Raw genomic sequence first — 144179 nt, forward strand, 5'->3', positions numbered from 1 at the left:
ACTTACAATATCTCTCGGCCTTCTGGTCCAAACGCGCTGTGCAGCTACTACCAGCTAGGTCATCATCAATCATCATAACTCCTGTTTTCCACCACGGATTTCCTGAAAAGCAAATGCAATCAAGATTAGACTGTCGCAGCAGTGCTCCCAGACCCCAAAACTCACCCACAAACACCCGGAACCCCGCCAAAGAGCACCTCAAAGGCAAGCAAGTCAGCAAAAACGGCAAGAAATTTCCACCTCATATTAGGTCCAAAACACTTTTATCCATTATTAGAGCTTCACAGCAATGGGCCCAAATCCGTCAACTCACCCGCAAAGAAGTAGAACACCCCCACAAGTGCTGAGTCTTTCTTCATTGGGCGTAATCCAGCACTCTGCTTTGAGGGAAATCGCAGTCTGGAGGAGGAGGATAGAGGAGCATGTTCTTCAGAACTTGTGAACCTGAGGAATGTAGACTGCGGCACCTTCAAATCAATAAGCAAACAAGTGAAGACAGTTCTGCTGATGGTCTTGTTTTTAGGATTAGGTGATTAAAGTTTGAATTAAATTAACTGTGCAAAACAAAGAAAGAGAGACACACAGGAATAAAAGTGAATAAGGACGAAAAAGAAAGTTATTGATTCATTGTCTCATTTTCAGGGCTCGATGTCAGGGAATAAGAAGAAGATTTCGTCATCATACTCTGCGAATTCAGGCAGGATGAGGTCAGTGCCACCGAATAGAGAACAAATCCCCTCATCTACATTGCCGTCCTCCTCGTCTTCATGCGGCGTGCTTTCTCGTACTTTGTAATCGGGTGGTATGAGGTGCTGATTCATCTTGATCATTGTCAGCCGCTCCACATTTTGGGGCGAGAGGCGGCTCCGTTTGGGAGTTACAATGCCACCAGCAGTACTGAAAACACGTTGAGAAGACACACTTGCGAGTGGGCAAGACAAATAGTTTATAGCCAGGTTGGAGAGCTCTGGCCACAATTGTTTTTTCCCATGCCAATACTGCAATGGCTCATCATTAAGAAAGACCTCTGTTGAGTCATTCAGATAGTCCTGCACCATCGACTCAAGGTCATCAACTGTTCCTCCACTTTGCTTACTTTTTGCTGTGCCTGTGACATTTTTTCGAGAACCATACCCCATCAAACTTAGCCAATCCTCCTCCGCAGCCACTGTTAGTGTTGTCATTGTGTGTGGTGCAGATGATCCACTTGCCGGTGTCTTTAACGGCTGAGAGGTCACTTGTGCCCCAGCCACAGGTGCAGAAGTGGATTCTTGTGACTGGGGATGGCCTGCTGATGCTGATGCTGATGTACTGTCTTCTCCTTCAATAACCTGCCGTTCTTTTTCAAACCTCTTGGCTGACCAGGCTAACCAATGTTTGTACTTTTGAACATCTGCATCAGCAAAAGGAAAGAATGCTTCGCCTGCCAGCGCCTTTTTGTAGCGTGGATCCAGAATAGTAGCACAAATGTAATGCTGTTCTGACTTGATCTTTTGAAGACGTTCATCACCACGTAGGCGCTCTAATAATTTCTCAGACAAAATAAAATGGTCTTTTTTTTTTTCATCTTTTTGAAACTCAGAAGACACCGCCATCAGTTGGTGCTCCAGCATGTAAAGTCCACATTTGTAAAGCGCACAATCACCCGTAAGGGTCTCTAGGCGCTGGGGGCCGTCGGGAAGATTAAGCGAGCTATTGCCCAGAGTCACATGGTGCTGGGCTAACCTGCCGCCGGAGCCGGGGATCGAACCGTGGTCCCCAGATTCCAGCGTCAGTCGCCCTGGCCGCGGCGTGCACAACAATGGGATAGCTTTTCCCAAATTACAGTCCTCCTGGCTGACTGCACACGTGAAGAACTCAAAAGGACGAAGCATGTCTGTCAGGCTTTTAACTATGTCCCATTGCGCCGCACCCATCCGCATGTCCTCCTTCTGAGATGTACCCTCTGTGAAGAAATAGTGATCGAGTACCGTATACTGCTCATACAGACGCTCAAGCATGTAGAAGGTTGAGTTCCAACGTGTTGCCACCTCCTGGATGAGTGCTTTCACTGGTATTCGACTTTGAAGTAGCAGCCTCCTCAGATGCTTCCGGGCCTTAAAAGAATGGCTGAAATGGTTGCACATTTTGCGGCAGGTGGCCATTACCGCGAACGCTGCACTGTCTCTATCACTCAAGAATTTTTGAACTACCAGGTTGATACAGTGCGCCAAACACGGCACTCTAAAATAGCGACCCAGCGCCATGGCCTTAACTACATTGGCGCCATTATCCGTGGAAACATAACCAATCTGGCGTTTTTTTGGGGATAGCATTTTCAAGACCTTTTTGTCAAACTCGTCCAAAATGTTTTGGGATGTGTGAATTTTCTCCAAGCCAAACATGGCTAGTGTTGCATGTTTCCGAGCATCTTTGAAAACTTTGTCCGGGTCAACACCTGCGTTTAGCTTTGCTTTAACACCTGAAAAAGAGACCCAGTGTGCAGTGATGCACATGTAATCAGCGCCTGCGCCACTGGTCCACATGTCTGTTGTCAGATGTATTGTGTGAACAGCACTCTTCTGCAAAGCTGCCCCAATCGCCTCCAGCACATCTTCATGTACTGCTGGAACCGCAACTCTGGCAAAATAGAACCGGCTAGGAACCTTCCATTTAGGGCAGAGCGTTGCCACTAATTCTAGAAAACCTACCGCTTCTACAAAAGAAAAAGGGAGAAGGTCCACAGCTAGCATTTTAGCCAGCTTAGTGTTATACAGACGCGTCAGTGGGTGGTTGCGTTCATATGGCACGTCTGAAGTAAGCATTGTTCTAATGTTGCCCTGGACCAAGCATTTACGGGCTGATAATGACTTCGTTGACCCAATTTTGCTCGCTGGTGAACTTTTGTGCGTTGGTGTCTCACTCGCTCCAACACTCTTAGTCTGCCTCACATTGGGTGTGCTGCTGACAGGGGTACTGGGTGTAAGGGAAGTGTTTGACACGTCTTCTTCCTCCTCGTCATCATCAGATGCAACATCAACGTTTCCTTGAATTCTGCCTTTCTTGATCGCATCTAGGTGCGCAAACCATTGGACAGTGTGCTGTCTCCTAAGATGACCTCTCTGGCCTCCGGTACCATAGTTGGTACCTGGCTTACCACGACTAACTGCAACCTTACAAAGGGTACAAATGGCAAACTTTGGATTTTTTTGACAAACAGTAAAGAAGTCCCAAACTGGGGACTTGAAGTGTCTGTGGGACCTGGAGGAGGCGGCGATACTGGTGGTGGTGGTCATGAAGCTAATGCCAGATGAAGTGGAGGATCTGGATTGCCCAACTTTTGTACGTTGTGCACTTTCACCGCCACTAATTAAGGTCGAGGTGGATGGAGGTCTCTTCTTGCCAGAAAGAAATATGGAAGCGGGACGAGTTGGTGTACTACTTAACTCCAATGATTGTGGTGTTTCCACTGCCTCCTCATCGACAACATCATCATCATCACGCTCAGCAGCTCTTCGGGCTAGGGTCAAAATGTCTGTTTGCTGCATGCCCGCTGGGGCTGCAGTGACCTTTATGATGACTGGGTCGTCGTTGGCAGAGTCTTCATCAGCAGCAGTATCCGCCACTTCTTGTTGAGCCTCATCACACTCCATAACTCTGAGACTTTGGACGAGCTTCCTTTTACGCTTAACTACCTTTGTCGGATCATGGTGTGCCTCACTCTCAGACGGCAGTGGTGCTGGTTCCCAAGGTTGATCCGTATCATCAGAAGGAAGTGTGCTTGAAGAAGATGTAGACACCACCCTTGATCTCTTCCTTGCTAGGGGTGTGGAAGACAATGAAGGATCATCAGGAGGAGGGCTTCCTCAAATGATACCTCGCCTTGATTGTCGATTTCCTGATGTGCCCCTACTTCGGGAGGAACAACTATTGTGGGCACTTGTGACCCTCCATGCACCTCTGCTTGCGCATCTCCTTGCGCTGCCTCTCCTTCCACATGTACTTGGGCTTGTACTTGCACATGTGATTGTTGTTGCGGCTGTGGTTGTTCAACACTCGTCAGATGAGCTACAACAACCTGTGTTGATTGAGGGACATTGCTGCTGCTTTCTTGCGATGAGCCAACATCACTGGTCGATGGTGATTGAAGAACTATACTGGCTGCCTCTGCAGCACTCAAGGGCTTGGACTTAAGTTGGTGTGGTGGTGGTGGTGGCACTGAGCCCAATGGAGCGGGGGTGCTGCTGCCAGCTTGGTCCCCAGCAGATCCCGCTGCTGCTGCAGGCATACTTTTTTTTTACTCCCAAAAAAAGGGGCGGGTGGCACACCATTCTCCTTGGTAACTTGCTTCTTCTGCTCCTTACTGGCACCTTTCTTGCTAGAGGAGCTACGGGTTACTATTTTTGGGGCCATCTTCTTCGGAGCAGGTCAGAACAGCAGGCAGCAGTTGCACGAGTTGCAGAGTTGTCTGTGTCCAGACGTGACGTCGCGTGACGTTATGCTGCACACACACACCGCTGCAGGACTTCTTCCTGGCACTGGTGGTTCTCTTGAGTCTTGTGCACCTAAAAGCAATGGAAGACAGAGGAACATCAGTTCAGTTATACACCCCAAAAAATCGACAAAACACAGAAAAATTAGCACAATCCCATGCCATCCATGATGTTTATATTGAAGACACCCCACAGAAAGACTAGGGCCATGCAAGTATGCAACACTCACTACCCCTGGGCATAATGGATGAAAAGTAGGCAAAATAAGTGCAGGCCTCAGACACTGCCTCTCTTCAAAATGGCCCCTTACACCCCAAGCACATGTTGCCTGTACCAGCCAGGACTCAAGATGGCCACCACCACCACCCACATGGCCACAGTCCACATCAACAGTACACCCCCAAAAAACAGAAAACCAGCCAGAAATCACCACAATCCAATGCCATCCATGATGTTTACATTAAAGAGAGTGAGACCACACTACAGGCACACTCAGTCCATGCACCACTACCCCTTGGCAAAAGGCCCCACCAGCAGCTCCAAAAAAAACGACAAAAAACAATAAAATCAGCACAATCCCAGCCCATCCATGGCCTCAATGGTGTTTAAATTCAAGAAGACACCCCTCAGAAACACTAGGCCCATGCAACACTCACTACCCCTGGGCATAATGGATGAAAAGTAGGCAAAATAAGTGCAGACCTCAGACACTGCCTCTCTTCAATATGGCCCCTTACACCCCAAGCACATGTTGCCTGTACCAGCCAGAACTCAAGATGGCCACCACCACCACCCACATGGCCACAGTCCACATCAACAGTACACCCCCAAAAAACAGAAAACCAGCCAGAAATCACCACAATCCAATGCCATCCATGATGTTTACATTAAAGAGAGTGAGACCACACTACAGGCACACTCAGTCCATGCACCACTACCCCTTGGCAAAAGGCCCCACCAGCAGCCCCAAAAAAACGACAAAAAACAATAAAATCAGCACAATCCCAGCCCATCCATGGCCTCAATGGTGTTTAAATTCAAGAAGACACCCCTCAGAAACACTAGGCCCATGCAACACTCACTACCCCTGGGCATAATGGATGAAAAGTAGGCAAAATAAGTGCAGGCCTCAGACACTGCCTCTCTTCAAAATGGCCCCTTACACCCCAAGCACATGTTGCATGTACCAGCCAGGACTCAAGATGGCCACCACCACCACCCACATGGCCACAGTCCACATCAACAGTACACCCCCAAAAAACAGAAAACCAGCCAGAAATCACCACAATCCAATGCCATCCATGATGTTTACATTAAAGAGAGTGAGACCACACTACAGGCACACTCAGTCCATGCACCACTACCCCTTGGCAAAAGGCCCCACCAGCAGCCCCAAAAAAACGACAAAAAACAATAAAATCAGCACAATCCCAGCCCATCCATGGCCTCAATGGTGTTTAAATTCAAGAAGACACCCCTCAGAAACACTAGGCCCATGCAACACTCACTACCCCTGGGCATAATGGATGAAAAGTAGGCAAAATAAGTGCAGGCCTCAGACACTGCCTCTCTTCAAAATGGCCCCTTACACCCCAAGCACATGTTTCCTGTACCAGCCAGGACTCAAGATGGCCACCACCACCACCCACATGGCCACAGTCCACATCAACAGTACACCCCCAAAAAACAGAAAACCAGCCAGAAATCACCACAATCCAATGCCATCCATGATGTTTACATTAAAGAGAGTGAGACCACACTACAGGCACACTCAGTCCATGCACCACTACCCCTTGGCAAAAGGCCCCACCAGCAGCCCCAAAAAAACGACAAAAAACAATAAAATCAGCACAATCCCAGCCCATCCATGGCCTCAATGGTGTTTAAATTCAAGAAGACACCCCTCAGAAACACTAGGCCCATGCAACACTCACTACCCCTGGGCATAATGGATGAAAAGTAGGCAAAATAAGTGCAGGCCTCAGACACTGCCTCTCTTCAAAATGGCCCCTTACACCCCAAGCACATGTTGCCTGTACCAGCCAGGACTCAAGATGGCCACCACCACCACCCACATGGCCACAGTCCACATCAACAGTACACCCCCAAAAACCAGAAAACCAGCCAGAAATCACCACAATCCAATGCCATCCATGATATTTACATTAAAGAGAGTGAGACCACACTACAGGCACACTCAGTCCATGCACCACTACCCCTTGGCAAAAGGCCCCACCAGCAGCCCCCAAAAAACGACAACAAACTATAAAATCAGCACAATCCCAGCCCATCCATGGCCTCAATGGTGTTTAAATTCATCAAAACAGTTGTATCATGCACCCCTAACCAACCCTGGTCCTACTGGATACTGTGGCTACCAACAATATAATTTATTTAATGTTCTGAAAAAGTTCCAAAATTTTACTTGCAGCAACTGTAATGCCCCAAACAAACTTACTTGTGAAAGTTGATTTCTAATCCAAAAGTGATCCAAAGACAGTCAAAATGGCCTCAAATCCAAATATCCAACAGCACCCACAAAAAGTAATCCTTCCAGCTCCAGATCCAAATGAAAGTGACCAGGAGATGGACAAAGCACTGGGAGGAGCCTGCTGGACAGGAACAGGAAGTTGGAGACTGTGGGGCACTTCCTTCCTCCCCCCCCAAAAATGGACTCCTTGCAAAAAAAAAGGCCATGCAAATGTCAACCTGAGGAGTGATTCTGATAAAAATCATAATTTTCTGAAGGTTTATCCTGTTTGCTGGTGATTTTCTTGTGCAGAATTGCAAAATCTCTATTTCGCGAGTGCGAGATTGTTCCTTTCCGCCGCAACTACGTGTTCGCAATTGCGAACTCTCGCGAGGTATGCTGTGCAAGGTGGCAAGCCGCGATTACGTATTCGCGGGCGCCAAACTCCCGCGGGATCACGCAGCAAGATCCAAAATGGCGCGGCACTCGCTAAATATGATCGAGAAAAACAACTCGGCAAACGCTTAATGACGGAACGTGAACGCCGTGCACCACACCGCGCGCCGCAACCAAGCAAAAAATCCGCCGCGAGCGGATTCACGGATTTTCGACAAATTCGCGAGAGATTGCGAATTTGCCGAAAATCCGCGATCGGAGCGGATTTTACGCCCATGCTTAGTCCTGACCCCAGCAGAATTTCCACTGAAGATTTCTGGCCTCCAGTCCAAGAGTGCTCCATGGTCCTGTACTTCGTGATTCAGCTCGAGGTCCCTTTGCGATCCCTGGTCCACTGGCCTGTGGGTCCCTGTGAGGATAACTTTGATTCCCCGTGGGCTTCCCTGGTTGCTCCAGATGTGCCCTGACTCCCCCATAGCTTGGTGAGTCTCTTGGACCTTGCTGGTCCTCACGTTAACTTGTTTCCTCTGCCCCATTGGTTGCATTTGCCAAGGCTTGTTGGTGTTCAATCCGGACACTGGCTCCTCAGCACTCGACATCCTTCGTGGGACAGCTCACCTCCAGACTTTGGTCATCGTCAACATCTCCAGGTCCCCTGGCTGCAGAGTCAAGCATCGGTGGGCATTTGTCTACCAAGCTCTTGGTCACCCTGAAGTGACGCAGACTCTGTCTCCTCTGCTTTCAGGTGCTTCTCACATCGGATCCAGGCTTGGATTCCACCAGACACTTTTCATCTTACCGACAGCAACACTTCTTGGCATCACGCCATTGAAAACAACGAGGGTTTCCGACACCACTTGACCCCTATGCACCCGGATCCCCTGGGATAAGTAACACGGGTACCTCGGTACTCACAAGGGTGCTGGCCTTAGAACCTTCTATGTTCCAAAGGGTTTGCTTGAAGTCCTTTCCGAAGTGTCCTTAGACTGTAAATTTCCAACCACGACTTTCCCATAGATTTGTGCGGAGCACGCTTCTGTGTTCTGACACTTCACCCGTCTTCCGTGGGTTCACTGTGTCACTCCTTTGGGTAGTTTCTTGGGGTCCCAGCGATTCTACGTGCACTAGGAACTTTGCCTAGAAAAGTCGTTGTTGTTATACCATTTTTTTAGTATATGGTTCGGTCTCTCCCTGGAGCCCGCTGTGTATTGTGCTTTTTACTGTTGTTCTATTGATTAAGTAGTATGTGCCTTGTGCTCTAATCTCTATATTCAGGAGATTCTGATCTGGTAAAACAAGCTGCTTTACATTCCTTCGAGACTTAGCCTGAAGGCTGCTCTCCATAGCTACCATTAGGATAGCTTTCATGAAGTTTATCTTTAACCTAATCACCGTAAGGGTTGTTTGGACTGGTACAGGGTGCCCACTTTAACAAGTGGACAGCATATACCAGGCCAACTTCTCACACGCTTGCATTTCTATCTTGTATCCCTTAGCTTTTTATGTTATTCTGCTATGTATGTATGCAGCTTTTCGGGCACCGCAGAAGGATGATAGGTCCAAGGAGGAACCAGACCGGCAATTCCGGTCTTTTTCTCTGCCAGGTGACCCAAGGAAGCTTTGTACAGAAAAAAGCCTGTCAAAGCGAGAGGGAATCCCCCTCTCACCCATATAGCACCTTAGAGAGTGCTACACATAGTCAAAACAACACAATCACTATAATTTAGTTTATTTATTTAATTTACACCTTTTACACATATTCACTTGGTCCTGAGGAAAGCCTGTTTCAAATTAAAAAAGGCCAGGCTGAAACATGTAGACCACACAGGACGCTGGAGGTCATAATCCATACTCCAACACGTCCGTCTGCCTTTTTAATAACCAACAGGGGCCCAGTAAATTAAAGTATTTTTTACCCTCGGGTACTGGGACCGTCTGTATGGTTTTTTAACTTTCACCTTCTCACTCACCACACTGCACACTCAGCAAGTATACCAGCTCCGCATTAATCTGGCGTTGAAGCACACCCGGGACACATTAGGTGTCACTGTGGTGGGCCCGATGATGAAGCATGCCACCAACTAGGTTGGTGGGTGAGGGCTTTTTGAAAAAACCAACTGGTTTGCCGACACACGTACTCCATTGAGTCTCTTTCTCCTGTAACTTAGCTAGTCCTCTTTTGATTTTTTGATGTATGCAGCTTTTGACAGTATGTTATGTTATTATAGCGTATATGTGGGTTGGCATTATCACATTTACTTATTGCATCATTCTGACACAAGGGCACATAATGTACTAGAGGGCCAGCTATTCTGGCAGAGTATTGCTATGTGTTAATTGATTGATGCTTACCTACAAGAAGCCAATTGCCATATTGTCCATTTTGGAAACGCTCATTTATTGTGCTGTTTCTGTAGATATATGAATCATGCACACTCCCAGAATATTTGGCCAGTACATTGATGAATAGTCCCCTATGGCCCACAATGGCCTGGACATTTATGGAGTGTGTGTGATTCCTGTTGCAGTATAGGTGTAAGTTGACATGCGTGCAGTCTATTGCACCAAGTACATGTGGGAAGCCAGTGTTGGCATAGAAGCCTTGTTTAATGTCCATTTGCTGCTGTTGTGTGTTTGGGAAAAGGGTGTGCTGTGGTGTGAGCTGAATGATGGCATCCAAGACAGAAGGGAGGAAGGCGGACAAAGATGACTGCGAGACCTCTGCCACTCGTGCTGCTGTTGCTTGAAAAGATACAGAGGGCAATATATGTAACACCGCCAGTAGCATTGTCTGTGGTGGAATCTTGCAGACACTGTCATTTGGTGTCTGTAGCTGTGGTGAGATCTGATGCAGCAGGGTCACAATGGACGCCATCTTGAGGTGATACATTTTTATGACTTTTTCATCCCGAAGTCAAATGAGGGCGGTCTTTCGATGGTAGATGTGCTCTCTTCTCCTGCGCTTCCATTGTGGTGATAGTGGTGGATAGTGGTGGATGATGTTGTGGTATTTGGTCTGGAGGGTGGTTGTCGTCTTCTTGGTCCAACTCCCAGCAGCAGGGTTAGGAGGTCCATGTTATCTGATCTGTTGCAAAGGTGCTCTGCTGGACTTTTATTCAATTTATATGGTACTTGCGCCATTTCCTGCAAGGGTGTTTATGAGGCATAGGCTTGCAAGCGCAATTTCAAAGTTGTGTGACACAGCCAAAAGATGTGTCACTGCGGGGAATTGTAAATATGCCTGCGCCGGAAATGCATTGGATTTAACGTCAGAACGCCTACCTTGCATATATACTTCTGTGACGCAGCAGATTCTCACGCAGTTCCATTCCGTCACATCTCACATCTCCATAGATGAGTCAGCTTGAACATTTTGTGTAAAAAAACAACACACCGACACGTCACAAAAAGTGACACACCGGTGGCGCAAGGGGTTTTGTAAATCTGCCCCATAGTCTGTATTCTGTGTTTGTCTTGGGGAGCGGGGGGGGGGGGTGTAGCGTACTGATACACTGCTTCTAACTGGTTGGTCCTGCTAGCAGTCGATAAAAGCATTTCATCATGCTTCACAGGGGCTTTTCCTATGACAGCATTAATAGTCTGTGAACTAATGGTTTGTATTTGTGCAGAAGAGTCAGGTCCTGCTGCAACAGCATATTTTGAGCTGAAAGAATGTTGCACAAATTGCACAACTCTCCTGCATAAGGCAACTATATAATTTGATATCCCTACTATGTCTGCATGCGATAGAGTTTCAGGGTGAGGAACAAGAGTGTAACCAGCCGAGACTGGCCACGTAGCTCGATCATTGTTCTGAGGGCCAAAATGAACATGTCTGTGCGGTTGCGGCAAAGGGCCACCAAACTAATTTTGGTGTTCCTGACAAGTTGATTTCCAAATCTTGGTGAACCTCATAGTGCACAGTCAGATATACCATTGTATATTCATGAACCTACTCTGAGGCAGCACCAAAAGGCTTGAACTCCACCCATGAGTAAAAAGTCTCAAAGGCATACGCTGGATTTGCAGATATTAAAAAGTTACGTTTTGAGGTGTTGAGTAACTGCTTCCCTGTAGTTGTCCCCTATAACAATAGGTTCTGCCATGATGAATGGATTCAATTTGAAATTGGAATCCAAGAATTAGGAAACCCACGTAATGGGGAATAACATTTTATGAGTCAAGCATGATGAATCTACGGAAATAGGTTCTCCCTTATTCCCAATAGGAGGTAACAATGTTTACTATGGATGTAATAATGGTTCAAATGTGGATGATAATTGTAAACTACTCAAGGCATAACAGTAAGAATCAAGTTGCACGTTGGGTGCTAACTGATGTGCAACTTATGACTTTGGTGTAACTCTATATGGCCTGTTGTCCCACCCACAGTTGTCATGAGTTATCTTCATTCAATGCACCAGCAATTAATGTAAACGACAAGTTATTGTAGCCCTGCATGACACTATGGATTTTGTAATTGGTATATAAGTATTGCTTTTGGGTTACTAACAATCCTATAAAGAGATAAGGGGCACTGTGGAAACACGAACTGTACCAAGAAGAATGAACATTTAAGTAATACGTATTTATTACTACAAGAACAATCTGTTTCTAAGTGCAACTAAAACTACAAAGAGTATTATAGAAACAGCAATAAGACACGTTATAAATAACAAGAATTTTTAGCATTTGTTTAAAATGTCATTAAAAAGGTATTCTAATCTACTTCAATGTGCTATACTGTGAGAACATGAAGGATGAGCAATATGCAGTCTAGAATTTCTTAGGGAGAAGAAATGCACTGCATACCTGTTGACACCAAATGCTGTCTTTATCAGCAGAGGCGCGACAATAATGTTCCTAGCGAAGGGCAATCCCCCCCTGTGGTAGCAGTCAGTCAGTTTTCCTCCAGGACTTGGCTTTATCAGCTTCAGTCTTCAGGCAAGATGTATCATCTGCAAAGCGTGAAGTGTGCTGGCAGCAGGTGAGACTGTCTCTGGCAGAATCTCAGGCAATAATCTGGGTGAAAAACCTATCCTGACAAGTGATCAAGTGACAGTCCTTCTTTCCTAAATCTGAACCGAAATTGAAATTTCTGACATAAGTTTAGAAATATCTGCCATTGATTATGAGCATCAAGTCCCAGATGCTTCCTTCTGAACATGTATGGCAAAAGGACGTCAATTCAGTCCACATTTTTTTAAATATATGTCTGTTTGTATTCTCGCCCGAACTGCTGAACGAAATTACACCAAATTTGGCAAAAGGGTAGCCCTTGATTCAAAAAGAGCCCATGTTTTAAAATAGCATAAATCTGTTCAGTAGTTCTTGAGATATTAGAAAAAGAAAATTTCGATATCTGAGCACTGAGGAGGGTTTGCACACCCTTCCGGGCACGAGCTTCACTCTGATTGGCTGCCAACACTCCAAACCAGGAAGTGTTGGCAGCCATCTTGTGACTCGGTAGAACTGAGTCACAAGAAAACAGTGAGACAAAGTGAGACAAAGTGAAAAATGAAAAAATGGGGCAGGATAGAAACCCCCTGACCCCCTAGGCCTTCTCAGGGGGTCCCACAAGATGCCCCAGGGCCCAAAAAAGTATTTTTTTTTTAAACGGCAGGATTTGCGTTATGGTCACGAATTAAGCTGAAAAAAAAAAACATTAAGCACGACACCAGCGCTTCATTTTAATGAGGCCCCCAGGTGGGCCAGGTCCCGAGGCATTGCCAAAAAAGAATAACAGGGGCCCGCGGGGCCCACGCAGTCAAAGGGACTGCCACCTCCCAGGGACTATGCTGATTATGTGCGTGGGCACATGGCCACCACTGCACCAGGGACCACCACCTCTCCGGGGATTTTTAAAAAAAAGAATGTGTGGAGTAGTCCCAACACCCATGCTGCCCCGGGGACCGCCATCTCCCCGGGGCTTTATGATTTTTTTACGGGGGCATGAGGCCTCCTGCAGTCCCGGGGACTGCCACCTCCCCGGGGCTTTAGCTGTTGGGAGGGGGGCCGTGCAGCCCCTCTCCTGGAGCCCTTAATGCCCCTGAGGACCACCACCCCCCAGGGCCGGCTCCTGCAGTGTCCCGGGGGGGTCATACATGAATGCACAGGCGAGCCGCTGACTCGCCTGTGCATTCATGTATGATTTGTTATTCCTTGTGTGCGTTTTATTTTGAACTTCGAAATAATCAACCACTCCACCCTCAAGGCAAAACTTGGGAGCCCATCTCTGTAAAATCATATTTCAAGTAGAGTCATGTGCTTGTTTGCCAAGGGCGAGTGTGAGTGAGGAGCGTGTTTCTGCATCGCTGCGCAGTGCAGTGGGTATGAGTAGGTGAACTTGTTGCTCTGTAGACATGAATCACTGCAATGGAAGCCCTGTGGGCACCATTTGTTGCAGTGGAAGTGTAGTTGGCACCCGTCAGCCCACTGCAAGTGCTGTAGGTAGGAGGTGCAGCATTTTGTGAGCTAGAAGTGCTGTAGGTATGAGGCGGTAAACTTGAAGTGCTGTAGTTATATGTTGGTGAACTGGAAGTGCTTTGTGCATGAGTTGGTGCGCTGGTTGTAGTGTAGTCATGCGTCTGTGATCTGGAAGTGCTGTTACCATGTGTCATTCACTGGAAACTCTACAAGCAGGAGACATTGAGCTGAAAGAGCTGTAGGCACGAAACATGCACTTGAAGAGCTGCACACACCAGTCGGTGCACTAGAAATATTGTAGGTATCTGCCAGTGCACTGGAAGTGTTGAAGTATGAATCACAGCCCTGGAAGAACACTTTGCATTTATGCAGGTATACATTTAGGTAATGAAGCACTGGTTGTTCTCACCGCTGGAGGCTGACAGGGCTGCCTCATGGAATGGATTCCCTGCAAGACGGATTGTCCAAGGCTGATGCAGTTTGAGAATTTTGTGAACGCAACAGAGACCAGCTTATGGGAAAAGCCGGCCTTAACTTAAGCATCCACTTAAGTTTCTGGTTAAGGGAACTTTACCCCTCACATGCCCTTGCCTTCACCTTGGGCCTATAGCGGTAGAGGAGGCAACAGTTACAGGTGTTAACGCCCTAATTATAGGCTCTGAAAACAATTTCCCCCAAAAATTGGCATCAGAATATTAAAAACAAAAGAAGTCTAACAAGAAAATAATAAAAATAAAAGTGTGGAAGTCGGGTCCTGTAAGTTCCCACTCACTTCTACATTTTTGCGAATGGTTAGGTGTAGGCACTACTACACTGGAGTGACAGCGACCCTTGACCCTGCTTCCAGGTCAGGCCGCCCCCCCTCCGCACGGCTTAGCCTGTGTTGTGCCTGCCTTGAGCCAGCTGCTGCTGCCTCGTGAGTTCGCCGCCCCCCCATTCGCTGGCATATTGTACTGTGTCTCTTTCCTTGATTTTCGTTTTCTCCTATTTTGTACTGTGCCTTTATTATTTACCGTTCTCTGTTGCTCTGCTTTGTTGACTATTTTTGTGGCCCTGCCCAGCCCCCTTTTGCCTTCTGTCTTCCGCTGTCCCGTTCCTTTCCCGCAACTGCCTCCCTGCGGCCCTACCCCCCGCTCTCCCAATCGTCACCCCGCTCCCACCTCCCAGCTGCTCCTTCCCACATCCCCTTATAAGGTGGCCGCTGCGAGACCACGCAGCGGACGCGCGCAGCGGGCGCCCTGCTGGCTCGCCGAAAGCACGCCTAAGGCAAGGCCGTCTGCGCCCTCCCGCGCCTGGACTGCACCCAGCGCCAGAACCCCTGGACCCCGCAAACGCCACAACACCAGACTCCACTACGAAGCCAGCACCCTCCACACACTCAACGCCGGCCGAAACCACACCTGCTTCCAAGCCACCCTGAAATGGACTCACGGACCTTTCTCCTGCCACACCTGCAGCTTCACCTGTGACAGAGCCACCAAATCGCCAAGGACTGGACCCAACCAGCTGCGCTGCATACTCCTCAACACCCGCTCCGCACGCAAACACGCCGTCGAGCTCTGGGACCCGTTCGACACCTCCGCCCCAGACGTGCCCTTCCTGACCGAGACCTGGTGAAACAACTCCTCGGCGCCTGACATTAATAGCCCCGCGAAGTATTTAGCCTCAATATCTAAAAGTGCTGTCAGGCGGTAGTTTTTTGGTAATGTCCTGTCCCCCGCCTTATATATAGGTGAAATGGTTGAGCCCCTCCATGAGGCAGGAAGGCACCCCGAATGGCTGACAGACATGTAGAGGGGGGTCAGCGTTTCTGCCCAGTATTCCGGCTCAAGCTTAAAGAGGGCCGGAGGAATTCCGTTTGGCCCTGCTGCGCCGTCTTTGCTTCCTCTGGAGATTAGTTTCCTGAGTAAAGTCGCAGTTGTTACAAGTTTGAATTCTTCACATGGTGTTGTTATTTGTGGAGGTTGGCCCTCTAATTCAACATGGGGCTTACTTGTTATAGCAACCTGTTGGTTAAAGTGTGTGTCTAGGAAGGATTCCAATGAGGATTTAGTTATGTGGGATGTTATTCCACTGTTTTTTGGATTTAAAATTTTGTTTATTGTGGACCAGAACTGGGCGCTGTTGTTTCCCTTTGAGTCATAGTAAAGTTTGGCCCAGAAGTCGTCTTCGTTGGATCTTTTGACTGCCCATTTCAGTTTTTTTAGATCTACCCGGTACTTGTGAAGCTGTGCAAGAAGAACACCGTCCCCCGGGCTTTTTCTCAACAATCTTAGGGATTTATTGATTGCTTTTTTGTGGATTTTCAAGGCTAATTTCAACGGCACGCAGCTAGTGGTCTCACTGGCGCAGGAGGCTAACCGAACTGCGCCAGGCGGGCTTAGAGAGTGCCTGGAGGAGGTGAGGAACTGGATGTCGTCATCATCCCTGAAGTTGAATGGGGACAAAACAGAGCTGATGCTCTTAGGCCCATCAGATCTGGCCCTTCCTCCCTCTCTGTGGCCCCCCTGTCTAGGCCCTCCTCCAACCCTTAAAAAAACTATCAAAAGCCTCGGAGTGTGGCTGGACAGTTCACTATCTTTTAATGCCCAGGCCACTAAACTTTCAGCCACCTGTTTTGGCATCATGAGGGTGCTGCATAAAATATTTCCCCTCCTTCCCATGGAAGCAAAACAGGCAGCCATTCAAGGTCTTATTCAATCACGCCTTGATTTCAATAATGTACTCTACCTTGGCGCCCCAGAATACACCCTACGCAGGCTGCAGATTGTACAGAATTGCGCAGCGCGCCTACTGCTCAAAATTCCCCGCAGACACTCAGTGAGGGCCGGACTGATTAGCTTTCACTGGCTTCCGATCCGGCAGAGAGTTTTGTTCAAAACATTATGCATAGCTCATCAAGCCTTCTGGGATATAGGACCCAGCATCACACGCGATCTGGTTACCCATTACACCCCAAACCGAAGTCTTCATTCCAGCCAGACCTTCCTGGCAGTGGTACCAAGAATAAAAAGATCCAGATCTGGTGGAAGGACGTTCACATACAACGCATCCAAGACCTGGAACACCCTGCCACTCCACCTTAGAGCGAACCCTAACCTCACGGAGTTCTGCAAGCAATTAAAGACCTTTTTGTTTGCATCCTCTTACTAACTGGCTGCCCCCCCCTTCTTGTCCCTAGTAGACTCTGGCTATCCTAGCGCTTGGACACCTCCGGGCAACAATTCGCGCTTTATAAATTCACATGTTTACAAGTTTAATTTCTGGGTGCTTGAGGCATTCCTTGTGACACCAGAGCCAGAAGATGGAAAATCCCGTACAGTTGTTGAGTATTTGTTTGCGAAGACGGGCGTGAATTTTTCCCATCCTGCTACTGGGTTGCCCGAAGGATAGTTTAAGCTGTTTAGTTGAGATTTAGCTGCTTGAAGTTCCTCCACCGTGTTTGCGACCGAGGTTTTGATTCATTTAAGAATTATGGTGGTCCTGTTGGGTTTGAAAGAATTAGGTCCGAGAGGGCACAAAAAGAGACTTCTTGGGGGCGATGGTCACTATCTACCTTGTTCCCTAGTTTGAAGCCAAGTACATGGTGAAAAAGTGGAAGAGAGACTAGCGTGTAGTCTATTGTAGAGGTTGCGTTGCCTGAGTTGAATGAGGCCACAGATGGAGAATCTTCAGGAAATCTTCCATTTAGAACCCTCAGGCCGGTATGTTCCAAGTCTTCCAGCAGCTCCTTTGCAAGCTTGGGGATTTTACCTTGGCTACTGAATGATTGGATTGGAATATTCCAGCGGTACGACTGGACCTGTATGTCACTGTTTAGGGATGACCCTAAAATACATTGATTGAAGTCTCCAGAAAGAATTAAATTGGGAGAGGTTTGCATAGTCATGACGTAATATAGGTGGTCCATTAGACGTTTCACCTCTTGTTTCTTCTTCCTTAGATTAATGTAGGTGTTAATCAGCTGAACATCTTTCTTCTTACCCCCAAAATGTAATGTAATCCCAACTGTGTTGATAGCCGGAGAGTTGGTGGTGAATGCCTGCACATTGCCAACAGTTGAGATTTTGATGTAGGTTGCTAGGCTGCCTGCCAGCCACCCGAATTTGCTTTTCCTTGTGGCTGAGGAGTGGTAGCAGGTGTAGCCCTCTATGTGAACCGGCTCCTCCAGCCATGTTTCCTGGAGGAAGATGATGTCGAAAGCTTTCACGTATTGTAGGAAATCAGAGTCTGCTGCTTTGTTGTTGAGCCCATTTAGATTCCATAAGCATAGTTCCAGGTGTGGCGCGGCCGAGCGCAGGCCTGACTCCGTTAAATTCCCTCGTCAATGAGGATTACTTGGTGTATTGCTTATTCTGAAGAGCCAGTTTTCGACCGTGCTGTACGAGTTGGCGATCATTGAGCTGTTTTTGGTCAGCGTCGCATGAGCGGTTGTGGGAGATCGACCCAGTGCACCCCTCAGCACCGACCTTGTCTTCGAAGTTGTTGTAGGTAATAACTGCTTAGGTCTCTCGAGCAAGGGCAGCGGATATCCTATGTTGTGGTATACCGCAGATTGGATCCCCCATGTTTTAAGGAGATTTTCCTCTTTTAAGATTTTGTTTGCAATTTCGGAAGAAATCCATGTTGCTTTTGTCGCTTCGTTGCCGTATGTTCTATCAGATTTTATGAATTCTATAGAGAGAAGGTCAGCTGAGGATAGGTCGTTTAACGCTGGTATGGTGCTAAGTAACCGTACTAAGTTCCCTCTATTAAGTATGTCGAATGGGCCCTTAGATTCGTACTCTGGAGTGAAGAGGATAATAGTAGAGTTCCTGTTTAAATCATTCGACTGTGCTGTTGGCAGTTGGGTAAGGACTTGGGTCCTTAAGTTGCTGTTGTCGGACTGAGGTACGATTCCTATGAGAGTGTCCCCAGAGGAGGGATTTATGGAAGCGGGAGCAGATGGAGCTGTAGGGACACTCACTATGATGGAATATAGCTGATTTTGGGGGCACGGGAGCCCTATTCCCCTCTGTTCATGAGCTTGGGATCTTTCACAGTGGGTGATAATAGAAACTTCCCGTGCCGAGTCCATTCTGTGCTTAGGCTGTAGCTCCCTTGGTTCGAATGTTGATAGTGGTTTGGTGGGGCTAGCGTCGTTCTCTTTATCAGGGCCACGGTTTTCCTTCGTGTTTTGGTTTCCAATGTCCCTGCCGGACCGAGCCCTCCCATCCTCCTGCGTAGATGCCCCTGTGAGTGCTACTGGGTGTACCCCGTTTGAGGAGGATCTGTGCCCCATGGAGGTTAGTTCTCCACTGGCATTGTTTACTGGGATTGGGCTCAGGTCTTGCTGCTCCTGTCTTTTTCCTGACTTAAAAAGTGGGTAAACTTCTGGCAAGCTTGTGGTTGTTAATTTTTTGCGGCCTTTCCTCTTTTGCTGCCGCCGCCCTTTCACGTTCAGGGGCGGCGTGTTAACCTTCGGAGGTGAAGAGGAGCATGTTGTCAGATGGCCCGATGGCGACATCTGACAGCCCGACGGCAGCACCAGTGCAGCCTTGTCTGCTGTGCTGCCTATGATAGGCCCTCCTGTTGGTGGTACGAGGAAGGCTGTTTTGCCTGGGTTGATGAGCTGGGGCCTTGCGTTGGGCCATTTTGGCAGCCCTTCTGTCAGAGAGGATACTATTTCTGGAAGTGCTGCCAGTTTGTCGATGATAGGACCGCAGCTGCATACCAGCTTTGCGTCTTGCTGGGCTCTGCTGATTAGAGAGTTTAATTGGCCGAGTTTCTCATCTATCCGCCCAACAAAGACAGCCAAGATGTCAAGTAAAGTCTGCTGTAGATCCATTTTGTCAGATTGGAAGTGGAGAGTGCCTACAGTCCGCTGCATGGTGTTTAAAAGAATGTCCCACGTGTTTGACACGTCTGATGCTTGAGTCCTGGGTAGGGACATTTTTTGGGTTGTCCGTTTGTTGGGTGTTGAAGACAAAGAAGAATTCGGTAAAGTGGTTGAATTTGACAAAATATACCCTCCCGGTCAGAGCCCTTTTAGTAGGCTGGATTTTGTTGATTGATTCCGCTGTAGGCGAGGATGGGTTAGCCAGCGTGGTCAGAATATATGAAGCAACTAGTTCTGCCCACTCCTGTGAACCCAAATAGGTTAAGTTGGCGGGGCTGTCGCTCCCAAGGTTTGATATCTTTTCCACGTCCTCCTTACGATGGTCATCGGAGCTCTGGTCTTTTGCCGTTTCTGCAGTTGGCTTTGGGTGAGATTTTGAGCTGTCCAGTTGGTCCTGAAGGCTTTTATCAGTAATCAGCGAGTTGTTTAGAATGTCTGGGTTATCGCTGCTTAGGGTTTCTTGCCATTGAGAGAAGTCCTTGCCGCTGCAGGTAGTGAGGTTGTGCAAAGAATGCTTTGGTTTCTGACTACTTACAAATGAAGGTAAGGTTGTTGGTATGGGTGGGTAGTTTGTGTACGTAAGAGAGGAAGATAGATGTGGGACAGCGGTAGGCCCCTTGTCGCCTGACCGTGGGGCTGGTGGGCTGCAAAAGGCCTTGATTGTTGGCTCACCTTCACCCATGGGCCCTATTGTCCCCTCTGGAGGTGGACCCGATACAGGTATGCCGTCTGCTGTGGAACAGCGGTTTGTGGTTCCGTTTACTTGGCTCAAGGATTGGTCTTTTCGCAGTTCACAGGGGGATAGTGGAAGAAGTGAGTGCTCGAGGCCCAGGATTTTTCCACTAGACGAAAAGATAGTGGAGAGTGGATCCTTCAAGAAATTTAATTTTGATGTTATTTTTGGTTGTCGAAGGTTGGGGCGAGAAATCGCAGCTGATGGGGCTTGGTCGCTAGACACTCCGATTTCTCCTAGAGATGAATCCCAACACCGGCTGGTTTGATTTGCCTTTTCCTTTTTGTTGGCGGTTGCTGCCGCGTCCTGGTTTGCCTTTGGCATGGTTTTAGGCTTGTTTTCGAGGTGGACCCTTTTCTTGCCTGACCTCATACTGAAATTGTGCCAAATGCGCCAATAAGTTAGACAAATAAATTAAGAAAAGTGCTTGGCTATGCAGTCTTTGCCCCAAAAAACTTGTTCAGTGGCTGGTGTCCCGGAAGGAAGGTGCAGGTGAAAGGGACGCAGTCTCGTAATGCACCAGTCTCTGAGTGTCATCACCCCCCCCTGTCCTCAAGCCTCAAGCCTCAGGGCCTCTGGCCCTCTCTCTTTAGGTCTTCCGATCCACTCTTCTCCACTTCGCTCATTCAGCTCAGTTGGACCAGCACCTTTTTTTCCACTCCCTTCCTACTTTTCTTCTCCCCACTCCTTTCTCGTGGTGCTGCCGCTCCCTTACCGCAGGCTCTCTGCTCACCGCGGGGCTGCAGACAAGCTGACTGAGCTGAACTCGCTTGCTGGTACGGCCAGCTGGCCGGCTGGCTCGACTATTGAGTTATTGTCTGATGTAGCTATTGAAGCTGTTATGGCCATAGCTGTTAGCTATTTGAGGTCACGGCGGGGGTCACGGCGGCTCACCTTTCCACGCCTCGCTGATGCCGCTGGCACCTCCGCCGCCGCTCCTCCACCTCCGCTCTGCTCCTTTGGCTCAGCCGCTCAGGCACTCCTCTTCAGAGCTCCATAGCTTCCCGCGGCAGATTCTCCGGATCAGCTGATTCAGGCTCCGGTTTGGCTCCTACTGCACCCGCCGAGGGTCACACAAGCGGCACGGCACGGCGGTTTCACCCCGTAGCTCAGGTTTGCCCCTGCTATTTCACAGGGTCTTCGGGTCACCCTGCCGTAACTGGAGAGCTCTGAGCCACCGGTATTCGCTTTCACCTGCAACGCCTTGGAGCCGGCAACTTCCCAACACCGACACCGGTTACAGCTACGGCTATGGCTACAGCTTCGGTTACGGCTCCAAGGCTCCAAGGCTCCCAGTGCAGACGCCGCCAGAGCCAAATTCCTTCTCTCCTCTCTCGGCCACTCGAGGCCAGTGGTACGCGGCTTGTGGCGTTCGCTTGTGGTGTTCGCAGCTCTCCGCAGCTCTCTGCTCACTGCTGCTCTCTACTGGACTGTATGCTTTATTGTTATTCACATTCACATAGTAATCAGACCAAATGTTAAAAAAAACATGTATATGAATCTTGCAAAAAGCATAAAAGGTCGCTGACTTCGGGTGAGGGCGTCATGTTTGTAAGTGCATTACGGTTTGAAAAGTACCTGCTGCTGCATTCCTGGTCTCCAGCAATTTTCAGGCAACAATAAAAATGTGAAGATAACTTTGTTGATTAATGTTCTTTATTGAGAGAGATCGGAGGTTTGTCTACTGGACTCATGGTAAGGTAGCTACAATGTGTTAATATGCCTGCTGCAAAGAACGTGTACCAGGCAGATCACAAAATGCATATCATGTAAATAGGTCAGTGAGTTACTGCTTTTGTCTGAGAGAATATTTTGCTATTTGCAGTTTATAAGTTAAGATCCTAACATTGAACGGTGAGCTATTAACCGTCATCAAAGAGCTGCATGAAAACTGCAAGGTAAAAATTAGAATGTTATGATTTTTACCCAGGCTTTCATTATCCTAAGGTTGGAAAGGGGTTCATTAGGATGGAAATCAATTCTGATCATTAAAGAGAACCCCCAACCATGGCGATATGTTTTAACTTCTGGGTTTGTGCTTCTCTAGTGTTGCAAGCCATCTGTGCCCTGGTGGTACCTCACTCTGACTGACCCTGGCCTCTGACTAACCAGGCCCAGGGCCAGTGCTATGTTGAAAGATACACTTAAAAATACTGTAAAAACACCTACATACAATAGGGTGCACTATGGGTTAGGGTACCTCCCTGATTGACTTAACCTCTCCTATACGGCCCTAGTACATAATAGGGCATAGGGATTGAAACTACCTTTAAGTCCCTAGTATATATATTAGGGCATAGTGGTTTAGAGGCCAGCAGCCCTTCCTGCACTTGCATGTGTGCAGTGCTGTAGCCTGAGGTCAGTTCAAAAGCAGGCCCATGTTGGAGGACTACTTTTAAAATGCAAATTGTGCTCAATCTTGACTTTTGGGTTTGGGGCCCTTACAAATTGATAAACTACAATGTTGGGCATATTAGTTATCCCCAGGGGTTCCCCTAGGTGTCCCAGGGGTGAGAGGTCAGGAATCTACAAGGAGGACCCTTATAAAATGAGTGTTATATGCCCTGGGTTTAGTGAAATTGCACATTTCACTGCCTACATTGTAGTATAGTGCTTCCGAAAATCGGCTTTTGTGCTAGGAGCACTGTGAAGTGAGGATCTGCAACATTTTGATATAATCAGAACCCCTAAAGTCTTTCCTATGTATTTTAGGGGTGGGGGGTCCTGTAGGTACAAGGAGGTTCCTTATATAGGCCCTGGTATCAGAGAAATTGGCCAGTTAATTTTTCCATTGCAGATCCCCAGCCCACAGGTTAACATTGCAAGAGGTTAGTAATTAATAACTGGAGAAAGGAAAGCCATACAACTAGGATTAAAGGACTCGGAAGAATGTTAATGATAAATGCAACAATGTGGTATTGTTGAATTTATTCTAAAATGTAGAGACAAGATGTTATAAGACTTTCTTGTCTGCAAGCCACAATTCAGCCCTCTAGTGCCCTGCCTTGATTCGTCAGAGGTAAGTTGATTGGAATGGCTGTTTGAAGAGGTGAGAAATGACCCCTAGAATTAGGAGGCCTGTCTGGGAGTAGAGGTTGCTGGGCATAGGAATGCCAGAGCCAGGGGGAGGGGTAGTAAACAATGCTCTTCAAGAGAAGGAGACAAGCTGGAAAAATCACTTTCATGTACACCTCTCCCTCAGCCGGATGGGGGATTAAGGAGGAATTCCTAGATGTAAGGGAAGTGGACCTAGGTAGATGAAGCCATCCTGTAGGCTGGTTTAGTTCGTTCTGCTCCCCCTGCTGGAAAATCAGCCATGAATGAATTTTGGAGAAATTCTGCTCTCTTTGGGAAAATAATGCCACACTTTAGAGGATGTGGTCATACCCTGGAGCATTGCCCTGCCCCTCATTGGATGGGAGTGTCCTCCTTTTTGACCCAGAGAACTTGGAATAAGTATCTGAAAGGGACAAAGCTTCTCAGATGATGCTGCTTAAAACTTGGGAGAAGAAGTGTTCCTGCTGAGGAGTTTGATTTGAACCAACCAGGCCCTGGACTGAAGATTGTGCCTGTTGCACAATCTGGAATTACAGTCCTATGGACTACCTTGCTTCAAAAGGACTAAAGAGTGGACTTCCTGCAAGCTGAAGGTTAACAGAGCACAACTGGACCACCAAGAATCCCCAGCCTGGAGAACTACCAGTGAATTTGAAAGGGTTTTGTCTAAGTGGATTGTGGTACCTGAAGTCTATTTCAAGGACCATCTTGGATATTCCAGACCCTTGGAGTACGTTTTGGACACTTTGAGACCCTTTGGAAAACTTCACGAAGAAGTTCCAGAGGTTTGGAGAAGTTTGGAGCAACTTTGGTAAAAAGCTCCATAAGTGGACCGACTCACTCTGGCCAGCCAAGTCGACTATCATCAACCATGATTTGGCATGCCGTCCAGGTTCCTCCCACTGAAAAGCTCCAGGGGTCTGACTTCCAGAGTTTGAGCGGGCGTAGGCGGAAACCTAAGCTGGTGAACCCTCACCGAATCTGGCCTAGTGAAAAGCATTGAGGGACCCTGCAAGAAAAAGCTCTGCAAACATTTCTAATTCCGAACTTAGAAAAGGTGACCGGGGCCAACCATGAGAGCCAAGCCACCCACCATCAAATGTGTGCCAGGCTGCATCCCTAGCTCGTACCGCTGGAAAGCTCCGGAGGTTGGACTTCCATAAGTTTGACCAGGAGTTTGTTGCAAGGCAAGCCGGCGAACCCTCACCGAATCAGGGCTGGGTTTGAGCTTCGACGGACCCCATGAAGAAAAGCTCCAGAAAAGTTTCCATGTCAGAAGGTAAAAACTTTGACTGAGACCTACCGCAAGGAGTAGCCCCGCAGGGCTTCATCGTGGTCGGCCTGAAACTTTGACTTTGAGCAGGTCCAGCGTGACCAGATGAACCAAAAGGGGATATACGTTCTATGTGCTATATCGTGCTAAATTTTAAAAAAGTCATATTCCCAGTTACCTACATTGGATTTTTTTCATTTTAAAGAGAAACATATTTGGTGTTTTTATAAATTGGTGCTGGATTTTTATTGTGTGTTGTGTCTTAATTATTTACTGAATTGGTGTTTTTAAATGCTTTACATACCTGCTCACAGCCAAGCTACCAAGGGTTGAGCATGAGAATAATTTTCGAAGACCGGTACGGAGCTATATATTGAGGTAGTTTCCTGAATGCCGGGGACAGATATACATTTGCCCATACTATTAACCCACTTTCCAACATCCAGACCAAGCACTTTAAACAATAGTGTCTACAAGTATGGATGACATGTGACTCCTACACCCTGTAGTTTTATTTAACATTTCCTATACACAGATTTACACACCTATGATTGACTGCCTCTGTGTAGTGTAAATGATGTAAAGTGCTGACACCCGGCACTGGTATGAGTGGCGCTATATAACTGATTAAATGCATCTGAGAGAGTGGTTATGGAGACTTGAGCAGCGCTATTAAAGGGTGGTAATGAGGGGATCCGTGGCGGAGCTGGGTTGTTGAATACCAAGGCTGTATATCTGATTTCATGTCCTGCCTCCTTTATCCACCAACATACTCTCCCTCCACATTATCTCACTCTTCCAGGTTCTTTCTCATCTTTGCTTCCTCCTTTTTCTCCGTTTTCCTTATTTCCCTTCCTCCTTCTGCCAACAACTCTTGATGCCTTTATCTCGTTCGGTTTTACATTCTGATGGTTTAAATAATGTACCGGTCTCTAACAAAGAATACAGTTACGCCTCACCTGCAGACACCAACTTAAATTAAGCATCATTAGCTTGCAGCCCACAAAGGAAATGCCAGAGTGGCTATTCTGGCCCTTTCTGCATTGTGTATTCTTCCTGAAGAGCAGATACACCTTTTTCTCTCCTTTCTGCAAGAAACAAGGATCCCAGCCATATCCCTTCCCTATGGAAGGGAGAAGTGTGCATGGCGATCGGTCTCTCCGACTGCCAGGGAACCGCCCGCCATTGTAATATGGCGGGCAGTAATGCAGTCATCAATGGCAGTGGGACTGTCACGACGCAGTGATGTGGCAGTCCCACCACCATTATAATCACCCCCTAAGTTTAATGTGCATGTAAATCCAACATTACCAACCCCTGGTAAGTTGCACTACTAGTGCTGAAAAAGTCCAATGGAAGTACCAATGGATGAGGTGGACTGGCCTCAAGGGTCTTGTTACCTCAGTGACAGAGTCACTGTCACTCTAGTGTGTGCTTCTTCATATACCTGCTCGCAAGACTGGAGGTGAACTGCATGGATTGTGGTGGACAGGCCTTCAAGGTTAACTCACACTTACCATTGTTAGGTTCCACCTGCTGGTGCTAAGACACCAGGGCTTCTAAGGTCTATCGGGCCTTCTAAGGTGCAGCATCGGAATGAGCTATGTCAGGAGTGTGGTCTGGTGGAATGGTCATGAAGGCTGAAAATGGTGCTCCAGCTCCAAATTTGGCAGCTCTGGCAGGTGCGCAACACCCATTGGGCTCACGGGGCTTCAGCACCCCCCGTCGTGTGTGTCAGCCCGGCAGAGACAGCTTCGTGGGCTGGCTAGCATCTCATTGCAGCCACACCGGAGTACTTAACAGGTCTTTAAAAGACCATTTACTTGCAAATTAGGCTGTTGTTGTGTGTTGACCCCTTCTTACAGCCATTCTGTCCGTGGTTGGAAGAATTAGCCCCCCAAAATATTTTTCAGCTCCCCCCCCCCCGAAATTTGGCTCTAGTTGCCCGCCTGAGCTCTGGCCAGAGTGCCACATCCTTTCCCCTACTGAACACCATACTCCCCCACTGGGAGAAACTGGCACTGCCTTCAGCTACAACCCAATTGTGCTGAGACTCAATTCAAATTATGCATTGGACAAGAGTAAAATGCTGCCTGAAAAAAAGTAACAACACCCTGTAAAAAGCAAACACTGAATGCAACGATGAGCAAAGCATGTGAAATGTAAGCAGGAACAACATGATTACCTTCACGGTTTTAAACTCATTATTCAGAAATCAGTAAGTGATTTTGCCTGAAAATTTCAGGACATGACTACAAGACTAAGCATGGGCGGGTTTTGCGAATCTGGCGTACGCGAATTTGCGTATTTACGGATTTGCAATCCGCAAAATCCGTGATCTCCTGCGAATTTGCGGATTTTTGTGTTTTTTGTGTTTGCAAGGGTTCGCGAGGATTTGTGTACCAGTTCGCAATTGCGAACTTACTTGTCGGCTCGCAACGGCCACGACTATGTTGTTTCTACGTCTGGTTCATCATCACAGGTTCACAGCACCCTCTGTTTCACCACTGCCACCCTCTGGTACACCCATGCCACCCTCTGGTACATCCTCACTGCCACCCTCTGGTTGGTTTATCACTGTAGATTATGGGGGTGAAAAAAAGCAAGCACACCTGCCCTGCTTCAACTGCCATGAATTAATTTGGGGTTGATTAATGTGTCAGTGATTTTGAAACTTCCAGTCTGGCTGGCACCTGCTTCCTTCCTTATCTGTAATTTGCTTTCTGTTACAGTGCAATTTTTTTTCACAGGACCTTTATGGCCTACTTGTAGCTATTCTATGAGCCTGCTGTTTGGGTCAGAGCAGGGTCATAGAATAGTTGCAAATAGGCAACTGAACTCTGGAGGGGCCCCTCAGGAAGCACTAGAGTGAAGGGTTACTAATGTTAAGATTGAACTTTTGCACCTGCTGATTGCTTTCAGTTTTGCAAAAATCGTTTTTCTGCAATTTCGCGCGATTTGCGGGGCGCGAATCCGTGCAAGATTGATTTCGGAAGCCGCAAATTCGTGCGAATCCACGATTTGTTTTTTTGCGGCGTGTTTGTTCGAGTGATTTTTTACGTGTTCGCAAGCCGCTTGTAGCACTACGTTTGCGAAGTTACCCTGGCGGTCGCACATGGGCACGGCCATCTTGTTTGCATGACGTAATTCTGTTTCCGGCCGCTATGTGTAATCTCGCAAAGTGTGCGGCTCGCTAGTACAATTTCATGTGTGATCGCGAGGAAAATCTCGCGCGAACTTACCCACGCAGTCGTGAACGGGCGCGACCATCTTGTTTCTCATTCATTGCTATGGTTCTGGGCATGCTCTCTGTATACTTTCTTAATCTCTGCCATCCTTTGCTTGTTTGAAGTTTTTTTTAATCTATTTTACTTATTATCTATCCCTCTATTTTTCTAGCTCTATATTTTTGTGTTTTCTGCTACTTTTTGTTAATTTTAAACTACTTTTTTAAACGCTTTTCTTTTCTTCTTCCCTGTTCTATTTCTTCTTTCTTATTTTGCTTCCTTTCTGCCCAGACCATGGCAAACGGAGCCGGGAAGAAGCCCGCAAAGGGGAAGGGTCCCGCAACCCGTGCCCGCTCCCGTGCGGGCGTTTGAGGGGGGAGACAGTGATAGCTCGGGAGATTTTTAGTGCGGAGGAGGTGGCCGCACTAGTATTTCACGTCCAGCGCCGCCTCCCCAAGACCATCATGGGAGGCGGCAAGATCGCTACCGGCTACGGCATCCGGGAGCGCCGGAAGCGGTGGGAGAAGGTGTGCCGGGCCATGTTTAAACACTCTGGGGTCCGGCGCACCTATAACCAGGCCACCCACCACTGGACGGATGTCATGGACCGGGAACGCGACTTGCTGGACGTGCTCGGCGTAGAGGTCCCCGGGCTTGGTGAGTAGTAGTAGCTATTTCTAGCTATTTCATCACTACTCTGTTTTATCCCGCTCTGTTATTTGCAAATTTTTGTTTTTTACCAAGAGCAATAATGCTGCCGATTACATTGTAGGTAAATTATATTTCAAAATCTTCTATGCATTTCAGGTGCACTGCTCTCCTTCTCAGTAGCCTTGCTACTATGCTTATTTGTTTTGTATTTTGTGTTCATTTAATTGGCCTTTGAAATTATGTATGAGTGTAGTGTAAAGAACTGCGTAATGCTAGACACTAAGGGTCATATTTTCAATTACCGGCGCATCCCTGCAAAGTAGCAGGGATGCGCCGCAGCGCCAGTAATTGGGCGCCATGCCACCACCACCCATGGGCCCAAAACGTCACAGAAGCCTTACGCATCTGTGCCGTAAAGGCGGCGCATTGCTGGAGTTGCGTGCCAACGATGGCGCAGCTCCAGCAATGCTCTGGGGTGCCCTATCTCCCCAGTGCTGCATCAAGCTGTACGTCGGCTTCAAGCAGGCGCAGGGTTTGAGTCACGCATCATTGTCCTAAAAGTGACTGATTGACATCTTGTAGATTTCCCTCAGCCACTTTTAGGATTCATTCCTGCGCAGGAACGCCTTCCCTTGCGCCGGAACGCCCCCTGATGGCGCATGGCTTTACAACGTGATGCATCTCCCATATGCGTCACTTTGTTAATATACGCCGAACCATGGCGCCTCTTTTGTTCTGCCGCTGCGTCACGAAAGTCACGCAACAATGGAGCAAAAGAGCCGCAAGGGGCTTCTAAATCAGCCCCTACAGACTCAAGTCCAGTCCCTCCTTTAGACACATGGCTATAAGAAGAAATAGTGGTGGTTGTCTGTGGATTGATAGTTTGAGTATTCACTGATCTGCAAGCACGATGGACTTTCTCTGTCACTTCGCGTGCTGCGGACTGCTGCCTGCCAGGCCTAGGCAAACCTTTTTAGTATTCTGTTTAGTGATTTACATAGGAACTTTCAAAGTCAACGGTCCGCAAATCAAGCAATACTAATAACGTAGTATACCACATGAGATCGGTCAATATATCCCGTGGAATAGTTGTCTATCTATTTGCTATTTCGCCAAAATATGTTGTTATTGTTCTTTTGAAATGTTTGATTTGGTTGACAAATATCATCCATGTTTTCTGGTCTTTCTTTCTTTCATGTTGTACATCAGCTCCCCCCAAGGGCAAGAGGACACAGGAGGAGGAGGAGGGTGCTGTTCAGGATGCAGGCCAGGATCGGGCAGGCGAGGGCTCCTTTGCTGGCCCCAGTAAGTTTTAATTTTAATATAGTGTACCTATTTTTTCCTAGCGTTCCTCAGTCGATTTTTTCTAAATCGTCTTTGATCTTCTTGAAGACTGATCTAAATTCTTATCCTGCCTCGACTATGACTCCCTGTGGTATTACTAGATTATTCTTATTAGTCTGTCTGTGTAGCTAACTAAGATTGCACATTTGGCAATTCCATTGGACTCCCATTCTAGTCAGCAATAGCTCTATGCACTGAGTGCAGTCCTCTGGGATTGTCCATAATGTCTTTTCAAGTCTTCTAAATGTTTATGCTTTGACAATTGCCAACAATAAAAAGGTGAATGACCACCAAGAAAGAATAAGATACTACTTTACTTTTGGTTTGGATAGTAGGACAATCCATTCTACTACTGTTGCAGGGACAAATCTGCACAAACAGAACTATGGACACTAAATAATGCATTGCTTAGCTTATCAATTATAATAGGTGCTATTAGACTTTCCACATACCTCAGTGATTACAGACTTTGTAGTTGAACCCACAATCTCCTTACTGACTAGATAGTGTGGCAGAGTCATTTAGCTCCCAAAGTCACCGATGATTGATCCCCAATGATGATTAGATTATCCAACGCAGGACAAGAGTACGGAGTCAGAGTCAAGAAGTGTCAGAGGCACTCATGCTTGCAAAAATTCCAAAACCTTTAGCTCATCCACTCTAGTCTGGAGGACCAAAAACCACAGAGTCTATTTAAGTTTAAAAGCTTTATTAAAAGTAAACACATTTATTAAAATCAACTTAGCCATAAAACTAAACGTTTAACTGAAAATGGAAACGTGCTTAGTGCTAACAATTAATTGGACACATTTCTTGTGGTAGAGCTGAGCTCTCACCTGGTTTGAACTTGAGCTTGACCCTGCTCGTGTTCTTAGAAGTCAAGCTTCTGTTAGGAGAAAAAGTGGTGCATGTTAAAAATAAAAAGCAAGCATTCATCAGTTGTGCCAAAAAGTGCAGCAAGACAACAGCCTTCCCTGGAAAAAGGGACATTTTTACTTTAGAGTAGACAGTTACAAATTATTACATTGTATTCAGTTTTTTTCACATTTCTTTATTCCTCCTAGACCTAATATTTTATAGTAGTGAGTGGTGTATTCTAACATTCTTAAATGTACTTTGTAGGTGGTACATCTGGTGGCGGGGCCAGTGCGGAGGTGGTGGTATTGGACGAGGGGGACAACTTTGGGGAGGAGGCGGTGCAAGTGCCGGACGTTCCTGTGAGGGTTCACACGGTGGTGGCGGGAAGAGGTAAGCTATATATTCCTTACTTATTGAGATTGAAGACTGCATAGTGTGCTTTCTGCATGGGTGTATTATAAATCAACCAGGTAGTAGCCTCCTCTAAATGTACTTCGACTTAGCTCTGAAGTTTTTGGCGAGAAGAATCCCAATAAAATCTGAGATGAACTTGATGGATGGGATGAACGAAAAGCGAAAGAAGGGTGTAAGTAAGTGTGGAAGGACGAGAAATTTAATGATGGCTGGCAAAGAAGAATGATATGTGTTTGCTTGGTCCCCGAGGTGGCTGGGAACTTGGGAAGGAAAGAATATGGTATGGTGCATGGCTGGGTGAATGATGAAGCAAGCATAGGTGGAAGGAGAACAGCCTGGGTGGGTGAAACAGAAACTGTATGTGTGCATATACTTTGAATGGATGGATGCCTGGATCATGGTATTATCTGACTCTTAGATAGCATATGTGTATCTAGAGAGAGTAGACGGTCACTGGATGAACTAAGTGTTACCTTGAAGAGCATGTAACACCGCACCCGCACGTCTGTTCCAGTGTAGGAAAGGCAAGGAAAAGAAGTTGTAATTTTGTCCAAATACTACCATGAATAGTAGCAGTAGTTTGTATTGCAACTGCAAGCACAGCATATATCCGGTTATTACGGTGGACACTCCCTACCTCTCTTAATAACTTTAGTTTAGTAGTAGTACGTCATTCATGTGTGGGTGTATCACTGTTCACTCAATAATAAGCAAAGCATCTAAAGTCATCCCATATGTCATCAAATACATCCCATGTGAAGTGATAGCTAATCAATTTATTTAGCTTCTTCATTTTCCTTTTCTAGTACTCATTTGCACTGTAGGGTGAAAGCTAAATTAATTAAGCAGTAGCCCTTGTAAGTAACAGAGTTTTCTTAGTGCCACCCGTAATAGAAAAGTAAGAGCTTCACCACCTGCATGTACTGGACCGGTACAGTAACGCAAGTCTGTCGCACTCATCATGGTGTGCGTCTGTTTTTCTCAGGTGCAAGTTCACTGCGCTGGCATTATGTCGGCTTGCATAAGATAACGTACCAATTTTCCTAAACAAGAGAGAAGAAGAAGAATAAGACTGGTGTACTGTCATAGTCGACTGTAATGGAAGCCCATAGTACTCGTAGAATTTGTTCCTTAAACTCCCACTAATGTTAGAGCAAGGATGAAGAAGTGGGAGGTTAGATAGATACTGTCCTCAATAGTTATGTACTGTGCTTTCAATTTGCTACTTGTACTGTGACACAACTTTCTGCTCAATCACTTTGTGTTATTAATCTTAAGGAGCATTGGTTACAGACTATGTCTTTCTTTCTTCATATAGTTGCTCCTTCCAAATCAAATAGACCATCACAGAGGGAGCAGGCTCGAATGGCCCGGCAACGGAGGCTGGATGCCACTGTCGCCGAATATCGGCGGCTGGTGGCCCTGGAGGAGGAGGACACGCAGTCAACCAGTACAACAACAACAACATCCACTGGGACAGCTGCATCCTCCTCCGTGCCCCCACGGGCTGCCAGCCAGCGCAGTGGTCCAGCCGTACGGAGCCGGGCTACCAAAGACAACCCCACCGCCGAGCAGCAAAGACACCAGCTGCCCCCCACAGGAGTTGCAAGGCACGCCAGCGCCGCTTAGGACTCAGAGTGTCCTACCTGGAGCAGGAGGTCCTTAGCTATAAGAACTTGGTGGAGGGCCTCCGCTTCGACCATGCCACCCTCCGCAAGGAGTATGATGCCCTGGCCGCTAAAGTCAACAGCACCCTCCCGTAGTGTAGTGTCCCTTGCCCCTTTTTTAGAGACTTTTGGGGGGTGGGAATTGGGAGTTGGGTTGTTTTTGGGACTTTTGAAGGACAATCGTTGGGGTTAGGGAGGGTCTTGCGGGAGATTATTTTGTTAGGGCTACAAAAATATACTTTTTGAAACTTTATCTGACCATACCTGTTTTTTACTGCTTTTGAGTCTGGTGGGTGGGGGTTTAACAGTAAGTTTGTTTTCCTGAAGAGTCCTAGGACTTTAGTAGTACTACCGTCAATCTCTCGTCTATTCCTAATACTCCATTATACTACCTCCCACCAAACGCTTATCTTACCTGTAATTTGTGTTTGAAAGTAGGGCTAGGCCCAAGGCTGGCTCCACGGGAAATGGCGATTAAGGTTGGCAATCCTGGGCGGATGAAATGTCCTCATTGCGGTGGTACTAGTGGTGTGACACAGTGGCAGTTGCATGCATATGGAAAAAAAGAAAATGAAACCTGGTTTGTCCTTACTATAGCATTACAACGGTACGATAGAGAATATAGCAGGTGACAGTACACTAGAACAGTGCCACACAGAGCCTAACAAATGGTAAAGTAGAAAGTATAACTAGTACTTGTGTTGAATTTCTTTCACATTGGCTACCTACTACTACAAGAAATAGTACTGAAGCTAGCTGAGTAAGTCTAGAATATATCCTCGGATTCCTTCACCAGCCTGTTGCTATGACCTTATCCTCCCCAGCAAGTGTGTGGAATTATTGATGTCATTTAGTCACACATCAAGTAAAACTACACAGCCCTGGGGGAGAGGGTTAGGGTTTGCAAAATGGATGGGAATGGGGGTTTCTTTTTGGGTAGGTTTTATTGAGAGAAAAAAAAAAGCACAGCATTGACAAACAAGAATTGAAGATAAAGAAATCTTTGGGTACAAAGCTAACCATAAATCTTTTAAGTGACATAAAGGAAGTGCATGCCCTACTGCATGCATTGTTACTGAAAAGTAAGTAGTACTAGAATGCGACAGTACAGGGCTGCACTGTTTTCACTTGCCTATCTCTGCACTCAGAGAAACACTTCTTACATTAAATGAGGTTTAAAAATTAGCCGAAGTAAAACCTATAGAATGGCTGTAGGGATCAATTTAGAAGCAGAGAGAGATCCAAGAAAATAATGCAGTCACACTCATAGAAGAAAACAATGGATACTGTATCTGTATGTTGTTGTAGTTGTCCTGTTGAATTTGGTAAGTAAGTTGCATGCAGCAAACAATTCCTCTTATTAGCGCCACTCCCCCATTCCAGCTGACGCTTCGTCCAGCAATGTTGGTGACCAGAAGACACCCTGTCCACTGCCTGCCTGGCGGATGCTGAATTGCGGCTCGCTAATGTGAAGCCTGACTCCATCCTTTTTTCCCCATTGCACAGACTGAAACCCGGCCTAACGAGCCCTAAGTTAAGAATAGTGGCAAAGGCTTTCTTTAACTATGCCAAATCCCCCCTTTCCCACCATACTTCTGCGTTTGAATCTGGTGGGTGGTGGTTTAACAGTAAGTTTGTTTCCCTGAAACTTAAGTCTGTGTCATTTTCTTCCTTTAAGTGTAAATGGCTAAATCTTTTCAACACTAAGTGCCTCTCACAGAGTAAGTGATCCCCCCTTTCCCACCATGGATTTTCTTCAAGTCGCTTGCAACAAAAATTACACATTCCCACGAGTGCTCTAAAACCCCAGAACTCAGTTGCAAAAACCAAGAACACCCCGAAACACATGCAATCCTGCTGCTAGGGCTAACCCTAACGAACCCTAAGTTACAAAAAGTACCAAAACCTTTTTCATCATGGATGTTGTTAAAAGCAGTTTTATCCGGTATTAGACCTTCCCAGCAATGGCCCCAGAGCCGTCAACCTAGGCGAAAACAAGTAGAAGACCCCCAAACTGCCAAAAAGCAAAAGTACAAAAATGTGGACTTAGTCACTTTTCTGAAAATTTGCCAAATCACTCAGCGCGCGCTCTGCAGCTAGGCCCTAACTCCCCTCTGCCTCCATGGATTTCCTTCAAACCTCTTGCTATCTAAACTATCCATACCCAGTATTGCTCCCAGACCCCGAAACCCACCCACAAACACCAGGAAGGCCCCCAAACAGGCCCCCAAAAACGCTACATTGAGCGAAATGTCAGAAAATGCAAAACCTTTTTCATCATGGATGTTGATAAAAGCAGTTTTATCCGGTATTAGACCTATCCAGCAATGGCCCCAGAGCCGTCAACCCAGGCGAAAACAAGTAGAAGACCCCCAAACTGCCAAAAAGCAAAAGTACAAAAATGTGGATTTAGTCACTTTTCTGAAAATTTGCCAAATCACTCAGCGCGCGCTCAGCAGCTAGGCCCTAACTCCCCTCTGCCTCCATGAATTTCCTTCAAACCTCTTGCTATCTAAACTATCCATACCCAGTATTGCTCCAAGAACCCGAAACCCACCCACAAACACAAGGAAGGCCCCCAAACAGGCCCCTGAAAACGCTACATTGAGCGAAATGTCAGAAAATGCAAAACCTTTTTCATCATGGATGTTGTTAAAAGCAGTTTTATCCGGTATTAGACCTTCCCAGCAATGGCCCCAGAGCCGTCAACCCAGGCGAAAACAAGTAGAAGACCCCCAAACTGCCAAAAAGCAAAAGTACAAAAATATGGATAGTCACTTTTCTGAAAATTTGCCAAATCACTCAGCGCGCGCTCTGCATCTAGGCCCTAACTCCCCTCTGCCTCCATGGATTTCCTTCAAACCTCTTGCTATCTAAACTATCCATACCCAGTAGTGCTCCCAGACCCCGAAACCCACCCACAAACACCAGGAAGGCCCCCAAACAGGCCCCCGAAAACGCTACATTGAGCGAAATGTCAGAAAATGCTAAACCTTTTTCATCATGGATGTTGTTAAAAGCAGTTTTATCCGGTATTAGACCTTCCCAGCAATTGCCCCAGAGCCGTCAACCCAGGCGAAAACAAGTAGAAGACCCCCAAACTGCCAAAAAGCAAAAGTACAAAAATGTGGACTTAGTCACTTTTCTGAAAATTTGCCAAATCACTCAGCGCGCGCTCTGCAGCTAGGCCCTAACTCCCCTCTGCCTCCATGGATTTCCTTCAAACCTCTTGCTATCTAAACTATCCATACCCAGTAGTGCTCCCAGACCCCGAAACCCACCCACAAACACCAGGAAGGCCCCCAAACAGGCCCCCGAAAACGCTACATTGAGCGAAATGTCAGAAAATGCAAAACCTTTTTCATCATGGATGTTGTTAAAAGCAGTTTTATCCGGTATTAGACCTTCCCAGCAATGGCCCCAGAGCCGTCAACCCAGGCGAAAACAAGTAGAAGACCCCCAAACTGCCAAAAAGCAAAAGTAAAAAAATGCGGACTCTCACTTTTCTGAAAATTTGCCAAATCACTCAGCGCGCGCTCTGCAGCTAGGCCCTAACTCCCCTCTGCCTCCATGGATTTCCTTCAAACCTCTTGCTATCTAAACTATCCATACCCAGTATTGCTCCCAGACCCCGAAACCCACCCACAAACACCAGGAAGGCCCCCAAACAGGCCCCCGAAAACGCTACATTGAGCGAAATGTCAGAAAATGCAAAACCTTTTTCATCATGGATGTTGATAAAAGCAGTTTTATCCAGTATTAGACCTATCCAGCAATGGCCCCAGAGCCGTCAACCCAGGCGAAAACAAGTAGAAAACCCCCAAACTGCCAAAAAGCAAAAGTACAAAAATGTGGACTTAGTCACTTTTCTGAAAATTTGCCAAATCACTCAGCGCGCGCTCTGCAGCTAGGCCCTAACTCCCCTCTGCCTCCATGGATTTCCTTCAAACCTCTTGCTATCTAAACTATCCATACCCAGTAGTGCTCCCAGACCCCGAAACCCACCCACAAACACCAGGAAGGCCCCCAAACAGGCCCCCGAAAACGCTACATTGAGCGAAATGTCAGAAAATGCAAAACCAGTTTCATCATGGATGTTGTTAAAAGCAGTTTTATCCGGTATTAGACCTTCCCAGCAATGGCCCCAGAGCCGTCAACCCAGGCAAAAACAAGTAGAAGACCCCCAAACTGCCAAAAAGCAAAAGTACAAAAATGTGGTTAAAGTTTTAATTATATTAACTTGTGCAAAACAAAGGAAAACAGAAACACAGGAATAAAAGTGAATAAGTACGAAAAAGAACATTTCTGAATTCATTGTCTCATTTTCAGGCCTTGGTGTTAGGGAAGAAGAGTTCGTCCTCATACTCTGCGAATTCAGGCAGGAGTAGGTCAGTGTCACCTAACACAAAAGAAATTCCCTCATCTAAGTTGCTGTCCTCCTCGTCTTCTTCAGTCGTGCGATCTGGTACTTTGAAATCTGGTGGTATGAGGTGCTCATTCATCTTGATCATTGTCAATATCTCCACATTTTTGGGCGATAGGCGGGTCCGTTTGCAAGTTACAATGCCACCAGCAGCACTGAAAACACGTTCTGAAGACACGCTTGCGAGTGGGCAAGACAAGTAATGTATAGCCAGGCGGGTGATCTCTGGCCAGAATTCTTTTTTCCCATGCCAATACGCCAATGGGTCAGCATTAACATAGACCTCTGTTGAGTCATTCAGATAGGCCTGCACCATCGACTCAAAGTTCTCCACGGTTCCTCCACTTTGCTGAATTTTTGTGCCGACCTTTTGAGAACCATAACCAATCTCAGCTAGCCAATCCTCTTCGTCACCCGATATTTCTGTATTGTCTGGTGCAGATGATGCGGTTGCCGGTGTGTTTAACGGCCGAGAGGTCACTTCTGCCACAGCCACAGGTGCAGAAGTGGAGTCTTTTGACTGGGGATGGCCTGCTGATGCTGATGTACTGCCTGTTGATTCAATTTCCTTCCGTTCTCTTTCAAACCTGATGGCTGACCAGGCTATCCAACGTTTGTACTTTTTAACATCTTCATCACCAAAAGGAAATAATGCACGGCCTGCCAGCGCCTTTTTGTAGCGTGGATGCAGAATAGTAGCACAAATGTAATGCTGTTCTGAGTGAATCTTTTGAAGACGTTCATCGCCAAGTAGACGCTCTAATAATTTCTCCGCCAAAACAAAAGCTTCTTTCTTTTCTTCATTGTTTTGAAACTTTGAAGACACCGCCTTCAGTTTGTGCTCCAGCATGCGCAACAATGGGATAGCTTTTCCCAAATTACAGTCCTCCCTGCTGACTGCACGCGTGAAGACCTCAAAAGGACGAAGCATGTCTGTCAGGCTTTTAACTAGCTCCCATTGCGCCGCATTTAACCTCAGGTCCTCCTTCACAGCTGTACCCATTGTTAAGAAATACTGATCGAGTACAACAAACTGCTCATACAGACGCTCAAGCATGTAGAAGGTAGAGTTCCAACGTGTTTGCACCTCCTGGATGAGTGCTTTCACTGGCATTCGACGTTCATGTAGCAGGCCCCTCAGATGCTTCCGGGCCTTAAAAGAATGGCTGAAATGGTTGCACATTTTTCGGCAGGTGACCACAAACTGGCATACTGGACTGTCTTTTTCCAAGAATTTTTTCACAACCAGGTTTATACAGTGCGCCAAACACGGCACTCTGAAATAGTCACCCAGTTCCATGGCCTTAACTACATTGGCGCCATTATCCGTGGAAACATAACCAATCCCGCGTTTTTTTGGAGACAGCCAGTGAAAGACCTTTGTGTTGAACTCATTCAAAATGTTTTCTGCTGTATGACATAGCTCCAAGCCAAACATGGCTAGTGTTGCATGTTTCCGAGCAGCTTTAAAAACTTGGTCCAGGTCAGCACCTGCGTTTAGCTTTGCTTTAACCCCTGAAAAAGAGACCCAGTGTGCAGTGATGCACATGTAATCAGTGCCTGCGCCACTGGTCCACATGTCTGTTGTCAGATGTATAGTGTGAACAGCACTCTTCTGCAAAGCTGCCCCAATCACCTCCAGCACATCTTCATGTAGTGCTGGAACCGCAACTAGGGAAAAATAGTACCGGCTAGGAACCTTCCATTTAGGGCAGAGCGCTGCCACTAATTCGAGAAAACCAACCCCTTCTACAAAAGAAAAAGGGAGAAGATCCAGCTCTAGCATTTTAGCCAGCTTAGTGTTATACAGACGCATCATTGGGTGGTTGCGGTCATATGGCGCGTCTGAAAATAGCATTGTTTTAATGTTGCCCTGGACCATTTTACGGGATGATGATGAGGACTTCTTCGACCCAGTTACGCTCGCTGATGAACTTTTTCGCATTGGTGTCTCACTCTGTCCCACACTCTTAGTGTGGCTCCCAGGGTTACTGGGTGTAAGTGAAGTGTGTGACACTTCTTCCTCCTCGTCATCATCAGATGGAACATCAACGTTTTCTCGACTTGCAATTCAGGCTTTCTTGATCTCCTCTAGGTGCGCCAACCATTGGACAGTGTGCTTTCTGTCAAGATGACCTCTCTGGCCTCCAGTCCCATAGTTGCTACCAAGCTTACCACGACTAACTGCAAGCTTACAAATGCTACAAATGGCTATGTTTTCCCTTCTTGATGAAACAGTAAAGAAGTCCCAAACTGCGGACTTGTAATGTCTGTGGGGCCCGGAGGAGGCGATACTGGTGGTGGTCGTGCTGCTAATGCCAGATGAAGTGGAGGATGTGCATTGCTGAACTTTACTACGTTGTGCACTTTCACCACCACTAATTGAGGTCGAGGTGGATGGAGGTCCCTTCTGGCGAGTAAGAAATATGGAAGCAGTATGTTGTGGTGTACTAGTTAACATCAATGATTGTGGTGTTCCCATTGCCTCACCGTCGACTTCATCATCATGCTTAGCAGCTTGTCGGGCTAGGGTGAAAATGTCTGTTTGCTGCATGCCCGCTGGGGCTTCAGTGACGTTAGTGATGATGACTGTGTCGTCGTCGTGAGAGTCTTCAGCAGCAGGAGTACACGCCACTTCTTGTTGAGCGTCATCACACTCCATAACTTTGAGAGTTTCTACGACCTTCCTTTTACGCTTAGCTACGTTTGTCAGATCATGGTGTGCCTCCTCAACCTCACTCTCAGACAGCAGTGGTGCTGGTTCCCAAGTAAGATCCATATCATCAGAAGGAGGTGGGCTTGAAGAAGATGTAGACACCAACACCCTTGATCTTTTCCTTGCTCGGGATGTCGAAGACAATGAATGATCATCAGGAGGAGTGGCTTCCCCGAATGATACCTCGGCTTGATTGTCAATTTCCAGATGTGCCCCTACTTCTGGAGGAACAACTATTGTGGCCACTTGTTGTGCCCCTCCATGCACCTCTGCTTGCTCCTCTCCTTGCGCCGCCTCTCCTTCCACATGTACTTGGGCTTGTACTTGCACATGTGATTGTTGTTGCGGCTGTGGTTGTTCAACACTCATCATATGATCTACAACAACCTGTGTTGATGGAGGGACATTGCTGCTGCTTTCTTGCGATGAGCCAACATCACTGGTCGATGGTGATTGAACAACTATACTGGCTGCCTCTGAAGCACTCAAGGGCTTGGACCTAAGTTGGCGTGGTGGTGGTGGCACTGAGCCCAATGGAGCGGAGGTGCTGCTCCCAGCTTGGTCCCCAGCAGATCCCGCTGCTGCTGCAGGCGTACTTTTTTTTATCCCAAAAAATGTGCCGGTCGTCATCACACCAGTCTCCTTGGTAAGTGGCGCCACTTCCTTCTTCTGCTCCTTACTGGCAACTTTCTTGCTAGAGGAGCTACGGGCAACTTTTTTTGGGGCCATCTTCTTCAGATGTCACTCTGAACAGCAGGCCGCAGTTGCACAAGTTGCAGAGTTGTCTGTGGCCACACGTGACGTTGTGCTGCACACACCGCAGCAGGACTTCTTCCTGGCACTGGTGGTTCTCTTGTGCACCTACAAGCAAAGGAAGACAAAGGAACATCAGTTATACGCCCAAAAAGTTGAAAAAACACACAAAAATCAGCACAATCCCAGCCCATCCATAGCCTCAATGGTGTTTAAATTCAAGAAGACACCCCACAGAAAGACTAGGCCCATGCAACACTCACCACCCCTGGGCAAAGGGCCCCACCAGCAGCCCCCAAAAACGACAAAAACCACAAAATTAAGCACAATCCCAGCCCATCCATGGCCTGAATGGTGTTTAAATTCAAGAAGACACCCCACAGAAAGACTAGGCCCATGCATAACTCACCAGCCCTGGGCAAAGGGCCCCACCAGCAGCCTCAAAAAAACGAAAAAAAAACACAAAATTCAGCACAATCCCAGCTCATCCATGGCCTCAATGGTGTTTAAATTCAAGAAGACACCCCACAGAAAGACTAGGCCCATACAACACTCACCACCCCTGGGCATAATGGATGAAAAGTAGGCAAAACACGTGCAGGCCTCAGACACTGCCTCTCTTCAAAATGGCCCCTTGCATCCCAAGCACATGTTGCCTGTACCAGCACTCAAGATGGCCACCACCACCAACCACATGGCCAGTCCACATCAACAGTACACCCCAAAATAAAACGAAAAACACACAAAAATCCCCACAATCCAATGCCATCCAGGATGTTTACATTAAAGAGAGTGAGACCCCACAAGCAGACTCAGTCCATCCACCACCACCCCTGGGCAAAGGGCCCCACCAGCAGCCCCAAACAAATGACAAAAACCAAAAAATTCAGCACAATCCCAGCCCATCCATGGCCTCAATGGTGTTTAAATTCAAGAAGACACCCCACAGAAAGACTAGGCCCATGCAACACTCACCACCCCTGGGCAAAGGGCCCCACCAGCAGCCCCAAAAAAACAACAAAAACCACAAAATTCAGCACAATCCCAGCCCATCCATGGCCTCAATGGTGTTTAAATTCAAGAAGACACCCCACAGAAAGACTAGGCCCATGCAACACTCACCACCCCTGGGCAAAGGGCCCCACCAGCAGCCCCAAAAAAACAACAAAAACCACAAAATTCAGCACAATCCCAGCCCATCCATGGCCTCAATGGTGTTTAAATTCAAGAAGACACCCCACAGAAAGACTAGGCCCATGCAACACTCACCACCCCTGGGCAAAGGGCCCCACCAGCAGCCCCAAAAAAACGACAAAAACCACAAAATTCAGCACAATCCCAGCCCATCCATTGCCTCAATGGTGTTTAAATTCAAGAAGACACCCCAAAGAAAGACTAGGCCCATGCAACACTCACCACCCCTGGGCAAAGGGCCCCACCAGCAGCCCCAAAAAAACAACAAAAAACACAAAATTCAGCACAATCCCAGCCCATCCATGGCCTGAATGGTGTTTAAATTCAAGAAGACACCCTACAGAAAGACTAGGCCCATGCAACACTCACCACCCCTGGGCATAATGGATGAAAAGTAGGCAAAAAATAAGTGCAGGCCTCAGACACTGCCTCTCTTCAAAATGGCCCCTTGCACCCCAAGCACATGTTGCCTGTACCAGCAGCACTCAAGATGGCCACCACCACCAACCACATGGCCAGTCCACATCAACAGTACACCCCAAAATAAAACGAAAAACACACAAAAATCACCACAATCCAATGCCATCCAGGATGTTTACATTAAAGAGAGTGAGACCCCACAAGCAGACTCAGTCCATGCACCACCACCCCTGGGCAAAGGGCCCCACCAGCAGCCCCAAAAAAACGACAAAAACCACAAAATTCAGCACAATCCCAGACCATCCATGGCCTCAATGGTGTTTAAATTCAAGAAGACACCCCACAGAAAGACTAGGCCCATGCAACACTCACCACCCCTGGGCAAAGGGCCCCACCAGCAGCCCCAAAAAACGACAAAAATCATAAACTTCAGCACAATCCCAGCCCTTCCATTTCCCCAATGGTGTTTAAATTCAAGAAGACACCCCACAGAAAGACTAGGCCCATGCAACACTCACCACCCCTGGGCAAAGGGCCCCACCAGCAGCCCCAAAAATACGACAAAAAACACAAAATTCAGCACAATCCCAGCCCATCCATGGCCTGAATGGTGTTTAAATTCAAGAAGACACCCCACAGAAAGACTAGGCCCATGCAACACTCACCACCCCTGGGCATAATGGATGAAAAGTAGGCAAAAAATAAGTGCAGGCCTCAGACACTGCCTCTCTTCAAAATGGCCCCTTGCACCCCAAGCACATGTTGCCTGTACAAGCAGCACTCAAGATGGCCACCACCACCAACCACATGGCCAGTCCACATCAACAGTACACCCCAAAATAAAACGAAAAACACACAAAAATCACCACAATCCAATGCCATCCAGGATGTTTACATTAAAGAGAGTGAGACCCCACAAGCAGACTCAGTCCATGCACCACCACCCCTGGGCAAAGGGCCCCACCTGCAGCCCCAAAAAAACATCAAAAACCACAAAATTCAGCACAATCCCAGCCCATCCATGGCCTCAATGCTGTTTAAATTCAACAAAACAGTTGTATCATGCACCCATAACCAACCCTGGTCCTACTGGATACTGTGGCTGGCTACCCACAATATATTTTATTTAATGTTCTGAAAAAGTTCCAAAATTGTAGTTGCAGCAACTGTAATGCCCCAAACAAACTTACTTGTGAAAGTTGATTTCTAATCCAAAAGTGATCCAAAGAAAGTCAAAAAGGCCTCAAATCCAAATATCCAGCAGCACCCACAAAAAGTAATCCTTCCAGGTCAAGGTCCAAATGAAAGTGACCAGCACATGAAGAAAGCACTGGGAGGAGCCTGCTGGACAGGAACAGGAAGTTGGAGACTGTGGGGCACTCCCCCCCCCCCAAAATGGACTCCTTGCAAAAAAAGGGCATGCAAATGTCAACCTGAGGAGTGATTCTGATAAAAATCATCATTTTCTGAAGGTTTATGCTGTTTGCTGGTGGATTTCTTGTGCAGAATTGCAAAATCTCTATTTCGCGAGTGCGAGATTGTTCCTGTCCACCGCAACTATGTGTTCGCAATTGCGAACTCTCGCGAGGCGTGCTCTGCAAGGTGGCAAGCCGCGATTACGTATTCGCGGGCGCCAAACTCCCGCGGGATCCCGCAGCAAGATCCAAAATGGCGCAGCACTCGCAAAATATGATCGAGAAAAACAACTCGGCAAATGCTGAATGACGGAAAGTGAACGCCGTGCACCACGCCGCGCGCCGCAATATTGTATCACCAAGCAAAAAATCAGCCGCGTGCGAATTCACGGATTTTCGACAAATTCGCGAGAGTTCGCGGATTGCGAATTTGCCGAAAATCCGCAAAATCCGCGAGCGGAACGGTTTTTACGCCCATGCTTATACAAGACCAGGAAGGGACCCGTTTCAATGTCCATTGCTTATATCCTTACAACATGTAAGCAATTTGATTTAAAAAGATCAAGGGCCAGATGTTGGTAATTCATTTCTACCGATTCTAAAATACCGAATTTTACCGAATCGGTATTTTAGAAAAGGTAAATGAGATGTAGGTAAAAAATCGGTAAAAAATACCTAATCGGTAAAAATGGGAATCCCCGAGTCGGTATTTACAGATTCGGTATTTTCTGAATCTGTGAATACCGATTTGGTAACTCCCATTCCTTCCTATGGGCCTGGGTGCCATTAAGAATGAATGGGAGTTACCGAATCAGTATTTACCGATTCGGTAAATACCGAATCGGTAAATACCGACTCGGGGATACAAAAAAGCAAGCAGTTGAGCCACCAACCAATCAGGTGCTTCCACCCCGCCCCTCAGCCAACCAACAGAGCAAGCAACCAATCCTGTGCATCAACCCCACCCCACAACCAGGAAGTGGCCACACCCAAGCAGGTGCAGAGTAACTGATCACCCAGGAGAGCAGTTACACAAAGACAGGCTGTTGTTTAGCTGAGCTGTGCATGACTAAGAGATGGAATCCCAGGACACCCAGAGGTAAGGTGCAGAGAGGAAAAAGGAAAATGAAGTTCAGCACAGGTTAACTCCAGGTGCTGGTGGAGGAGGTTGTCAAGCACTACCCCAAAAAATCTTTGGAAAGCAGTCTCTGCAGGTAGCAGAGGCTGTGAAGAGGAACACTTGTCTGGGGATCCAGACCAAAGTAAATGCAATAGGAGTGACAACCAGGGAAGTGGACTATCTGAAGAAGAGATGGTACGATCTGAGGATCACAACCAAAAAGAAATTGGCAGCAAGAAGCAAAGAGGCCATTGCAACTGGTGGTGGAAAGAACAGGGCACCTGCTCTCACGGATCTTGAAGAGCTCGTGGAGACCACACTGGAGCCAGAGTGTGTTGTAGGAATTGGTGATGCAGACAGCTCAGCCCGAGCTGCATCAAAGAAAGGTAAGGGACATGTCCATCATTCCCCACCCCCTGCCTGTCTCCCTCCCCTAATGTGACTGTGTGTTGAGGTACTCCAGTACAGGCTTTAGTATCCACCTGCAATGCATGATAGTAGTTGTAGTTTAAAGTATTAACATCAGACCAGGCAACAAGCAAGAATGTCAGGCATGCCACACAATACAAATAGAGAAAGGGGTGGACCAGGAAATAGTGCAAAATAAATGTGATTTATTATAGGAATACACGGTGAAAGCACCACTAAGCCACTGTCCATATCTGTCCACAGGAGAGACTTCGCGCATGAGAATGCAGGAGAGGGAGAAAAGGCCACCCCAAAGGGAGAGGAGTGAGGAAGCAGCCAGGGATGCAGTGCCCAGCACAGCAACACTTCCAGCACCCTGCACACATGCATCTCCCACAGCAGAGGCAGCCACCATGCAACTGCCATCATCTCCTCTGCTCTTTGACTCACCCCAACATGTGCCTCAACAACTTGCAACACCAGCAGACTCGGAGGTGTCAGAAATCTACAGGCCCAGGAGGCATGACGTTCCCCCGCAGAGAATTTTGCAAACATCCTCTGATGAGGAAAGGGAGGGTGAAATACCAACAGAGTCAATGGCAGAAAATTCAGCTGGGCTTCCATCCACACCTGTCACTGTTACTGGAGGCACAAGATGGGAGTGAAGAACCGGGTTTTCTTAGAACCAAGCGTGCCAGGGACACACCCGAAGTCTTTGGATTCACCTGTCTTGGTATACAGAGACACGGAATACTTCTGGGTGGCGTCAGAGATCAAATTTATTAGCTGCAGCTAGTAACAGTAATCCCAGCAATACAACACGGTGTACAACTCAGGAGACTGCTCAATTTTCGTAGAGCAAGACATCACCTTTTATCCGTAATTTGCTCATTACAAATGCACACCCACTGCGAAAAACACTGACGAATGAAATACATTTTTCCACACATTATTACATCGTAAAAAGCTCACTTTACATTGTACCAACCCACAAGGTAATTATTAGGAATGTCCCAAATTCAATTTCCACAAGCCGGACAAACCCATAATTGAAAGCACTACCCATATAATGAAGAGACATAAGAAAAGGAACCATTCAGATGCTGAATAGGATATGATATGTGCAAGCGAACTAAAAGTTAGCGATATCCTGAACATTGATTGGCAATCTCAGACAACGATCAACTAGGGAAATTGGCTTTGCGAAGGGTCAGTTTCAGGTGACGGGGTCAGCGTCCTTCAGTTCACTCACAAGTCAGAAAAGGCCTAGTTAATGCGTACATGAACAACGAAGCCCATGCAACTTTGTTCGTTCGGTTACCTCCACGGCCTACGTGAGGGCAACACAAAAATGGCATCTCGAACAACGCAAACAAAATGGAGTCCGGTTCGGAAATCACAGAACCTCAGGAGGCAGGCTCCACTGGCCATGATGATGGTGTCTTCCGTGGCCTAGAAACGACAATGGTCAAGGTTTAGCGCCTGCAGGCGAAAGATATTAGTGCAGTGCACAGAAAAATGCGCCATATGAATAAAAACTTTGACAACATTAACCCGGGGGATAACATCAATGGCGGACAGCATGAGGGACATGGCCGATGGGGTCAGGGACATGTCACAGTATGTGATGTCACTTTGTGATGAACTACACGAGTACCGCACCCAGAGGCGCAGGGAGAAGCAGTATATGCAACAGCAGACAAGGGGCATGCACCGTCTTGCAACAGCGACTTCACTGCTGTGTCGCCGGTCTGTTGCTATGCAGGAAGGGCTGGTGCACAGCTGCACAGACCTAACAAAGGGGATGGGGCGAGTCACTACAGCAATAGAAGTTCTGCTGACTAACCAGTCAGCCACCACAGGAGTGTAAGGTTTAGGGAAAACAGACAACACCAACAGTAGGAGCAGCACGCGTATCCCAGAAATACAAAGGAGCAGTAGACACCAGACTACAGGCGCTGGCACAGCAGAAAATGATCATGCCCAACCACACATCACGCAGTGCAGTGCATGGGCGCAGGCAGTAAGGCAGGCAATTTGAGTGGACATGTGAGGGTGAGGTAACCCTTGTCCGCACAGTTGTGCTAAGGAACACTTAGGATGTAAAAAATATGTCTTTATGAATGAACCGTAGTGCCAAATAAACTACGTTTACTGCATTTAAACCCTTGCTGTGTATCTCTACTTACTCAAAAGTAGTTGTGTGTGATTTCTGCCGGTCTCTGTCTGCCGTCTGTCGGTGTTGGTACTCCTACTGTGTTGGCTGCAGGTAGTGCCTGGTCATCGTCATGGTCTTCATAGTCACTCAATTCCACCTCGGTGCCCTTCTTAGTAGCGATGTTGTGCAGCATGGCACAAGTTGCAATGATCTTACAGCATATGAGTGGTGAGTGCTGCCGTGCCCCTCCACTTTTGTGGAGGCAGCGGAACCTGCTCTTCAGAAGGCCAAAGGTGCGCTCAACGATGTTCCGGGTTGATTTATGGGCAACATTGTATCGTCTCTGGCTGGGGTTCGTGGGGTTGAGGTAGGGTGTCAGGACGAAGGAACGGAGGGCATAAGCACTATCCCCTAATGTGAAATGAGAAAACAATTACTCACAGGCACACATTTACATATTTCTGCATTATCTATCAAGGGAGTGTCACACAGTAATTTACCTAGCTGCTATCCTTCGCCAAATTCCCCTGCTGTCAGGCGGGTGTATATCCCACTGTTTTGGAAGATGTAGGAGTCGTGGGTGCTTCCCGGGTACCTGGCCACTATGTCTGTGATCATGTACTTGGCATCACAGATCACTTGTACATTTATTGTGTGAGATGACTTCAAGTTCCTGTAAATGTGCTCAGTGGCAGCAGGTGGGCATATTGGGATGTGGGTCCCATCAATGCAGCCAATCACGTGTGGAAAATTTGCCATTAGGTAGAAGTCAGTCTTGGTCCTGAGCAGGTCCGCATCAGTGTCCGGGAAGTGGATGTAATGCTCCATTCTTTCCATCATGGCATCCAGGAACTTCCTGAAGAAGCGGCTCTGGGACACCCCACCTACCGCAGCAAAAACACTCTGGTAACTGCCAGATGCCAGCAGGTGTATGCTACAGAGCACCTGTACATGGGGTGGGATGGCGTGTGCCCTTGGTGTAGGGTGCTCCAGGAGTGGGTGCAGGTCCCTAATCAGCTCCAGGATGGTATCTGGGTGCAGCCTGTATCTTTGCAGGATCTCTGGCTCAGTGAGTTGGAAGAGTGTGATCCTCTGTTTGTAGACCTGCTCCTCCCTTCTCCATTCCCTCTCTCCTGCAGCCTGTAGCCATAGCCGCCTTGCTATGATGTAGAATGCTGCCATTCTGGTAACACTGTTGCATTTTGGGACCCTATTTTATAGCCTGCACCTGGTTACCACCTGCTTTCAATCCATGCTAATTACCGACTCTTAACCCCCTTCGCTGCTAGGCCTTTTCCCCTCCTGTGCTAAGCCTTTTTTTGGCGATTTGGGGTAGTGCGAGCTTAGGCCCCTGTAACTTTTTTACCACATAAGGTATCCATGCCAAATTTGCGTCCTTTTCTTCCAACATCATGTGGATTCCAAAGGCACCCAGGGTTTGTGGATTCCCTTGGAGGGGTCCCAGAAATGAACCAACATATAGTGACATTTTAGTTTTTTTCAGAAAAATGGGAAAAACGGGCTGCAAATGAAAGCCTCTGGGTTTTTCCCTGAAAATGTTATCAAAAAAGGGTTTGTGGGGCTGAAATCTCCATTTTCTCAGCTTTTAGGGAATGACAGTCTTTGGTCAAAGAACCGACATTTTTTCACACAATTTTGGCATTTTTCTGGGACATAGCCTATTTTTGCTATTTTTAGAGCTTTCCACCTCCTTCCAGTTAATGGTAGAAATGAGTTTGAAAGCAATAATGGATCCTGGAAAGCTGTACATTTACGAAAAGTAGACAAAATTCTGAATTCAGAAAGGGATAATTTGTCTAAACCCATGAAGGTTTCTTTATAGAAACTAACAGTTAGATATTGGAATAATTGAAAAATTGTTGAAAAAAAACAACCTTTTGTCTCAACGTTTTCACCTATAACCTTTTCTAATTTTGACAGCTCTTGGTTAGCAATATACCATTAAATCCGTTAGACCTTCCTGGTTGTGGGGATATATAGGACTTGTAGGTTCACCAAGAACCCGACGAACCCAGATCCAAAAACTGAGCAGCAACTTGCAATGGTATTTTTTCATTTACTGGGTATAGAGCACTTTGTCTTGGAAAATGTATACATGGAAAAATCTGTATGAAAGACATCTATGTATTTCTGAATTGGGTATAAATTATAGAGTTCAGAAACAGTATATAATTGCACATTTTCAAAATTGGGAATACTCATACTAGCATGAGAATTATTGGTCATTTTTCAAAAAGATTTTTTTTTACACAATGTCTTTCATTGAAAGGGAGAAATGCACTAAAGCTCAATTGGTAATAACAGTTGATTTACAAATCTAAATTACCCTAAGTCTCCCGATAAAAACGGTACCTCACTTGTGTGGGTCGGCCCAAAATGCAACGTTGTCACACCTCAATTTTGCAGTTACAAATTGACCCTTTTATGCCAAAGCGCCTACCTGTAGTTTTTGCACCCTACCTCTGCCGGCACCAAGGGAAACCTAGCAAACCTATATATTTTTGAAAAGTAGACACCCAGGGGAATTCAGGATGGGGTGACTCGACTGCCTATCACCAGTTTTTGTTACCCAGAATCCCTTGCAAAGCTAAGAATTTGAAAAAAAAAACACATTTTCCTCACATTTCTGTGGTGGAAAGTTCTGGAATCTGCGTGGATCAACAAATTTCCACGCACCCAGCGTTCCCCCAGGTCTCCCCAAAAAATGGTACCTCACTTGCGTGGGTAGGCATAGTGGCTGTGACACGAAACAGCGCAAAACGCAACGTGGTCGCACCTCAATTTCCCAGTGAAATCTTGCGCTTTTTGGACAAAGAGACTACCTTTTGTTTTTGAGCCCTAGCTCTCCCAGCACCTAGGGAAACCTAGTAAACCTATACATTTTTGAAAACTAGACACCCAGGGAAATTTAGGATGGGGTGACTCGACTGCCTACCACCAGGTTTTGTTACCCAGAATCACTTGCAAAACTAAGAATTTGACAAAAAAAAACAGTTTCCTCACATTTCTGTGGTGGAAGTTCTGGAATCTGCGTGGATCAACAAATTTCTACCAACCTAGCGTTCCCCCAGGTCTCCCGAAAAAAAGGTACCTCACTTGCGTTGTTAGGCATAGTGGCTGCGACATGAAACAGCGCAAAACGCAACGTGGTCGCACCTCAATTTTCCAGTGAAATCTTGCGCTTTTTGGACAAAGAGACTACCTTTTGTTTTTGAGCCCTAGCTCTGCCAGCACCTAGGGAAACCTAGCAAACCTATACATTTTTGAAAACTAGACACCCAGGGGAATTTAGGATGGGGTGACTCGACTGCCTACCACCAGATTTTGTTACCCAGAATCCCTTGCAAATCTAAGAATTTGACCAAAAAAAACCACATTTTCCTCACATTTCTGTGGTGGAAAGTTCTGGAATGTGCGTGGATCAACAAATTTCCACCCATCCAGCGTTCCCCCAGGTCTCCTGAAAAAAATGGTACCTCACTTGCGTGGGTAGGCATAGTGGATGCGACATGAAACAGCGCAAAACGCAACATGGTCGCACCTCAATTTCCCAGTGAAATCATGCCCTTTTTGGACAAAGAGACTACCTTTTGTTTTTGAGCCCTAGCTCTGCCAGCACCTAGGGAAACCTAGCAAACTTATAAATTTTTGAAAACTAGACACCCAGGGGGATTCAGGATGGGGTGACTCGACTGCCTACCACCAGGTTTTGTTACCCAGAATCCCTTGCAAAGCTAAGAATTTGACAAAAAAACACATTTTCCTCACATTTCTGTGGTGGAAAGTTCTGGAATCTGCGTGGATTAACAAATTTCCACACACCCAGCGTTCCCCCAGGTCTCCCGAAAAAAATTGTACCTCACTTGCGTGGGTAGGCATAGTGGCTGCGACACGAAACAGCGCAAAACCCAACGCGATGGCACTTCAATTTCACAGTGAAATCTTGCGCTTTTTGGACAAAGAGACTACCTTTTGTTTTTGAGCCCTAGCTCTGCCAGCACCTAGGGAAACCTAGCAAACCTATGCATTTTTGAAAACTAGACACACAGGGGAATTCAGGATGGGGTGACTCGACTGCCTACCACCAGGTTTTGTTACCCAGACTCCCTTGCAAAAGCTAAGAATTTGACAAACAAAACACATTTTCCTCACATTTCAGTGGTGGAAAGTTCTAGAATCTGCGTGGATCAACACATTTCTACCCACTCAGCGTTTCCCAGGTCTCCCGAAAAAAATGGTACCTCACTTGCGTGGGTAGGCATAGTGGCTGCGACACGAAACAGCGCAAAACACAACGTGGTCGCACCTCAATTTCCCAGTGAAATCTTGCGCTTTTTGGACAAAGAGACTACCTTTTGTTTTTGAGCCCTAGCTCTGTCAGAACCTAGGGAAACCTAGAAAACCTATACATTTTTCAAAAGTAGACACCCAGGGAAATTCAGAATGGGGTGACTCAACTGCCTTCCACCAGGATTTGTTACCCAGAATCCCTTGCAAAGCTAAGAATTTGACAAAAAAAACAAATTTTCCTCACATTTCAGTGGTGGAAAGTTCTCGATTCTGCGTGGATCAACAAATTTCTACCCACCCAGCGTTCCCCAAGGTCTCCCGGAAAAAATGGTACCTCACTTGCGTGGGTAGGCATAGTGGCTGCGACACGAAACAGCGCAAAACGCAATATAGTTGCACCTCAATTTCCCAGTGAAATCTTGCCCTTTTTGGACAAAGAGACTACCTTTTGTTTTTGAGCCCTAGCTCTGCCAGCACCTAGGGAAACCTAGCAAACCTATATATTTTTAAAACGTAGACACCCAGGGGAATTCAGGATGGGGTGACTCGACTGCCTTTCACCAGGTTTTGTTACCCAGAATCCCTTGCAAAGCTAAGAATTTGACAAAAAAACACATTTTCCTCACATTTCTGTGGTGGAAAGTTCTGGAATCTGCTTGGATCAACAAATTTCTACCCACCCAGCGTTCTCCAAGGTCTCCCAGAAAGAATGGTACCTCACTTGCGTGGGTAGGCATAGTGGCTGCGACACGAAACAGCGCAAAACGCAACATGGTCGCACCTCAATTTCCCAGTGAAATCTTGCCCTTTTTGGACAAAGAGACTACCTTTTGTTTTTGCACCCTACCTCTGCCGGCACCTAGGGAAACCTAGCAAACCTATATATTTTTGAAAAGTAGACACCCAGGGGAATTCAGGATGGGGTGACTCGACTGCCTATCACCAGTTTTTGTTACCCAGAATCCCTTGCAAAGCTAAGAATTTGACAAAAAAAACACATTTTCCTCACATTTCTGTGGTGGAAAGTTCTGGAATCTGCGTGGATCAACAAATTTCCACGCGCCCAGCGTTCCCCCAGGTCTCCCCAAAAAATGGTACCTCACTTGCGTGGGTAGGCATAGTGGCTGTGACACGAAACAGCGCAAAACGCAACGTGGTCGCACCTCAATTTCCCAGTGAAATCTTGCGCTTTTTGGACAAAGAGACTACCTTTTGTTTTTGAGCCCTAGCTCTGCCAGCACCTAGGGAAACCTAGCAAACCTATACATTTTTAAACCGTAGACACCCAGGGGAATTCAGGATGGGGTGACTCGACTGCCTTTCACCAGGTTTTGTTACCCAGAATCCCTTGCAAAGCTAAGAATTTGACAAAAAAAACACATTTTCCTCACATTTCTGTGGTGGAAAGTTCTGGAATCTGCTTGGATCAACAAATTTCTACCCACCCAGCGTTCTCCAAGGTCTCCCGGAAAGAATGGTACCTCACTTGCATGGGTAGGCATAGTGGCTGCGACACGAAACAGCGCAAAACGCAACATGGTCGCACCTCAATTTCCCAGTGAAATCTTGCCCTTTTTGGACAAAGAGACTACCTTTTGTTTTTGAGCCCTAGCTCTGCCAGCACCTAGGGAAACCTAGCAAACTTATACATTTTTGAAAACTAGACACCCAGGGGGATTCAGGATGGGGTGACTCGACTGCCTACCACCAGGTTTTGTTACCCAGAATCCCTTGCAAAGCTAAGAATTTGACAAAAAAACACATTTTCCTCACATTTCTGTGGTGGAAAGTTCTGGAATCTGCGTGGATTAACAAATTCCCACACACCCAGCGTTCCCCCAGGTCTCCCGAAAAAAATGGTACCTCACTTGCGTGGGTAGGCATAGTGTCTGCGTCACGAAACAGCTCAAAACCCAACGTGGTGGCACTTCAATTTCACAGTGAAATCTTGCGCTTTTTGGACAAAGAGACTACCTTTTGTTTTTGAGCCCTAGCTCTGCCAGAACCTAGGGAAACCTAGCAAACCTATGCATTTTTGAAAACTAGACACACAGGGGAATTCAGGATGGGGTGACTCGACTGCCTACCACCAGGTTTTGTTACCCAGACTCCCTTGCAAAAGCTAAGAATTTGACAAACAAAACACATTTTCCTCACATTTCAGTGGTGGAAAGTTCTAGAATCTGCGTGGATCAACACATTTCTACCCACTCAGCGTTTCCCAGGTCTCCCGAAAAAAATGGTACCTCACTTGCGTGGGTAGGCATAGTGGCTGCGACACAAAACAGCGCAAAACACAACGTGGTCGCACCTCAATTTCCCAGTGAAATCTTGCGCTTTTTGGACAAAGAGACTACCTTTTGTTTTTGAGCCCTAGCTCTGTCAGAACCTAGGGAAACCTAGCAAACCTATACATTTTTGAAAAGTAGACACCCAGGGAAATTCAGAATGGGGTGACTCAACTGCCTTCCACCAGGATTTGTTACCCAGAATCCCTTGCAAAGCTAAGAATTTGACAAAAAAAACACATTTTCCTCACATTTAAGTGGTGGAACGTTCTGGATTCTGCGTGGATCAACAAATTTCTACCCACCCAGCGTTCCCCAAGGTCTCCCGGAAAAAATGGTACCTCACTTGCGTGGGTAGGCATAGTGGCTGTGACACGAAACAGCGCAAAACGCAACATAGTTGCACCTCAATTTCCCAGTGAAATCTTGCCCTTTTGAACAAAGAGACTACATTTTGTTTTTGAGCCCTAGCTCTGCCAGCACCTAGGGAAACCTAGCAAACCTATACATTTTTAAAAAGTAGACACCCAGGGGAATTCAGGATGGGGTGACTCGACTGCCTTCCACCAGGTTTTGTTACCCAGAATCCCTTGCAAAGCTAAGAATTTGACAAAAAGAACACATTTTCCTCACATTTCTGTGGTGGAAAGTTCTGGAATCTGCTTGGATCAACACATTTCTTCCCACCCAGCGTTCTCCAAGGTCTCCCGGAAAGAATGGTACCTCACTTGCGTGGGTAGGCATAGTGGCTGCGACACGAAACAGCGCAAAACGCAACATGGTCGCACCTCAATTTCCCAGTGAAATCTTGCCCTTTTTGGACAAAGAGACTACCTTTTGTTGTTGAGCCCTAGCTATGCCAGCACCTATGGAAACCTAGCAAACCTATACATTTTTGAAAAGTAGACATCCAGGGGAATTCAGGATGGGGTGACTCGACTGCATACCACCAGGTTTTGTTACCCAGAATCCCTTGCAAAGCTAAGAATTTGACACAAAAAACACATTTTTCTCACATTTCTGTGGTGGAAAGTTCTGGAATCTGCGTGGATCAACAAATTTCCACCCACCCAGCGTTCCCCCAGGTCTCCCGAAAAAAATGGTACCTCACTTGCGTGGGTAGGCATAGTGGCTGCGACATGAAACAGCGCAAAACACAACGTGGTTGCACCTCAATTTCCCAGTGAAATCTTGCGCTTTTTGGACAAAGAGACTACCTTTTGTTTTTGAGCCCTAGCTCTGTCAGAACCTAGGGAAACCTAGCAAACCTATATATTTTTGAAAAGTAGACACCCAGGAGAATTCAGGATGGGGTGACTCAACTGCCTTCCACCAGGATTTGTTACCCAGAATCCCTTGCAAAGCTAAGAATTTGACAAAAAAAACACATTTTCCTCACATTTAAGTGGTGGAACGTTCTGGAATCTGCGTGGATCAACAAATGTCCACCCACCCAGCGTTCCCCAAGGTCTCCCGGAAAAAATGGTACCTCACTTGCGTGGGTAGGCATAGTGGCTGCGACACGAAACAGCGCAAAACGCAACATGGTCGCACCTCAATTTCCCAGTGAAATCTTGCCCTTTTTGGACAAAGAGACTACCTTTTGTTTTTGAGCCCTAGCTCTGCCAGCACCTAAGGAAACCTAGCAAACCTATACATTTTTGAAAAGTAGACATCCAGGGGAATTTAGGATGGGGTGACTCGACTGCATACCACCAGGTTTTGTTACCCAGAATCCCTTGCAAATCTAAGAATTTGACAAAGAAAAACACATTTTCCTCACATTTCTGTGGTGGAAAGTTCTGGAATATGCGTGGATCAACACATTTCCACCCACCCAGCGTTCCCCCTGGTCTCCCGGAAAAAATGGTACCTCACTTGCGTGGGTAGGCATAGTGGCTGCAACAGGAAACGGTTCAAATCGCGCGGTGGTGAATTTACAATACCTTATTGCAAAACTACCTTGATTATTGGGGGGGGGTACCTGAGTTTTTGGCCCCGGGCTCAGTGGCCATCTTTTGACACTACCAAACCCAAACAGTTCTGAAAACTAGACACCCAGCGGAGTCCAGGGAGGTATGGCATGCGTGGGTCCCCCAATGTTTCCCTACCCAGAAATCCCTGCAAACCTTAAATTTAGGTTAAAAAACACACTTTTCCATTTATTTTTGGGTGGGATCTCCCTGTCGGCACAAATGTCCTACCACCCAGCATTCCCTTGGTTCTCCCGACTAAAATGATACCTCACTTGTGTTGGTGGGCCAAAGCCCTGTGACTATTCTGGGGTGCTTAATTTGTCAAACTTAAATACTACATTTTAAGAAAATTAATTTTTAGCCTGTTCTGCTTTGGGGCACTTGGGCCTGCTGGCAGGTTCACCCCTGAACTTTTTGCTTTTATTGGTGACCTGGTGGTGGTGATTGCTGGTCTTTGCGCACTTTGACACTGTGGTGCAGTGTAAAGTGCGTGCGCTCCCTGAGTGCGTGTGTGAGATATGCCTGCCCTCCCATAGGAATGCATGGGGAATGTATGTGTCCCTGGTAGTTCCTGATGCGTGGGGTGTACAGGCTCGAGTCTGGTATGTGCAAACTCGTGAGAGTGAATGCTGCGCAATGGTATGTGCGGCTTGTATGTGTCTAGTGGGGAAGTGCCACTTCTAGACATGGCTATGTGTGTGCTGTGAAGGTGCTGGCGTATGATTGGCTGGAGCTGGCTTGCATGTCAGACTCCAGGAAGTCTGGATGGGTCTGCCCGGTGGTGAGTGGGAGATTAGCATGCTGATGGCTGGGGAGGAATGTACCTGTGTCCTGAATGAGGCTGGGGTTTCCCCAGACAATGCTGGCTCCGCCCCCTGTGGTGTGACTGATGACCCTAGTCCTGCCAGTGAATGAAAAGGGTGATTGAGCACATCAAGAGTGCTCACCAACCAGCTGCGACTGGTTTCTCCCCTCACCCTGTGCCAGAACAAAGGAATGTGGTGTATAAAAATGGGGCTGTGTCCCCACCAAAGTTGTTCTCTTCCAGGATCCTGATAGGAGGGGGCTGCTGCTGGTGGGGCCCAGGGGGGACCGCCATGGGGGCTGTCTCCTGCCCTGTGCGCTGGCCCCTGGGCGCTGCATGCCCCTCCTGATGCTCAGGACCTTCTGCTATGCCTTTGTCCTTGCCCCAGGGCTGTGGCTGCCCCTAGCGCCCCGTGAACGCTTTAATTTGCCTGCCTGGGCAGAGCGCTGTCGTTTTCCCTCTGAGGGAAGCGCTCCTTCCCTTTTTGTGCCCCAGAGTGCTTCGTTGCACTTTATTCGTAAATACGGGTGCCACCCCAGTTATTTAATTATTTGGCGAGTGCCCACCTCGCTTCTCTATTTTATTTTGATCTCGAGGGTGCCCACCTCTCGTTTTGCCCCTGAAATCACCGCCGCGGCCTGAGCCGCGTTAAAAGACGATGGCCATGAAAACAGGTAGCCAGGCACTACGCTGCCACCGGGGGAAAAGGGAAGAAAAAGCCGGCCAAATCCCTGCGGCCCGGGGCTCCCAGGAGTGAGGGAGAGCCCCGGGGCCGCCTCGGAAAGTAAGGAGAGAAGCGGCAGGCGGGGCTCCGTGGCCGAGGAGAGCCCCACCAACCTGGGAGAGAGAACCGCCGCCCAGACACCGAGAGCCCGCCGCAGAGAGAAGACGTCCCTGTGAGGACAGACCGGTGAGTGGGGGCCGGGTGTGCTAAAGAGAGGGGGGCGTCGGGGCACATTGCCGGTGCCCGCCCCCTCCCTTCCATGGAGTTAGTTGTTTAGGAGCCCGAGAAGGCTCCAGGTGCCCCACTTGTTTCCCGGGCCCCGAGAGGTTCTTGGTTTGCTCACGTCGAGTCCCCATAGAGGGGGACTCCAACAGCGGGGCATATTTGGAGCCAGAGAGGCTCTTAGCGGCAAGCCTATTTCGAGCCTGTGAGGCTCCGACAACCTCAGGGGCATTTCCTTGTTTTACGAGCCCGAGAGGCTCTTGGCCCCATAATTTACTTGGAGTCCCCCCTGAGGGACTCCAGCAGCTGCGGGGGCATTTGTGTATTCCCGAGTCCCCAGAGGGGGGACTCCAACGTCCTGGGACCACAGTGTTGCAGGGCCCAGAGGTTATTGAGGGCCTCAATCATTTCTAGGGTCCAGAGATAGCTAAGAGGGGACATTTTATTGCTTCAGAGCCTGCGAGGCTCCAAAGTTGGCCTCATCAATTGCTAGACAGCTGCCCAGCACTTTGTGGGCAGCTGCCACGTTTAGGCCCCCTGACTTTGGGACACAGGGCGTCCTAGCCCTAGAGAGGCCAGTTGGTCTAGGGACAGTCACAGGTGGTGACTTATGTGAGTTTGGCGCAATTGTTCTTTTGCTGCACCTCTGAATGTGTTTTTATGCGTCATGTGCCTTGTTGATACACCGCTGAATGTTTTTAGGCATCATGTGTTTTCATTTTCTGCACCTCTGAAATTATTTTTATGCGTCATGTGCCTTGTTTTTACATCTCTGAATGTATGTTATGCATCATGTGTTATGTGCTTACACCCCTACAGGTATTGTGATACTTAGGTGGTTGTTTTTCTCCTAGTGCAGGTGGTGCTAGTGAGGTCCTGGTTACCAGTAGTTACTGGTTGTGTACTACAGTGATTTTACATTCTATGTGCTATGTTCTACAAGTATTGTATTCTAAGTTCTAAAAGTGCTGATTCCTGACAGTGGTCCAGGTGGCCCTGTCTTGTACATATCCCCTGTAAATTCTGCCTGTGCCTGTTGGCACATTGTAAAGTGTGTGTTTTCATCTAATGTGTTTTGGTGTAATACAAAGGCTATTTTTATATAACCTTGCGTGGAGTTTCCTTTGTGGTGGGCCTTTGGTGTTGTTGATGGGGTGCGTGCGCAAATACTTAACTCACATCGCCTCCAAGTTTAGCCTTGCTGCTCGCGCCACGTTACCTAGAGGGTGAGCAGGGGTTATCTTGGCGTGTGACTCCCTTGCCCTGACTTAGGAGTGGTGGTATCTGACTGACTTTGGCGAAAGCCCTGGCCAGCCAGGGATCCCATTTCTAACAGGCACCCACACAAAGGAGGTATCATTTTATTCGGGAGAACAAGGGGAACGCTGGGTGGTAGGACATTTTTGCCGGCACGGAGATCCCACGCAAAAAAGTTTGGAAAAGTGATATTTTTACCTAATTTTAAGGTTTGCAAGGAATTCTGGGTAGGAAAACATTGGGGGATCCACGCATGCCATACCTCCCTGAACTCCCCCGGGTGTCTAGTTTTCAGAACTGTTCGGGTTTGGTAGTTTCCAAAGATGGCCACCGAGCCCCGGGGCCAAAAACTCAGGTGCCCCCCCAAAAAAATCAAGGTTATTTTGCTATAGGGTATTTTAAATTCACCACCGTACGATTTGGACCTTTTCGTGTTGCAGCCACTATGCCTACGTGGCATCACTGGGCTCACACAAATTTCCTCCCACCCAGCGTTCCCCCAGGTCTCCGGATAAAAATGGTACCTCACTTGCGTGGGTAGGCATAGTGGCCGCAACAGGAAAAGGTCCAAATCGTACGGTGGAGATTTTACAATACCCTATTGCAAAAGTACCTTGATTTTTGAGGGGGGGGCACCTGATGTTTTGGCCCTGGGCTCGGCAGCCATCTTTGGAAACTACCAAACCCAAACAGTTCTGAAAACTAGACACCCGGGGGAGTCCAGGGAGGTATGGCATGTGTGGGTCAATCCAATGTTTTCCTACCCAGAATTCATTGCAAACCTTAAAATTAGGTAAAAAAACACTTTTCCAAACTTTTTTGAGTGGGATCTCCGTGCCGGCAAAAATGTCCTACCACCCAGCGTTCCCCTTGTTCTCCAGAGTAAAATGATACCTCACTTGTGTGGGTGCCCCAAAGCAGAACAGGCTAAAAATGAATTTTAAAAAATCTAGTATTTAGGTTTCACAAATTAAGCACCCCAGCATAGTCACAGGGCTTTGGCCCACCCACACAAGCGAGGTATCATTTTACTCGGAAGATCAAGGGGAACGCTGGGTGGTAGGACATTTGTGCCAGCAGGGAGATCCCACCCAAAAATGTATGGAAAAGTGTTTTTTTTAACCTAAATGTAAGGTTTGCAGGGAATTCTGGGTAGGGAAACATTTGGGGAGCAACGCATGCTATACCTCCATGGACTCCCCCGGGTGTTTAGTTTTCAGAACTGTTTGGGTTTGGTAGTTTCTAAAGATTCCCGCCGAGCCCTGGGCCAAAAACTCATGGGAACCCCCTTGCAAAACCAAAATTGTTATGAAAGAATTAAGTTTTCAATTAGAGAGCGTGCAATTCTTGGGACAATATTGCATGGCAATTGTGACAGACATTTTCAAGTTTGCAGGAGATTGTGGATAAAAAAAAAACAATAGAATACACCAGAAAGACATGACCATATACTCCCATGGTTTATCACAAATATCTAAATTTAGTTAGTTATTTATAGCTATAATGTACACCTTAACAGAGTTACTCAAAAGTCAAACATTCAAGCACGGCTATCTATTCCTCAAAGACACACACATACAGGTTGGATTTGGCACGAGGGCGAGTGATGGTTCAGTAAATAAAATTTTATTAACAAGATATTTCAGAAAAATGAAATGCTCTGTCAATAAATAAATGCATAAAAACCGAATCAGTGACTCGCAACTCGTGAGCTGTAAAGCCATGACAAGGCACCAACCGTTTTACAGGCCATTCACGCACCTTTCATACCTGATACACACCAGACCATTGACACCATCCGGAAGGAAAAGCAACACATTACAACATTCACAAAAAGGGACAAGGTACACCCTACTTCTGAAAGAGAAAAAATAACAAATATTACTGGACAGCCATCTAAACCGCAAGCACACACACAAACTGGTTGGATTTGGCACGAGGGTGAGTGATGATTCAGTACATACAATTTTATTCGCAAGTAATTTCACAAAAATGAAATACACTGCGTATAATTGAAAGTATGATAAACTGAACCACTGACTCACAGCTCGTGAGCTGTAAAGCCACGTCAAGGCACCAACCTCTTTACAGGCCATTGATACACCTTTCGTACGTGTGACACATACAAAACATTCAAACCACCAGCCGCGGACCCATCACATTACAACACTCACACCAGCAGACAGCGCCATTCAAGGGCCCATCACTTTCACACCCCCACATATCTGCCACAGCAACTACACAAAATGATGGACTGCGTAGAGTGTCAGTCAACTAGCAGTGTGTGTAGTGCCCAACAGAAAGTAACTACTCACACACCGCCAGCCGAGCGCCAGTCCACCCACACCACCATCCAAGCACCAGACCATGCACACCGCCAGCCAAACACCCCTTAGCGCACACCAACAGACAAGTACCACTCCACACACACCGCCAGCCAAGCACCACTCCGTGCAGAGACAGCCAAGTACCACTCCACGCACACCATCCAGTCAAGCGCCACTCCACACACACCGCCAGCCAAGCACCACTCCGTGCATAGACAGCCAAGTACTACTCCACGCACACCATCCAGCCAAGCACCATTCCACGCACACCATCCAGCCAAGCGCCACTCCATGCACACCATCCAGCCAAGCACCACTCCGTGCACATACAGCCAAGTACCACTCCACGGACACCACCAGCCAAGCGCCACTCCACACACACCGCCAGCCAAGCACCACTCCACGCACACCGCAAGCCAAGCGCCACTCCACACACAACGCCAGCCAAGCACCACTCCATGCACAGACAGCCAAGTACCACTCCACGCACACCATCCAGCCAAGCACCACTCCACGCACACCGCCAGCCAAGCAGCACTCCGTGCACAGACAGCCAAGTACCACTCCACGCACACCATCCAGCCAAGCGCCACTCCACACACACCGCCAGCCAAACACCACTCCACACACACCACCAGCCAAGCACCAGTCCACGCAGCCCGCCAGCCAACCACCAGTGCACACACACCACCAGCCAAGCACCAAACCTTGCACTCCACCAGCCAAGCACCATCCACTCACACCGCCAGCCAAGCACCTAACCATGCACTCCGCCTGCCAAACAAAAATCCACACACACCACCCACAAAACACCAAACCATGCACTCTGCCAGGGAGGCACCAGTCCACGCACACCTCCAGCCAAGCACCAGTCCACGAACACCGCCATCCAAGCACCAGCCTGCACACACCACAATCACATTTAGAATTCTTCTTTTCAAAATAACACTAAACAAATGGAAATACCTACAAATCAGCTAACACAAATTCTAAAACTATACACATTGCACTAATGCCAAACCTTGAAACAAACCAAATTTTTTTACAGAATACAGACCAGGCAATTCACTTTACAGCTCATTAAAACTCCCAAAACTTCTTTTGCGTGTGGTATGATTTAAAACAAGCTGACAAACACAATCCAGGCTTAGAAGGACAGTCAGGGCAGTACATACGAGTCTCATTCCGCACGCCTCTGCGCCAACAGACTCTGCATCTTCTAGTCGGAAAGTCTCTTGCGGTAGTGGGAGGAATGAATTCAGCAAAGTGGCGATCTTTCAATCTAGCCACATCCTCCACCAATCCAAATCTAGGAACACGTGCCTGCTCCACTAGTACAAGGCTGCCTATTATAGACTCCTGAAACTTAACAAAAGGCATCTTCGACTCAGGACAAGACTTCTGGAACACAACAAAAGCATTAAAGTATGCCAAATGGAAAAGATGGATAGCCAACTTCTTGTACCAAATGTAAGCCTTTCGAAGAGCATCATAAGGTTCCAACCTCTGATCTACTCTGTCAACACCACCCATGTACTTATTGTAAGCTAAAATGCACACAGGTTTGCGCACTTCAGCACCCTGACCCCAAACAGGTGCAGGTTCAGTACTTTCATCGAGGATAGTAGTCAGCATGTACACATCTCTCTTGTCTGAAAACTTCACAGCTAGAAGCTCCCCACATCGCAATGCACTAGACTGTCCCCGCACAAGCCTTTTGCAAACAAGTTCCTTTGGGAAACCTTTACGGTTACTGCGCATTGTGCCACAAGCAACAGTGCCCACTTTGGCCAACTCCTTGAACAACCGCACACCAGTGTAGAAGTTATCTACATACAAATGGTGGCCTTTGTTAAATAATCCTCTACCTAGTTCCCACACAATTTTCTCAGTCACTCCAAAAGTGGAAGGACAACCAGGAGGGTTAATGCTGGACTCCTTACCAGTGTACACCCTGAAATTGTAGACATATCCAGTCTCACTGTCACACAACATATACAGTTTGATTCCATAGCGTGCCCTCTTACTAGGAATGTATTGCCTAAAAACCAAGCGGCCCTTGAACAATAGCAAAGACTCATCCACTGCAATTTCTTTTCCAAGAGCAGAGATCTCAGAAAAACGGTCAACAAAGTGATAAAGGACAGGCCGAATTTTAAACAGACGGTCACAATCAGGATGATCGCGTGCCAAGGCTAAACCATTATCAACAAAATGCATCATCCGAAGAAAAAGCAAAAACCGATCACGAGTTATGACTGCTGGAAATATAGCTCTTGTCATCAAGGGACTAGTGGACCAATATGAAGACATTGATGACTGTTAGGGGTGTTTCTCTTGCTACTGGTCGTCCTGCGTAATCCTGTGGTTCCTAGACTTAGTTTTTGCCTTGTGGATCTCAATGAAATGCTAATTAATAATTGTTAGCTAAAGAACTATTTCTGGATTGAACATAAATCCAGAGGTAATTGTATTTGCTGAGATTCATATTTACTTTTGAAATGCTAGTTGTTTTACTGTCAAGGCAATCAGTTAATGGCGCTGTCTCCGTTAAAGATTGTGAGCTCATATGAGAGAGGCTCGTGCAAGTCCGCGCGACTAAGTCTATTTAAAGGTTGCCTTGCCAACGGCTCGATGCTTCGTCTCGTTGGAGTCAAGACGAGCGCATCTGACTTCTGAGCCAATCGAGTGAAACCGCCATTTCCCAAACCTGTTACCCGCTCTCTTCGAGAGAAAGATAACCAGTTAATTCCCTAATTAGTCTTCCGTCCCTTGGTGCGCCCAGAAATCCAGTTGTTTGTTGATAACAAACGTTTTTCCGTTTTCCGTTCGACGGGAAGAGACCCGAGGAATCCAGCACGGAAAACTGCGTAGTCAGACGTGATCTCCCTTCCCTCCTAGGAAGAAGCAGTTCGAGACTCCTCTCTGCCGCGGAGCAACTTTTGATATAAGGACAGTAAGATTTAATTTATTTTGGCACAGAGAAAGACTTTTCTCCGTAGCGTTTTTGGTGGAACATTAATTTCAATGAACATTGGACTCTCTGAGCCAAGTAACTTGTCAATAGGCTTGACAGCTAGGTAAAAGAAACAAGCCTTGGCAAAGCTAAAGAAACAAGGAGTGTTTTTGAGATAAAACTGTTTAATGAACTACTGTATCTGCTTATAAGCTCTGTAGAATTTGGTCAAATGTTCTTGGGGGCTTAATTAGAACCTTAAAATGCTGTAGACAATAGAGATGTTGTTGCTGTTCTTGTTTATCTCTCAACTACAGAACCCCCTTAGAGCAGAAGATTAGTTGGAGATCTCAGGTATGAATATTGCATGTTTAAAGCAGGTTAATTCAGTTTAATTAATTAACCAACTAACTCACAAGTTAAAGTTAAGTTAAGTTAATTGAAACCATAATTTAATTTAAGGTGTCAACAAGAACTGAGCAATCTCCAGCTTCAGAAAAAGTGTGAGCAAAGGCCGTTAGCTTCTATGGTTAGTAAATCAGCTGATTTTAACTAAAGGTGTTTTTAAGCCTTAAGCTGGTGATTAATAATTATCTGGTGTACCACAGGATTGCGTGCGTCCAGTGTCGCGCAAAAGAGAAGACACCGGCCAGGAGCACTTCATTGAGAGACAATAACAGGAGCCAGTGTTGTTTATGTGTTGTTAGTCTCTCTCTCTATGTCAACCTCTCTAGGGAGAAGTTGACATAGTCAGTGTAATATTTCCTGATTGTGTTGGTTGATCCTTGAGGGAGTTGGGAGTTGCAGCTTCAAGAGGAAACGTCAGAAGTGACTCTCGAGACTATCTAACAGAAGACGAAGCCATAAATTAAAATCGTTTCCTTTTGAGACTGTTAACTCACCCTCATGGATATTCCTCAGTTGACTCAGTTAGTGCAGAAACTGAATGTAGAAATGGAGAATTTGCGAACTGAGAATCAATCTCTTCGTCAGGAATTAGAAGAAACTAGGGCAGGGTTTTCAGTTTGGAGGGATCCTTCTAAAGACAGAAAACCAATTCTAACTCCAACCAAGTTTGGCACCAGTGTCCTCCAGTCACACTCTCTCGGAGAACAGTTGAGTAATCAACCTGTCCAAGTCACAGTAGTTACTCCAGCACCTGTCCCGTTAGCAAATCCAGAAAGATTTACAGGAGATAGTAGTAGGTTTGCTACCTTCTTTAGTCAATGTCAATTGCATTTAATGTGTAAACCTCAGATTTTTACTACAGATTCTGCAAAGGTAGCTTTTATAATTTTGTATCTTGGGGGGGTGGCTGCAAATTGGGCAATGCCTTTGGTAGATAATAACGACCCCTTACTTCATAATTTGCAAAATTTTAAGAGAGCCATGTCCAAATTATTCGCTAAACATACTTTAATTCAAGCGTCTGATAATGAATTACTGAATCTTCGTCAGGGAACAAAGGATCTTATTTCATATTTAACTACCTTTAATAGACTTCTGACCGAGACCCATTGGCCTGAGGAGAAAAGGATATCTTTGTTTTACAGAGGTCTAAAGGATGATTTGAAGGATTCTCTAGCACATATAGTAAATCTACCTGAGGATTTTAAAGAGTTTCAGGATCTGGTGGTAAGGTTAGATCATAGATTAGGAGAACGAAGAAATGAGAAACCAAGGAGTGATTTTAGAAGTCCACAATCCAAATTAGAGAAAAAAGAGACTGAGGATAAATGTTCATTGGTTGAACCAATCCAAATGGGGGGCATTAAGGGGCCTTTAACTCCTGAAGAAAAAGAACGAAGATGTAAGGGTAACTTGTGTTTATACTGTGGGAAGTCTGGGCACTTTGCTAAGGATTGTACAGTAAAACCTGCTAAAAAGAAAGCTTTAGTTATAGAGACTCATTCACAAGTTCAGTCGGAAAACTAGGATTCTCGAAGAAAGAGGAGATCGTTTCTTTGAGTAAAACCATCCCAAGGATCTCTCAGTTTGTCACAAACGTTTCAACACTTATTCCTAAACATTTTACTATACGGTTGGTTTTTATTTTAACTACATTACAAAGACATAGTATCCCAATGCTTTTAGATTCTGGAGCCACTGGGAATTTTTTCGATTTAGGGTTAGCTCACAAATTAAAATTTGTTTCCAAGAAGGAACCTGAGCCCGTGAGAGCAGTTGATGGTTCAGTTTTGTCATCTGGATTAATTCGATTTAATACTGAGCCATTGACCATTGTAGCTGATAATGGACATACAGAAAAGGTAGTCTTTGATTTAATTGATGCACCGACCTTTGGTGTGATTTGGGTATTCCTTGGTTGGAATTGCATAATCCGAAAATAGATTGGATTAAAAGAACAGTAACTTTGGAGTCCTCATTTTGTAAGTTACATTGCTATCAAGAGACCAGGGATCCAGTAATGCCTCTTTTTTTGTGCTACTATGAATTCTGAAGCTAATAGTCTTCCTGTAGAGTATCAGAATTTTTCTAAGGTTTTTGATCCTGTTGAGGCAACCAGACTCCCACCTCATAGAGTCTATGATTATCGAATTGATTTAGTGCCAGGAGCTGTTTTACCTTGTAGTAGGGTTTATGCTCTGACAGAACCTGAAAATGAATATCTGAAGAAGTATTTGGATGAACTCCTAGATCTTGGATTAATCCGTCATTCAACTTCACCGGTCTCGTCTCCACTCTTCTTCGTTGCGAAGAAGACAGGTGACTTGAGAGCTTGTATCGATTACAGAGCAGTGAATAAAGCTACCATTAAAAATAGGTATCCACTACCTTTAATTCCAGTACTTCTTAATCAAATTAAAGGATCCAGTATTTACACCAAACTGGACCTTAGAGGAGCTTATCATTTGATTTGAGTTAAGGAAGGTGATGAGTGGAAGACCGCCTTTCGCAAGAAATTTCGTCTTTTTGAATATACTGTTATGCCATTTGGTCTTTGTAACGCTTCGGCAGCTTTTCAGTATTTTAGCAATGAGGTTTTGCATGATTTGTTGGATGTCTGTTGTATTGTATATATAGATGACATCCTAATTGATTCAAAGAATGCTGAAGAACATGTACAGCATGTTCAATCTGTTTTACAAAGATTGAGGGATCACTCATTATTTGCGAAGTTGAAAAAATTTGTATTCAATGCCACTAGGGTGGAATTCTTGGGTTATTGCCTGTCACCTGAGGGAATCCATATGGATCCAAAGAAAGTAGAAGCAGTTTTAACTTGGCCAGTTCCATCTTCAATAAAGGATATTCAAAGGATTCTTGGTTTTGCCAATTTTTATAGACGTTTTATATCTAAATTTTCTGAAATCGTTACACCTATTACTCAGTTACTGAAGAAGGGGAAGGCTTTCTCCTGGTCTGTGGAAGCTGATCAAGCTTTTACTTTGCTGAAAAAGGCTTTTACCACAGCTCCAATTTTGGTTCATCCTGATCCTGATAGGCCATTTTTTGTGGAAGCCGATGCTTCACAGACGGCGATTGGTGGAGTGTTGCTTCAGAAGGATTTAAATACAGGTCATTTACATCCGATCGCTTTTTTTTCAAGAAAATTACTGTTAGCAGAACAGAATTATACTATTGCAGAATGGGAACTTTTAGCTATTAAGGATGTGTTTCAGGAATGGAGGCCTCATCTTTTAGGGGCTAAACATACTATCACAGTATACTCAGATCATAAAAATTTGCAATTTTATTCCACAGTTAAAGCTTTCACTCCCAGACAGATGAGATGGTTACAATTTTTTAGTGAATTTGATTTCTTGATAACTTATTGTCCTGGAAATAAGCAGTTGTTGTCCGACACACTTTCACGATTGGTTTGTGAAAAAAAATTACATTTGGTTAAAGAACCGCCTAGTATTCTGCCTAAGGAGAGAATTGCAGCTGAAATTCATTCAGAAGGTTTTCTAAATTCTATTAAAAGAGAATTAAAGTCTTGTAATGTTCAAGAGTGGTTATCTAAGAAGGATAATTCTTTCAAAGAGGGTCTTTTCTATCACAAAAATAAGTTGTTCTTACCAACAAAAGCTTTACAAGACAAGGTAATACAATGGAATCATGATCTGGCAATCGCTGCACATCCTGGAATTAATAAGACTTTGGAATTGTGTCAACGTTATTTTTGGTGAAATAATATGATTCCTGCTATTCAACAGTTTGTAAAAGCTTGTCCAGTTTGTTCACGACAAAAGGCCTTACATTCAGCTCCAATGGGTTTGCTTCATCCAATGACAATTCCTCCTCAACCTTGGCACACAATCAGTTTAGATTTTATCACTGATCTTCCTAAATCCAATGGTTATACTACTGTCCAGGTTGTTGTGGATTTGTTATCTAAGATGGGACATTTCATTCCTTTGCATAAGATTCCAACAGAAGTAGAATTTAGAAAGGTATTTTTATCAACTATAGTTAAACTACATGGTCTTCCAACTAAGATAATTTCTGACAGAGGTCCCCAATTTATATCTAAGTTTTGGTCGCAGCTTAGTAAACAATTAGGAATTGAGTTGGCTTTGTCCTCTTCTTTCCATCCACAAACTGATGGGCAGACTGAAAAATTTAATCAGCATGTTGAACAGGGCTTACGATGTTTATTGACAACCTCTTCTAGTCATTGGGATGAAGTTTTGCCCGGGCAGAGTTTTCTTATAATAATACTACACATTCAGCCTTGGGTTGTTCTCCTTTTTATTTTCTTACAGGACAACATCCTAGATCACTCCCTATTCTTTTACCTGAAGTACAACAGTCCATGCCAGCAGTTTCTGATAGGTTAACATCATTGATTGATATTCAGGAAAAGGCTAGAAAACAGTGGATTAAAAGTAAGTCAACTATGAAAAGAAATGCAGACCTTCATCGTAATCCTTCTCCTTGTATAAGGTTGGTCAATTAGTTTGGCTGTCCACTAGAATTATTCAGTTAGAAGGTCCCAGGAAGCTGAAACCAAGATATATAGGGCCTTTTAAAATTGAGAAAATTTTGAATCCTGTGTCACTTAAATTAGTTCTGCCTGAAGATTATGCTATTCATCCCGTATTTCATGTGTCCCTTTTGAAACCTTTTGAACCTACCACCCGACCTGATAACCCACTACCACCAGTGATAATTGGGGATCATCTTGAATATGAGGTTAAGACAATTCTTGATTCAAAGAGAGTTCGGGGTACTTTGTTTTATTTGGTGGATTGGAAAGGTAATGACTCATCGGAGCGATCTTGGGAACCTGAAAAGAATGTTCATGCCCCTAGACTCGTTAGGACTTTTCATGCCTTATAACCAGACAAACCTCGACCTGTGAGACGACCTTTGGGGGGAGGAACTGTTAGGGGTGTTTCTCTTGCTACTGGTCATCATGCGTAATCCTGTGGTTCCTAGGCTTAGTTTTTGCCTTGTGGATCTCAATGAAATGCTAATTAATAATTGTTAGCTAAAGAACTATTTCTGGATTGAACATAAATCCAGAGGTAATTGTATTTGCTGAGATTCATATTTACTTTTGACAATGCTTGTTGTTTTACTGTCAAGGCAATCAGTTAATGGCGCTGTCTCCTTTAAAGATTGTGAGCTCATATGAGAGAGGCTCGTGCAGGTCCGCGCGACTAAGTCTATTTAAAGGTTGCCTTGCCAACGGCTCGATGCTTCGTCTCGTTGGAGTCAAGACGAGCGCATCTGACTTCTGAGCCGATCGAGTGAAACCGCCGTTTCCCAAACCTGTTACCCGCTCTCTTCGAGAGAAACATAACCAGTTAATTCCCTAATTAGTCTTCCGTCCCTTGGTGCGCCCAGAAATCCAGTTGTTTGTTGATAACAAACGTTTTTCCGTTTTCCGTTAGACGGGAAGAGACCCGAGGAATCCAGCACGAAAACTGCGTAGTCAGACGTGATCTCCCTTCCCTCCTAGGAAGAAGCAGTTCGAGACTCCTCTCTGCCGCGGAGCAACTTTTGATATAAGGACAGTAAGATTTAATTTATTTTGGCACAGAGAAAGACTTTTCTCCGTAGCGTTTTTGGTGGAACATTAATTTCAATGAACATTGGACTCTCCGAGCCAAGTAAATTGTCAATAGGCTTGACAGCTAGGTAAAAGGAACAAGCCTTGGCAAAGCTAAAGAAACAAGGAGTGTTTTTGAGATAAAACTGTTTAATGAACTACTGTATCTGCTTATAAGCTCTGTAGAATTTGGTCAAATGCTCTTGGGGGCTTAATTAGAACCTTAAAATGCTGTAGACAATAGAGATGTTGTTGCTGTTCTTGTTTATCTCTCAACTACAGAACCCCCTTAGAGCAGAAGATTAGTTGGAGATCTCAGGTATGAATATTGCATGTTTAAAGCAGGTTAATTCAGTTTAATTAATTAACCAACTAACTCACAAATTAAAGTTAAGTTAAGGTAATTGAAACCATAATTTAATTTAAGGTGTCAACAAGAACTGAGAAATCTCCAGCTTCAGAAAAAGTGTGAGCAAAGGCCGTTGGCTTCTATGGTTAGTAAATCAGCTGATTTTAACTAAATGTGTTTTTAAGCCTTAAGCTGGTGATTAATAATTATCTGGTGTACCACAGGGTTGCGTGGGTCCAGTGTCGCGCAAAAGAGAAGACACCGGCCAGGAGCACTTCATTGAGAGACAATAACAGGAGCCAGTGTTGTTTATGTGTTGTTAGTCTCTCTCTCCACTTCCCCTTTCCCTTAGGGAGAAGTTGACATAGTCAGTGTAATATTTCCTGATTGTGTTGGTTGATCCTTGAGGGAGTTGGGAGTTGCAGATTCAAGAGGAAACGTCAGAAGTGACTCTCGAGACTATCTAACAATGGCTTCCTTAGCAAGCCCATCAAAAGAGTTAATCCCAAAAACTTCTTCATCTCTTCAACATTTGTGGGAGTCCACCTGGTAGCTCTAGAATGGGGCTTAAGACTGGCACTGTTGTCCCTCAAAAACTGTTCTGCATACAAATTGGTTTGCTCAACAATCTCTTGCAAAAACACATCGTCCAAAAACAAGTAAAAAAATGTATTGGCAGAAAATTATCAGTATTCACTCTACACCCAGGAACACCAGTGAACTCTGGCAATGCCGGCTGCACCATGCCAGGGGGAACCCAGAGGCCATCCCTATCAACGGGGGGAGCAGCCACCCCAGCCTGCAGCTCAGAAGCCACTTGCTGCTGTACACCAACGGGAAGCCTAACAGCCACAGATACTTCTGGCTGCACAACACCAACAGAAAACATAGCATCCCCAGAGGGCTCTTGCTGCACTACACCAACGGGAAGCCCAGCAGCCTGAGAAGCTTTTTGCTGCACTACACCACCGGGAAACAAAGCAGGCCCAGATGCCTCTTGCCGCTCTTCAACAATGGGAAGCCTAACAGCCCGAGATGCCTCTCGCTGCACTACGCCAACAGGAAGACTAACAGCACCAGATGCCTCTTGGCGCACCACAGCAATGTGAAGCCTTTTGGGCGCAGGCTGCAGCCCACCTGCCTCTTGCCGACGTAAAAAGAAAGGAAACCTTGCAGCCCTAGGCAGCAGCACAGATGCCTCTCGGCCCACTACCGGCACACCAATGTCCTCCGCTACCATAGGCACTTCATCAGCACTAGAAGAAGATTCATCATCCGATGATGATGATTCCATGCGAAGAGAAAACTCACTGCCTGAATCTTCTGCCCCTACCTCTGGGTCCAAATCGGACTCAGTCTCTGAACCATGGTCAGAGGAAGACTCAAAAAGCAAACCAAGAACCTGCTGAGCAGTAATCCTGCGACTAGCCATTATCCTTACAAAGCAAGAAGAAAGCACACACAAGTGAACAACAACTTACACTGTGCAAAATAAGAAGTAAACAAGGTAAGGCTTTCACACAAAGATCAATACAATCCAAAACAATTTCACTCTTACCAAATATAGCTACACTCACCAGCACCTACTCTGCTGAGACACAGCAAAAAGAAATGATATCCCACTAGAAAGAAAAAAAAATTACAGATTAGAAAACAAAGTGCACATCAAACACTAATGCTAAAAAAAATAAACAAACAAAAAACACAGAGCCACACAAACTGCTATAAGTACAACCTTTTTCAAAAAGACAAACATCACGGGAAAGTACTACAAAATACATTCACTTACCAAGCACAAGCAACTACACAAGCTGCAAAACCAGCAGTAACAGACCCGCAACCTACAACAATCCAAACAGCAAAAGCCTGGAACAAGACAAAAATAGAGAAGAAAAAAAAAATTACTACCACATTTCACAAACAATATAACAATTAAAAAAAAAACACACACATTTGCCCCCCAAATTTATATTCGCCCAGTTGGGCCATCAACTAGGTCTTAGACCAATTGGGATTAGATGAGCTTTAACATCAAGACACTGGTTAATTTTGTGAATTTTTTTTACTGCCTGACCCCTTTGGTGCCAGTCGGTCTTTTGCTCCTACCAGTACCCCATCACATGGGGACAGTAAGGACATTCATACACCTTTCATACGTGTGACACATACAAAACATTCACACCGCCAGCCGCCAGCGCCATTCAAGGACCCATCACTTTCACATGCCCACATATCTGACACAGCAACTACACAAATTGATGGACTGCGTAGACTGTCACTCAACTAGCAGTGTGTGTAGTGACCAACAGAAAGTAACTACTCACACACTGCAAGCCGAACGCCAGTCCACCCACACCACCATCTAAGCACCAGACCATGCACACCGCCAGCCAAACACCACTCAGCGCACACCGACAGCCAAGTACCACTCCAAACACACCGCCAGCCAAACACCACTCCACGCACAGCATCCAGCCAAGCACCACTCCACACACACCGCCAGCCAAACACCACTCCACACACACCACCAGCCAAGCACCACTCAGTGCACAGACAGCCAAGTACCACTCTACGCACACATCCAGCCAAGCGCCACTCCACACACACCGCCAGCCAAGCAGCACTCCGTGCACAGACAGCCAAGTAGCACTGCACGCACACTATCCAGCCAAGCGCCACTACACACACACCGCCAGCCAAGCACCACTCTGTGCACAGACAGCCAAGTACCACTTCACGCACACCATCCAGCCAAGCGCCACTCCACACACACCGCCAGCCAAGCACCACTCCACGCACACCGCAAGCCAAGCGCCACTCCACACACACCGCCAGCCAAGCACCACTCCGTGCACAGACAGCCATGTACCACTCCGTGCACAGACAGCCAAGTACCACTCCGTGCACAGACAGCCAAGTACGACTCCACGCACTCCACCAGCCAAGCGCCACTCCACACACACCGCCAGCCAAGCGCCACTCCACACACACCGCCAGCCAAGCACCACTCCACACACACCACCAGCCAAGCGCCACTCCACACACACCGCCAGCCAAGGCAGTAAGGACAAAAAAAGACCAACTGGCACCAAGGAAGGCAGACAGTAAAAAACAACCAACATATAACCACCATTGGAACAAAACTCAAATCCTAGGGCCTTGTGGGCCAAAAAACAGGAGGCAAAACGTCAAAAAAGGGCCGATTTGCCCCAAGGGGGGGGCAGAAATTCAAAAACATAATTACTTGCCACCAGGAAGAGACCCTTGCCCAAGGGGTCGCTTCCTAAAAACTAAATTTAAATTCCCTGGCGCTAGTGGGCATTTTCTGCCCCCCTGGGGGCAAAACGCCAAAAAAACGGGCCGATTTGCCCCCAGGGGGGGCAGAAAAACGAAAACATAATATATGGACGCCAGGAAGCGACCCTTACCCAAGGGGTCGCTTCCAAAATAAACACAATGCCTTCTAAAAAAATCCCTGGTGCTAGTGGGGAATTTCTGCCGCTCCTGGGGGCAAAACGGCCGAAAAAACGGGCCGATTTGCCCCGGGGGGGGGGGGGGCAGAAGAACAAAAAGTTAATTTGAGGCCACCTGGAAGCGACCCTTGCCCAAGGGGTCGCTTCCTGTAAACTAAATTTAAATCCCTGGTGCTAGTGGGGGCATTTCCGTCGCACGATCGCGACGCTGTGTTTTATAGGCTAAAATTATTAAAACAGTTGAAAATACTCATATTAAACGTTTTCCACTCCACCCCTCAACCAGGTATTGCAGTCCCTTTATGAATGGTGCACTTCCCCACCCTGGGAAAACAATGTTGTTCAAACAAAGAAGATAAAAAGAAAGTAGCGCTTCACTGGAAAACTCTGTGAAGCAGCGCTAAGGTGCATGGGTGTAAATAACAATCTGGCCTGTCTGTTGACCACTCTGTATTGCTTTATTTGGTTATTTAATTATTTTTCTTATTTTGATACTTTTTTCTCTCGTCCGGAGGTTGTCCTTTGGAATAGAACCCTGTCAGAAAATGAGGACATTTCCAGCCAAAGTGTTCTGCTCGTTTTTGGATCCATTTCACGGGGAACAAATGAAGAAAAGGAGAGGCAAGAGAGAGTATGTAACAGCGGTCTTTTGAAATCAGCACTTAAGGATAAGTGAGACAGACAGAAAGAGATGGAGGAATAAAGAGAGAGAGAGTGGGGAGGAGGGAAGCTACCAGAGCAGAGCAGGAGAAGCAGACACTGTCCTTGCCTTCTCTGGGCATGAAGGAAAAGAGACAGAGTATTTTTCCATCTCTGCTCCTTCCCACACTGGCCAAGCCTTACTGAGAATAACAAAGGGCAGAGGGCAGGTGGCATCTTTGACTGTAGGCAGGTGAGGTCATAGGTCAAGTACAGGGCCATTAGGTAGCGCTTTCACGCGCTAATGGCCCTGTGAATAACAGAAGGGAGAGGGGAAATTCTTTTGTCCCCTCACCCCCCACCCTTGTCCTCCCCCCCCCCCCCCCCCCGTATCCACCCCACTCAAAATCTGGGGGGATATGTCCCCGTGTCCCCCACACTTCCTACGCCCATGGTGATATGCAGCTTGGAGAAAGTGTCAGCCAGTTAAAGTGAGGCAGCCTTGCTGTGGACGGAGACGGAAGAGCGCATATTTTAGACTATGTTTACAGGGGGAGAAAATGAAGGCAAAGTCTGAATCAGCTGCCACTGTGAGGCGCAGATCAAAGTGAAAGTAGAGGCATGAAGAGAGGCAAGTGCATGCCGCCACATAGAGCGTGAACTAAAGCAGGATACGGTTTTCTGCGTGTGAGTGCTCTTGTTTTACGAGTGGACGCTCTTTGGCTAACTGTCTCTGAGGGCATATGGAATTGAATGGTAATTGCAGCCTCGCCGCGCTGCGTGCGTAGCAGAGAGTGTAAAGGCAAAGAAAGAAGCAATTGTCACAGCGAGACGCAGATTAAAGCGCAGCGTCATTGAAACCGAGGCGTGAGAGAGGAAGTGAGGAGAAAAGGCGCAGTTCAAAATTATGTTTAACTAGCGTAGAGGGCGTAGTTGACTACATACAGAAAGGCTGCTTTTATATTTTTAGCAAATTAAAAAAAACACGCATTCAAAAGGCATAACACTACCTTCCGGAGGAACCGAGGGATTCATTCAAGCTATCCTGCTTCCGCGATCACACAGGTGCCATGTCCAGCTGTGCGCAAATGAGCGCAAATTGGTGTACATGAAGAACAGACACCTGGAGACGGCTGGGTGTTATTGCAGCTCGATTTGTCACTTAAAAGGACAGTACTTTAGGCGTTAAGTTCAAAGTCAGTGAAGGTGTGTACAAAGACGAAAAAACGGGCAGAAAAGGGAAAAAAAAGCAGGGACGGCAAGGGTGAGATAATGGGACATCAGTCTATGGCAGTGGATTAAAGAGGCCTATGGAAAATTCAACGGAACCCAACCTTGGTGTTTGGCACTCCGACATTTAATCGCACTGATCATGTGCTTCTGAGCAGCGCTTCGGGCACCGTCACTCTCTCTTTCACAAATTAAGCATTGCATCCATCAATCAATACATGTATTCATCGATCGTTCCTTTCACCTATCCATCCATTCACTCTTTTGAATGTCTATTCTGTCCTTCCACCTGTTAATCCTTTCACTCTTCCATCCAACCCTTCTATCTGTCCATCTTTTTACATTTGTTCCCTTTCACGTTTCTTTCCTTCCTCCTCCTAGCTTTCTTTCACCTTTCTATTTACTGATCTCTTTTTCTCTCAACCTTGTCTTTTTTTTCTTATCTTTCGCTGATGATTATTTTTCTACTTGTTCATCTCTGGACATTTGCCCCATTTAAATAATTATCTTTGCTGTACATACCAGCCCAAAACACGGATAGGAAGCCCCCGCAACAACAAATCAACGATTAGAAAGGCCCGGTTCACCAGCCATTGGTCCTAGTGGCAGCAGCTGCTAGAGTAGGGGGGGGGGGGGGGGGTTGGAGTAAGGTCCCTGAGCCACTGGTTCCTAAAACTGCAAACAGGTTGGCTTCATCTGTGAGTTAAGTTACAACAGCAATATATAACATTGTATATACATTGAACACACTGCTATCCACCTGAATAGGTTTCTTTGTTGCTTTAAACATTTGCCCACATTAAAAACAGTGCTGTTAAAATGTGAGTAGACTGGTTTCAGTGCACGTGAACTATTAATTCATTGACTACATTGTCAATTTAAAAGGCTATGAGGCCGTGTCGTAATGAAACTTGTGGGGGCCCCCCTGCAAAGCACATGGAATCCCCCCCCCCCCAGCGGCCCGGCCCACCACCTACCACTTTGCACCACCGACAAAAATAAGCAGTCACCTAAAGCTGTATTTTCAGCCCTTATCTGTGCATACTTGGGACATACAAATAGAAAGCACTTTTAATTGTGTTCTAGGGCTGCCTGAATGATCCATGACTGATAATTAATGGGAACAAAGACAGAAAAGTCACATTACAAATGAATACATACTTTTTAATTTATAACCCTATTTAGTGCCAAGACGAGGCCTTGCCAGGCTCTTTAACCCCTTCCACGCTCATGACGAGCTCAGCTCGTCATGAGGTACGCCTGTCGTACGCTCATGACGAGCTGAGCTCGACATGTAACGCGGGAATTGCAAATCTTTAGCGCACAGCGGTAAAACGCTTAGCGCGGATGGGGTTAAACACATGACTGGCATTTTTCTCTAGGCAACCCTACTTTATATTCCCTTTCATGAAATGAATTCTCAAACTACAGCAGTAAATGTAAATTTCAAATGCAAGGAATAGGCAGAGTGGGGGCTCAGGGGATACTGGGACCAGAAAAAACGAAGCCTCGGTAAGCAGTTTACAAAGGTATGTTGACTGTGCACCTCAGATAGAGCGTACAGCTGACTGTTGTGGTGCACTGTAGCACCCAACAACACTTTTCGATAATGTACATCACACGCAGACATGTAGCGCACACTGGGTAGAGCTTATATAGCACATAGCTCAGAAATACCATATAGCTGGATGGCACGCATCTCCCAAGTGCATTGTAAGTAGTTTAAAATACATGCAAGCATCAAACAGAACGCACTGCACGGACCTTGCATACACCCCACATAGCGCAGATATACTATACATCTGGCTGCAATGTGGCCCCGAAGAGCACTTTTTAATACCATGGAACGCACACAACTGTCCAACACAACACATTAAATAGAACATTATTCTTACATCTAACTAAGCACAGACATGGCAATTGGGCCTTGGGCCATATTTTCCATAGAATGCAGTATATAAATATAAATAACGTAACATAACAAATAATTGCGGCGCCTATGGTAGTGTAGCTCCATCTATAACTTGGTCATCAGAATATGCTACAGCAAAGACGATGATGCTGGGCTGGTAAACAGGCGAGAGGGCCAACCCATCTTCAATATTGAGAGGTTCAGAAGCGCACCATCTATACTAATATAATAGAGAGAGAGCCCAAACCTTTGAGGCGGGTAATCTCAGGAACCACAGCACCAATCACAACACCCAATACAACGTTGGAAAGGGCAGTTGCAGCAGAAGGACATAGGGTATGCAGACGCCCACCATATACATTTAAAAGGTAAAAGAACCGTGCCAGCAAAGTAGTCCCTTGTGGGCGTGTCTGTGTTGTGCTGTGGGTGTGTGCTGGGGGCGTGACAAATGCTGGAGGCGTGTGGTACGTTCCGCCCTTCATGTCATGTCTCATATCGTATGCTAATCCCACCCTGTTCCCTTTTAATAACCCTGCACCCCATAATCATAACCCACCCTTACTCTGTAAAATACCCCAACACCCTTAAACACTAACTCATCTTAACCCTATAAATATACCCTGTACCCCAAACCCCAAACCTAGCCCTGAACCCTATAAATACCCCTGTACCTCAAAATCCAAACCTACCCCTGAACCCTAAAAATACCCCTGTACCTCAAAATCCAAACCTACCCCTGAACCCTAAAAATACCCCTGAACCCCACAACCCAAACCTAGCCCTGAACCCTAAAAATACCACTGTACCCCAAAACACCCCTGAACCCTAAAATACCCCTGTACCCCAAAACCCAAACCTAGCCCTGAACCCTTAAAATACCCCTGTACCCCAACACCCAAACCTACCCCTGAACCCTAAAAATACCCCTGTACCCCAAAACCCAAACCTAGCCCTGAACCCTAAAAATAACCCTGTACCCCAAAACCCAAACCTACCCCTGAACCCAAAAATACCCCTGTACCCCAAAACCCAAACCTAGCCCTGAACCCTAAAAATACCCCTGTACCCCAAAACCCAAACCTACCCCTGAACCCTAAAATACCCCTGTACCCCAAAACCCATAACTATCCCTAAACCCTAAAACTACCCCTGTACCCAATAACCCAAAACAATATCTGAACCCTTAAAATACCCAAACACCCCAAAACATATACCTCAGTACCCCAAAACATATACCCCATACCCATACTTACCTTATCCAAACATTTAAAAAAAACATGCTTTTACCATTCATGCATTTACAACGAATTTCGTTGTAAATGTATGCGTGGTAAAAGCATATAAAATATAATGCCATGCGTTATAATGGCATTGCGGAGCCATGGTACTTTCGTAATGAAAGTATCCGGAGTGATGGTATGCGGAAAGAAAGTTGCGGAATAATGGTTGTTTACCGTCCCCGGTAAGTACATTGGTGGCACGGCGGCCCACATCTCCAGCAACATACTCATATTTTTTCACCACCCATTTGAAAAATGCATAGGTCTCTCTCATTGATGACCAGCACCGACATTAGACACACCTCCCGCAACAAGTTCTAGAATTGCAAACTTTAGAGTTGGGGAGCTAGGTTCGAATCTAGGCATCAGCTCAACATCCTGTGATAACAGGCAAATCGTTTTGTCTCCCCGTGCCTACCACAAATAAATGTGTTCTTCTGTAATGTAAATTGTGCTCATGCCATGTTGTCGAGTTCGCGCTATATAATATTGCAAGGAAAAATAAAGTAGGGAAACTCGAGTTCACACACTACTGAACGCGCACTCTTAAGTGCATCAGCAGTGCACTGTGAATCGGAGCGTTTCACAGGCCTGTCACAGATAAGAAATGCTATCAAAACGAAATCCTACAAAACAATATACTACTGGCCGGCAGCAATTGCTGCAGCTGCACACTACAACTATTGCGCTGATGGCCCGAACTCTACGCCACTCTACTCTATGCCACTGCACTCTACTACACTGCAGTATACTCTTCACCATTCCGCACCACTCTAATCTGCGTCACTCTACTCTACACCACTGCACCAATGCACTCTGCGTCAATGTAGTCTATACCACTTTACTCAAAACCTATCCACTCTATGTCAATCTACTCAGCACCACTGTATTTAATGCCACTTCAGTCTAGGCCACTTTACTCCACTCTGCAACACTCCACTCTTTGACGCTCTTCTCCACTCTGTCACTCTATGACACTCAATGACACTATCTGCGCCATTCCACTCTACGCCATTACGCTTTACGCACTGCAGTCTACTCTGCACCACTCCACTCTGTTCTGCACCACTCTACACTGCACCACTCTACACCACTCTACTCTACACCACTTCACTGTGTGCAAATTACTCAAAACCAATGTACTCTAAGCCACTGCACTCTATGTCAGTCTACTCTTCACCACTGTACTTTATGCCCTTCATTCTAGGCCACTTTAATCCACTCTACAACACTCCACTCTATGACACTCTAATCCACTCTATGCCACTCTGCGACACTACTCACTCTATGACACTCCATGCTACTCACTCTACGCCACTTCATGCCATTTTACTCCACTATATTCTACACGACACTCCACTCTACTCCACTATTCAACTCTATGCCAATACACTCCATGCCATTCTACTCTACGACACTACTACACTCTATGCCATTTCATTCCACAATACTACTCCTCTCTATGCCACTCTACTTTACAACAATCTACTCTGCTCTACACCACTCCATAACACTGTACTCCACTCTATGCAACACACTCTATGCCACTCCACTCTGCTCTACACCACTCCACAACACTCAATGCCACTCCACTCTATGGCACTCTGCTTCGCTCTACAATACTCAACTATTAGACACTCTAATACACTCTACACCCTTCCAATCTACGACACTCTGCTACCCCCATGACAATCCACAACACTATGCCAGTTCACCCTATGCAGCTCCATGACACTCCATGCAACTCTACTCAAACCACTCCATGACTCTACCCCACTCCATAACAGTCCACTCTACTCCACGACACTGTGGTTTACGACACTCCGTCAGAAAAGCAACTCGCGCCTTGTCTGTCTAAATGCCCCTCCCATGCTGTGTAGCAAATGAGCAAGGGTCAAATGTGAACATTAATCATACCCAGATAATCTAATTGATCAAATCACTGGCTTAGTGTTTTCTCATCAGCCAGAGCTGTCTCCCAATTACCATTGGTGTACTCAAAGGGTATGCTATGTGTTTCTAAATTATCCCTACTGAATAAATATAAGCAACTGATAACGAGCCCTTAAATGTCCATTCTCCTGTGAAAAACAAAATATCGAATCCAACGCTTAATTTGAGCCTGTGGTTTTGGGTGCTCAGCACCAGAACTAAATTGTCAGCACCTGCACGTATGACCAAGCAGAGCAGGTGGCTGAAATAGGGATGACCACAACAGCAGCCAGCCGTTAATCTATCCTAATATAATAAAGAGAGAGCCCAAACCATTGAGGCGGGTAATCTCAGGAACCACAGCACCAATCACAACACCCAATACAGCATTGGAAAGGGCACTTGCAGCAGAAGGACATAGGCTATGCAGACGCCCATCATATACATTTAAAAGGTAAAAGAACCATGTCAGCAAAGTAGTCCCTTGTGGGCGTGTCTTTGTTGTGCTGTGGGGTTGTGCTGGGGGCATGACAAACGCTGGGGGCGTGTGGTACGTTCCGCCCTTCATGCCATGTCTCACATCGTATGCTAATCCCAACCTGCTCCCTTTAAATACCCCTGCACCCCATAATCATAACCCACCCTTACTCCGTAAAATACCCCAACACCCTTAAACACTAACCCATCATAACCCTATAAATATACCCTGTACCCCAACACCCAAACCTATCCCTAAACCCTAAAAATACCACTGTACCCCAAAACACAAACCTAGCCCTGAACCCTATAAATACCCCTGTACCTCAAAACCCAAACCGACCCCTGAACCCTAAAAATACCACTGTACCCCAACACCCAAACCTACCCCTGAACTCTAAAAATACCCCTGTACCCCAAAACCCAAACCTACCCCTGAACCCTAAAATACCCCTGTACCCCAAAACCCAAACCTAGCCCTGAACCCTTAAAATACCCCTGTACAACAACACCCAAACCTACCCCTGACTTCTCTAAAAATACCCCTGTACCCCAAAACCCAAACCTAGCCCTGAACCCTATAAATAACCCTGTACCCAAAAACCCAAACCTACCCCTGAACCCTAAAATACCCCTGTACCCCAAAACCCAAACCTAGCCCCGAATCCTAAAAATACCCCTGTACCCCAAAACCCAAACCTACCCTGAACCCTTAAAATACCACTGTACCCCAAAACCCAAACCTACCCCTGAACCCTAAAAATACCCCTATACCCCAAACCCCAAACCTAGCCCTGAACCCTAAAAATACCCCTGTGCCCCAAAAACCATACCTATCCCTAAACCCTAAAACTACCCCTGTACCCCATAACCCAAAACTATATCTGAACCCTTAAAATACCCAAACACCCCAAAACATATACCTCAGTACCCCAAAACATATACCCCTATACCCATACTTACCTTATCCAAACATAAAAAAACATGCTTTTACCATTCATGCATTTACAACGAATTTCGTTGTAAATGTATGCGTGGTAAAAGCATATAAAATGTAATGCCATGCGTTATAATGGCATTGCGGAGTCATGGTACTTTTGTAATGAAAGTATGCGGAGTTATGGTATGCGGAAAGAAAGTTGCGGAATAATGGGTGTTTACCCTCCCCGGTAAGTCATTGTTGGCACGGCGGCCCACATCTCCAGCAACATACTCATATTTTTTCACCACCCATTCGGAAAACGCACAGGTCTCTCTCATTGATGACCAGCACCGACATTAGACACACCTTCCGCCACAAGTTCTAGAATTGCGAACTTTAGAGTTGGGGAGCTACATTTGAATCTCGGCATCAGCTCAACATCCTGTGATTCCAGGCAAATCGTTTTGTCTCCCTGTGCCTACCACAAATGAATGTGTTCTTCTGTAATGTAAATTGTGCTCATGCCATGTTGTCGAGTTCGTGCTATATAATATTGCAAGGAAAAATAAAGTATGGAAACTCGAGTTCACACACTACTGAACACGCACTCTTAAGTGCTTCAGCAGTGCACTGTGAATCGGAGCGTTTCACAGGCCTGTCACAGATAAGAAATGCTATCAAAACAAAATCCTACAAAACAATATACTACTGGCCGGCAGCAATTCATACCCGGACAACGTCGGGACGGGCTGCTAGTTCAATGTACATTAACAATGATTAATAACTGCCACACAAGCCATTCTTGGTGCTTTGGGGGCCGGGAATAGTATGAATTGCAATACCTGCAAAAGTGTGAGGGATAGTAGCTGTCTTGGTACTGTCATTGGCAGCAACAATGGATAATTTAAGTTGCAGTAGCCTTCTGGCTGGCAAGGGCCCTGGCATCTAATTGTTCACAAATTAAGCACTTCATGTGAACCTTAACTATACGGGGGTCCAGATGAGACCAAGCAGTACAGGAAGGCATATGCCTGAAAGAATAAACTACGCTGTACCCACATTTTTGGGAAAAAGGCCACCTCGCACATTATAACTTCTTCCTGATACTAAATAGTACCTGTAAACAAGTTCGTATTGCTTTATTTGTGGAATGACTTCCTGCCCTTCGTGTCCTCTAATTACTAATCAGGGATAATTAATGCAGATGTAGAAGCCCTGTAAAAATGATTTCCATTTGTATTTGCTGTTTGAGGTATGTGCCAATAATGCGGTTTTACTTCTCTAAGCTTTTAACTCTTTGTCGGGGGTGTAGTCGAATGGGCTCCTCCAAGTAAGCCTTCAGCCACGGAAAAACACCTCGCCAGCCACAGGAAAACGCCTCGCAATGTGTTTCCTTTTAACTTCCTTATTTCCACACCAAAACCATCTCTCACCAAACTACGAGCGCAGCCATGAGTTTCTATGCTGTGGCCGAGCTTCCAGCCGTTGTAATCCGAGAACAGAAGACGATCTCAAGGCGCGCTAGTGGCAGCCAGCAGGTAATGATCATGCCCGAACACAAACAAAAAAAACAAGATAACATTGCAATATAGACAAAAGGGAAAATCTTTTAAACCAATGAAAATATGGGTTGGGCAATTACCTATGATCGGCAAGGTTAGCATTGTCAATAATTAAATTAAGCCCGCACCAGTCCATTCCGGGCCACATGGTCCCTCTCAGCTGCCTCACACCTCAAGCGCATTTTAAATTGCGCAAAGTGGCATGCACATGAGAATGACCAGCCCCACCATAGTATGCTCCACCCTAAGGGTGAAGACCATGCAGACGCGGCCGCTCACCAGCAGTCACCAGTGGAAATCGCAGGTCTAATTGTCACTGTTTCCTGAATTATGCGCCGTCAATTTTTGCAAAGTGCCCTCCTGAAATACATTTTCATAATTTTGGTGAAATTATGAGTGACATTCAATGACTATGAGTGACACTTTCTCGCGAGCAAAATCAGGCATTGAAGACAAGGGAAACATTTAAGTATCAGCATTTACACCCATTTGAGCAGCGAGAAACTCTAAGATCTTACAATTGTGGCAATGCCTTTTATGACAATGAGGACACATTAGAAGGAAGTTTGCAGGAGGCTGTGCGCCACTAGCTTAGCCTGACAAGACATCAATAGTGGATCAACACTATGTAGCAGGCACCAAGTAAATTTTGGAGGACAGGTAGTCTGAAAATATACTGAGATTAAGAGAAGCATAAGTCGGGCACTTAGTACAATATAGCTAAAAAATGGAATGGTGGTGTAGTAATGTAAAATAGGATGAAGAGCTGCAGACAGTCCAGTCCTGAGCTTTCAGAGAGCTCACTTGTGTCTGTCAGTCAGACTGGAAAAGAAACACCACCCGCTCCACGGCGTCACTGGGACAGAAAATAAACCTGGGCAGCAAGCTAAAAGTGCCCCCGCCATTTAGCAAACTTGAAAATTAAAATTGGCTCACATTTGCAAATAAAAGCAGTTTTGAACATTCTCTATATTTATTTGCAATGTATAGAAAATATTGCTTGCATCTAGGCTTGCTGCAAAAATTGCCAATGAATACAAATAAAATCACAATTTATTACATCACTTTTTGAAGTTGTTACTAATACAAGTTGTTGGTGAACTCCTTGTCCTATAGATTACATCCCTTTCCTAAATTACAAACATATTAATAAATATGTTTGTAATTTATATGCGCGTAAGCGGCTTGCTTTTGAATATATTTTTAAGCACCAAGTTACAGCGGATCGTACACCATAAGGCCATTTCAGATAGACATCCCACACGGAGCCCATAGCGATTAACGCATGAGAATGTTACTATCTATTTTATAAACGCACACGTTAACATGCCTTTTTTAAGCACGTTGAGCATAAATGTTACTATGAGCATCAGGATGCAGCGTAAACCGACACGGCACTTATAGACACATGTATATAGTTGGTTCAGGATTGGCTATGATACATATGAAGGCGCGCCACTTTAAGTAACATAACCGTTAGCCATAGGGATCTGAATACGTTTTGAAACGTTTTTCATTAAGAACATATGATCGACTTTTGTTAGGTATGGTCTGGCATTTAATCTTTAGACTCTAAGGGATGACAACATCATTTGAACTGCAGTATAGAGCACAACATTATAATGAGAATTTATTAAATTTTATTGTATTATATTTTAGAATACCTTTGATTTATGCTATTTAACATGTCATATATTACTGATTGGTGATAGATATATTTTCATGTTGTAGATTTCCCTGATGAAGCCCGATGCATTGGAATACTCACGGATTGTTAATTTCATTTCAATGATTGAAAAATGAAAAATGAAGAGAATAAATTATATACGATATTGAAACATCACTGCAATGGTGATTTGCAAAGATACTGATAAAAACTCAAAGTATGAATAAAATACCTTGATGGAAAAACCAAAGGAAGAAAGTTTCTTTTATAATTAAAACTGTTTTTGAACAAAACTTTATTGACAAACTTTACTGAGAAATTGAGCTGAAGATTTCAGCAGTTATTGCTAGTACCCTGGGAGACACTCTTGCATGGTTTGCGACAGTGCTATCTACAAAGTTTAATATTTACTCCCGAGCGGGGAGTAATCCCAAGGAGCACGGCATCCACAAAAGGATTCTTGGTTGAACTAGCAGTGCACAGTTAAAAATCTTTAAAAGATAAAATATGTGTCAGGAAATGTGCCAATTAATGTATTGGTTATTTCCCCTTTATAGTGGGGTCGACATGTTTCAGCCCTTATGTGTGAGATTTACTGGGCTTTCTTCAGGACCATGTTGTATGTACCTCGGCGGTGTGGGCGCTAAGTTCCACCCTACCAGAGGACGTGAAAGTTAAAAATGGTTGTGTAAAAATAGTGCATGAAAAAAACTAAGCAAACCACCAAGTAGGGGGAATTACCTCTGATTTAGAGGAACCTGTATAGTCTGGAAAAAAGGACATACAAACAGAAAAGACAAACATAAAATTAGAGAAGTCTCATCGGTGATGTTGTCTGTAAGATAACTCTCTGAATAAGAGTAATCAGACTGTGATTTCAGCACTCGTGAATAGCGATCAATAGGCCAGACGGTAGGGCCAATGGGAGTGTGTGAACCACAGGGGTATCTGTTTATCAGGTAACAGAAATTCACTAGGAAATGAGGGACTTCTCACTTGTTTGAAAAACGATCCACTCCCCATAGGTCTCGGGAGGTGGGTGGGGCGACAATGGCACACCCTGAAACAGAGATATGGTGAAATTACAAATTGTTCAGGAAAGAACCAGGTAGTTAGCTCTATGTGGAAGTTGGAAGCCATCCTTACGCCCGCAACGCCCTGCACCCGCTTGGCACCTAGCGCTCCCTGCTACCGGACCTCGTGGATGGTCCCCGCCCGGCAGGGAAACGCTAAAGAGTGCAATCGATCGGTGCGTGGGCGCGGTCGGCAAGGAGGCAGCCAATCCCGGTATCGAGCCAGAATGAGGCTTGGATGTTGACTCCAATCACGCTCGCGTATGCCTAACTGAGGCTTGGGATGCAAGCGCACTGGCAATGGTGAGGTAAAATCTCGAAGAATTTCGAGGCTTGAATCTCGGGTGCTTTATCGAGATTGTCTAAACAAACCATTTGTGATAGACATTACTCTAGATGCAAAATGCATCGTGAAGGGGTACAATTAAATGTGAAAGTTAAAAGTTTTTTATAATTACAGTAAGGAGGATAAATACGAACAAAAAAATTCGAACAAAAAAATAATGGAAACTAGTTTAGTAGCATAGGATAAGTGTGATAGAGGTACAAGGACTTGTAGTCCACTTAGAAAATTATATTCATTGAGATCAGTGATGGTATACTGGCAATCAGATGAGCCACATTTCAGGAGGTATTTAACAGGCATTGCATGGTGGAATGCTCATTAATTCTGTGGGTGTCAGAGAGACTAATGTTTAAGTACAGAGGACCATGGAATTTGGTCGTTGAGACCCGTGAGGTGGGTCCCTAATCTGTAGACCCAACGTTTTTCTTTTTCAAAGAGGACACTGACTGTGTTTTTGGTGGTGGTAACTTTTTCAATGACGGTCCAGTGTAGGTCATTTGGTGTGTGGTTTTGTTGTAAAAAGTGCTCATTCATTTTTTTCACTGCTTTATGACATCTAATGTTACTACGGTGCTCGCAAATGCGTGTTTTGACCTTGCGAGTTGTCATTCCCACGTATCTTTTTATCAAACCACGAGACCACATCTCCCCTGCCTTGAAAGCCCTGCATTGGTTACCAGTTACCAGAAGATCCACGTTCAAGCTGCTTTGTATTACCCACAAAGCAATACATGGAATAGGACCACTCTTCATCAGGAATAAAATCAACAAACACATTCAACAAAGGAACCTCTTCTCTAAAGGAGCATCTCGCCTCAAAATCCCCCCATACAAGAAAAAAACCATGGGTGGCACATCCTACTCTGTTCAAGCAGCCAAACTATGGAACTCTTTACCCCCCAACATAAGATCCACCAACAACCACCTTATCTTCAGAAAAGTACTCAAGATCTGGCTCTTCCCAACATAAGCACCATATGGAAAAATACATTTTATAGCATATCCCTCTGTATATAAGCATTTGCTTTCACTATAGATATGTACCTATCTTTGTATATTACTTTATAAAACATGTAAAATAATTATGTTAAGAGAAAAAAAAGAAAATAATAATAATAATAATAATAATATTCAAAATGATCTTTGGTCTACATGTACATACTTCAATTGTGCATCTATGTACCTTCCATGTACTTGGATCTGTGTGTCTGTTACTTTTCTCCTGAACAAGCATATCCAATGCACTACCCTATTTCTCATCCTGTGCCTCTATCAATATATTTAATCTAAATATACTTACTTCCTTTATGTATCTATATACTTTCAATGTACTTATGGATCTATATATTTATCACTTTCTTCTAATTTAGCATTTCCAATGCACTAGCCTATTTCTCAGCCCATACTTCGCTCTATATATCTTCTAGCCCAACCTTCTGACTCATCTCAAACTTCTTTCTACTACTCCTTCTAATGCACTACCCTATCTCTCATCCTATGCATCTATCAATATATCCTCTACATCCACTCTCTCATTTATCCCAAACCCCATACCACTACTATGATAGCCAAAATAACCCTTTCTAGACTCTCTCCTGCTCTACCCCTCCTTGCATCATCTGAAACCTCTTTTTACTACACCGATCCCCTTAAAGAAACCTTTCTAAACTCTCCCCTCTCACTCCTTCCCTCCAAAACTCATTTTTACTCATCCAAAAGCCTCTTCCTACTGCTAAGACCTTAAATAAATAAATCCTTCACTCTTTTATCCCTCCACTATCCTTTTCAATCAAAATTAACAGACTAACATGTTCACTTCTCAAATTCCATATTCCATATTCAACTATTCTAATATACTGCCCAAATAAATGAATAACATATCTACTACTCAAATTACTTCATATTTATACTATACTAATTTTCAACACTAATCCTTTATGGGTTCCGGAGTGGCGTGCTACTCGCCGGAAAAGCGCTTCAACACCCATCAGGGGTAACAAGTGCTATATGAATGCAAATCTTTTTTCCCCTTTTATCCATCCGCTATCCTTCTCGCTCCAAGTAACAGACTAATATCCACCACTGAAATTACCTCATATTTCACCATATTAATTCACCACTAATCCTTTATAGGATTCCTGAATAGCATGCGCCAACAAGCGATCGATAAATAAATACAAACCTTTGTCCTCCTCTATCCTTCTGCTCTCATTCCAAATCCAAATAACTGACTGACCTACCCACCACTTAAAATGTACTTTCATGTTTCATTATACTAATTCAACACTAATCCTCTATGGGTCCTGGAGTAGCGTGTTACCCGTCGAAAAAGCGCTTCGACGCCTCGTCAGGGGTAGGAAGTGCTATATTAATGCAATTACAATATGATACAATACATTGTCTCCTTGTTCTGCAGATCTTTTATCTGCTAAAGATTGGAAGCAATGCTAAACAGGCTAGGTTCTGGTACTGACAATTAGTAATTGGCACTCATATTGATATAAAACTATTTTTGGTCGACTGGATTAATGTAAAACCGTAAGTGCATTTGTTTTACGACGGCCCACGTCTCTATACATCTCTGACCTGGGCTTTTTGAGTGAGGATTCACTTTGTATGAACTTGTAAGTCTTTCTGCGTGATATCTTTTAACAATCGAAATCAATGCTTTGCTTTTTCTCCAACGAGATTTTTGTTGGGGAGCAGCCAAACAGGGCCATTTTTGCTGCTGGGTGTGTGGCACATTTTTTAAGAATAAAACCAGCGTTTCCTTCCCCCCCATTTTTCTGAGTGGTTTGTTCTGCTTCTTGCCTCGTTTTGATTGCTATTCCCTTCTTTTCACTCTGTTCTTAGGTCTCGCCTAGTGACGCAGCGCATGCCTAGCTCACCTTGGCGAGACCTATTGTTGTCGGTTTGGTGGGCGAAGGGGGACAGGACATGTGCACGCGTGTTGAAGACAGGACATGTGCATGCATACGTCTGTCTAACAGCTTAGCCTTAGACACAGCATATGCACGCACTTTGCTTTCATTGCCGCACGATGACGCATTAATGAAACTGAAGATGTGCTGAACTCTTCTCACCTCCGAGGCCCATGCTCACCACTTATTGTGAACGATATCACAAGACATTTGTTTCAATACCCCGTGGCTCAACACACAACTTCTCGCTGCACCGAGATCTGTCCCATTTGCTGCAGTCGAGGTCAGTGCGTCTCAAGCCTCGACCCCGCAGCCACCAGTGCTGGATGGCCTCTGGCGCGCACACCCTTACCTGCAGGGGCCCTTGTGCTCACACCACACACTTGCAGCCACTTGTGGGGGGTGTGCGCACTCACCTGCGCCCTCCTGAGACTCCTGGGCTTGCGCTGGTTGCTCTTGCGCCCCTCAAACCGGGCGCAGGGGCAGTCTGTGGCGCACTTTCATCCTCAGTGTCAGTCCTCTTTTCAGACAGCAAAAGCCCCGTCCCATCTAACTTCCCCCTTTCAGCCCGTAGGCCAGTTATCGGCGGCTCGCAAAGAGCAACCAAGTCTCCCCGGTGTAGTAAGAGAAGGACAACACCACCTCTCAGACCTTCGGCGACTGGGGGATATCAACATCACAAATTTCTCTTTTTTTTTCACGGTCCTCTTCTACTATTGCTTTTGGTCCAGGGGCTTCTGCCATAAGAATGTGCCCGGCATCCTCTTCAGAAAATGGACCCGCCTTTTTCTTCTTAAAAGGTCCCCATCGCGTTTAGTTAAAATCCCTTTATTGTCGCCTCCAGGGTTATGTCACATTGTAACCCCTGCGCCCTCCGTAACATGCTTTATAAATGGAAAGTGCAAATTACAAGATAGTGCCATGTTAACAGAAATACAATTTAAAGTGTTTATGATGTGCAAGAACGTGTATCGTAGCTTCTTATACGGCTTACAGAGTTTGGTAAGTTTTTATTGGTTCCTTCTTTTGTTTATAAACTATGCACCTTTCACCAAGTGAATCTATTTAAAAAGCATTTTCAATGCAATAGGTGTTGCATTTATGCGACTTTGAGCTATTGACATTGCAAATACCAATGCCTTTTATTTTTGTTTTTGTTTTCAAAACATAAATGAAAGGCATTGTCATTTACAATACCAATAGCTCAAAGTCGCGCAAATGCGAGACCCATTGCATTGCAAATGCTTGTTCTGAGTGCCTTCTGCTTGTGCCTCGTTTGTCACTGTTTTATCTTGTTTTTCCCATTGTCACTTTAGCCTGTCTTTCCGCCTACCGCTTCCTAGCATCCCTCCCAGGACCTACATAATGGAAGCTGCGGCATTGCCCCCATTGAGCAGGCCCCAGGCCCAGCTCTCCTGTGCATGCCTCAGCACTCTGACAAGTTTCTACATAGTTTTTCTGCTTTCTCCTTTCCCCCCATTTTTCTGAGTGCTCTTTCCTGCTTCTGCCTCATTTTTCTGCTTTCTCTTTCCTTTCCCCTGTTTTTTCTGAGTGCTTTCTCCTGCTTTCTGCCTAATTTTTACTCCCCCCCCATTTTTCTGCGTCCTTTCTTCTGCTTTTTTGCCTCAATTTTACTGCTTACTCCTTACTTTCCCCTGTTTTTCTGTAGAACCGGTACCAAGTACTATGGTTAAAAACATAGAATTAGTGTATAAGGCCAAATGGTAAGCCTAATTTCCTGCTCGAAGTGCTAATGCTACTGAGACAGTTAGTGCCAACAGAAACGGTTGAGAGCTGTTTGCACTTCAGACCAGGGGCCCGATGTAGGTAATTCCGATTTACCGACTCTTAAATACCGAATCATACCGATTCGGTATTTAAGAGTCGGTAAATCGGAAGCAGGCAGATGTAGGTAATAAATTACCGATTCTGTACGATTCGGTATTTACTGAATCGGTAAATACCGAATCGCTATTTCCCATTGATTCCTATGGGCCTTGAAGCCCATAGGAATCAACGGGAAATACCGAATCGGTATTTACCGATTCAGTAAATACAGAATCCTGCAAGGGTGAACGGGGTGTCACTTTGACACCCTGTAGCACGCCAATTCCAGGCTTGTGTGTCATGTGGCACACATACATCCCCTAAGGGCATGTCTGTGTGTCACATGGCACAGGTGTACATGCACAGATGTGCATGTACACCTGAATTCGGTATTTTACCACCCAATTGTATTGGGTGATAAAATACCGAATTCAGAAGGCCTGTAGCACTGTAAACAGTGCTACCTACATCGGGGATTTACCGAATTGGTAAAATTACCGATTCGGTATTTTACAGATTGGGTAAATTTACCGATTCGGTAAATTTACCGATTCTGTAAAATAATGGCCCCTACATCTCAATCACCAAATACCGGTCGGTAACGGCCGAATTCGGCCGTTACCGACCGGTATTTGGTGACCTACATCGGGCCCCAGATGTCATAATATTGGATTTGGTGAAATTTGTTTGTAGGTCTAAAGCGGGCATAAATTCCACAAAGGTATACACTAACTGATGCAGGGCATTTGGTGAGCATGCCATAAGAACTGCGTCATCTGCATATAAAAATGTCGGCAGCAACATGTCTTTAATTTTAGGTACATCAGGGCTTGTAGTAGTTAAACAAGCATTTGCAATGCAATAGGTCTCACATTTTCAAGGGTTTGAGCTATTGGCATTGCAAACCTAAAAAGATACAGCCTTTGCTAATAATGATAGACAATATATTTATTTTTTTACGGGTGACCTTAAAACTGTTTTTTGTGTTTACCGATGTACAGTGACAGTTACAATATACAAAACACACGAAAGCAAACGTGTTTTCTGTTGCATCTGAATTTAGTCCCTGTTTAGTTTAGAAACCTTGCTTGATTATTCTCTTGTGTAGCATAATAATTTTCAAGTGTTATTGGCATAAGGATTTTTGAAAAATCTGGATGTAAGCATGCTTCACAAGCTCAGCTGTTGAAGAGGTACTCGATGCCATATGTAACTTGCCATAGCCCAAGTACACTATTGCTCACATTTCCCTTTTAGTACTTTTTACGGATGTTCTGGGGGGCGGAATATCTTGTTTGAGTGGTGCTTTAGGACTGCTTGCCTTTCCCAGAAATGACCGAAGTAGCATTGAAATGGAGGAAATTTTCACTGTGATCTGTTTAAGGGAGAGGTCTCCCACACATTCCTTTTCAACGTTTTACACAGCTACTCTCTGACCATAAAAGGGCATTTTTATGGGCCATTCATTTGACAAAATATTATATTACTATGACCTTCTAAATTATGGTTTCGTGACAAATCATTGTTACTCATTGATCATTGTGAGTCAGGCAGAGGACTGCTGTGAAAACGAATTCCATAAAGTATATGTTGCAATTAATGTTTATGCAATAAACGTGTGGGTATGTGTTAGACATTGTGAACTTTTGAGTGAAGTACATTTCCTTTCAGAGAAAACATTTCTTGAAACGAACGCACATTTGAAAGTCAAGCATCTCCTGATATATGGTAAGGTAAGTATTCTTATTTTATGCTGCTACAGTAGTAAACTTGGGTTTCCTTTCCCTCCAGGACTTAAAGTTAGTATCAATCAATCGATTAATCAATCAATCAATCAATCAAAACATTTGTAGAGCGTGCTACTCACCCGCGAGGGTATCAAGGCGCTGAGGGGAGGGGGGCCACTACTGCTCGAATAACCAGGTCTTGAGGTATCTCCTGAAGCTGATATGGTCTTGGGTCAGTCGTAGGTTTGCGGGGAGGGAGTTCCATGTCTTGGCTGCCAGGTAGGAGAATAATCTTCCTCCGGTGGTGGCTCTGCGAATCCATGGGACGGTGGCGAGGGCGAGGCTGGTGGAGCGGAGCTGGCGGGTGGGGGTGTAGAACGAGAGGCGGTTGTTGAGGTATTCAGGGCCCATGTTGTGGAGTGCTTTATGTGCGTGGGTGAGCAGCCTGAACGTGATCCTCTTGCTGATGGGGAGCCAGTGCAGGTTTCTCAGGTGGGTGGATATGTGGTTGTGGCGAGGGATGTCGAGGATGAGTCGTGCGAAGGCGTTCTGTATGCGCTGAAGCCGTTTCTGAAGTTTGGCTGTGGTTCCTGCGTAGAGGGTGCTCCCGTAGTCCTGTCGGCTGGTGACGAGGGCTTGGGTGACCGTCTTTCTGGTTTCAGTGGGGATCCACCGGAAGATCTTTCGGAGCATGCGCAGGGTGTTGAAGCATGAGGACGAGACTGCATTGACTTGCTTGGTCATCGTGAGGGAGGAGTCCAGGATGAACCCCAGATTGTGAGCGTGGTCCGTGGGTGTCGGTGCGGTGCCCAGTGTTGTGGGCCACCAGGAGTCGTCCCAGGTGGATGGGGATTGTCAGAGGATGAGGACCTTTGTCTTGTCCGAGTTGAGCTTCAGACGGCTGTGCTTCATCCATTCTGCGACATCTTTCATTCCGTCCTGGAAGTTGGCTTTGGTGGTGCGAGGGTCTTTGATGAGGGAGAGTATCAGTTGGGTGTCGTCGGCATAGGAGATGATGTTGATGTTGTGTTTGCGTGCGATGGTGGTGAGGGGGCTTATGTAGATATTGAAGAGGGTTGGGCTGAGTGAGGAGCCCTGGGGTACGCCGCAGATGATCTTGGTGGCCTCGGAGCGGAAGGGAGGGAGGCGGACTCTCTGTGTTCTGTCGGAGAGGAATGAAGTGATCCAGTCCAGGACTTTTCCTTGGATCCCAGAGTTGTAGAGGTGGGTTATTAGGGTGCGGTGGCAGACGGTGTCAAAGGCTGCTGAGAGGTCCAGGAGTATGAGAGCGGCTGTTTCTCCGTTGTCCATCAGGGTCCTGATGTCATCGGTGGCTGCGAAGAGGGCGGTCTGGGTGCTGTGGTTGGCTCGGAATCCGGACTGGGATTCGTCGAGCGAGTTGTTTGCTTCGAGGAATGCAGTCAGCTGTTTCTTGACGTTCTTCTCGATAACTTTAGCCGGGAAGGGGAGAAGAGAGATGGGGCGAAAGTTCAAGAGGTCTTTGGGGTCCGCTGTTGGTTTCCAGCTTCCAGGGAAGGTAGCTGACGTGAAGGAGCTGTTAATGATGTTCCGGATGTGGGGTGCGATGATGGTGTCGGCTTTGTTGAAGATATGATGAGGACAAGGGTCGGAGGGGGAGCCGGAGTGGATGGTGTTCATGACGTGGGTGGTGTCTTCTGTGCTGATGGTTGTCCAGGCGCTGAGGGTGGTGGTGGGGGTCGTTGGTTCGGTGACTGGAGGCGGGGTCTGGGGTCCGAAGATGTTGTGTATGTCTGCGATCTTGCGGTGGAAGTATGTGATGAGGGAGTTGCAGAGGTCTTGTGATGGTGTGATGTCATTGTTGCTGGTGCTGGGGTTGGAGAACTCTTTGACGATGCTGAAGAGTTCCTTGCTGTTGTGGGAGTTGTCCAGCCGCTCTTTGAACGATGTCTTTTTGGTGGTCCGGATCATCTGGTGGTATTCGTGGGTGGGGCTCTTGAGGGCTGTCATGTTGTCTGATGTCCGCTTGTGGCGGCAAGCTTTTTCGAGGGTTCAGCATGCTTTCTTTGCAATTTTGAGGGGGTCTGTGAACCAAGAGGTTTTTCTGTTGCTGGTCTTGCCTGGGGGTTTCTTCAGTGGAGCGAGGTCGTCGGCGCAGTTGGTGATCCACTGTGTGAGATTGTCTGCTGCGTCGTTGGTGTCAGGGCTGTCGGCAGGTAGGTTCTGGCTCAGCGATGTGGTCGGCTGGTCTGTGGTGACTTTGCTCCAGCATCTGTGGGGGATCTGTAGTGTGCGGTGGTGTGTTGTGGTCTTCTTGAAGGTGAAGTGAATGCAGCTGTGGTCGGTCCAGTGTAGTCTGGTGGAGTGGCTGAAGGCAACGTGGCTGCTGGCAGAGAAGATGGGGTCGAGCGTGTGGCCGGCGTAGTGGGTGGGGGTGTCCACCAGCTGCTTGAGTCCGAGGTTGGCGAGGTTGTCGAGCAGGGTGGTGGTGTTGTAGTCGTTGTTTTTCTAAAGGGGGAAGTTAAGGTCCCCTAGGAGGATGTACTCTGGTGAGGCTAGGGCGTGCAGGCTGATGAAGTCGGCAATGGTTTCGCTGAATTCTGTTCGTGGGCCCGGGGGTCTGTAGATGCGCGTTCCTCTGAGGGTGGTCTGGGGGTCGGTGCGGATCTGGAAGTGTAGGTGTTCGGCGGAGGTGAGTGTGTCTTCGGCGTTGGTCGTGACACTGATGGTGTTCCTGTAGATGATGGCGAGTCCTCCTCCAGTTGTGTTGATGCGGTCCTTCCGGGTGATTTTGTAGCCGTCCGGGATGGCTATGGTGATGTCGAGGGCCGAGGAGGCGTTCATCCAGGTTTCCGTGAGGAAGGCGACGTCTGGTGCTGTTGTCTCAAGGAGTCCCAGAGTTCGACGGCGTGTTTGTAGATGGAGCGGGTGTTAAGGAGGATGCACTTGAGGTGGTTGTTGTTGTCGTTGCTGTGTTCGGTGGGCGAGGTGCGGGTTTGGAGGCAGGAGAATTTGCATGCTTGGCAGTATGCAGAAACAGTAGGTTTCAGCAAAATTGCCCTAGATAATTTTGGTTGACATATCACCCAAGTCAAGTAAATTAGCTTCGATTTTAATACGGTAGTCCTCCAACTATTCTTTGAAACCTGTGGACAGGCTATGCCTATACGAACCTGTACAGTGTCCACTGTCATTTGCCTTTTATTAAATACATGCCTGAATTCCTTTTGCATTGTTAGGTCAGTTGTGAAAAATGCTTTTTAAGGGCCATATCATAGTCATCTGTGGTCATTAATCAAAGTAAAACGGCATCTTGAGCAGGTACCCCCGCGAATAGGGGAGGGGCGCCCTTAGTTGCGCTGTGGGGCTGAGCCTCCTCTGTGGATCAGAGAAAGAGGTGGGCCTGGATGGTTAATGAAGGGCTGGCGGTGTGGAAAACGAAACTTAACAGGAAACGAAACTAAGCAGAGGTATTTAAGGCTGTGATCCAGGGGTTTCGTTCTCTTTGTCCCCGCGGATCACAGCCTGGTTACAGGAGCAACGTCGATGTGGGGACCTGGCAATGGCTGACGTGGTGTGGCGGGCTGAGTCAGAGGGGGCCGTGGAGTAATGAAAAAAGGTTTATTATATTATGTTTTGCGTTGTTATAAATTTTATAAGCTATAGAGTTGCATGGGGCTATGCTGTTGGAGCTTTGGCAGCCGGCAGGGCTGTGAGTATCTGTGCTACGCGGCTTGGGATTTTGCATGTAGTTTGCATGCTTAAGTTAATGCTGCAGGTAGTTTTGCATGCTTACCTTAATGCTGTAAATGTTATGTACTCCGCTAACGGCGGACGGGATTTGTGAGTATTCCCCTTCGAACGTTGTGCACGCTTAAGATTGGTTTGGAGTGCTTGCATGCATAAATAGTTTGGAATGCTTTCTTTGTGGTTCGCTGGTGGCGAGCGGGTTTTGTGAGTATTCCCGGTCCAGCCCACGTCTGTTTGTGAAAAGCTGTGAGGTATAAGAGAGGAAAGCACTCAGTAATGTCTACCCTGTTTTGTAAAGCAGTGCGAGATACGGGTGTGTAGTATCGTGCTGTATACGTTCTAGTGTTCAGCATGTTTTCACAAAGTGAACACCCACCCACCACAGGAGTCATCAGTCAGATGACCCTGCTAAATAAAAAGGGCTGAGCGCACGTGCTCAGGGCCAGTTAACCAGCTACAATCCCTGTGTCTGCGGTACCTCATTTGTTTTAGGATGAGGGCCTAGGGCCCAAATACCAAATTGGTGACGAGGGGGCTGTGCCCGTACGAGCATCAGCCCAGCAGCTGTGGAAAAGGGGGAGAGAACTGCCCGAGTCGGGTGCACCACCAAAAGCCGATGCGGAACGCGCCCGAGAGCCCACGGGGTGTGTGCAGAGCCCCAGGGTGAGGACGAGGTGACCGGGAGCCCACCCCGCACCTTGTCTACCTACTGAATCCGCCCCCTGCGTGGATGAGCCGTGGGGAAGAAGAGCGGGCCAAGCGGAGCCCACCAGCATCGGCCGCGACAACCCACCGGGCATGAGGCTAGAAAGTCTAGGCGGGCCAGACTGCTGAGACGCCGGCCGCCGCCGAGTTCGTAAAGCCCAAGGAGTGGGCGGAAGGTGAGGAACTGCGGGGCATGGGAAAAGAAGCCAAGGAGCCGTGGCATGCATCTGCCACTGACCTGCCGAGGCCCCAACTGAAGCGGAGCCTACCCACATTTAATGTGGAGAGTGTCCCGTAGCCACGTTACATGTTGCCGGTGACACCTCCTACACACCCCCACCCCGTGCAGCGTTGAACTGTAAGAGGCTGCTGCGGTGGGAGCGAAAGCAGAAAGTAGACAGCGTGCCGCCCGCGGCCAACCGGAGTGATGCCAGCACCCCCCCTGCACAGCCCAAGAGAGATGAGGCCAGCTGCGAGGGGCGCGAAACAGTTGAAGAGACTTGCAGAGAGAGAGTCTCTGGAGGTGCGCCATTGAGGAGTAGCTGTCGGTGGTAGTGCCCCGCACCCTGGAACAGCGCGCACGTAGCTGGCAGCCACAGGCTGCTGTGTGGTCCCAGCGCAACCGGAGCAGCGGGAGCGGCTGCGAGAACAAAGTGGCAGCAAGGCGAGGCCCGCAGCGAGTGTAGACCTGCTAGAGCCTGTCCGAACATTGCAGAGATAATTTCAGCTCATGTGGAAAATGGATATTTTTCGTTATTTATGTCCCATTATACACCCTCTCTTTCACGTCCCAAGCTCATCATGATGGTAACTTGAAAAACCCGGGCACATAAACGTAAGGTTGCACACAACACATTTCTTCCTCTAACTGCAACCATACATTCTTATGGCCAAGCCGATTCCAAGAAACAAGCCCCTGTTGTAACCACACACTCTTATGGTCAGGCCGATTCCGAGAAATAAGCCCCTGTTTACCAAGACACGACAACCGATTCCGAGAAACCAGCTCCTGTTTGCTAAGACATGACATCAGACATCCTGTCACAACCATTTCTCTCTCTCATCTAAGGAACCAGCCTAGGGTTATTTCCCAACACTCTGCCTCTGCCGTGACTTCCTCATGATTATGACACAGTTACGTCGCTTCTGCCATGACTTCTGTATGATTACAACACAAGTAACTGAAATTTGCTCAAGGGAAGCTCCTTCCTCCTTTCTATGTCCAGAAATGTATATATACTATGTTTTCTTTGATTAAAGTAGAGACTATTCCCGAGCCTCCTTAGGTGACGGAGCTCTCCCTTAACTCGAGTTACTGAATAAAGACCCTGAATTCTAACCACCACGGACTCTGCTCTTCATGCTTGACCTTATTGATATTATAGAAATTCCGATCAAGGTAAATTACTAAAATATTTACCACAGTAAATTGGCGCCCGAATAGGAACTTCCCTTTCTCCCCACGCGCCGGTGATGCGGACCCGAACCTGTCTCTCCAGACACCGACATGCTTCAAAGTGCACACTGCAGGGTGTTCCTGCATGAACTCCTTCATGTCAAAGAGGGACCGTGCCGCGGCTTGGCCATCCACATGAGGCGGTGAGGACAACAGCGGAAGTCTCGACCCAGAGCCCGAACCTTGTGAAGTTGCAGAGTCCGAGGTCTTCAGAACCCCGACAAGTCCCTGATCAAGAGCGCAGCGTAACTAGTCCAGTGACAAGGTCTTCAAGGTCTTCAAGTTTTCTGCACCTCGGTGAGTATTGCTGGGGGTGTATCAAGACGGGTTCTGATTTTCAGAACACGGTCAAGACGGGTTCTAGGTTTCTAGAAAACGGTATGTTTGTACTCTGATACTCGGGGTATATCAAGTTATCAAGTGTACATTTTTTATATATTAACGCAATGCCTTTGTTTTCCAAATTGTGTAAACTGGGTACCCGGAAGGGGTTACTGGAACAACCTGTACCAGTCCCCCCGAAGGATACTCCTGGTTACTTCATGTATACGAAATATGGAATTGGTGCCATCTTGTATTTGGATCTTTGGGAAGGTTACACTAAAGTCTTAGAAATTGCGATCAGATGGCCAAAGAGTGGCACATGGGATTTAAATTGTATCATGGCAGCTGAAAAGAAATGTTGGGAAAAGAAAGCAAGACCCTCGATGTTAGAGAGTGTCGAAATATGGCGAAAGGAAGCGCCTCGAAGGGAACAGAAAGAGCAAGGGAAAGTGGAGAAAGCAAAGAGAATGTCGGAAGAAAGTAAGATGAGAAAGTTACAGGATCAGAATGATGATATTAAATTTGAACAAAAGAAAAGGGAGGTCTCGGCCTCCGTGACGGGTATATATCCCGTCTTCTCACAAAAGACAGAGTCTGATGGTAGTTCAGACCCTAACGTCCCCACAGCACCTCCACGTCCTAAGGTTCCTTCCGTGCCCGAAGACTTCATTACCACCTATTTAATGGAACCACCTCCTCCTTATACTAATCAAATAGTGGCCAGACGAGTAATTACCCAGACGGAACCCATCCCTGACACCTCGGGTGGTGTTCTACCTATGTTAGAGTGTGGGTATGACCCGACTCCAGGGGAAGGTCCACAAGCAGATGTCTCCTATCACTTACGGGAAGCTCTAGAAAGCATACGGGAGGTACCAAACATCACAAGTTGTCTGAATAAAATTTACGAAGCTTTCCGAACAGGAGAAAATATAGAATTCCTACAAGAGGCTATTAAAAATAGACCTATCGCTCATAGAGAATGTCTCTCACGATTTATGATTACCTGTTTCATCCGTATGATCTCAAGTGCTGGAAAAAAGGTTCCAGACGACCTACTTCAGCTAGATCAAGCAGTTGTAGCGGGAAATTATAATAAAATAAAAGAAATAGATCTCTTCATCCCTCTCTTTACCAGTAAGGTTTCCGACTCACACCAGAAAAATGTCCCAACCCAGGAAACCGAGAATGAGGGTACAGACGAAGAAAGGGAACAAGGAACTGCTTTTCAAGGAGCAGTACATTCCCGTATTCCTCGTTCCCAGGGTAGCGGACAACTCAGAAGTAAGACTAAAAAATTGTCAGCTTCTTCAGATAGATTGTTCCAACAAACACAAGAAGCCCTGGATGATTGGATGGACGACGAACCTCCACTCACCACACAAGAAAAAGAACTCGCTCGATGAAGCACCCATTGGGTGTCCCATACTCTATATACGGCCCTGACATAGTCGCTCCAATATTTGTATCGCTCCCTATGACATCTCAAAGACTAGCCAGTATATATATGGTTCAACACCTCATTACATTGTACGAAGACACTGGCTGCCCACCCAAAATGTTACATCCTCTCTTACGAGATTGTCTAGAAGGGAGATGGGTGGCAAGGGGACAAGAATTCCTCAACATTTTCCTGGATCAGCGACAACGCTATGTCCAATATCTTTCTGATGTTTATGACTCAAATCCCCCTCAGTACGGCCAAGGTCAATTTCCCCTCCGAGAAGTACACCCCGTTGTAGATTCTGCAGGAAAGTTACAACAAACATTTGTCTATACTCCCTTGACAAAACTAGAAATATTAGAGATGAAGAAAATGGTCCCTTCTCATGAAAAGGATCCTACAGGATTCCATAGGGAACTCAAAGATATTCTTCAAATGGGCTCCTTTACTTATAAGGATCTCAATATTCTCCTCAAAGTCCTGCTGCCTCAAGGAACATACGACAAACTAAAAGGAATGGATTGGGAGATTGAAGGGAAAAAGGTAGCATGGGCAGCTTTGGAGACAGAAGAAACTACTCGTGATTCTGGTTCTGGAACTCCCTCGCCTGCTCCCGAAAATACTCTCCCAGTTGTTGGCCACTAAAAAGGAAGATTGGGATGCTATCTCTGCATGCAAACAAAAACTAGATGAGGATATAGGGGACTATTATACAAGATTAGAGAAATGTTTTCTTATCAATAGAGGTCTCTCCTCAGGTGGAGATGCCTATAGTCGATTGTTTGTCTCAAAATTTGTAGAAAATGCCTTACCTATGATCAAAAATAGAGTATTAAAAGTTGAAAGCACTTGGGAAGGTAGTTCCCCTTCACAAGCACTTCAGATGCTCCAGTACCATCAAAACAGAATTAGGGACGAACAAGAAAAAGAGAAAAGAAGGACAAAATATACTAAAATGAAGGTATTGGTAGCACAGGCCAATACAATTCCTCAGACCCATAAGCAACCTCCAGTACCACAAGAAAGTATTACCTTTAATTATTGCAAAAAGCCTGGTCACTTTGTACGTGACTGTCCAGTCTTAAAACACAATATTGCTACTGGAAAGACACAACCTCGCACCTATACCACTCGTCCCTCTGCTCCAACATCAACTGCCCCAACTGATACTAAATAAGCCACACAACTCTATCAGTATCCCGTATCATCCTATCCTGAATTCATCACGATTTCATGAAACAGCTGGGAGGAACACGATAGTCGTCCACTGACCCCGGTCCCGGTCGACCAAAAGGGTCCCTATGTACATGCTAAGCTCCTAGGTAAAGAAACAAAATTTCTGATTGACACCGGGGCCAGTAGGACGACAGTACAACACAACGAAGTTCCCAAGGTACCCCCTCTGGCTCAAATAGTATTTCCTTGGGTTTTCCAGGTACACCAGTCATCAACAAAGTTTCTGAACCAGTGTCACTTCAGGTTGGCCCTCTTACAGCTTCCACCGATTTGGTATTTACTAAGTCCTGTCCCGAAAATCTACTTGGCATCCAGACAATAAAGGAACTGAGTGATGTGATATGCTGTTCCCCGGAAGGGGTCCGACTATTCCTCCGAGATTTCAAAGGTCATTTCACCACACAAAAGTTAGATGTCAGCTTAAGGGACAGTCCTGCTACATTATGGGCCACTGATTCAACTGACGTAAGATTCATGGATATTACATCACACATAGGGGCCTATTATGATTGCAGTTTTTCCGCATCCTCCGGGCCAGCGAAAGCCACCGCCGGCCCAGAGGATGCGGAAAAACCGCAGCGGACCCACCAAAGACCCACCGCCACATTAGGATGGCTGGTGGGTCCTGGTTTCCGTCCGCAGCTTTTCCGCCGCGGTTGGCTTACAACCGCGGCGGAAAAGCTCTAATATGGTGGCGGTGTCTCTCAGACACCGTCCGCCATATTAGGAAGGGCTTTAAAAGATGCTTTTCTGCGGCGGGTTTTCCGCCGTGGAAAAGCATGTGTAACTTCACTGTGGGGGCCCGTTGCGGGCCCCCTAGGTGAAGGGGGCATGGGGGTGCACATGGGGGGTACCTATGGTACCCCCTGCATTTGTATGCAGAAATCGGCAGGCACCGCACTCGGCCCCATAGTCACGTTAAAGGAAGGTGTTGTCCTACCTCGTGTCCGCCAATACAAGTTACCTCCAGATGCGGAACAATCCCTTATTCAGATTATCGATGACTTGATTAAAAAAGGAGTGGTCAGAGAGGTACCTTCCAACATATGTAATTCGCCAGTTTTGCCAGTGCGAAAGAAAGCAGATGACGGTGCACCACCAGTTTACAGACTTGTGTTTGATTTACGTGAGCTCAATAAATGTGTGGTACCACAATACCATGTGGTCTCAGACATCAGTACTCTGCTAACAGCTATAGATCCTGATGCAACACATTTTACCGTCATCGACCTTAAAAACGCTTTCGTCAGTATACCCATTCATCCAGACAGTCAGTACCTATTCGGATTCTCACTACAAGGTCGTAGTTTCTGTTTCACAAGAGCTCCTCAAGGGTATACAGAAAGTCCCAGTATCTACAGTCAGGCACTTAAAAGACAGTTGGATGACATTGTTCTGCCCTCCAATACGACATTGTTACAATATGTCGACGACTTACTGATCACCGCACGTTCTGAACAGGAATGCGAACAAGCATCACGAATTGTCCTAATGTTTCTTGCACAACATGGCCACAAAGTATCACCCTCTAAATTGCAATTGTGTTTACAGCAGGTGGCATACTTAGGACACCTGCTGTCAAAGGAGGGTAGGGCACTCACACCTGAAAGAATACAACTCATTTTTAACATTCCTGTCCCTAAGACACAGAAAGAAGTCCGTGCCTTTATTGGCCTCACTTCCTATTGTAGGCAGTGGATCCCCCAGTTCGCCTATTTGGCCAAACCCCTGATACAATTAACGACCTCCGATTTTGCCACCTCTTCTCCATTGCCATGGACACCTGATCATACCTTTGCTTTTGACACCCTTAAACAAGCATTACGATCTGCACCTGTCCTAGCCACACCAGATTATTCCAAAGCTTTTGAACTGTTCGTCACGGAACGGGAAGGTACAGCCCTTGTGGTACTGAAAATTCTGGACCCATGTCATACACATTGTCGTATCATGACGATTTTAGTATCAATAGACCGAGAATGACGAGTATACTATACACGAGTATTCTCGTCGTATCCGAGCCACGATATCACCCTGAAATCAGAGATTCCATCCTGAACCATCGGGTTCCATTTTGTGCATGGAAGCCATTTTGTGATTGCCCTCACATAGGCCGATGACTAAGGCCAAAACGAGTCTTAAGGACACGTACACCTTTAGCTGACTTCTGTGTGACCTGGGCAAGCTGCCTCCACTGCCCGAAGCCAAACCTGTTCGGCCAGTTCCTTTCCCAGTGGCCGATCGAGATTAGTATCAAGGCACAACATACCATAAACCTTTTATCGCATACAAACCATGCCTAATCTTACACACACCTGTCTCTGTTTCTTACTTTATGGCTTGCTTTACGAGGAGGAGGTGCCCGATTTTATTAGGGGTCCGTCGATATCTGATGAAAATACTGGGCCTTGCCGGGTAATTGATTGTGGGCTGGACAAACTGAAATATGGGCTTGTCATCATGACTCTCCTTTTTCTTTGTCGTGAAAATATGTGAATGGTCGACTGTAAATAAGGAATGTTTTGCCTAAAGCATAATATTTTGTATAAAAAGGGATGGCTGGCTTTGTAAGATTGAGCAGTCTCCTGAGAAATATACACTGTGTTGTACTTCTAGGATACCTGTTACTGGCTTTAGCCAATAAATACGATCTTTGACTTCACCAAGAAGACTCTGTGTTTCTGTAGTCTGAAACAGGAAGAACTCGAAGTCTTAGGGTGTGTTCCCTGGCACCGCTGGGTTCCGAAAAACCCAGTACTTCAGTTGCTGCCCAACGTGGGGCGATTTCAGTGGTACCGGTCCAAGCCAGAGGTTCGTGAGGAGCTTCGTGTGAAATTCTGGAGGAAGGCCAATCACTTCATCGACCCCTGTATGTCGTCGTGGTCCGAAAGTCTTTGCTGCGATGTTCCCCGCTTTCCGACGGCTACGAAGGACTGCTGCCCTGACTATCGCCATGTTTTGGACCCTTGATGATTTGTAGAGCGAGACGATAGACGAGTCTTCTGGTGACGTCATCGATACCTCAGTTAAGTATGAGTGGAGCGTCTCCCAGTCCTTAGTTTGGTTCTTAGTTTTCGGTATCCCCTTGGGATCTTTGATTTGGAACTTGCAAGTACCAAAGCCGAGGGACTCGTGTATTCACAAGACTATCGTATTCGATAATCCTTTGAAGTTTGAAGCTAGACTAGTGAGCGAAGATGCCTGGTCTTAGCAGACTTGGAAATTTGTTTTGTCTTGGTTGTAGTAGGGATTCCCGATTGGAGGACTCATGTCCGGTTCCTCCGATTGGAACTCTGACCTATGAGCTCTATGTGAAGCATGGAGTGGGCCCTATCACATATAATGAAGTATGGGTTAGGTACACAAAGAAGGATGGTGTCCTGAAGTGGCCCCAATATGGTAATTTTGACACCGAAGTCCTGGATAATCTAGAGGTTAAACTTTTTAAGAAGAAAGCCCGGCCGGCGATGTTTGACTCTTTCCGCCTATGGCGAAAGGAAGCCAAACAGAAAGAAATTAAATTAGCAAAGAGAAATAAAAGAGAAAAGGGCATTTCGATAATGCAAGCTGCTATGCAGTTTAAAGATAACGAAGAAGAACAGATGAGTGAGCAGTTGCACAGGCAAAGTAAAATGGTAATTGGTAAATGTTATCCAGTTTTGCCGCCTCTTCAGCAAGATGCAGCAAAAGAACTTGAAAAAGATCCTTTAATGTAGCATTTGTTGAGTTCGCCACCCCCTTATGCTCAGAGTGCTACAGCACCTCCACAACCTTTAGTTGTGCAACCCCCGGTTGTTTTGCCTCAAGTTCTTCCACAGCCACCAGCTGCTCTTCAGTTGGCTCCTACTCCTCTGGTGCAGCCTCCTCAAGGGCCGCCGACTTTGACATCTGCTCTGCCTTTACTTCCTACGACTTTGACCACCATATGGACTACCATTGCTGGTATTCCTTCTGATACTGCCTCTGCGTCTGCCTTGCCTCACTCTGCTTTTCCCCCTGTCTTTTCATCGACTTCTCCTTCTGTTCGACAGAGAATGACTGACACTGTTACTAATTTTTTTTCTCTTTTCTTTGGGTCATTAACTACGACCCCCATTTCAGAGCGTAAACAGTTACGAAGCCAACTGCCTGATTCTAGAGAGAAGGAAACATTGGATTATTTGGCACATAAATGGGTTACTGACCCCACAAGATATGAGCTAGAGTCTGTTATGGATGTCTTCCATCAATGGGAAGCACCGAAACAGAGATATGTCTTTGATAAAATGTGTGTTTTCCTTTGTGAAGAATTGGAGGACAATGATTTGGAATCCAATCCGCCTGATTTGTGCCGTGTACGGTTCGAGTTTGCAAAGGGCACGATTGTGGGTTCCGATGTTGAGAGAGCAGTGGCGACATTGTTGTCGTTTAGGAGTAAAGCTGTCTCTCGGTCGTTGTTTGAGCCTGATCTTTCTGTTAGGAAGAAGGTGAGACAGTACCTGATGAGAGAAGTTCCTCCGATATGGAAAGATGCAGTTGCGGCTGATGTCCCTAATAATATTGATGCTGTTCCGGCTCATTTTCAACGTGTTTGGGTACATGTCCCATGGAAGAGATCTGAAGTCTTGGCTCTTAAGCAGACTTTACCTGACCCCCGTAAGAATCCTGCAGGGTATTACAAGGAATTATCACAGACTGTAGACTCATGTATTATGAATCTAGCTGACATAGACATGTTGTTTGGGAATGTTGTTCCACAGCCTTTGTGGGATTTGATCCGCCATACAGATCATGGGCAAGAGTTAGGTGACTCATGGGCTAATATTAGTGCTGTAGATGATAGACAAATTGGTGGTGCTAAACCCCAGCCTTTAGTAGCAGACCTCCCTGGTAGGATCATTACTTACATGAAGACTTTAATGCCTGCGATGCGTGTAAATTGGGATAAATTGTCTGCGTGTAAGCAGAAGAAAGGTGAAAGTGTGTCTGATTTCTTCACCAGGTTTGAAGAGACGTTTATCGACCACAGTGGTCAAGATATGAGTACAGAAGGTGGTCAAAGGTTGTTCGTTGACAAGTTTGTGCACAATTTGCTTCCCGAGTTGTGTAAGAAATTGAAAGATTCAGAGAGTTCGTGGGCCGTTTCCTCTTCAGCACAAATACTGGATACTGCACAGTATTGTGAAAATAGGGATAAGGACGAGAAGGATAGAGCAGACAAGAAAACTAAAGAGTTGAAGACGAAAGTGCTTTTACAGCAAGCGTATCCGCCCCGTAATAATCAGCGTGATTATCAGCAACCTCAGCAGTTTCAGAGAAACTCTCAAAGGTTCGAGTTTTCTCAACCGCGTTTTCCTGTAGGCCCTAATCAGTGTGCATATTGTAAAGAAGAAGGTCATTTTAAAAGTAGCTGCACTGCTTTGTTACAGCGTATGAATGGTGTCCCTAGCGCAAGAAGTCGAGGTGTTCCACAAGCACCTAGAGGTAGAGGACGTGGAAATTTCCCCCAGAACGCGCGTCCCTTCCCGCCTCAGAATTTAATGAATAGCTTTGATCAGCAGAATAACGCGTCTTTTAGGACGACTCAGTACTATGCTGATGACTACTATGCAGAAGATGAGGATATGGAAGGTAATGATGGCTAGGACAGCCATAGACAAAGAGAGGGAGTTGTATCAGTTCCAGTAGATCAGTGTGGACCTTATGTTGAGGTGATTACATCAGGTGTGTCAGAGCCTTTTCTGTTGGATACTGGTGCTACAAAGAGTTCTATTATGCACTCTAAACTCCCTGGTGCACCTATGTCTGGCGAAACGAATGTTTCAGTAGGTTTTTCTGGCGCCCTGGTTTGGAACCCGGTTTCTAGTCCTATGTCCCTTTCTGTTGGACCTTGTGAATTCGAAGCACCCCTTAATCTGACGACAGGTTGTGGTGAGAACTTGTTGGGATTGGATCTGTTGAAAAGATTGTATGCAACATTGTATTGCTCTCCTTCGGGAGTACAACTTACACTGGTAAGAAAGTGGTCTCCCCAATGTATTTGTCGAAGGATAAACTTCAGACAGAATTTTCTTCTCTTCCTGACATTCTTTGGGCTACTGGTCCTAATGATGTGGGTCTTTTGGAAATACCGCCATATGTTGTGACCTTGAAAGCCAATGTTAAAATGCCACGCCAATACAAGATCTCTAGTGAAGGCGAAAAGGCGTTGCTAGCGATCATTTATGATCTGATTGAAAAAGATGTAATTGAAGAAACAAGAGGTAAGTTTGCAATAGTCCTGTTCTGCCTGTTTTGAAACGTACTGACCCTTCTCAGCCACCTGTTTACAGGTTTGTGATTGATCTTAGAGAGGTGAATAAAATCGTTGTGCCGCAATTTCCAGTTGTTCCCGATATCACTGCCCTATTAACTATGATTCCAGCTTCCGCGACCTGGTTTTCGGTGATTGACTTGAAGAATGCTTTCTTCAGCATCCCGATTGCCGAGGAGAGTAGGGATATTTTTGGCTTCTGTTTAGGAGGCCGAAGCTTCCAGTTCAAACGCGCTCCCCAAGGCTATTGCGAGAGTCCGTCAATCTATAGTCAGGCTTTAAAAACATAGCTTGATACGATTGTTTTACCTGATGGCGCTACCCTTATTCAGTATGTTGACGATTTGCTATTCGCTGCAGATACTGAGGAGATTTGTAAAGAAGCCACGTTATCGTTGTTGCGTCATTTGTCTCATTTGCATCACAAAGTGTCTCTTTCAAAATTGCAATATTGTCGACAAGAAGTGACCTACTTAGGTCATCTCCTGTCGAAGGAGGGAAGGAAACTGACCCCAGAAAGAATTCAGGCAATTGCAAAATTGAGTGTGCCAATGACACAGTAAGAAGTGCGTGCTTTCTTGGGTATAACATCATATTGCAGACAATGGATACTGAATTTTTCTTTGCTGGCCAAACCTTGGGTAGCATTGACTTGTAAAGATACACCGAATCCCCTTCCATGGTCTGAAGATTGTCAGAAAAGTTTTTCCGAATTGCGTGATGCATTGTGTTCGGCTCCTGTGTTGGGTACCCCCGACTACAGCAAGCCCTTTACACTGTATGTCCATGAGAAAGAAGGATGTGCATTGTCGGTGCTGACACAGTCTTTTGGAGACAAGCAACGTCCGTGCGCGTATTTTTCGTCGACTTTGGATCCGGTAGCTAGAGCGTTGCCGAGTTGTTTAAGAGCCACAGCAGCAGCAGCTGTTTCTATTCGACAGTCTGCTGGTTTAGTAATGAATAATACATTGATAGTAATGGTTCCACATGCAGTGGACACTTTGTTAAACAGGACCAAGACACAGCACTTAACTAGTGCTCGATTGTCAGGTTACGAGTTGATACTTTTGGCGAGTCATGTGCACATAAAGAGATGCAACATGTTGAATCCAGCTACGTTGTTGCCGATTGTAACAGAGACAGATGTTTCTGAACAGCATGATTGTTTTCTTAGGACAGAAGAAGAAACGAAAGGGAGAATAGATCTTAAGGACACTCCTCTTGTGAAGTGGGATGGTACTTTATGGGTGGATGGTTCATGCTTCAAGCTTCCGAATGGTGATACGACTGCGGCATATGCTGTTACAACTTTGCATACGATTGTTGAAACTGCACGTATCCCACATAATTCAGCTCAAGCAGCAGAATTGATTGCACTTACGAGAGCATGTGTGTTATCAATAGGAATGAAAGTGACCATATATACTGACAGCCAGTATGCGTTTGGTGTGGCTCATAGTTTTGGACGATTGTGAAAGAGCGTGGGTTTCTGACTTCGCATGGAGCCAAGATTCAGCATGGTCCGTTGGTGAATGAGCTTCTTGAGTCACTTACTTTGCCAGTACAAGTTGCGATTGTTAAATGTAGTGCACACAAGAAGGTTACTGATGATGTTGGTCATGGCAATGCATTTGCTGACGAAGTCGCAAAAGAAACAGCAAGAGATGTGATGAGTCGAATGTATGTTGCGGGCCCTGCAAGATGGGTTGGTGACGTTGGAATGTGTGAAGACACAATAGAAAGTGTGAAGTCTATTCAAGCTGAAGCTACAGAGAAAGAGTTGAGTGTGTGGAGAGAGAGTACGGGTAAATTGGATGCGAATGGTTGTTACCCGATGCGTATGTGCTTGCAGTGGTTACAATGGCCCATGGAATGGCTCATATCAGTGTGAAAGGGATTTGTAAGTTGTTGGCTCCAGTATGGCAAAATGCTGGAATTCCTAAGTGTGCAGAGAATGTGGTCAAGAATTGCATGGTGTGTCTGAAATACAATCCTGGTAGGGGAACCCCAACTCCAGCTGGTCATTTTGCGCCTCCTACATACCTGTTCGAGGTTTTGCAGCTAGATTTCATCCACATGGAAAGGTGCAACAATTTGAAATACGTAATCGTTGTTGTTTGTGCCTTTTCAAGATGGGTAGAAGCATATCCCCTGAAAGACAACACTGCCCTGTCCACAGCTAAAGCCCTTGTCAAAGAATTTTTCCCTAGGTTCGGTTTGCCGAGAATGGTCTGGAGTGATAATGGGAGTGAATTTGCGGGTCGAGTGTTGAAGAAAGTATGTGAAGGGTTAGGTATCCAGCAAAAATTTCATGCTGCAAATCACCCCCAATCAGCTGGACTAGTAGAATGCTACAATGGCACTCTCAAACTTAAACTGGCCAAGATACAAGCAAGCTCTGGTCTTAAATGGCCCAATGCTTTACCATTAGCACTTTTATCAACAAGAATGACTGTGCATTCGCGAGTGGGACTTAGTCCTTACGAAATTGTGTTCGGCCGCCCGGCCAACATATGGGGAGTGCCAAGGCCGACAAAATTCAGTGAGATTGAACACCCTGTACTGCTTGATTACTTGTATGATTTGACGGCTAAATTGCGTGTTTTACACCAACAGGTTCACAATACTCTGCCTCAGGTCTCTGAAGATCCAGGACACACTATCAATCCTGGTTCGTGGATCTTGGTGAAAAACTTCCAGCGGACAAAGAATGATCAGCCCCGTTGGACCGGCCCCCACCTAGTTCTTTTGTCAATGAGTTCAGCCGTTCGAGTGGAAGGATAAAAGAACTGGATCCACGGTGTACATTGCAAGAGGGTCCCTTTGCCTCTGCCGTACGACCGGTGGGTCCAGGAGGGTATCGCTGACTCTGAGACTGAGACTGTGCCTCGTTTTCTGCCTTTCAGTGATGCACGTGTAAAAGGGATAACTTCTGAACGTGAAAGTGACAATCTTTTGCAAGAAGCTGTGTCACCGTCAATTCGATTGAACACTACCGAGCCTGAACTTTTATTCCAAGACCAGACTGTACCTGGAAAAAGCCGTTATAATCTGAGGCCAAGAATTATGAACAAATAAATACATTCTTTTTTTCCCTTTGCTATTTCTGAAAGTGCAGCTCTCTCATCTGAGAAACTTTTTTTGATTTTTGTTTTTCGAACCGCCATCCGGGTGCAGCTGTAGGGTCGTGGTTGCCGAAGTCTTTGGAGTGCAGCCGAAGATGTTAGGTCAACGGTTCTGGTTGGTCTAAGGGAGTTGCCCTGGACTGACAGAAGCATTCCTTAGCATAGAACACCCTACCACCGCGAGCAGCAATTAGAGAGGATGGAGTTTTTCGAGATGGAGAGACCTGCCAAAGAGATGAACTTTAAAGCCAAAATGTGTATAATAATGACCAAGAAACATTTTTTGATACTATGCATTTTCATGTTGTTTAGTGTAATGATGTTTTTAATAGGATAAGTCTTATTCTCTTTTTGAGTGACATTTGCACCCACTACACCGCCCATACCTCCTTCTACTATTTCCTCGCATTCTTTTCATCCTCTGCCAGAACATGAATCCGCTAGAAGGTTAGAGTTCGTTAATAACTCTTTCGTTCAGCTTTTGCACCAACACCAATTAGTAATAAACACGACTAACTGTTGGGTGTGTGGTCTTATGCCTCACACTATGGACAAAGGTATCCCTTATCTGGTCCTGCCATTCAGCCATAATGGATCTGTGTGGGCATACAGAACGATGTTCATCTACGCTCATGAAGTCAACCCCCTACGTTCTGTGAAAGATAATCCGAAGAATAGTGCTCTAGTTAAGGGTATAGTAGATATGATTAGGGAAGCTATTTCCTATGACACTACCCCGAGAGATGAGACACTAGCATATATTGGATGGAACGTGACCGGATTGAGTTACTGTGAGTGAGAACCAGCGAGCAGAAAGATCCTCCCCGATTTGGGTCGTACCCCATCAGGGTCATCTATGTCTGCAAGGTAATGGCAAGAATCCCAGAGCTCAGCTAGGGAAGAGTATCTGCAATGAGACGTATGTCTTTTCATCCCAGACTTCCCCTTCGTTCCTAGCAGATAAGGGTCCATATTTCATCTGTCATGATAGAGCCTACACATGGTTGCCCCCTGACTTCTCGGGCACATGTTTTCTTTCGTTCCTGCTGCCTCCCACCTACACAGCTGCGGCAGATTACCACAAGACAAGGATAGTTAGAGGTGTTTTTAGTAAAGAAGACACTGCAGGTCAAAAATTGGGTGATTTCTTGAAGGGTTTTCTGCCGTTTTGGGGACCTATGGTTAACAGCAGGAACATAAGGCAATTGACGAGAGTGGTTGAATCCACCGTAGTTGAAACTGCCGGTGCCCTTAGTAACTTGACTGCTGAGCTCCAGTCGGATCGTCTTATGACTCTTCAGAACAGAGTTGCGTTAGATGTCATACTTGCAGACCGAGGTGGGGTATGTAAAGTGATCCAATCAAGTTGCTGTGTTTTCATTCCAGATAACGCTCCAACAGTGTACCAGGCCATTTCCAAACTGCACAAGATCTTCGACTCTATTCATGTGGATAAAGGAGATTGGTCGTTGATGGGGTGGTTCTGGGAACTATTATCTGCCTGGGGATGGAAGATTCTAATAGTCATTGGGATGATCTTAGCCATTCTTTTCCTGTTCTGTCTGTGCGTACAGTGTGCTCCTGCTATATGTGGCCTCTGTGCTACATCATGTGTAAGGAAACCTGTATCGAGGGATGAGCTAAGTAATAGGATGATGCTACAGCAACATCTCAATGAATTTATGAATATAGACCTGGACTCAGATTAGCGTGAGTATAGGTTAATTGCCTATGTAAGGGCAAAAGGAGGGTCTGTGGTACTGAAAATTCTGGACCCATGTCATACACATCGTCGTATCATGACGATTTTAGTATCAATAGACCGAGAATGACGAGTATACTATATACGAGTATTCTCGTCGTATTCGAGCCACGAGATCACACTGAAATCAGAGATTCCGTCCTGAACCCTCGGGTTCCATTTTGTGCATGGAAGCCATTTTGTTATTGCCCTCACATAGGCCGATGACTAAGGCCAAAACGAGTCTTAAGGACACGTACACCTTTAGCTGACTTCTGTGTGACCTGGGCAAGCTGCCTCCACTGCCCGAAGCCAAACCTGTTCGGCCAGTTCCTTTCCCAGTGGCCGATCGAGATTAGTATCAAGGCACAACATACCATAAACCTTTCATCGCATACAAACCATGCCTAATCTTACACACACCTGTCTCTGTTTCTTACTTTATGGCTTGCTTTACGAGGAGGAGGTGCCCGATTTTATTAGGGGTCTGTCGATATCTGATGAAAATACTGGGCCTTGCCGGGTAATTGATTGTGGGCTGGAAAAACTGAAATATGGGCTTGTCATCATGACTCTGCTTTTTCTTTGTCGTGAAAATATGTGAATGGTCGACTGTAAATAAGGAATGTTTTGCCTAAAGCATAATATTTTGTATAAAAATGGATGGCTGGCTTTGTAAGATTGAGCAGTCTCCTGAGAATATACACCGTGTTGTACTTCTAGGATACCTGTTACTGGTGCAGCCAATAAATACGATCTTTGACTTCACCAAGAAGACTCTGTGTTTCTGTAGTCTGAAACAGGAAGAACTCAAAGTCTTAGGGTGTGTTCCCTGGCACCGCTGGGTTCCAAAAAACCCAGTACTTCACCCTATCAGTGCTCACACAAACACAGGCCAATAAACAGTGTCCCTGTGCTTCTTTCTTAGGAAAAGTACATTTATAGCAAACATTCAATTAAAATGTGCCAACTCTCTCAACAAAAAGAATTTAAAGTCATATCAAAAACAGCGACCTTGAATTTCCTATTGAATATATGATAACACAATTATTATTGATATACATATCTTTTTATTTGATATAAATAGTAGAACCAATTATTGTTATTTCATTGAATATTATTTATCAAGTCATATAGTCATTCAAAAACATATAAACTAACTATTAGTAACAAACTACATTACTACAACAAAAAAACACAAACATATATAACAACAAGTCACTCAGGACCGGTCAAAGTTATATTGTAGTTGCCAAAGCGGTTGGATTTTGACTACCCGCGTTTCGGCATTCTGCCTTCATCAGGTGACCGTCATTGGACAGGACAAAAACTAGGAGAGAAAATACAAAAATATATATATATATATATATATATATATGTCCATATCATAAAAACAGGTCGCATAGTAATCATATACATAGCCTATATACACATATCAAGACAAGAGAGATTAGTTCACTATATACAATTAAAACATTGTATTATACTATATACAAAACACGCAGCTCATTAGTTATAGTCCTAGTGCTATATCAGCTTAGACAGATATCCCGAACAGGTAACATGTTCCTATATATATACAGTCTAACGTCTACTAGGGTCATCTATCAGATATCTACAAATCATATTCGTACTTCGAAGAGATTATTTTTTCGACTATACTAGTCATTGGGTAAAACGATGGTATAGTACAACTTTTCTCAGAAAGATCCACAGTTCTTTCTCGACCACCCGACCAAGGTAGAATATTTAAGGCAAAAAAGGTCAGAATAGGAGGCCACTCGTCGTGCGTAATAGACAAAAGAATAAGGGATAACGGCTAACCAAAATTGTTAATAGTGTCTAAATGTCCTGAGCTAATTTAGTCTGAAAATACTCCTAATTATCACCTTATCTACCATAATGTTCCTGACATACTTACATAAGTTCTATAAAAGATTGATAAAAAATCGATGGTTGATCTTAGATATTCTGTGGTAACATCATCAGGCTCCTAATTATGTTAACAGTTTTAGTTTAGGCGTACAGCAGACCCTACAAGAGATAATTTGAAAGCAATATTAATTTAAATGCATGTTTTATGTGGGTATTCGTTTTGACAGCTATTTATTAGTTTACTCCCTAGTCTAATGCCCACATTCTACGCTCATAGAGAACCTCATGGAGAACATTATATAGGCACTAGTTGCATACGTATGAGTCCCACCGTTATATTGAACCATATGTATAATTCAATATTCAACGGACAAAAATATATTTACCAGATAGACTATATCTTGAGTTGAAACGAATTCAAAATGAAAATCTGGGGACACAGTGGAAAAATTTGGAAAAACTGCTTAATCACAAATAGTCCACAACAACTTACATAGATAAAAATAGATACGAATCTGAGTTACAGTGCTCTGGACACCAGTTCTTAGTTCTATAACGATACCTATTCTATGTCAGAATATTACCTGGGGTGGTCAGACCGTGTCACAAAAGTTTGTAGATCCAAACGGGAGAAATACTGGCTGGGATATATGCCGAGAACAGCAATATTCTACACAAATTGAAAATAAGCAGGTCTATTAAAATAGAATTGCAGACGCTATAATGTTAAGCCTCCAAACGAATAGTTAGGGAATACGGTACCTTTAACTACAACAGGGATTCACTGTCATAGACCAATTCAATGCCATGGTATTCCGTCATGAGTGTTCGGCGAAGTCTGATAGTATAATGGTCCTAAACATCCGAAAGACAGGAAAGACAGGAAAGGACACATATAAATGTTTGAGTCCTACGAGTAAATTTGAGGCAGATGCAGCTACTTTTTTGATCTTATCAAAAGGATTATCTTTTGTCCCCATTCGGGGCTCAATAAATTCAAGCTCTATAATGATGTCATGTCATTTTTTCGTAAGATCCGTCTCAAAAGCTTTTTTTCAACTAATGATTTTACTGCGCAAGAACAAAATAAGTCGGGCTTAGCCCCTAAATCAGTTTTTACACCTACACTGGATCAGGTTGCCCCGGAAATACGCATATTCGAACAAGTGGTCATTAATAAATTACGAACGGCCACTAAATACATACCGAGTACTCCATATAACATCAATCTAGATGAGTATAGGGCATTACAGCAGCTAAAAAATTCAAGAGACTTTTGTGACATGGTCTGAACACCCCAGGTAATATTCTGACATAGAATAGGTATGGTTATAGAACTAAGAACTGGTGTCCAGAGCACTGTAACTCAGATTCGTATCTATTTTTGTCTATGTAGGTTGATGTGGACTATTTGTAATTAAGCAGTTTTTCCGAATTCTTCCACTGTGTCCCCAGATTTTCATTTTGAATTTGTTTCAACTCAAGATATAGTCTATCTCTAACATGGTAAATATATTTTTGTCCGTTGAAAATTGAATTATACATATGGTTCAATTTAACGGTGGGACTCATACGTATGCAACTAGTGCCTATATGATGTTCTCCATGAGGTTCTCTATGAGCGTAGCATATGGTCATTAGACTAGGGAGTAAACTAATAAATAGCTGTCAAAACGAATACCCACATAAAACATGCATTTAAATTAATATTGCTTTCAAATTATCTCTTGTAGGGTCTGCTGTACGCCTAAACTAAAACTGTTAACATAATTAGGAGCCTGATGATGTTACCACAGAATATCTAAGATCAACCATCGATTTTTTATCAATCTTTTATAGAACTTATGTAAGTATGTCAGGAACATTATGGTAGATAAGGTGATAATTAGGAGTATTTAAAGACTAAATTAGCTCAGGACATTTAGACACTATTAACAATTTTGGTTAGCCGTTATCCCTTATTCTTTTGTCTATTACGCACGACGAGTGGCCTCCTATTCTGACCTTGTTTGCCTTTAATTTTCTACCTTGATCGGGTGGTCGAGAGAGAACTGTAAATCTTTCTGAGAAAAGTTGTACTATACCATCGTTTTACCCAATGACTAGTATGGTCTAAAAAATAATCTCTTTGAAGTACGAATATGATTTGTAGATATCTGAGAGATGACCCTAGTAGACGTTAGCCTGTATATATATATAGGAACATGTTACCTGTTAGGGATATCTGTCTAAGCTGATATAGCACTAGGACTATAACTAATGAGCTGCATGTTTTGTATATAGTATAATACAATGTTTTTAATTGTATATAGTGACCTAATCTCTCTTGTCTTGATATGTGTATATAGGCTATGTATATGATTACTATGCGACCTGTTTTTATGATATGTACATATATATATATTTTTGTATTTTCTCTCCTAGTTTTTGTCCTGTCCAATGTATGTGTGAATGACGGTCACCTGATGAAGGCAGAATGCCGAAACGCGCGTAGTCAAAATCCAACCGCTTTGCCAACTACAATATAACTTTGACCGGTCCTGAGTGACTTGTTGTTATATATGTTTGTGTTTTTTTGTTGTAGTAATGTAGTTTGTTACTAAAAGTTAGTTTATATGCTTTTGAATGACTATCTGACTTGATAAATAATATTTAATGAAATAACAATAATTGGTTCTACTATTTATATCAAATAAAAAGATATGTATATCAATATTAATTGTGTTATCATATATTCAATAGGAAATTCAAGGTCGCTTTTTTTGATATGACTTTAAATTCTTTTTGTTGAGAGAGTTGGCACATATTAATTGAATGCTTGCTATAAATGTACTTTTCCTAAGGTGTTGTTTTCCCTACGTATAGCAAATTGAATATTGTAGGGGTCCCCTGTTTTTCAAATAGTATATTCTCATGGCCTGTCCATGAGGGGAGGTAGTTGTCAATATCCACGTGTTTATGCAGCCATTGTGTACATGTTAAACTTTATTTACTGCTAGTCCTTATAGACAGAGTCTGTATATTATGTTTGGTCTATAGATTGTCCTCATGATTGTCTGTGTATGACTATTGGAACAATTTATGACTATATATACAGCTGTAATCTCAGGGATCTTCTGTTCTCCTCAGACCATTTGAGACTCTATCCCCCACTTCTATTTCTGCATTCTCTGGTTCTACTCGAAGTGTGAAATTAATCGATCTATCTAAACAGAGTCTGACAAGATAAACTAGTCTAAATAGTCTGGTCCATTACCGATATGGCCACTTTAAAATCATTCGGCTTCAGTGATGAAGATTTTGCCTCTATGGTGGGATCTTCGGTTAACTTTGATAACATAAATCCTGATAATATAGACAAAAATGAAGATCTGGTAAAACTTTTGGCTCTTAAAAAAAAGTCCAGTAGAATAGAACTTCATGGTAAATATATCTTGGACTATCGAAAAGCTGGCGTTATACCCCAGGGCCTTCAGGTCAAAAACATCCCAGGCTTATTCATACAAGTGAAACACTTTCTAGAACGATGGTCCCTCATCGCCAACCGGTGTTCGAGGGATCTTATGATGCTTATAGTTGAGATAGCTATGGAAGTGTTGGAACAACTAATCCAAGAAATCCTTGACCTTGAAGATAAAATAAAATCATCAACAGTTAATATAGACATTAAAAAGAAATTAGAGGATGTAGAATCTGAACTGAATTCTTATAATGAATATCTAACAAAACGCAAAATGGATACATTTCAGAAAGATCTGCGTTACTATAGCAAAGAGAATGTATACCCCTATCTTAGAGCAAATTTCTATGAACAAACTGAGGAAATCAGTCAAGATATGGGTTTTCAGCAAACTGATATGAGACAAAAAAGGTTACTACATTCTCAAATTCATCTGACTCTGACAGTATTTCGAGTATGTCACAAATACCAAGGAAGGGGTCAAAGATTTGTACAAATACCCAACCAAGGTTATCGTCCTTTTTTAGGGAGGCGCCCCCAGAACAGAGGGAATTGGTGACCGAATTATCGGTCCTAATTTCAGTCCCAATTCCAATACCAACTGAATTACCAACAGCGGGGACAATATCAACCACAATATCAAGACCATCAACCTCAAAATTCGAATCGATATCTGGAGACGCGAAATGCTCGCTATTGGAGGGAGTAAAAACCATTCCAATATTCAATCTCAGTAAATTTGAGGCAGATGCTGCTACTTTTTCGATCTTATCAAAAGGATTATCTTTTGTCCCCCATTCGGGGCTCAATAAATTCGAGCTCTATAATGATGTCATGTCATTTTTTCATAAGATCCGTCTCAAAAGCTTTTTTTCAACTCATGATTTTACTGCGCAAGAATAAAATAAGTCAGGCTTAGCCCCTAAATCAGTTTTTACACCTACACTGGATCAGGTTGCCCCGGAAATACGCATATTCGAACAAGTGGTTATTAATAAATTACGAACGGCCACTAAATACATACCGAGTACTCCATATAACATCAATCTAGATGAGTATAGGGCATTACAGCAGCTAAAAAATTCAAGAGAAATAACCATAAAGAGCTGTGATAAAGGGGGCGGGATAGCGATCCTGGACACTGCAAAATATATTGCTAAAATTGAAAACATGCTCAGTGACAACAACTTCTACAGTAAAATCACCAGAGATCCCACGGCTAAAACCAGAAATAAAATTCACAAACTGACATCTAAAGCACTCCAAAATGGAGATATCTGTAGAAAGGAGTATGAATATCTCAATATAGATAATCTTAGGAGGGCTAGCCTTTATGGCACCGCTAAGGTACATAAAAACGAATTGGACCCCTCCTTTCGACCGATTGTAACAACTGTTGGCAGCGTGACAGAACCTTTATCTAAATACCTTGACGCAATCTTGCGCCCGCATATCTCCAAGACACCTGGATATGTACAGGATACCCGTCATATCATTAACCAGTTTGAAGGTACAGCATTAAGGGCCAGATGTAGGTAGGCTTTTACCGGGTGGTAACGGCCGAATTCGGCCGTTACCACCCGGTAAAAGCAATTTGACATGTAGGTCCCTGTAATTTACAGACTCGGTAAATTTACCGGTAGGTAAATTTACCGAGTATGTAAAATACCGAGTCGGTATCATTACTGATTCCGGACAATTGGTATGTAGGTGGGACTCTTCTGAGTCCCACAAGCAGTACAACATCGGTATTTTACCATCAAATACTACTTGATGGTAAAATACCGTTTCTGGTGTGCATGCACATGTGTGCATGCACACCTATGCCATATGACAGGCAGACCTGCCCTTAGGGCAGGTATGCCTGCCACATGGCACCCGAGCCTCTTTTGGGGGTGCTAGAGGGTGTCAAAGTGACACCCCCTGCACCCTTGTGACAGTCGGTATTTTCCGATGTGGTAAATACCGACCGGTATATGCCCAATCAATCCTATGGGCTTCAAAGCCCATAGGAATGCATGGGCATTGACTGGTCGGTATTTACCACATCGGAAATTACCGACTGTTTCCGAATCGGTAATTGCACATCTGCATTTACCTACATCTCGGTACTTTTATTTTCCGACCTCTTAAATACCGAGTCGGTGTGACTCGGTATTTAAGAGGTCGGTAAATAAAAATTACCTACATCTGGCCCTTAATGATCAAAGACAATGGATAGTGACACTTGATGTCGAGAGTCTTTACTCGAATATCCCATGTCCTGGCGCCATATATGCGACTAAATGGTTCAAATCAAATCAAATCAAATCAAATCGTCTTTATTCGGTTTCCATTTATGAAGAACCATAAAAGTACAAAAGACACAATAAATATTTAAAAAACACTAAATTCGTTCTAATCTAAAATCGTTCTTATAAAAGCATTTTGCTGAAAAAATACGTTTTAGACAGGAAGCTCATTGTTATTTTATAAGTTTGTGCGGTGCCTAAGACATAATTTTAGGTACTGTGCCACAGAATTTGTCATTAAATTATTTTCCAGAAATTGTAATGCCAGATAGGCAGGGCGGCATCTGCGAATTTTCATTGCTTTCAGTACGGGTAATATCCACCTCCTGCGTAGTGGCGCATAAAATTTGCAAAAGAAAAGGACGTGAATTGTGGACTGTGAAGATGTTAAATCACAGGGACACGCTGATGTATTTTGTGTCCAAACGTTCTGGATGGGGAATAGAACCATGTAATGATAAAGGTTGAACCTGAATCGAGTGAGAAGAAGTTTTTCAAATTGTGACAAATCGTATTGCAGATAAGGTTGAATGGTTGGAACCAACTGTATTAATAGGCAGTGTTGAACTGTTGGCTTTCCTATGTCGTTCAGCATCCGAAGTTGGGATAGATGTGACAGACAGAGAGTTTTTAGTTCTTTTTTTGTTATGTCTGTTACTGACAGTGGTTCATCGAAAAATCTAGGGAAACCAATATCTGAAAGAAAAGATTTTACATAACCCAGCCATTTTATCTTTGTCGTGTTCTCTAATTTCATGCAGTCCTGGATTATTGCTCTTGTGAGCTGGCACTCATCCGTAACCCATATTCTGCGCCATAGCATGATTGGCTGGATCTTAATGATATCAGAGATGTGGTCCACCCCGAGTTCTAGGTGGCATCCAAATGTGGTTGTGCTCTTTGGAACAGCCAGTAGAAATTTTAAAAAAGAATTTTCGACTATCTGTAATTGTTCAACGTTTGTTATTCCCCAGACTCCTGCTCCAAAGGTGGCTGTGCTGATGCATTTTGCGTTGTAGATCTTTATCATCTCGGTCGGGGGTCTTTTACCCAAACGAAGAGAAAAAGCTTTTAGAGCGCCAACTGTTTTTATCAGAGATAACTTTTGAGAAGTGAGTGCTTCTTTCCAGTTAAACGCCCCATCAATGGTGATGCCAAGATAGGGGTACGTTTTAGTTCTTTCAAGGGGCAGGCTGTCCACATAGATTTTCTTCACTTTTTTCCCCTTTGTGCCGGCATGCATCGCATAAGTTTTCTTTATATTCACTTTTAAGTTTAGATTAGTCATGAAGGTGCAGTAGTTGTTTAGTGCCCGTTGGAGCTGGACCGGAGTTCGTGCAAGAATTACCGCATCGTCGGCGTATAGTAATGCTGGAATCTGCCGACGGCCAGCTTCTGGGAGATCTTTTACACCCTGTAACATTGCGGCTTCAAGACCATTGGTGTAGAGCGTGAATAAGAAAGGGGCCAGCACGCACCCTTGTCTGACCCCCTTCTGTATTGGAAAGCTGTTTGTTAATTGACCTGCTGTCCCGAATCGTACCTTTCCCGTGGCTCCAGAGTATAATTCACGCAGAAAGTCGACTATCGGTGATTCGATCCCCATTTGCAGCATTATTGACCAGAGTTTCGAATGTTCCACGCAGTCAAACGCTGCTGTGAGGTCGACGTAAACCATATGTAGGCAAGATTTTTTTACTGTTACGTATTTGCCAGCCAATAATGTTAAGTTTAGAACTTGATCCACAGTGCTCAGACCTGCCCTGAACCTGTATTGTAGGTCTGGAAGTACCCCATGTTCTTCTGACCACTCCTGGAGTCGGTCAAGCAGTATCCTCCCTGCCATCTTTCCGACCGAGTCCAGGAGGGAGATGGGGCGGTAACAGGAGGGACTATCTCTGTTACCCTTTTTAAAAATGGGGACCAGGATCGATGTTGACCAGGAATCAGGAAGTTCGGTGACCTTTGCTGCGTTTAGTACTTTGGTTAGAAGGGGAGACCAGAGATCTGGTAGAAATTTGTAGAGGTCCATGGGAACAAACAGAGTCTGGTCCTGGTGCTTTGCCAGTTTTTGCGATCTTTATGGCTTTCTCTGTTTCATTGATAGTGAACTGTATTTCTATTGGATATTTCACCGGTGAGAGAGGGACCGGAGAAGTTGAATCTCCGGATTTGACCTCTCCGAAGACCCCTGAGAAATGTTGCACCCAGTCCTCCGCGTTTATGGCTACGTCCAAAGAAGGACCGTCGTTGTTTTCTGTTAAGAAGGGACTCTTAACTATTTTCCAAAAGGCTGTGCTGTCTTTTAAGGTGCTGCTGTTTAACAATTGGGTCCAGAGGTTTGCTTGTAACTCCTTTTTTCTTTGTTTGATTGTCTACGTGTAAGATTTCCTTAATTTGATTACCTCTTCTCTGTTTCTTTCTTTTTTTGCTAGGGCTTTCTTTAGATCAGAGTAGGCTTTTGTGCAATTAGTGTTGAACCATCCTTTTCTTGATGTATTATTTTGTTTGCTGGATTTAGTTAGTTCGTTACTTATGGTTTTCACTATTACATTATAGCTGTTCATGATCTCTGTAGGGGTTGTAGAAGAGTCCAGGCATTTGTCAATTTCATTCCTACATGTTTTAATTATTCTTGCGGTAGTAGATTCATGATCTAAATTGCCCCATTTGAGGGTGTAATCGTTTAGTCTGTCTAATGTTAATACTTCCTGGTGGAGTGGGCCAGAGTGGGCCTTAACTGTGTTGTTTCGGTGGTCGGGTTCTAGATACGTCAGTCTAAGTGGAAAATGATCGCTGAGTGCGTTGTTGTCCACTTCAAAGGACTTTATACGTGTGGCTTTGTTGGTGGAAACTAAGATATAGTCTATTAACGTTTCAACACCTCTTCCATGAAAAGTTGAAGTAAATTGGGTTGTGGGCGTCTTTATCATGTTCGCGAACCCTATATCTAACTCAAACATGATAGCCTGCATGTTGGTACCTTCCACCGTGTGGGCGAAATGAGTTAGTGAATTTTCTTGTTCATCTGTAATCCCGCAGGTAGAGGTATTGCTTCTATTACATATATGAAGATTAAAGTCTCCCCCCCAGATTAATGAATGTGAGACTTTAGCATATTTTATTTTCAAATCGTTTATTTCATCAGAAATTTCACTTAAGACTTTGGACAACTCCATCGGAGTCATGTTATTGTAGAAGTTTATGATGGTGTAGACCTCTTGGTTAGTTCCTTTAATGTTGATAATCTGATAGTTCTGGTGAAGTAATGCAGGCGTTGTTTCACGACACGACCAAAGATTAGAGATGTATGTGGTTAGGCCTCCTTTGCTTCTCCCTGAGTTTGATTTTGTTGCTTGAGAAAAGTATGTTCTGTATCCCACAAGATGGATTGAATCGTTAAGCCATGTCTCTTGAAGACAGATTAGGTCGTTCGAATGGACCAGTTCTAAAAAACTTTTTTCAAGATGTTTAGTTGCTAGTCCCGCCACATTCCAGAATAACATGTTCCTGTCGTGGTTTTTACTAATGTCGGCAGGTGGCGTTAACTGGACGATGGTTTCTTCTTCTGATAGTATGAGGGGAGAGTCCGATTTCGAGAATGGGGCATTTGTTTGCTTGTTTGGGGCGGATTGTGACGAAATCGAGGGTCTGATATAAGCCTTGAGTCGACGTTGAGACTCTTGTTCCTGTTTTGCCGTGGTTTGGGTTTTTGTTTTTTCTATGGATACGTGTAGTCTATATTTTGATATACTCGGAGCTTTATTAGGCGTCTTGCTCTTTGGGTGGTTAACTAGGGAGTTTGGATGGACTCTAATGTTTAACAGAGAAGTCGAAATGTAATTCTGTGGTGATGGTCAGTCTACCATATCTAGGCAGCTGTAACTGTTAAAGGTTGGTATTCCGGTCCAAGGTTCCCTGTAGGGGGGTTGATGTGCCCTCCTACCGTAGTTGTTCCAGTCACCCTGGTCTCTATAATCATGCCCCCATTCTCCTTGATACCAGTTCCTTTGAATGTTTTCGTGGCCCCAATCTCCCTGGTTCCAGTTTTTTGGTCCATGGTCAGGTCGATTCCAGGACCAATTTGAGGGCCAATTAGGGTCCTCAAAACGATGGACTTGTCGAGGATAGAAAAAGGATAAACGTTTTACATCCACCCCTGCGTTATTTCCCGATGAGTCCCATGAACATATATAGTCCACTGCGCGGGGGTTTTCAAAATTGACTATTATGCAGTCCCCGGGGATTGTTTTTGGTTGGGGGCCTATCCAAGAGGCCCTTCTCACTGTAGTAATTCTGGTGATATTGTTTCGTTGGTTGGGTCTGTTAATGTTCAACCAGTAGCGAGTTTTGTTTAATAAGGACCAAGTTGGTTCGTCTGTGTCATTGCTTAGTTCTGGGACTCCTGTTAGTATGACTACGAAGGGTGCTGCTTCTGGTGGGAGGTTTACTAGTTTTGGCCGTCGTTTGTTTGGTCGTTCTGCTTTATTAATTTGTCTCTGTGTCTGATCGTAGCGTGAGTTATTTGGTACGGGTGGTATGGGGGAGTATTTGTAGATGGAGCTTTTACTGAGGGAGCATTAACTGATGGTTGATTTTGTGATACAGGAGCAGTTTTGATAGTTTCTTGAGGTGTCTTAGTTTTTGATGGAGGAATTGGATTGTTTGACTTATTTACTGAATCTCCTATTTTTGGAGTAGTGGTGTTTGTAGTAGCCATTTTATTACATAGTTGTTGTGGTTTGTTTGTGGATTTAACGTTCCCTGGTGTGGCCATGGGTCCAGGCAAGATTGAAAGATCCTTGTTTCTTGGATTAGAAGTTATTTTTGAAGTGGCGATTAATGTGGCTACTTGCTTTTCTATGGTTTCTAAGCTTTTTTGAATGGGTTGTAAGTGGTGTTTAACTATTTCAGCTATTTCTTTTAACCAAGATGATTGTGCCTTAGCGTTGTTAGCGTTTCTTGTTGAGTGGGAGGCCACAATTTCTTGTCGGGTCTGCTTAGAAATGACTCTGTCGTTGTGATCTTCGACTATGAGTACATCAGAGTTGATGTTACTGTTAGATTCTGTAGCTACGATGGATTTGATGTTAGATTGACTTTGGTCGTTATTTGAGTCGTACGGTTTGAAAAGTGAGTCAGAATCTATATTTGTTTCAGCTGTGTATGTAGGCTTTTTTGAAAGTATTTCTTTGTGGTGCAGAAGTTTAGGAATTGCTCCTTCCCTAATTCCTCTTGATTCGGTCTGTATAGATTCGTTTAATGTTGGCTGTGGGCTAGCAAAAATATCGGGAGTCTGCACAAGGCCCTGAGTCAATTGTGAGTCTGACAATTGCGAGGACACTGATAGATCAACCATATTTGGTATTGCATGTATGTCAGCGTTTATTTCCGAATTGGTGTTATTTTGTAGTTGGACTTTTGGGGTTTGTGCCTGTGCTAGCATGCCCATTGATGAGCGTCTAGCTTGATCTAGTTCGTATGAGACTCGACGATCAATCAGCAGTACAGTTTGATCTATGGTTTGATTTACTTTTGTGATGAATTGGTCGATGGGGCCTACTGCGCTCGTCATGTTTTTTTGGGTTTTGCTTATAGAACCTCTTGTAGACATTGTCTGTTTTTGTCTAGTTGAGTGAGCGAGTAGGCTTTACATAGGTTTTTTGATGACCTAAATGGTGTTATATCCCTCAGTGGGCAGCTTGCAAGTCCTTGCGCGGGGCTTTACCTTATGGTAGTTGTTAGGGGGGTGGGCCCAGCCCAGTCTTCTCCGGTCTGTGACGGGCTAGGACGGGCCCACCCTTGGCCCAGGCTTCGCCCAGCGTCCCGCGAGGGGGAGCAGTGACGCCCTTTATGCGCCTCCTGGCGCGGCGTGCTGAAGGTGTGGCTGGAGACCTCGAGGGCTGCCGGGAGTTGTAGGCAGCCCCTCGCCTCGCTCCGCTCAGCGGCCCCGCTGTCGGATGTGGAGAAACAGCAGGACGGCGGGAGGGAGGCGGCAGTGGGTCTCAACAGCCCGTGAGTAAATTTGTTTTGTAGAGCCTTCCCCTTTCGGCGCAATGCAGGTCAGAGTGTCAGAAATCAATGCGGGCAAAACAGCGTGTCACAGCTCCGTGTTGCGGTGACGCCCTTTATGCGCCTCCTGGCGCGGCGTGCTGAGGGTGTGGCTGGAGACCTCGAGGGCTGCCGGGAGTTGTAGGCAGCCCCTCGCCTCGCTCCGCTCAGCGGCCCCGCTGTCGGATGTGGAGAAACAGCAGGACGGCGGGAGGAAGGCGGCAGTGGGTCTCAACAGCCCGTGAGTAAATTTGTTTGGTAGAGCCTTCCCCTTTCGGCGCAATGCAGGTCAGAGTGTCAGAAATCAATGCGGGCAAAACAGCGTGTCTAAATGGTACATTGAAACATACAACATAGACTGTAACATCGATTTTATCTTGGATTGTCTCAGAATTGTTCTAGAATTGTCCTAGAAGAAAATGTGTTCGAATTTAGAGGCACCCTTTATAGACAAACCAAGGGGGTGAGTATGGGCGCAGCTTGCGCACCTACAATCGCGAACATTTATGTGGCACATTTCGAAAAATGCAACATCTTCAATGAAGTAGCTCCATTTTTGGAATTTGTGTTTTATTGGTCACGTTATATTGACGACGTCATTTTTATATGGGATGACACAGAAGATACCCTAAATGAATTTATTCTTTGGCTCAATGCTTGTGATATAAACTTGAAATTTACTGCTCATGTAAGCAACACAGAGATGGAATTCCTCGATATCACTGTCAAACACGACCAAGGTCAACTACTTATGGATCTTTACGTGAAACCTACAGCACGTAACACTATCCTTCACTATGATAGTTTTCATCCGGCCACACAAAAAAACAGTATTCCCTTTAGCCAACTTTTACGGCTGAGGAGAAACTGTACCAGATTGAAGGACTATGATGAGAAAGCAACACTAATGAGTACAAAATTCAAAGAACGCGGTTATCCGCACCGTTTGGTGCGAGAGTCCTATAAAAGGGCTAGATACTATGACCGTCAACATCTGTTAAATGGTACAAGATCGAAACAAGAGACAAACATCGTGTTTGTCTCTAGACACTCCCTTTTGAATAATCGAGTACGCCAAATTTTATTTGCAAATTGGCATATCCTAAATGTAAACAGAACAGATCAAGAAAAATTGTCGAAACCACTCTTTGCATACCGAAAAAACAAAAACATCAAGGATCTAGTGGTGAGATCTTGCATGCCTACATCTATAGAGTGTTCTCAAAGAAGCATAACCAGCCTCAATCCTGTAGTTGGTAACTATAAATGTGGATCGTGTAAAGTATGCCCTCAGGCTAATGAAACAAACAAACTGATGCATAATGGAGTTAAAATACAGATCAAAGGTATGGCCAACTGTAAAACGAAAAATATCATCTATTTACTAGTATGCCCCTGCAATATGGGCTACGTTGGTGAGTCATCGAGGTCGCTTTGCACCAGGGTGAAATAACATAAATCTGCCATGAGGACACAAAAATTAAATGCACCTATGGTTACCCATTATTTGGAATATAATCACAAACCAGAAGATATCCGATGGATAATCCTGGTAAAAAATTGAGGTTAGAGATGGCCTATGTTCCGATAAGATCCGCAAAAAGCGTGAGGTTTTCTGGATTTTTTTCCCTAGATACTGTGGCAAAGGGGTTAAATTCGGATATTCCGTGGGAGCAGGCGATCATATGAGACTTAAACAGATTGCCACTCCTTTGTTTGTTTCATCTATATTGTAGTTTTTATGCTGATATCTCGTTCGATTACAATATTGGATATAATGTGTACTAGATAATCGAATTCAGTATGCACTATGATTCTATGAACCAATTTGATCTACCGAGTCTATTTCTGATACATACAATGACCATCTTTAAGTATGTTAGTCTATTTATACCAATGGGATTCTTGTTGTAAATATATTCGGAGAATATCATCTTGATCGAAAATATATTTTATCAGAAGTGTGAGTTCTGTAGTTTAATTTTGCATAAAATACATCGAATGAAATATAGGGTTTTACCCTATTAATTTCAACATGCACAACAAATAAATTATGGCCATATTTAACTCTCTAGAAAGCATTTCGCTATATCGGGTAGATCTTCAATCAATCAATCATAACACTTGTATAGCGCGCTACTCACCCGGAAGGGTCTCAAGGCTCTTGGGGGAAGGGGTCGCTACTGCTCGAACAGCCAGGTCTTGAGTTGTCTCCTGAAGGCGAGGTGGTCCTGGGTCAGCCGAAGGTGGATGGGGAGGGAGTTCCATGTCTTGGCCGCCAGGTAGGAGAAGGATCTGCCTCCGGCGGTGGCTCTTCGGATGCGTGGTACGGCAGCGAGGGCGAGGCTAGCGGAACGTAGCTGGCGGGTGGGCGTGTGGAAGGTCAGGCGGTCGTTGAGGTACTTTTGGCCCAGGTTGTGGAGAGACTTGTGTGCATGGGTGAGGAGCCTGAACGTGATCCTCTTGTTGACGGGGAGCCAGTGCAGGTTCCTCAGGTGGCCGGGGATGTGGCTGCGTCGAGGGATGTCCAGGATGAGTCGGGCGGAGGCGTTCTGGATGCGTTGTAGTCTTTTCTGTAGCTTGGCTGTGGTTCTGGCGTAGAGGGTGTTTCCGTAGTCCAGCCGGCTGGTGACGAGGGCCTGGGTGACCGTCTTCCTGGTTTCGATCGGGATCCATCGGAAGATCTTGCGCAGCATGCGGAGGGTGTGAAAGCATGAAGAGGAAACGCATTGACTTGTCTGGTCATCGAGAGGGAGGAGTCCAGGATGAAGCCCAGGTTGCGTGCGTGGTCTGTCGGCTTGGGGGCGGTGCCCAGGGCTGGGGGCCACCAGGAGTTGTCCCAGACGGTGGGTGATGGCCCAAGGATGAGGACTTCCGTCTTGTCTGAGTTCAGTTTCAAGCGGCTGTTCTTCAGCCACTCGGCGACGTCTTTCATCCCTTCGTGGAGGCTGGTTCTGGCGGTGTCGGGGTCTCTGGTGAGGGAGAGGATCAGCTGGGTGTCGTCGGCGTAGGAGATGATGTTGAGGTTGTGTTGGCGTGCGATGGCTGCGAGAGGTCTCATGTAGATGTTGAAGAGGGTGGGGCTGAGTGATGATCCTTGCGGGATGCCGCAGATGACTTTGGTGGCCTCGGAACGGAACGGGGGGAGGCGGAATCTCTGTGTTCTTCCAGCGAGGAACGAGATGATCCACTTCAATGCCTTCTCTTGGATGCCGGTGTTGCTGAGGCGTTGGACTAGGGTGCGGTGGCAGACAGTGTCGAACGCGGCGGATAGGTCCAGGAGGATGAGTGCCGCTGTTTCCCCGTTGTCGAGAAGGGCTCGGATGTCGTCGGTGGCTGCGATGAGGGCGGTCTCGGTGCTGTGGTTGGCTCTGAAACCGGACTACGAGGGGTCGAGGGATCCATTCGCCTCGAGGAAGGTGGCAAGCTGTCTGTTGGCGATCTTCTCGATGACTTTGACAGGAAAAGGGAGAAGCGAGATGGGGCGGAAGTTCTTGAGGTCGGTGGGGTCCGCTGTTGGTTTCTTCAGTAGGGCGCTGAGCTCGGCATGCTTCCAGCTCTCCGGTAAGGTGGCGGTGTCGAAGGAGGTGTTGATGACGTCTTGGAGTTGGGGTGCGATGGTGGTGTCGGCCTTGTTGAAGACGTGGTGGGGGTAGGGGTCAGTCGGAGATCCGGAGTGGATGGTGTTCATCGTGTGGGCTGTGTCTTCGGTGGTCACTGCGGTCCAGGTGCGGAGAGTGGCGGTGGGGTGCGTTGGTTCGACGGTTGGGTGCGAGGATGGTGTGCCGAAGCTGTTGTGGATGTCGGCAATCTTGCGGTGGAAGAACGAGGCGAGGGAGTCGCAGAGATCTTGTGAAGGGGTGATGTCGTTGTTGCCGGTGCTGGGGTTGGAGAACTTTTTGACGATGCTGAAGAGTTCCTTGCTGTCGTGGGCGTTGTTGTCCAGTCGATCCTTCAGAGATTTCTTCTTGGTGGTGCGGATGAGCTGGTGGTGCTTGCGGGTCGCATGCTTGAGGGCGGTCATGTTGTCAGTGGTCCGTTCGAGGAGCCAGGCTTTCTCGAGGGTGCGGCAGGTCTTCTTGGAGTCCTTGAGTTCGTCGGTGAACCAGGGGGCCTTCTTGCTTCTGGGTTTGCTGGAAGGGTTCTTCAGTGGTGCGAGGTCGTCGGCGCAAGCGGTCAGCCACTGCGTGAAGTTGCGGGCTGCTTCGTTGGGGTCCGGTGTGCTGGTGGGTGGGTTCTGGCTGTGGGAAGCGGTGAGCTGGTCGGCGGTGATCTTGCTCCAGCTTCTGTGAGGAACCTGTTGCGGGTGGAGGTGGGTAGTGGTTTTTCTGAAGCTGAAGTGGACGCAGCTGTGGTTGGTCCAGTGAAGTCCGGTGGAGTGGCTGAAGGCGATGTGCTTGCTGGATGAGAAGACGGGGTCAAGCGTGTGGCCGGCGTAGTGGGTGGGGGTGTTGACCAGCTGCTTGAGTCCGAGGTTGGCGAGGTTGTCCAGCAGGGTGACGGTGTTGTTGTCGTTGTTGTTCTCCAGGTGGAAGTTGAGATCCCCTAGGAGGTTGTATTCGGCGGAGGGGAGGGCGTGCGGGCTGATGAAGTCTGTGATGTCTTCGCTGAATTGTGCGCGTGGTCCCGGGGGTCTGTAGATGAGGGTGCCTCTGAGGGTCGTCTTTGGGTCTGTGTGAATCTGGAAGTGGAGGTGTTCGGCGGCGGTGTAGGTCTCGTCGGTGTCGGTCGTGATGCGGATGGTGTTCTTGTGGACGATGGCGATGCCGCCTCCGGGCAGGTTGATGCGGTCCTTCCTGATGATCTTGTATCCATCCGGGATGGCGATGGCGATGTCGGGGGCTGAGGAGGCGTTCATCCATGTTCCAGTGAGGAAGGCGACGTCTGGAGATGTTGTGTCGAGCAGGTTCCAGAGTTCTACGGCGTGTCTGTGGACGGAGCGGGTGTTGAGCAGGATGCACTTGAGGTCGCTGCTGGGGCATTGGCTTTGCGGGCGCAGCGCATGTTCGGAGGCAGGTGAACTTGCAGGTTGTGCAGGTGAAGGGTCCGTGGAAGCTTTTCGGGGCGACCCGGCAGTAGGCGGAGTTCCGGCCGGCATTGAGTGCGTTGAGGGTGGCGTCGTCGTAGGTCTGTCGGGTCGTCTTGCGTCGGTGGGGGCCAGGGGTCCTGGTGCTGGGCGCGGTCCAGGCGTGGACGGGCGCCGACGGGCTTACCTTTGGCGCGCCTTCAGCGCACAATCGGCGTGCCCGCTGCGCATGACCACTGCGCGTACGCGCGGTCGCCATTTATGGCGAAGTGGGAGGGAGGGAGGAGCAGCTGGGAGGCGGGAGCGAGGAGGGCACAGAACAAAAAGGGGGCGTGGCCGCTAGGATGGCGGCGGGAAGCGGGGAGCAGGGCGGGCACAGGGGGACAGAGACAACAACAATGAGCCTTCACAACAGCGTGCAGGGGACGTGATGATAAACAGAAATGAAATAGCAGTTACAGAACGAAAAAAAGGTTAAATTCAGTTATCAGCAAAGCACACGCACGCAAAATGCAGCAGAAGGGCAGGGAACAGAGAGGCAGTCACAGCGGGGCTGCGGGCAGCAGCGAGTCAAGGGGGCACACACACAGCTGGTGGCCGTGCGGCGAGGGGGTGTCCTGAGAGCAGGTCACACTCACCTGCGCCGCGCGGTCGCCATTTATGGCCAAGTGGGAGGGAGGGAGGAGTAGCTGGGAGGCGGGAGCGGGGAGGGCACAAAACAAAAAGTGGGCGTGGCTGCTAGGACGGCGGCGGGAAGCGGGGAGCGGGGCGGGCACAGGGGGACAGAGACAACAACAATGAGCCTTCACAACAGCGTGCAAGGGACGTGACGATAAACAGAAATGAAATAGCAGTTACTGATCAAAAAAAAGGTTAAATTCAGTTATCAGCAAAGCACACGCACGCAAAATGCGGCGGAAAGGCAGGGAACAGAGAGGCAGTCACAGCGGGGCTGCGGGCAGCAGCGAGGCAAGGGGGCACACACACAGCTGGTAGCCGTGCGGCGCGGGGGTGTCCTGAGAGCAGGTCGCACTCACCTGCGCCGCGCGGTCCCCATTTATGGCCAAGTGGGAGGGAGGGAGGAGCAGCTGGGAGGCGGGAGCGGGGAGGGCACAGAACAAAAAGGGGGCGTGGCCGCTAGGACGGCGGTGGGAAGCGGGGAGCGGGGCGGGCACAGGGGGACAGAGACAACAACAATGAGCCTTCACAACAGCGTGCGGGGGACGTGACGATAAATAGAAATGAAATAGCAGTTACATAACAAAAAAAAGGTTAAATTCAGTTATCAGCAAAGCACACGCACGCAAAATGCGGTGGAAAAGCAGGGAACAGAGAGGCAGTCACAGCGGGGCTGCGGGCAGCAGCGAGGCAAGGGGGCACACACATAGCTGGTGGCCGTGCGGCGCGGGGATGTCCTGAGAGCAGTCTTAAGCGAGTCTGTTTTCCCTCTCTATGCCTTCTACCCACAGAGGGATGCTGTCATCGCTAGTGCGCCCGGGTTTACAAACAGGTGTCGCCTATTAGGTATGATTAGGCGGGAACGCGTTCAGTATATAAACTTGAATGAATGCTACTTCATTCCTGCTACCGTGTTGGCGTGCGTACCGTTGAAGACCAGTGGGAGAATCGGCTTTAAAATAAAAAAAAAGGTAAGCTCTCCTGCGGAAGGGCGCTTTTCACTCGGTTAATTTCTCGTAGGACTCAAACATTTATATGTGTCCTTTCCTGTCTTTTGGATGTTTATGACCATTATACTATCAGACTTCGCCGAACACTTATGACGGAATACCATGGCATTGAATTGGTCTATGACAGTGAATCCCTGTTGTAGTTAAAGGTACCGTATTCCCTAACTATTCATTTGGAGGCTTAACATTATAGCGTCTGCAATTCTATTTTAATAGACCTACTTATTTTCAATTTGTGTAGAATATCGCTGTTCTCGGCATATATCCCAGCCAGTATTGCTCCCGTTTAGATCTACGAACTTTTGTGACACGGTCTGACCACCCCAAGTAATATTCTGACATAGTATAGGTATTGTTATAGAACTAAGAACTGGTGTCCAGAGCACTGTAACTCAGATTCATATCTATTTTTGTCTATGTAGGTTGATGTAGACTATTTGTGATTAAGCAGTTTTTCCGAATTTTTCCACTGTGTCCCCAGATTTTCATTTTGAATTCGTTTCAACTCAAGATATTGTCTATCTCTAACATGGTAAATATATTTTTGTCCGTTTTAAATTGAATTATACATATGGTTCAATTTAACGGTGGGACTCATACGTATGCAACTAGTGCCTATATAATGTTCTCCATGAGGTTCTCTATGAGCGTAGCATGTGGGCATTAGACTAGGGACTAAACTAATAAATAGCTGTCAAAACGAATACCCACATAAAACATGCATTTAAATTAATATTGCTTTCAAATTATCTCTTGTAGGGTCTGCTGTACGCCTGAACTAAAACTGTTAACATAATTAGGAGCCTGATGATGTTACCACAGAATATCTAACGTCAACCATCGATTTTTTATCAATCTTTTATAGAACTTTTGTAAGTATGTCAGGAACATTATGGTAGATAAGGTGATAATTAGGAGTATTTTCAGACTAAATTAGCTCAGGACATTTAGACACTATTAACAATTTTGGTTAGCCGTTATCCCTTATTCTGTTGTCTATTACGCACGACGAGTGGCCTCCTATTCTGACCTTTTTTGCCTTAAATATTCTACCTTGATCGGGTGGTCGAGAGAGAACTGTAGATCTTTCTGAGAAAAGTTGTACTATACCATCGTTTTACCCAATGACTAGTATAGTCTAAAAAATAATCTCTTCGAAGTACGAATATGATTTGTAGATATCTGATAGATGACCCTAGTAGACTTTAGACTGTATATATATATAGGAACATGTTACCTGTTCGGGATATCTGTCTAAGCTGATATAGCACTAGGACTATAACTAATGAGCTGCGTGTTTTGTATATAGTATAATACAATGTTTTTAATTGTATATAGTGACCTAATCTCTCTTGTCTTGATATGTGTATATAGGCTATGTATATGATTACTATCCGACCTGTTTTTATGATATGTACATATATATATATATATATTTTTTTTTTGTATTTTCTCTCCTAGTTTTTGTCCTGTCCAATGTATGTGCGAATGACGGTCACATGATGAAGGCAGAATGCCGAAACGCGCGTAGTCAAAATCCAACCGCTTTGCCAACTACAATATAACTTTGCCGGTCCTGAGTGACTTGTTGTTATATATGTTTGTGTTTTTTTGTTGTAGTAATATAGTTTGTTACTAAAATTTAGTTTATATGCTTTTGAATGACTATCTAACTTGATAAATAATATTTCATGAAATAGCAATAATTGGTTCTACTATTTATATCAAATAAAAAGATATGTATATCAATAATAATTGTGTTATCATATATTCAATAGGAAATTACACGCGCATTCATTGCTCATAGCGCGACCTGGATGCTGACTTCGCCTCTGTGTGGATTGATTTAATAATTGCACTAAGCGCGACCAAGATCTTTTTAAATAATTGTACGTGAATTCATGTTTTTAAACTGCACGGATGCACTTTGACTTTTAAAACCTTATTGCACTCTACTGACCTCTTAGTGGCGATCCTTGCCGCCCCTGCTACCCCGATCCACCGCAAGCGCTAGGCTTGTTTGTAGTGGAGGGTGCAGGGCGCTACCTTTCTTCCGGGTTCCTACCGGTGCCGTGCAGTGATTGGTTTAGAGTGTGGGGAGGCGGTGCTGATCGCTAGCACGGCCTCTACAAAGCCCCAGTGATTTAGGCTTTCTCCCTAAAGACACGCGCATTCATTGCTCATAGCGCGACCTGGATGCTGAGTTCGCCTCTGTGTGGATTGATTTAATAATTGCACTAAGCGCGACCAAGATCTTTTTTAATAATTGTACGTGAATTCATGTTTTTAAACTGCACGGATGCACTTTGACTTTTAAAACCTTATTGCACTCTACTGACCTTTTTGTGGCGATCCTTGCCACCCCTGCTACCCCGGTCCACCGCAAGCGCTAGGCTTGTTTGTAGTGGCAGGGCGCTATCTTTCTTCCGGGTTCCTCCCGGTGCCGGGCAGTGATTGGTTTATTGCACTCTACTGACCTTTTTGTGGCGATCCTTGCCACCCCTGCTACCCCGGTCCACCGCAAGCGCTAGGCTTGTTTGTAGTGGCAGGGCGCTATCTTTCTTCCGGGTTCCTCCCGGTGCCGGGCAGTGATTGGTTTAGAGTGTGGGGAGGCGGTGCTGATCGCTAGCACGGCCTCTACAAAGCCCCAGTGATTTAGGCTTTCTCCCTAAAGACACGCACATTCATTGCTCATAGCGCGACCTGGATGCTGACTTCGCCTCTGTTTGGATTGATTTGATAATTGCACTAAGCGTGACCAAGATCTTTTTTAATAATTGTACGTGAATTTATGTTTTTAAACTGCACGGATGCACTTTGACTTTTAAAACCTTATTGCACTCTACTGACCTCTTAGTGGCGATCCTTGCCGCCCCTGCTACCCCGATCCACCGCAAGCGCTAGGCTTGTTTGTAGTGGAGGGTGCAGGGCGCTACCTTTCTTCCGGGTTCCTCCCGGTGCCGGGCAGTGATTGGTTTAGAGTGTGGGGAGGCGGTGCAGATCGCTAGCACGGCCTCTACAAAGCCCCAGTGATTTAGGCTTTCTCCCTAAAGACACGCGCATTCATTGCTCATAGCGCGACCTGGATGCTGACTTCGCCTCTGTGTGGATTGATTTAATAATTGCACTAAGCGCGACCAAGATCTTTTTAAATAATTGTACGTGAATTTATGTTTTTAAACTGCACGGATGCACTTTGACTTTTAAAACCTTATTGCACTCTACTGACCTCTTTATGGCGATCCTTGCTGCCCCTGCTACCCCTGCTACCCCGGTCAACCGCAAGCGCTAGGCTTGTTTGTAGTGGAGGGTGCAAGGCGCTACCTAGGCTTGTTTGTAGTGGAGGGTGCCGGGCAGTGATTGGTTTAGAGTGTGGGGAGGCGGTGCTGATCGCTAGCACGGCCTCTACAAAACACTGATGACACCTAACACGCGCAGCACCCGCGCCGAAGACACGCCTAAGACTAGCCTGTCTGTGCCCGTCCGGGTCAGGACGGTCACAGGGCTGAGGGCTATGACTCCCGGGCAAGGCCTATACAGGTAATATCACCCGACCAGCTTAAAGCACTGCGCCCCACTCTACAAGACAATTGTATTTTACTTGAAATCCCACACACGGGAAAAGCTTCCTGCCCTCATTGCTGTTTCACAATTTCGTCCTTCCAACCCTATCCCCCTCGTAGATCCAGACATAGAAAGCGTCTCAAACAGCCCCATTCTACTGACGAAAATTTTTTGTTCTATAACATCAATTGCCACTCCTTACCCAAACACAAGCTGGACATCTTTAATTTGTTATTAGATGAAAAACCTAGCGCACTATTCCTCACAGAAACCTGGTTACATGAAGGCTCTGGTCCGGATGTGGCTACGGCCCTTCCTCCTAATTATGCGATTGCCAGGAAGGATAGAACTCTCAAAACTGGGGGTGGAATTGCTATTATTTATAACAAAAAACTTAACTGCACGTTTGAGCCACTAGATATCCCTGCGTTTGAAGCCGCGTTTTTAAAAATTTGCTTGAATCCCAATTTTACATTGTCTGGCATCCTAATGTACCGGCCTCTGGGGAACGGCACTAAATGGGCCTCTGAATTAGCCAATCGGATCACCCCTTTTCTCTTGGCCTCTAAAAACTTCTCTCTTATTGGAGACTTAAATCTACATTTAGAAGACAATTCAAACATGACTTGTGCTAACTTGCTAGAAGATATTACAGCATTAAATATCAATCTCCTTAATTCAGGACCTACCCATAGGGCAGGACACTTGCTTGACCCTTTATTTTCTAACCTCCCACAACTCAGCTGGCAGGACACCATCCCTGTATGCTGGTCAGACCATTACTTAATTAAATTTAATTGTAAACCACCTGTTATTTCCTCAGACCAACCTAGGTTACCGGCTTCATTAAGGAAAAACTGGAAATCCCTAGATATTTCTAAACTTAACACAGCACTCAGCAAGAACCCACCAATTAAGATCCAAGGTATGGAAAGTACTGCATCTGCCATCCAACAATGGCTCAGCAATGCGGCTGAGTCCTGCCTACCTACTCCTAATTACAAGGGTAATAGACATCGTCCCCCTGTCCCATGGTTCAATGAATCACTTAAAGATGAAAAGACTAAATGTAAGGCACTTGAAAGATTGTGGCGAAAATATTTCGCTCCTGACAAAAAAATAAGATACCAAACTGCTAGAAACCTCTACCATACCGCATGTAAGAAAGCACGTGCCGTGCATGTAGCCAATACTATCACGGGAGCTGTAAACAAAGCTAAAACATTGTTTAATACGGTCAAAGATCTAGCTGGGGCTCAAACCACAGCCCCATCGCGCCCGTTAAATGAGAGGCAATGTCAGAATTTAGCTCAATTCTTCTCCGATAAAATCGACAAATTAATCATTGAAATAGACAGCAACAGTATTGATACTGCTTCTAAGGAAGAGTGGGATTATACCCCTATTGTAAATCAGACCTTACAACAATGGCCACCCATTGCAATCGATACTCTTAAATCCATCATGAGGACAATCAAATCTGGCTCTCCGCAGGATCCCATTCCTATCAATATAATAAAATTATTGGACACCCCCTCCCTTGAAATCATTGCTGACACTCTAAATCTGTCTCTCGAGCTTGCTACAGTACCCACCCTATGGAAGCATGCCAAAGTGACCCCACTTTTAAAGAAACCTACAGCAGACCCGGAAAAACGAGCCAATTATAGGCCCATCTCGCTCCTCCCAGCTTTTTCCAAATGTCTGGAAAGACATGTGCATTCTGCCCTAACTCTATTCTCGGAAGAAAACGCCCTTCTCCACCCAACTAAGTCAGGATTTCGAGCAAGTTTCTCTACGGAAACTGCTTTATTGGGAGTCTCCGAAACCATTAGGAAACTCCTCGACGACGGTCATGCGCTTATTCTACTTGACTTAAGCGCAGCCTTTGACACTGTGTCACATAAAAGGCTACTCACCACGCTAGAAAAAAACGGAATCTGTGGAGTTGCCTTGCAATGGATCAGATCCTTCTTGGAACAACAGACATTCCAAATAGCATCATCTGATGCGTGCTCTGGACATTTCAGTTCCCCTCATGGAGTACCACAGGGCTCTATCCTCAGTCCGCTTTATTTTTCAACCTCTATCTTAGACCCCTGGCGGACCTAGTGGAAAAATCTGGACTTACCCTTATGACGTACTCAGACGATTCACAAATTGTCTTCTCTCTGTCTGAATCCCAATCATCATCTTCGTCTCTTCTCAAACAAGGTCTCCTGAACATCTTCAACTGGATGACAACAAACCAGTTGATACCTAATGGAGACAAGACGGAGATTCTCCTTCTGGGTAAGCAGCCAGATCTTTGGAGTACATCACACTGGCCTTCCCAGATGGGTAATCCAGTGACCCATGCAAGGAATCTGGGGGTAACCTGGACAATTCTTTGTCCATGAAGCAACAGGTTAGCAAAGTAGTGGGCCTCTGCTTTACCATTATAAAATGGCTCAAAAAGATCCTTTGGATGCTGCCTATCTCCACGCAGAAAACAGTAGTCAATGCCTTAGTCACATCTCGGCTTGACTACGGGAACATCCTGTACTTAGGTGCAAACAAGGCAGTTATTAAGAGACTGCAGCTTGTGCAAAATGCGGCTGCCCGACTTCTTTGTTATATACCTAAAAACACCTGCGTGTCTCCCTACTTGCGTGAACTTCACTGGTTGAGGGTGGAAAACCGCATTAGATTTAAGACCCTAAACTATATGTTTAAAATTAAAGCAGGTACTGCACCCAAATACCTTCAGGCATTAGCTCATCCTTACATCCCAGATAGAAACCTACGGTCTCAATCAGCTGCAAAATTCTGTGTGCCTAGGTTCAAGCTCTCCAGGATGGGAGGGAGATCTTTTGTCCACCAGGGTCCTTTTATCTGGAACACATTGCCACCTCATATACGAAAGGAGGGAAGTCATTCCAGGTTCAGAAAAGAAATAAAGACCTGGTTGTTTGATCAGTAACCTTGAACGACCTCGGCTGAACGCACTCCATCCTTTGTGCTGTGCTCTTAGGCACCGGGAAACCCTTTTTGGGTAGCTGTTGCGCCCTATAAGTTTAAAAATAAAATAAAATAAAATTCAAGGTTGCTGTTTTTGATATGACTTTAAATTCTTTTTGTTGAGAGAGTTGGCACATATTAATTGAATGTTTGCTATAAATGTACTTTTCCTAAGGTGTTGTTTTCCCTACGTATAGCAAATTGAATATTATAGGGTCCCCTGTTTTTCAAACCCTGTGCTTATTACTCCAGTACTCTCGACCCTGTTGCACAAGGCTTGCCTTCCTGTTTAAAATCCATTGCAGCTACGACTCTGGCAATTCGACAAAGTGACTCCATTGTGCTAGGACATCCTCTTGAAGTGCAAGTCCCACATGCAGTATAATTACTTTTGAATAGGACACAGACACAACACTTGACCATAGCTCGTCTCACAGGTTATGAAGTTACATTATTCCAACCCCACATTATCATCAAACGATGCAATATCCTCAACCCAGCTACGCTACTGCCCACTGTCCAGTAGACAATTAAACTCATGACTGCTTAGAGATAGTCGAACTAGTCACAAAGCCCTGGTCTGATCTTGTAGATGTACCTTTAAGTGCACCAGAACACACACTATTCGTAGATGGTTCCTGTATGCGCCTCCAAACAGGTGAACTTTCAGCAGCTTATGCTGTCACTACAGAAAATACAGTCCTTCTTGCAGCCAGAATACCCGTACATTCAGCCCAAGCAGCAGAACTCATAGCTCTTACACAAGCATGCGAGTGGTCAAAAGGAAAACGGGTTAACATCCACACCGATTCGCAATATGCGTTCGGGGTAGTCCACAACTTTGAAATTTTGTGGAGGAAGAAGAGAGGTTTTCTGATCTCTCATGGAACTAAGATACAGCATGGGGATCTTATTCTTCAGCTACTAGAATCAATACACAGGCCCGCAGAAGTAGCTATACTGAAATGCAAAGCACACACAAAAGTCATAGACTCTGTCACCAGAGGTAATGCTCTGGTGGATGCCACAGCTAAACACGCTGCTCAGACAGGAACACTGAACACTGAAAGTTCCATCAGGACTGTTTATCCAGTTGTCGATCCTACCAAAGATGTAGTAGACATCCAAAACCAAGCTACAGAGACCGAAAAGAGAAAATGGGAAGAAGAGGGAGGTTCTCACACAGATCAGGGTTGGATAACAAAGGATAGGTCCAAATGGTTTCTCCCTGACATAATGGTTCCTGTAATCATAGAAACCGCCCACGGTCACGCACATCTCGGAGAAAAAGGGATGTTGGACAGTCTAAATTTGATATGGCATAACAAACATCTGTGCTCATCGGCGAAACAAAAAGTACGAACCTGTATGATTTGCTGTCAGTTCAATCCGGGAAAAAGTGTATCATTTGAACAAGGAGGGTTCCACCCTCCAAATGACCCCTTTGAAGTCCTCCAAATGGACTACATACAAATGGAAAGATGTCGGGGACATAAGTATGTCCTCGTAGTAGTCTGTACCTTAACCCGATGGACTGAAGCATACCCCGTCTCAGACTATGGTGCCCAGATGACAGCTAAACAATTGGTGAGGGAATTTTTTCCTCGATACGGGTTGCCAAGAGTCATATACTCTGACAACGGACAACCATTCTCCTCCAAACTAATGGAGGCTGTCTCCTTACTGTTAGGATACACCTGGAAATTCCACTGTGTTCGACACCCCCAAGCAGCAGGCCTAGTTGAACGGCATAATCAGACTCTAAAAACCACACTAGCTAAAATATGTGCTGACAAGCAAATAGACTGGGTTACAGCTCTTCCAGTTGCTCTCTTCTACATGCGAATGGTGGCACATTCCCGGACGGGTCTGTCGCCATACGAGGTCACATATGGGAGACCTCCGAATATCTGGGGTGTCCCATCCCCTAGAAAGTTAATTGATATTGACTCTAATGTTCTGACAGATTACCTAGCTTCCTTGATGTCTGCACTACGTTCTTGTCGCTCACCGGTGGCTGCAGCCTTTCCAGACAAAACAACGACCGAGGAACACGCCATCCAACCTGGGGATTGGATTTTGATAAGGAATTTTGACCACGCCAGTCCCCTGGAAAAAAGGTGGGCATCTCCCAAGCTGGTGCTACTCATGACGAGAACTGCAGTCAAAGTGGAAGGAAGAAAAGGGTGGCTCCATGCCAACCATTGTAAGAAATTCTTCGGACCAACACCTACTGACATTGTTGCTGGTCCCGAGAATATAGACACTGAAACGACAGACTTTATTTCACCCCTTCCTGAACTTTCCCCTCAGGAGGAGTACAGATCGCGGCTGCGATCCCATCAGAAACAAGCTAGAGGCATTGCATCTGACCTCGACCTACCGGCAGCTAATTAAGTCCAAGACGTAGTTTTGGTGTAGCGGTTGCTGGGAAGTGCCCGGTCAAAAATGGAAAATATGTCTAAATGCGTAAAATTATTGCATAAGAGAGTTTCGATCTTTCTATCCCTGATGATTTTTATTTTTTGTATCACGGCTTGCCTAGGTTGGTTCCTTCATCTAGCTTTCCCACCTTCTTCCCCCACGCTTTCGAACAACACAGCTATGCATTCACATGTAGATCTTCCTCCACATCTCGAAAATAGAAGAAAAGAATTTTTCAATAACATATTCATCTCCACACTCCACCAACACCAAATGGTTATCAACAAAACCAACTGTTGGGTCTGTGGTTTAATGCTACATTCCGTACATGGAGGAATGCCTTTTATCCCTCTCCCTTTTGGCTATGCTGGATCTAGCTATGCATTTTCTATGATATTCTCCGCTTCTGTTAGAAACCTTCCTGAGACCAAGGCCAAGAACACTAGTACATGGAACGAGATAAAAACAAAGACAGTACGAGCTGTTGAGAAGATGGTGAATTTCACCGCGACATGGGGACGGGCAGATAATAATGAACATACCAGTTATTCCCTTTTTAATGACACTACCTCCTTTAGGGAAACGTTTTCAGCCCAAAGGAGACAGACAGAACAGGGAGGATGGGCCGTGCCCCATAAGTGCCTATTCTGTGTAAGAAGAAAGGGCAAGGGGGAGAAAATGGGAGAAAGTGAGTGTAATAAGACATACACCCTACCTGACCTAAATTTCCCAACGATGGCCACTGCCCCCAACACCTATTTTATCTGTGGACCTCACGCATGTACTTGGCTACCCCAAGGCTGGTCCGGGAAGTGCTACATTGCATTTCTCATCCCCCCTACCTACACCGCCCAAGCAGATTACCATCTCCGACCGTAATTAATAAATGGCGAAGGGGGGCCATAGATGCTGAAGATACAGCGGACCAAGAGGCTGGCGATTACTTTAAAGGAATCATCCCTTTCTGGGGGCCCATGATCAACAGCCGTACAAAAGGGGGTGGTGATGGACGAAGCATCTGAATCAATCAAACACTCACACCCAGTCAAAA

This window comes from Lissotriton helveticus, chromosome 4_2 (assembly GCF_964261635.1).
Source record: "Lissotriton helveticus chromosome 4_2, aLisHel1.1, whole genome shotgun sequence".
NCBI lineage: Eukaryota > Metazoa > Chordata > Amphibia > Caudata > Salamandridae > Lissotriton > Lissotriton helveticus.